This window comes from Clarias gariepinus, chromosome 16, assembly GCF_024256425.1.
Source record: "Clarias gariepinus isolate MV-2021 ecotype Netherlands chromosome 16, CGAR_prim_01v2, whole genome shotgun sequence".
NCBI classification, from domain to species: domain Eukaryota; kingdom Metazoa; phylum Chordata; class Actinopteri; order Siluriformes; family Clariidae; genus Clarias; species Clarias gariepinus.
Genome location: NC_071115.1, coordinates 30,876,779 through 31,020,957, shown reverse-complemented (window position 1 = coordinate 31,020,957; position 144,179 = coordinate 30,876,779). Strand labels below are relative to the sequence as shown.

At 41.8% G+C, this 144,179-nt stretch overlaps 3 protein-coding genes across 4 annotated transcripts; 1 reads left to right on the top strand and 2 right to left on the bottom strand.

The window, feature by feature from the left end:
• Positions 1-2,456: 2,456 nt before the first annotated feature.
• On the bottom strand, positions 2,457-7,573 carry c16h17orf75 (chromosome 16 C17orf75 homolog). Of its 2 annotated transcripts, XM_053514059.1 has the most exons (10): positions 7,384-7,573; positions 6,917-6,991; positions 6,036-6,161; positions 5,467-5,595; positions 5,313-5,370; positions 5,109-5,228; positions 4,589-4,653; positions 4,269-4,408; positions 3,992-4,095; positions 2,457-3,283 (listed from the first exon to the last, which is right to left on the bottom strand). In XM_053514059.1, the coding sequence occupies exons 1-10, from the start codon at positions 7,530-7,532 to the stop codon at positions 3,065-3,067; spliced, it is 1,185 nt and encodes a 394-aa protein (XP_053370034.1). In that variant the 5' UTR covers positions 7,533-7,573; the 3' UTR covers positions 2,457-3,064. The 2 variants fall into 2 exon arrangements, with proteins under 2 accessions (XP_053370034.1, XP_053370035.1); XM_053514060.1 differs by lacking the exon at positions 6,917-6,991.
• Positions 7,574-7,958: 385 nt separating this feature from the next.
• Positions 7,959-13,465, top strand: rps15a (ribosomal protein S15a). The gene is made up of 5 exons (XM_053515319.1): positions 7,959-8,048; positions 8,978-9,115; positions 9,390-9,469; positions 9,577-9,662; positions 13,330-13,465. The coding sequence occupies exons 2-5, from the start codon at positions 8,983-8,985 to the stop codon at positions 13,421-13,423; spliced, it is 393 nt and encodes a 130-aa protein (XP_053371294.1). The 5' UTR covers positions 7,959-8,048; positions 8,978-8,982; the 3' UTR covers positions 13,424-13,465.
• Positions 13,466-66,900: 53,435 nt separating this feature from the next.
• On the bottom strand, positions 66,901-127,136 carry xylt1 (xylosyltransferase I). The gene is made up of 11 exons (XM_053514241.1): positions 126,677-127,136; positions 93,784-94,258; positions 88,095-88,267; positions 86,089-86,291; positions 79,267-79,347; positions 78,686-78,902; positions 78,156-78,332; positions 74,626-74,891; positions 72,992-73,187; positions 70,404-70,737; positions 66,901-67,991 (listed from the first exon to the last, which is right to left on the bottom strand). The coding sequence occupies exons 1-11, from the start codon at positions 126,965-126,967 to the stop codon at positions 67,669-67,671; spliced, it is 2,736 nt and encodes a 911-aa protein (XP_053370216.1). The 5' UTR covers positions 126,968-127,136; the 3' UTR covers positions 66,901-67,668.
• Between the last annotated feature and the right edge of the window lie 17,043 nt (positions 127,137-144,179).

Below are 144,179 nucleotides of genomic sequence, written 5' to 3'. Positions count from 1 at the left end.
TTTGAATTTTGCAAACTTCTCCTGCTGATTAAGATTCTGCAAAACTTTCATAACACTTCGAAAAAATTAATCAAAAAAATAAAAATTACACAAAACACAGTACCTTCCCTTTTGAAGGACACGCTGACGCTCAAGGCTTCACCCACAGAGCCACCGCTCGTCCTGGTGCACCAAGAGCCCCGAAATCTATTAATAATTCAAACTTAATTTAATCAAAGTTCTGTCCAAATTGGTGTCTAATAAAAATAATAATAATAATTTACCAACAGCTCTTTTTTCAGTTGGTCGATGATGAACATGAGGATGGATGTGTTGGAGACACACACTGTCCTTTAGTGGTCAAATAGTGTAAGTGCTCTAGTTAGAGAGACACAGGATGATTATAAGAAAAAAAATTAAAAACCCTCTTCCCAGTTGTGTTGGACTAACGGCACTTAGTTATTAACCTAGTTAACCCAGTGTAAGTATGTATCCAGTGATGTAAACTTTAAAGCACTTTTTGTAAGTCGCTCTGGATAAGAACGTCTGCCAAATGCCTAAATGTAAATGTAAATAAGGTATAAAGTCTATGATTTTGTTGTTGTGATAAATGAACGAGTAATTAAGCTGGAAATGGTTCAGGTTCAGAACGTAAGAGGTTGAGGGTTCAGGATGATCTGTAGTGCTCCTGTATTCATTTCAAATAAGTTGAGTTTCCTACTCACATAAATTGTTTTAAATTTAAACATTTGTGTGTGTGTGTAAATATATATATATATATATATATATATATATATATATATATATATATATATATATATATATAAAGCATCATTTCACATAAAATAGTTTCACATATACAGTGGTGTGAAAAACTATTTCCTGATTTCTTATTCTTTTGCATGTTTGTCACACTTAAATGTTTCTGCTCATCAAAAACCGTTAACTATTAGTCAAAGATAACATAATTGAACACAAAATGCAGTTTTTAAATGAAGATTATGTTATTAAGGGAGAAAAAAACCTCCAAATCTACATGGCCCTGTGTGAAAAAGTAATTGCCCCCCCTTGTTAAAAAATAACTTAACTGTGGTTTATCACACCTGAGTTCAATTTCTGTAGTCACCCCCAGGCCTGATTACTGCCACACCTGTTTCAATCAAAAAATCACTTAAATAGGAGCTACCTGACACAGAGAAGTAGACCAAAAGCACCTCAAAAGCTAGACATCATGCCAAGATCCAAAGAAATTCAGAAAAAAATGAGAACAAAAGTAATTGAGATCTATCAGTCTGGTAAAGGTTATAAAGCCATTTCCAAAGCCTTGGGACTCCAGCGAACCACAGTGAGAGCCATTATCCACAAATGGCAAAAACATGGAACAGTGGTGAACCTTCCCAGGAGTGGCCAGCCGACCAAAATTACCCCAAGAGCGCAGAGACAACTCATCTGAGAGGCCACAAAAGACCCCAGGACAACATCTAAAGAACTGCAGGCCTCACTTGCCTCAATTAAGGTCAGTGTTCACGACTCCACCATAAGAAAGAGACTGGGCAAAAACGGCCTGCATGGCAGATTTCCAAGGCGCAAACCACTTAAGCAAAAAGAACATCAAGGCTCGTCTCAATTTTGCTAAAAAACATCTCAATGATTGCCAAGACTTTTGGGAAAATACCTTGTGGACCGACGAGACAAAAGTTGAACTTTTTGGAAGGTGCGTGTCCCGTTACATCTGGCGTAAAAGTAACACAGCATTTCAGAAAAAGAACACCATACCAACAGTAAACTATGGTGGTGGTAGTGTGATGGTCTGGGGTTGTTTTGCTGCTTCAGGACCTGGAAGGCTTGCTGTGATAGATGGAACCATGAATTCTACTGTCTACCAAAAAATCCTGAAGGAGAATGTCCGGCCATCTGTTCGTCAACTCAAGCTGAAGCGATCTTGGGTGCTGCAGCAGGACAATGACCCAAAACACACCAGCAAATCCACCTCTGAATGGCTGAAGAAAAACAAAATGAAGACTTTGGAGTGGCCCAGTCAAAGTCCTGACCTGAATCCTATTGAGATGTTGTGGCATGACCTTAAAAAGGCGGTTCATGCTAGAAAACCCTCAAATAAAGCTGAATTACAACAATTCTGCAAAGATGAGTGGGCCAAAATTCCTCCAGAGCGCTGTAAAAGACTCGTTGCAAGTTATCGCAAACACTTGATTGCAGTTATTGCTGCTAAGGGTGGCCCAATCAGTTATTAGGTTCAGGGGGCAATTACTTTTTCACACAGGGCCATGTAAGTTTGGATTTTTTTTCTCCCTAAATAATAAAAACCATCATTTAAAAACTGCATTTTGTGTTTACTTGTGTTATCTTTGACTAATAGTTAAATGTGTTTGATGATCAGAAACATTTAAGTGTGACAAACAGGCAAAAGAATAAGAAATCAGGAAGGGGGCAAATAGTTTTTCACACCACTGTATTTATTCACATTTAGTCACGTTTCAGTTCATTGAAACACAGATAAGATTGTCGCATTAAAACAAACAAACAAAAAACAACAATGCAATGAAATCAATTTAATGCAAAAAAAACAACATTTCATTTCACTTCTTGAGTAGTGTGGTTGCGATTAAATTCACTATACGGAGCAGAGTCAGTTGTGTGATGATGATGATGATGATGATGATTAGAGTTCATGATTAAAACAGTCGAAACACAGACATGATGAATCATTAGCTCATGGTCAGTGATTATGCTGAGAGGAAGATTGCACTTTACGATTTTCTGTTTTATTAGTGTTAAGAGGAAGCGATGATATGATCAGAGGCGTGTATAATCAGACACGGGCGCGTACACCAGACCAAACTGCACGACACTCGTCCTGGAGCAGCGGGATTCACAATTGAGGATTAGACCATGTGACAGTAAATTAATTAGATTTCATTTACACTCTGCCCCCTGCAGGCCACGTCCGCTCACTGCACCGTCAGCATTATCCCCGAGCGCGAGCCCGCCTCCTGATCACACGCGGAGAGGAATGTAAAGGAATCTGAATGTAAATGGAGCTTGTGTGTAGTAATGTGTTGATCCGTCACTGCGCCGTGATCGCAGCCTGCTCGCTGAGGAACTCCTCCAGCACACGGATGATGCTGCAGGCTTCGGGAAGGCCGCTGTGTTCCGCTCGAGCGTTCTGCAGCAGCACGTCTCCGTTCCCGCAGCTCTGCAGGAACAGGCAGCAGCGGAACAAGGCGTAGTGACTCATTTCCGCCTGACGGATGAAGCGTTTCAGGTTGTTCATGTCCTGGATGGCCTGTTTTTCAAACGCACACACACACACACACAAAAGCACATGACATCTGAACGGCGTTACCATAACAACCATGTTGACCTTTAGATCAGCAGGAGTCGCACGGCGTAACTCAAGCCAGTAACTCAACCCAGTACACACCACTTCATTTTAATGCACCTCTCCGCCGAGACATCGCGGTTAAACGGTCCAGTGCTCTCTAATAACATCGTCCAGTAACTCTAGAACAAATGGCTCATGATATCATCCACCTAGTGGTGGAAAAGTGTCATTACATGTTATCACACTGCAGGGGATTTGGGCAGATATTTTTATTTTTATTAATGTTTATTTATTTATGTAATAACTTTTCTGTTAGGTTATATATTCTATAGAACTTGTATTGACATATGTTACACTGCTGATATTGGATATGTATAAATAAGTGCAAGCTGTGAGGGTTAAGTGATTAAATGTGATGTGATGGAAAAACATTTTTATTAAATAAATGATGAATGTTTCGCTTTTCATGCTTTTTCTATCTACTGTCTATCCCTAATAAGTCAACCGGTTTATATAACACTAATAAACATATACAGAGGTCACATGACCTTCACTGGCGACATTACGAACAATTAATGATAAATGAACTAAATCAGTGCCAATCATCAGAACATAACAACGTCATATAACAAATACTACACACAGTGTATCACACACACACACACACACCTTTAGCTTGAAGTTCTCCAGGATCTGGCGCAGAAGAAACGGGTTAAAGCGCTCAGCTGCGTTCACAAACGCCTGGATCCACTCGTCACAGAACCGGTTCGTCACTGAACACATTTAATGACGGATGTTTATAAACCGTATGGGCTTTTTTTTACACATTAAACACTGTGTCACTTTTTCCATGTGCTTAAGTGTGCATGTGTGTGTGTGTGTGTGTGTGTGAGAAAGAGGGAGAGAGAGAGAGAGAGATGGGATCGTATCATTCCACTTCGGTAACCTGCGTTGTTGAACGTGGTCTCTGCGCTCGAGCAGTCGATCAGCAGGTCCGAGTGCGAGGCCTCAGAGATGGCTTTACACAGAGACACGGTGTTCGGGTCCTCCTGCACCAGACCCTGAAGACTCGCAGCTTTGACGAACCTGAAAAACCAGTAACACCTCCATTGGCAAACAAGAAGAACTATATATATATATATATATACACACACACACACTACTCTGCTATCTGCAGTTACAGAGAACTGAGTGAGTAGTAGAGAGAATCTGAAGAATGGAATGTTTAAATCAGGGTTTGTGTGTGTTTCGGGTAAACTGACACACCTCGCCACGTCTGTCTTGGTCCTCTCATCTGCTCCTGTCACCTCAACATGGGTGTGACTCAAAGCCTGCAGAGATGAGTGACATTAGAGAGACGTTATATCAAAGACAGAAATATGTACAGATTCTCAGCCGTATTCGGAGCGGGAGACTTTAGAGCCCTCTAGTGGACACACAACACACTGCAACTAGGTTCTACAAGGTTCTGGCTTGAGTGTTTGATTGTTTCAGTGATGTAGGCGTGGCCTGTGCACCTGTCACTGCCAGTGAAGGCGGGGTCTCTGTATTTGTCAGTCTCTAATAAGGAGGCGTGACCTCTGATCTTTTTAGTCACAGGTAATGAAGTGTGACCACTGAACTCGTCAGTCAAAGATAAGGAGGCGTGGCATTTGTACTTGTCAGTCACAGGTAAGGAGGCGTGGCCTCTGAACTTGTCAGTCACACATAAGGAGGCAGTGTGGCATTCTCCCCAAAATCTCAGCCTTCTTTTCTCTCTCTCCCTTCATGATGACTTGTTCCTTACAGCGTGCAGCAGGAAGCTGATGTTGGCCTGCACCAGCTGCACCACCCTGTGGATGTGCATCACCGACTCCTCGTACCAGCGGCTGAGATAGGGCCGGACCTCCGACTCCAGGTTCTGCATCTAAGACGAGGAGAAACAGGAACGCGTCTTAAAGCACGGACATCCCGCAGATTCCCTTTACGCAATTACAGACGTATAACTTACTTCAGGTGTCAGGCTGCTCTGGAGACCCTGGACGTACTTATCCAGCTCGATTCTGAACGTTAGCGAGTTAAAGAAGTTCCTCGTGCGTGTGATTTTAACGGGAAATGCATCAGTGGGTGCGGCCTGTCCGTGTGCACGTGTGTGTTAAGGATATAAGTTGAGTCCTTTTTCTGAGCCGCCGAGGAGACAGACCACCCAGCCGTTCCCGTTGGCCTCGGGCTGTTCTGGGGATTTCTCCTGTTCCAGAAAGCAGCAGTAACACCCCACTGCCTGCTCAGGAAGGCTGCCAAACACACACACACAAACACACACACACGCTTCAGAGAATCAACACAAAAAAACAGAGACTCTGTACACTTTATGAGCTTAGACATGGGACAGCTTTACAAATCTGCTGTCTCAGTATATTTGTACTGGTTGCTATGGTTACGGGAATATTATTTCCACATGTGATTCAATTCATTTGTATAAATCTTTCATTTATATTTGATTTTAAAATGAATTATTTATTTTTTTAAACAGACTACCTTGTTGCTATGGTTACTATAGGTAAACAGCATTTATTTAGTTTAAGGTACTTGAGACTCATGATCAGTGAAAGGGGCGTGGCCTTTATGCCAGTCTAGATACCTTTGTATCTGGAGGTTAGTTAATAAACACCTGTGTGTGTGTGTGTGTGTGTGTGTGTGTGTGTGTGTGTGTGTGTGTGTGTGTGTTTTCTACCTCAGCTCCACTGTAGCGATGTTGCCCATGCCACCCAGCAGGGCTCCTTTACTCAGTCTGCGCGAGATGTAGCTTCGCAGCTCAGGCTCCGCCTCCACTGGCAGGCTGCTGTCCAATAGGGTTAGACTACAACAGATAATAGGCGGGAGTTTAGTTATTAATGAGAAGAAAGACCGACAGAACTGAAGGACTCATGAAGAGACGAGAGAGAGAAGCTGTGATGTCGTCTGTGGGACGGAGGGACAGGAAGAGACCCTGCAGAGAGACCGGAATCTCTCAACTCATACACCATGTTCACAGCATGCGCGCACACACACACTCCCACCCACACAATCTCACACACACACACTCACACACACACCTAGCGAATCCCACTTGCTCAGAAGCCGAAGGTTAACATCCTATCCTTATCCATGGTAATGACCCTGATATGCCGTGCAGCCAGAAGACAGAGGAGTTAGATGAGGATACAGAATCGAGTGCAAATGTTTGTGCCCCTCTTAGTCTTTAAAATGGGGGGAAATGTTCCTCTTTTTCACTTTTCACAGTTTATCTCCAAAAATATAGACATAAATATGAACAATATTAGTTTCTACGCCCTGTCCGGGGATACAGTCGAGGCTGAGGAGAGACAAACTGTAAAGACAAACAGGAGATATGGTTTTACTTTTTTCCACTAATTATTCCCTTTCTCTCTACACACAATGTCTCTCCTTCTCGGTGGTTCTGCAAACATTTTCACTCAACTGAACAGAAAAAACGGATGAACAACCAGAAGCTGAGACACAGCGAGACATCACACAGTAAACAGATGTAGATCAGAGATGGAGGTCAGCGTGATAGAGAGCCAAGGCGATGATGAGGCGACACACAGCGTCTACCTAAAGTCCTCCTGGCTCGTAGTGGAGTCGGCTCTCTTCCGGCTCCAGGAGACGCTCTCATCCGAGGGTTCGGACCTGCGTAGGCGGGAATACATGCAACAGGTAAGGACAGGACTTTTTTATTAATATACAAATAGTAGTATAAATCCACAGGGTGGTATGAAGAGGATCTGGCAACCTAAAAGAAAACCAAACGTCAGTTATTTTATATTTCTGACATCATGAGGCAATCATATTACAGACAGACAGACAGACAGACAGACAGATAAATAAATAAATAAATAAATAAACAGAGAAACAGACAGACAGTTTGATGTACAGGTTCCTAACCCACAGAAAATAAACTAAATGCAGCAGTTCTCTTTAAAACAGAAGCAGATCCTCCAGAACTAACAGCTGGTGAGTCATAAAGCACCAACACACTCACTCACACACACACACACACACACACACACACACTGTCTCACCTCGCGCTCTGGTAATAATATATGGAATAGTAACAGTTAATCTGCTGTATTTTCTGTCCATAGGCGGCCAGCTCTTCACTGTCGAAATCTGCATCTTTATCCTCCACATCGATGGATTCTTGGAAAGACGAGGTCTGAGACGTAAACATCGCTGCTGTCGCGGCACACTGACGTCACACACACCGCTGGACACGCACTGCGCATGCGCGTTATTTTTCGCACATGCGTACTAGGAATCTTTCAGCTACGCCATTTTTTTTTTTCAAAATTTTTTTCCGAAACTACATGAATATTATGTTTGTTTATTTATTTACTTTAATTTATAGATTTGCATGCTGTTCAACTATTATTATAACGAATTTTTAATGTTAAATTAAAAGAAAAATCGTTGGTCGATTTTGATAACTTCGCAGAACAACAGAATTTTTTTGTAGAAATAAAATTATTTTTTTATATGTATGTGTTTAACATGAAGCAAATAAGTTATACTACAGTATATATTATTAATTCTGATTTGATTTCTTTCTCGTACAAATCACCCCCAGACCGCCAGGGGACGATATTTGGTCTTCCTCTGCGAATTTCACGAGATCTCGCGATAGTTTGTTCTTCCTAAGCGCCTCGCGCTCCTCCTCCCTCCCTCTTTCCGCCATATTGCAGGACCGGTAAGGCAGGAGCTTCATCCGTTCACCATAAAATCACTTTAATATCACAGTCATCTCTGGTTGTTCTGTGTCGGTAATCACGGGATTTCCTAAATAAATAACAGTAGAGTGTGAATCTGTGATTATTTGTGTTTGATGTTGGTGTTATAATTGAGTATTTTGCCTGATAACTCTGTGTTGGAGCTGAGCTCTCAGCGCGCTCAGGTGGTGATGAGGAGGCGTTTAATGTCCTGAGGTGATTAATGAAGGGTTTAAACAGAAAGGGCTGCGATTCAGAACATGCCAGGAGATACATTTATTTTATTTTTTTAGTAGTGGTGGTGTTTTATTTGGTTCAGGAGTCGCTAGCTAGCCAGAGAGCTAACGGTAATTCAATTAGCTTGTAGCTAAAGCGGCGTTTTTACTAACGGCTAATCCTAAGGTGGAAAAATGTTAAACAAATTGTCTGCTTTTATAATTTAATGTGACTAGAATGTTTTTCTGATGCATTAAAGTGCCGGTAAATGTTGTTGTGCTCCAGCAGGATGATTGAGTTTGGCCAATCATCGACCTTTTGATTATATTTGTCATAAGTGTTTAAGACTTAATAGTCACGTGACTATCTCTCTGTCTATCTATCTATATATATATATATATGTGTGTGTGTGTATGTGGAAGGTTGTGTGATTTAAGCAGTGAGGACAACAGGGCATTTAGGGAAAAGTGTGTTTAAGGGTGCACAGGATTGTTCTGACGTTCTGTAGAGAAGGTGTGTGTGGTGACCCAGGGTGTGTAAATGTGTGTAAGAGTTGGCATGGTTCTGTTCAGGTGATAATTTGTCAGAGATACTTCTGTACAGCCTGTATATACACGTTTTATTTGCAATCATGCATACACAGCTTCATTAAATGCTTATTAAATGTCTAATACTTGTGTGTGGTGTTTTGCAGGCATCATGGTGCGCATGAACGTCCTCGCCGATGCGCTTAAATGCATCAACAACGCGGAGAAACGTGGCAAGCGCCAGGTTCTCATCAGGCCCTGCTCCAAAGTCATAGTGCGCTTCCTCACCGTCATGATGAAGCACGGTGAGCGGACGAATGACTAAAATAAATCCATAGAATATCTGTTTAGTGTAATCAAAGTTTTGGCATCTGTCATGGACATGGGTACTGTTTAGTGTGACAGTTTTTGTTTTAGTTCAAAGAAACTTTTTTCTGTAGTGCAGCAGTTGGATGTCTGCATGGAGAAAGTGATTAAAGGATTGAAAGAACCACCACCACTGTTGCATTCGTAGTTTGAGAAGATAAGACCAATAGCTTTGTGCTAATAATTTTTTTCCCCTCCTTTCTCATCATCCAGGTTACATCGGCGAATTTGAGATCATCGATGATCACAGAGCCGGCAAAATTGTTGTGAACCTCACGGGCAGGCTGAACAAGGTGAGTGTGTTCTCTCCAATTTCATTTGTGTGTGTAAAGTTTGAGTTGTGTTTCAAGACGCATCTTATTTGTCATTTGTTGTATCTAATACATTTTTGTTTGTTCAGTGCGGCGTGATCAGCCCCAGGTTTGACGTGCAGCTGAAGGATTTGGAGAAGTGGCAGAACAATCTCCTTCCATCCAGACAGTTTGGGTAAGTGTGTTACCTGCATGTGTGTGTTAAGGACAAAACTTTGTCTTCTCTTTCAGACATGATTTATGTCATATTACTAGCTTCATCTACACTATATTGCCAAAGGTATTTGCTTGCCTGACCTCACATTCATATAAACTTGAGTAACATCCAATTTTTAATTCATAGGGTTTACTATGATGTTTGCCCTTTATAGCTTTAACTCTTCTAAGAAGGCTTTCCTCAGGGTTTAGGAGTGTGTATATGGGAATTCTTGACCCTTCTTCCAGAAGCACATTTGTGAGGTCACACTGTTGCGCAGTCATGTTGGGCATGATCTGAGGATGTTTTTCAGAAGTTGAGCTCGGGTCCTTATTTTCAGTGAAAGGAACTCGATGCTTAAGCATAAGTCGTTTTGGACAATTTTCTGCACCCAACTTTGTGGGAACAGTTTGGAGACAGCCCCTTCATGTTCCAACTTGACTGCGCACCAGTGCACAAAGCAAGGTCCATAAAGATATGGATGAGAGTTTGGTGTAAAGAACTTGGCTGGCCTGCACAGAGCTTTGGCCTCAACCCGATAGAACACCTTTGAGATGAATTGAAGCGGAGAGTGCGAGCCAGGCCTTCACGTCTAACATCAGTGTCTGACCCGACAGGTGGACTTCTGGTAAAATGTTCTAAAATTCCCATAAACGCACTCCTAAAACAAGTTCATGTGTATCTGAAGGCAGGCAAGCGAATACTTTTGGCAACATGGTGTACCTGTTGAAACGATGTCTCGGTCGTTCAAATTTAACTTCCTCAAAAATCTTGAGATCTTGTTGAAAAGTTACTAATAACCAAAAGTTTAATATCTGAACTTAAATTTGTGGAATTTTTCCTCCATGATGATGGTGTAAGATGCAGCATGGTGTTTAATTAGCCTCAAAGCTCTCCTGCAGCGCGCTATTGTGTGGATGCTTTTCTGCTCGCATTGCATGCAAGTTTATTATTTTTTTCCTTTTTTTATCTTTTTTTTACTGTACATGAGTTTTGAGACAGATTGTGAACTTGAACTGGGTTAAGATTTTGAGTTCTTTTTAAAAAGCACAGTGTGAATAACCACAATATTTCTGAGGATGTTAGTCAGGGTCTCGGAATCATTTTTGAACACTTGACCCCAAAGTCTGGTTCATGTTATTCAGTGAGAACACAATTGTCCCATGCTCAGGAACCGTGACCAAGTCCACTCAAAGGATGGTCTCCAGAACAATACAGCGTACTCGGGTACAGATCGAATCAGATATGGAAGGCAATTGTACCTGAGAATGGAAGTAGATCGCTGTTTAGATTCTGTGCCTTCTGTCTTCTCTAAAATCTGTATGCACGTAGCATGCTCCATTTTCATCCTCTGACCTGTACAGATAGCTGATACAGTAGGAAGGTGCGTGAGGGACATTTTTCAAGAATGTTAGGCAAAGCACAAAGGCCAACTTCATTCTCTTCTCTAGTGTTTAATGGTGTTCTTAATAATCTAGGTGCATGCTGCCCTCTGTTGTATCGGAGAGTAAAAAATGCACAATTTTAATCAAGTATGGAGGGAAGTGATGAAACAGACTATTTGCGGAGAGGGGGAGCAATTGTTTCTGGTCACGGTACAAATCAATTGTGCCCTAAAAATGACTTGGTATCAATCGCTATGGAGAACGTTAATCAGTACTTTATAAAATCAAACGTTTCACCTGCTGACATCGACATTGTTAATTGAGATGAGATGTGCTACAGATGCAGCTGTTCTTTTTATGATTTTTTTTTTCTCTAATATTAATCGTGTCTGTATCATGAAGTCTGTACAATGAACACACAGCAGGTTTTATTAAGTTTAGTCAAGAAATGCTCTTTAAGGTGCATTTCGGATTATCTATTGTGGATCAATCTGTCTAGATCTGATTTCCACGTTACAGTAGTTAAAATGGGACGAGTTATTTTATTACCTGGCCAAGACACATTTTTCCAGCCCAAGATGATGAGCAGCCAGTGACACTGACTCTCAGCCTTCAGGGTCCTTTACTGAAGTGTTGTGATAAGTAGGCCCACTATACGTACAGTCCATTTTTTTTCAGTACATTGTAATCCTGCATGTAGGTCAGATTTGTTTGTTTTGAAAGTGCGACTCATGTTACCTAAACATTCAGTACACTGTACATGATGTTTTATTGGTTGCAGTTTGACAAATTTAGCAACCACATTTAGCCACTTAAAAAACGTAAGAGCTCTAATCTTCATTTCTGCAAAGTTCTCAAGTGTTGTACATCCTGCTTATTAGACTGTAATTACCCTGTGGTATACAGGCACTTATCAATAATCCCTCAATCATTCGCCACGCTCTAAACCACTCCATAGGCGAACTATCAACCATGAGCTTGACCACTTTTTATTTCTCTTATCTGGTTTGTGCTGCCACGATGTTAGAACGAGGAAATGTTTCACAATTTGGACTGAGTTCCGATCTCCGTTGGCTCATCGGACATGTTTTCTAAATAATTGTGTTCTGTAACACCCTGAAATATCCCAGAATTGCCTGTAGAGTGTGTGCTGCTGATGTTGGCATAGCACAGCATGTTTATTGCTGTGTAAATACTACTAACTGCTTCTTTAATTCATATCTGGGTAATGGTGCATTATCTCTGGAAATTTTGTGTGTGGTGTGCCTGTCACTATGCGATTCTCCACCAAGCCACTAGTAGGCGTAGGGGTTCCATGCCATGTGTCCAGAGTCCCCCGACCCCCCCTTCGGCCTTGTGTAGTAAAAACAATGATAAATGAAACATGAGCAGATCTTGGAAGTTGATCTGGACCTACGGTATTGTACTCGACGCAGAAGCATAAATCAGTCTCAGAGGTGCAGTAATGTCCTGTCCAGGCTTGATGACCCACTAATAGTTTTTTTTTCTCATCCTGTTGAATTAATCCAGGTCTCATGTGGACATCTTGGATTAAAGATTAAATCTGTTTTATTGTTGGTTTGTTAAGCAGTTAAAGCAGCTTCCAGGGTCAGATTTCTTGGCCAATCCACTGTTCAAATGCCAAAGACACGGGTGTGGACGTGTCCAGCTGAGTGTTCACATTAAACCCGGAACGTGATGTGCATGTAATTTTTTTTCTTGGAGACAAGAACAACTGAACATCTTTCCCTATATTAAAATGTATTTTTGTTTTTGTATCCACGCGGTCGTCTGATCAGACACTTATTACTGTTTCGTGACTCGTCCCAAATCTAAATGTAAATGCATTTCTTCAGCCTGACCTTTTTAACAAACCGCCGCAGTAGAAACTAATCGAATATCAGCGAGGCTGATTTAATATTCCGAGCGCGTTTGCTATTACGTCTCGCTGCATTTTCATTCTCTCGTCTACTTTCAGGGTTATTGATTCAATTGGTGCTGATTTGCAGCAGTTTATTTCTTCATTTTCTCTTAAGTGCTTTTCATTGGCCAGTAAAATCACTTGCTTTGATTTTTAACGACTCAGTTCAGGGTTAAAAGCAGCGCCAGCTCGCTCGCCTTTCTGGAACTTCATTTTATTTCTCACCAGATTTCAGTAGTTGCTGTTGATTTTAATTTAATGTTTTACGGTTGGCTTTTGTTTTTTTTGTGAATTTAAAATGGTGCAGCATGAACCTAATTTATTTCTCTCTGTTCCGCAGGTTTATTGTCTTGACGACCTCGGCTGGCATCATGGACCACGAAGAAGCCAGACGAAAACACACAGGAGGCAAAATCCTAGGGTTCTTTTTCTAAACATGTAAAAGCATCGACCAATAAAAGGCCATTTTCAGTGGACCTGACGTTTGTGTTGTCTTTTTTAAATTTTTTATTTAACAACATTAAAGATCCCATATTTTACCGTTTCTTAAACACAGGTCCCAGAGTCTCAGTCTCCTTGTTGTATGAATCCATTTTTAATGCCTCACACTTGCTCTTTCACTCGTCTTCCAAATGCTCAATTTCAGTTAAAACATGAACTTGTCCTCTACACCATTAGAGTGATGGTTCTGTGTAGTTAAAAGGTTCTTGTTTATTTGTCTCCTCATTTCCTCTTCTCAAGTTATCCCTCCTGAGTGCGGTAAACAATCGAGCGCAGAATGAAACGTCCTCGATCTCTCGCTCGTGACAGTAGCGCGTTATTCAATACTAACACCACACAATTAAGTGCACACAGAACTCGCCTATGAAGACAGTTTACTTTCAAACTTTAAAATGCTTCTTTTGGAACACACTCCCTCTGTGTGTGTGTGTCTCTCACCGGTGTGGAGCTGTTAATGGTGCAGCTTTTAGTGCGTCTCTTACCTGAGGAGCTCCACCAGGTGTAGCTTTAATTAGCTTTTAGAATAAATGAGCAGCCTGTGCTTAAGTGATCTGAAGTAATGGCACCACTTTAAACCTTAGCGCAAGTTTATTTTAGAAAGCATTTCATTAGTCATGAACAGAATACAACAGGCCGAATATTTCTTTCCTGTTTAGAGTTCCTGATATTTCTGAAGCAAAATATAAAATGTTGCTTCTTTTGCTGTATGTAAATTTCTTAATTTCGCATTACAAAGTACTTAATAGAAACAAGTATGATAATGAAAAAAGGCTATTTTACTTAAAAGATTGGTTTGGATTTTATTTTTCCCCAGTAAACATGATGGATGCCAGCTGTAGTGTAAAATAAAATCTCTTGACATTTCTGTTTGAAAAGTGATCATAGATGTGATTTAAATGTTCATGCAGGTTATGGGTTTAATAATGTAAATATACTGGTTGTAATGGTCACATGTATTTAGTTGGCAAATGAGTGTTGAAAGGATTTAGAGGATCTGTAATGACAGATGAGGTTTACTTCATATTGCAGTAATTATAAAATGAGAAGGAGAAAAAGGGCACGATTTCAGGATATTTAATTAAATAGATGGAAAATTTATGTAATAAAACCAATGAGATTTCTTTTTACTTGACATTCTGAAAAGCACTGTGAACTGAGTGTGTTTCACTCTGAACCGAAGACTTTTCTTTAAGGTATCTGTTAAGAACACGACAAGCAGACTGCGGTTTTGCGTAAACCCATGATTCAGCCTTCTTGAGCTCAGGTGGTGATGTGTTTCCTTCTGTCTCTCTCTCTCTCTCTCTCTTTTTCTCTCCATCGCTCACAGATGTGCTAAAGCTGATCCAGTTCTGTGGTTCACCTGAGACTGTGTAATATTTCTCACACTCGTTTGGTGTGGTGCACCAGCTCAGAAGAAATGACATCACACCTGAATGACAGCCATGCCCTGTCCCAGTCATGTGACTGCAAATAATGCTTAACTGTGGGAAAAAGTCTCAGTCCTCAGCGACCTCATCACTAAATTCACTGTTTGCTCAGTTTTTTCTTTTCATATTCACAGTATTTTTGGACTTGGACATCTTTCTCACCGCCAAGGTCCTGAAGTGAGGAGTTCAAAGTGAATTTAAACACTGGATCTGTTTAAGCAGATAATTTAAACTCTGTAGTAAAGCACACTTTATGACTCATTAATAAAACTGTGTTTGAGGGAATGCAACGAGCGAGAGTGAAATGGATTAAACAATAAATATACTGATGAATGAATGAATACAGGTTGAATAATCTTGAACAAACGTGTTATTAATTTTTTAGTCCTGTAAATGTCCAAGGTTAGTTTGTTTTTTTTATTTATTTAACTTTGCATTGTAATTTTAGATTAAAGTGCACTCCAGATACAGAATCACCCTGATGCATCATGTCAGTTTTATATTCAGTCCTAAATGTGTTTATTAATATCATTATTTATTATTATTATTTATTTGTACGGTGGTGACTGTAATGTGATGTGTTATTTTTGGTTGGTTAGATTTAATATTCTAAATTAGTTAGTGCATTAGAGCTGGAAATCCAAACTAATGGCTGTGTGCTGTTCGTCAGTTTTAATTTTAATGAGCTCATTATTGGGATTATTAAAAATATCTAAAACATATTTTGTCACACATGAATAAAAACTAAATTGGAAACTACAAAGGTTCTGCCTCACACCATAAAGATGTTTTAGGTTGCCTTCAGACAGAGTGTATTAGAGCTGGAAATCCAAACTGTGGACACACACTGTATAAGACCACAGCTGGACTACACCATATGGCCGAACATAGCCACACCAGGTTCTTCTCTAAAAGTCTGATGCACACGCCTTAAAGTGTTAAGAGTTTGTTGGAGCGGAAGGACTTTGCGCGTCCTGCACAGAGCCCTGAACTCATCTCAACCCCAGTGAACCATCCATCAGCTTCGGGATGAATAGGATGAACCGGAGGCTCCTCGACAAACACACATCCAAGCTCCAACATCTAGTGGAAATCCTTCACAGAAGATTAGAGTGGAGTGCGTACAAGGACATGGTTAGTCTAATGGTCGGGGGCACAAACTTTTGCTCATATAGCTCATCATAACCATTTTTTTCCTTCTACTGTAACTTGAGTCTAAATATCATGATATTTCTACAGCATTTACCAGTGTCTATCAGCAGGGGGCGCTGGTGATCTAGTCTGACTGGAACAAAGCTCCATCTGTCTGAGGTTATGATGTAATGAGATATAAAATAATGACTTTCTAACAAAAAGAAAATCAAACATCATGTCAATCCCTTATAGTCCACGTTGCATCGGCTGCATGTAGGAAGCCGTAGACATTTATATACCGGGGTCCAAAAGTATTTACACCCCTTGAGTTAGTCTTAATTAAAATGGACAGTGTTTGTTTTCAGGTCAGTGTAATGAAACAGTCTCAGCTCAGGTGCATCCTGGTCACTCTAATTATCCCTGAAATGTCCCAGGAATTGGATTGAAATCCAGGTTTCCTGCCAAGTTGCTAAGTTAAATAGAATTAATTATATGAATTAAGAGGTATGGAAAAGATAAAGGGCCAATTAGAGCCATTTTAGAAAGTAAGGAAAGAAATCTCAAACTACCCAAAGAACCTTTCAGAAGCTCTCATTTCTCAGAGAGTGAATCTGGACAAGACTATTGAACTATTTTTAAAGCTTTTATTATGCTCACAGCAGGCTCCATCACTGAGAAATGAAAGAATGTTGAAACCACTAAGACGTTTTTTAAGCCTTAACATCGGGCCTGACTCATTAGCTCGGTGAAAAAGAGCCTGCAGGTCAGTCTAACGGAGCTTCTGAGCAAATCTGCAGAGATCTGAGCAAGCGGCGAACCATGACTCTGACATGAATCCAGCTTTTAGAGCTGAAGATGACGGTTTAGAGATGGACCAGGAAAATGGGGAGAAACGCTGCGAATCAGAGGCCAACAAAAAAAAAAACCTGTAGGGATTTGTAGAACAAAACAAGGGGGGAAAAAAAGAAAAAGGAGCTGGGACTGAGGCTGAAAGCTAATGAGATTGAAGTATTATGTAAATTTGAAAACTGTCAGGCATTTATTTATTTATTTACTGGAAAATAAACATTGTCAAGATTTTTTATAATTACTACATACAAACATTAAGCTTATATATGACTTTACATTCCTATATATTTACCCAAGTGGAATCCTGGGAAAATAGATAGATAGATAGATAGATAGATAGATAGATAGATAGATAGATAGATAGATAGATAGATAAAAGGAAAAAAGATAGATAGATAGATAGATAGATAGATAGATAGATGAAAAGATAGATAGATAGATAGATAGATAGATAGATAGATAGATAGATAGATCAAATAAATAAAGAAAGATAGATAGATAGATAGATAGATAGATAGATAGATAGATAGATAGATAGATAGATAGATAGATAAAATAAAGAAATAGATAGATAGATAGATAGATAGATAGATAGATAGATAGATAGAAAAAAAAGAAAAAGATAGATAGATGAAAAGAAAGATAGATAGATAAAATAAAAAAAGAAAAATATAGATAGATGAAAAGAAAGATAGATAGATATATAGATAGATAAAATAAATAAATAAAGAAAGAAAGATAGATAGATAGATAGATAGATAGATAAAATAAATAAATAAAGATAGATAGATAGATAGATAGATAGATAGATAGATAGATAGATAAAATAAAGGAAGATAGATAGATAGATAAATAGATAAAATAAAGAAATAGATAGATAGATAGATAGATAGATAGATAGATAGATAGATAGAAAAAAAGAAAAAGATAGATAGATGAAAAGAAAGATAGATAGATAAAATAAAAAAAGAAAAATATAGATAGATGAAAAGAAAGATAGATAGATATATAGATAGATAAAATAAATAAATAAAGAAAGAAAGATAGATAGATAGATAGATAGATAGATAAAATAAATAAATAAAGATAGATAGATAGATAGATAGATAGATAGATAGATAGATAAAATAAAGGAAGATAGATAGATAGATAAATAGATAAAATAAAGAAATAGATAGATAGATAGATAGATAGATAGATAGATAGATAGAAAAAAAGAAAAAGATAGATAGATGAAAAGAAAGATAGATAGATAAAATAAAAAAAGAAAAATATAGATAGATGAAAAGAAAGATAAATAGATAGATAGATAGATAGATAAAATAAAGAAAGAAAGAAAGAAAGAAAGAAAGAAAGATAGATAGATAGATAGATAGATAGATAGATAGATAAAATAAAGATAGATAGATAGATAGATAGATAGATAGATAGATAGATAAAATAAAGATAGATAGATAGATAGATAGAATAAAGAAAGAAAGAAAGATAGATTGATAGATAGATAGATAGATAGATAGATAGATAAAATAAAGATAGATAGATAGATAGAATAAAGAAAGAAAGAAAGATAGATAGATAGATAGATAGATAGATAGATAGATAGATAAAATAAAGATAGATAGATAGATAGATAGATAGATAGATAGATAGATAGATAGAAAAAAAGAAAAAGATAGATAGATAGATAGATAGATAGATAGATAGATAGATAGATAGATAGATAAAATAAATAAAGATAGATAGATAGATAGATAGATAGATAGATAGATAGATAGATAAAATAAATAAAGATAGATAGATAGATAGATAGATAGATAGATAGATAGATAGATAGATAGATAAAATAAATAGATAGATAGATATAAAGATAAAATAAATAGATAGATAGATAGATAGATAGATAGATAGATAGATAGATAGATAGATATAAAGATAAAATAGATAGATAGATAGATAGATAGATAGATATAAAGATAAAATAAATAGATAGATAGATAGATAGATAGATAGATATAAAGATAAAATAGATAGATAGATAGATAGATAGATAGATAGATAGATAGATAGATAGATAGATAGATTTTATTTAACATGCTGTATAGTATTTTCCTGATATTGATGTGTAGTTTTTGTGCAGGGAGATATACAGTATATATTCTACTATACTCCAGTGTGATGTGACTATAAATCACCTGACATTTTGTTTTAGAATTAAACCTTCTCTAATCCAAACTCTGCACTATATCTATATCTATCTATCTATCTATCTATCTATCTATCTATCTATCTATATCTATATATATACTGTATATATACTTTAAATACGAGGAAGATTGATCGTTAACGTTTCTCAGATGAGGATCTTGCAAGAACATAGACAGACTGCACTTGAGAGAAATGTGATGTCCTCATACGAGAGAGGTCTCAAGAGGTTAATACAGATTTCTGGCTTCATTTTTGGGTTATTGGCAGATCGATGGCAGAAAATTTCCTTTAAATAAAGCTTGACACAACAAATCCAAAATGTCACAGGAAGAGATCAGAGCACGTCCCAGTGTCTGGAGGTTTGGATCAATCTCGCTGGTCCAGAATTACTTATATATACGTTTGTACAAAAAGAGAATCAAGTCTGTCTTTAAACAATCCAGCATTTCCACTGTTTGCTGTTCGTTTCGATCATTTTAATCAGATTAGGTATCATTTTCACTTCAGGCACACGTTCCTCACAAAGATAAGGAGGAGAAGAAAGTTAAGGCGAAGCTTCTTCACAACGTTCAGATTGAAGAGGCATGAAACACATTATTGGCCAGGAAATAAAGGGAATCTGAGTCGGAATATTGATGCACGCTGCATTTCTGCAGGGCATGAACGTGGTGGTAAATGATGATGGGACTGTTTGGAGAAAGTCACTGACTTGTAATGCAGCACAATGGTGGTTTGTATTAAATCCAGCCAGCGTGTGTGCCTGGCGGCGTTACACTATGATAACTTCTCTATCGAATATGAGAGATGTAATGTCAGCTGAAGACAGTAATCAGGTCCGGGCCATTGCCCCTGCTGGCTAAGTGCTTATTTCGATGCTTTTCTGCGTTTGGGTTTTGGGTTCATTGGCACTGTGGTTCTGCGTGACTGGGTTTTCATAGAAAAGCTGATGGAGCATTACGTCATAACCTCACACTCAGAGGCCTCCTGAATCCATCAGGTCAGATCTGAACTTCTAGGACTTTGGACTGTAGAGCAAACCTCAAAGTCTGGTTTCATATGAATTTTTAGTGATACATTTTATATGTTTCTTTTTTATGTCAGATCCAAGATGGCTTTAAAACTAACCCAAGAAACAGTGGCTCCAGTCTGTGCTCCTGCCCTGAACATTTGTGTGTTTTCTCAGCTCCCAACACACCTGATTTAAGTAATCGGCTAATTAACAGCCGTATCTGAATTAATGCACTAAAATGTGCAGGACTGGAGCTCCTCCAGGACCAGGATTGGGAACGCCTGCAATAGAAGATGGAACAGAACCAGATCTAACACCACATGACTTTTTACTTTAGACTGATCTGATGTCAGTATTCTAACAGAATTGGTCCAGAATATTCGCTGCATTAAAGTGCATACAAAAGTGCCACAAAGTCCAAGACCATCAATTTGAGTGTTTGAGTGTTCCTCATCCTGTCATTTACTGTATACTTGAAACACATTTTTGCATACAAATCCAGACAGGGCCACCATGTGTAGAGTTTATCCATTATAACCGTTATTGGCATTGGGATTTATATTATATATTTAAAGGTTTGTTCAGTGATTTCTTTAAAAAAATATTATTTGACTCGTCGTCTAGGCGGCACGTTGGTGTAGTGGTTGGCACTGTTGCCTCGTACCTCCAGGGTCTGTTTTTTCTTTTCTATCAAAAGGAAAAGAAAAGTACTGCAGTTGAACTGGATGATGAATTAAAAGTTTATCGAACCAGAATCAGGCTGCAAGGGTCGAGTGTTGAAGGTTTAAGTCCCACCTCGTGTCTGTGTGTCAATTATTATTATTATTATTATTATTATTATTATTATTATTATTACATTTTGTTAATACTTCTCCTCTTGACTTTGGTTCTGTGTACATGGAGCATGTTTTTCCCGTGCTTGGTGGGTTTCCTCCCGGTACTCCGGTTTCCTCCCACAGTCCAAAAACATGCAGATTAGGGTTATTGGCGTTTCCAAATTGCCTGTAGTGTGTGAATAAGACTTAAGCCTCATGCCTTAAGTCTCTTGGGATAAACTCAACCATTAACCCCGTAAATAAAGCCGTAGAGATGATAAGTGAGTGAGTGAGTGAGTGAGTGAAAACCAAAAACCAAAAGTCCTTGTTGTTGTTGCTTTTGTTGTTTTGACCCTAAATCATTCAGAACAAACCAAACAGGTCAGGTGCTGATAAAAAGTTTCCCTTAATGCCCTTCGATCACAGGGTTATTAACAGCATGTGGTCTACAGAACACTGATTGAGTTCTCACCAAGAACGTCACGCAAACTGTTCCCAGTCGTTACGGTTCTGAATTTGCTTGATGGCAGCAAACACCTGGAAGTTAAAAATCATCCTCCTTTACATCTGTTAGATAATCTGACTTAAATGATCATTTTAAAGATAAAAACATTTATTAGTAGCCGTATACAGCAGGACTCTCTGTAGAGCTGTGTGTGTGTGTGTGTGTGTGTGTGTGTGTTTTCCTCCAGTGCTGTGTAGTGTGACTAGTTTACGCAGTGGGGATATTAGCTTAATAAAATAAAAAAGCGCGAGATTTGATTAATGGTGTAATTAGCGACACTAAATGATAACTGACATGTTTTGAGCTTGACTGTTCACTGCACCAGTGGTCTGGTGATGAAAAGGCAGCAGAGGCGCGGCTCCAGCGTCATTACCAGCGCTACGTTCACATGCACAGGGTTTGAGAGGGGGGGCTTCTGTGTAGTGAACTATACATCCAGTGTAGGCTTAAGTGTGTATTCTCTGAACAGCAGATGGCAAACTCTATATCTCTTAGCCTGACATTTGAGTTGTTGTTGTTGTTGTTGTTGTTGTTTTAAGTCCCACCCCATTTGCTCTCGTCAGGGCCACGGGTTGCACATCACTGTCCAATTCCATTCTGCTTGTTCAGAGTCAGAGCAGTGAGATTACTCAGACCAGACCTGAACATGATGGAAAAACCTCCCGGCCGCTGCTGTAGACATCACATCCTCCATCTATCATTAGGCTATTAGGAGTTTCTGCACTGCACTGTGAGTTCAGTTAATAAACGACTCGAGCTGAACCACCAGATTGCCCACATGAGTGCATTCTTAAGAATTGCATTTAAACAGTGTAACGTGATACCCAGATATATTAATTAGTACATTTATCACACTGAATTATTTAATTTTCTTGTTAACCATGCGGCATAAAGAGGCAGTGGAGCTCAGATTTAGTGTGTATCCTGTGTGTGCCATTGAAGTGGTGTTTCTCTGTTTTTTTTTTTTTGCTAAACAAATTAAGCATAAGAATAGTGATCTGGAAATATATTTTTTTTCTTTAGCGAAGGCATACTGTAGATGACGAGTCATCGTCTGTACCACTTTAATCTGTGTTCAGGGTCGCAGAGGGCGTGGAGCCCATCCCAGGAGACCCAGGGCACGAGGCAGGGTACACCCCAGACAGGGTGCCAATCCATTGTAGGGCACACACACACACACACACACGCCGGGCAATTTGGGAATGCTAATTATCCTAATCTGCATGTTTTTGGACTGTGGGAGGAAACCGAAATACCCGGAGGAAACCCATAAAGCACAGGGAGAACATGCAAAGTCACTGTTCAGAGGGGAATTATTAACAAAATTTTATAATAATAATAATAATAATTATAATTATAATAATAATTGACACACACAGACCCAAGCTGGGACTCAAACCCTCAACCCTTACAGTCTGACTTCTGGTTTTATAATCTTTTAATTCATCATCCAGTTCAACTGTAGTATTTTTCCTTTTGATAGAATGCACTAAAATAAATAAATAAATAAATATGTTACTTAATTGATTGACCATTGTAAGTGGATGCAAAATTACACATACCAGATACGGAATCACAGGAAATACCATGAGATAATTAAAATGCACACAGGGAGAGTTTTATTCCTCACACCACTGCTAGCAGGTTAGCTTTATGTTGTGACAGAACCGGGCGAGGCGCATCAGCTAGACGCGAACCTACTGTCCGCGCTGGTTAAAACCGCTTTCACATTGTGCGATTGCAGCGGCCTTGTCATGCAAAATGGGAAATATAAAGAAACATCAAAATGAAATTCTATAACCTACTATAACACGGTTTCTGCGTGTTTATTCAACACAGATTATACAATAAAAACCCTTTATTACTGGATCTGTGCAGAGGTTAACGGAAAGTAACTCAAGCTCAAGCAGGCTCATTACTTACTTATGTGGATGATGTAATTGCATAATTTGCATATTTATTACTTTTTCATGGATATTTGCATATTAATTTTTATTAAGTTTTTAGTTTGAATATATGATCCTTTTTTTTGGTAAATATTTTTCTTGTTAAACATCTTTACTTAAATAAAAATGAGAGGGAAATTTGCATATTAACAAAGAGTTATCTGTCACAAAGAGAGCAACAGATAACTGGATCAACAGAACTTTACAAAACAATACGCTACTCAGAACTGTACTTCTGTAACACACAGCATCGAAGGGAGAAAAACAAAACTTATAGAAGGTAATAATTATTGGAACACTAAATATATCTGTATACAGTATGCACAAACTCAGGAAGTAAATAAAAACAGATGTTCAGACACGAGTGAGCGCCCTCTGGTGGGCTGGAGCTTTGGCACTTGTTTATGAAGCATGTGACAGATGTCGGCCTTTACGTTTTAACATGTACAAAAAACATACTTTCTGTCAAAATACATTCACGGTAAAGAGGCATAAAGATAAGTGGACATGAAGGGAATGTCTGCTAATTGAAAACATCCCCAAGATGAAGACTGAAGGTGCCAAAGGTGGGATAAACCCTGGGGATCAGTGATTAATCACAAGCGCAAGACTGTCAGGCGTCACACGTGACGGTGAGTCGAGCAAACCTGACGTCTCATCTCAGCGGCTGTGATGTGAACGTTCTCAAGCAGGAGGCCGTACGTCTGCTCATACAGCTGATAGATTTGTTGCTTAAGGCGGCTAGAAAGTCAACAAAATGTAGTGACAGGTTCCCTAAGCGGCACGCCGTACACCTGCAGACAGGTTTGTGCTTTCTTCCTAAAAAACTAACGACCTACAACAGGTTTAAAATATTTAATCTAATTCATCACATGACACCATGGACATCAGGTTTAATTCTTTCTTGTAAAAAAAACAAAACAAAACTATTTGTCCCCTTCATAAAGAATGAATTTTCAGGTGTAGAAGTTATATATGGTTATATTATTATTTATTTATTGATTATTATTATTATTATTATTATTATTATTATTATTTATTTATTTATTTATTCATTTATTCATTTGTTTATTTTTATTATTATTATTTATTTATTTTTATTTATATTATTTTTATTATTGTTATTATTGTTATTTTTTATTTATATTATTTTTATTATTATTATTATTATTATTATTATTATTATTAAGTTTTAATTCTTACCTTACTATACTGCACATCCAGGACCGAGGGTTTGATTCCTGCTTCATGTTTGGTGGGTTTCCTCCGGGTACTCAGGTTTCCTCCCACAGCCCAAAAACATGCAAATTAGGCTAATTGGTGTTCCCAAATTGCCCGTAATGTGTGTGTGTGTGTGTGTGTGTGTGTGTGTGTGTGTGTGTGTGTGTGTACAGGATATGTGTACCCTGCATTGGACTGGCACCCGGTCCTGTGTATACGCTGCCTCGTGTCTGAAGTTTTCTGAAATAGTCTCCCAGGTTAAACTGTTTAAAAGATGAATGAATGAATGAAATTTCCCTACTTCATGACTCCGCCCCATCCAATCTGCACCATAGAATCAACACGGAGGAGAACTCTTACACTAGAAAAACACTGTCCAGTTTTAATAATAAACAAATAAACAAATAGTCGTTCGTTAATCATAATGGAGGTGCGATGTTTAATTAATCGTGATATTGATTCGAGGTCGTATCACCCAGCCCTGGGTTTATATTACTCGCATCCATCAATGTGTGTGTAACAGCTTTATACCTCTGTAGGTGTGTATTAATTCACCTGAGCAAGTCAGTGTTTTAAATGATCACTTCGTTAAACGTTACCCCGTGTAGCTGCGGTTTGAGTTTGGCGTCATCGTGTTCTCTTTAGCGTTAGCGTTAGCGCTGGATTGTAAACGAGTCTGAAACTTCCAGACGGTTCCTGATGGACTCATCATTATTACTGACGTTTAGAATGAAAGAGAGAAGTGTTAAACCTCGTCTGTTACACACACACAGGTTATCTTCATGCACTTCCTCCTCTCACACCTGTCCTTCCTCTTTATCGTGACTTTATCGTAACTTTCCTCTAGTCTTATATTGGAGAAACAACCCCACCTGTATTTTATGCGTCTCTCAGCCTGTTTTATCGTTTAATTCGCTTTTACATCATTAGCGCTGTTCGGATTTAATGTTAAAACGCTATGATTAAGGTGTTTTGTGCAGGTTTTAAGACTCTGAAAAGCTTTATGCAAATGATCCTGGCCTGGTTCGCCTCGCAGAGGGCACGGTGAGGACAGCGGGGTCGGCGCCAGCGCCAGTCACAGCGCCATATTGACAGCGTTAGCGTGACCGTGCCAGCTGATGAGTCAATTAGCACGACGGTAGCAGAAGATCAGAAACCCTGCGGTCAACTTCAGTACGTACACCATGACCACCGTCATCATCATCATCATCATCATCATCATTTATGAATGTGGCTTTTGATGGAAGCGAGGTGACATTTAACACCCACACACACACACACACACACACGCACTGACAGAGACATGGAGCAGGTAGGTGTGAATGACTAGCAGGTGCAGGTTTGTGCAGAGACACTGTCTGGTCTGAGGCTTGGCTCATCTTTTGGAATTAAAAGAGCAGCACGCAGTGAGTCAGTGTTCTGTGTCAGACGTGCGAATAAACAATTACACAGAGGTGCCGAGTGCTTTCAGCAAACTTTCACAGCCCATCAGGACACGCTGGACTGTGTGACACACACACACACATACATACACACGCACTCTCTGAGAAGGTCATGTGAGGACATGCCACAAGTACTGGAAGCATCAGCGAAAGGTTCAAGCTGTAAAGATATAGAAAAACAAACTGGTTTTAAAATCATGGATCAATAAGTAGCACTGAGTTTTACTAGGGGGCGCTAGAGTACGTCTGTTAAAGGAAGATCTGAAATCTATTCCTTGAGACACTTTTCTAGCTGCATGCTTCAGGATCTTAAATCTTGCGATCTGATTGGCTCTTGGCATTTCCGTGTTTAATATAAGGGATGCTTTTCAGAGCAACAATAAAAAAACTAAACAAAATTTTTAAGTCATAAAGGCCCAGACCTGGTTCTCCTTTAAGGGACATTGCGGAGGGTATAAGCGGCACGGTGGTGTAGTACCTCCAGGGTCCGGGTTCGATTCCCAGCTCGAGGTCTGTGTGTGGAGTTTGCATGTTCTCCCCGTGCTTGGTGGGTTTCCTCTGTGTTCTCCGGTTTCCTCCCACAGTCCAAAAACATGCAGATTAGTCTCTAATTGGCGTTTACAAGTCGCCTGTTGTGTGTGAATGAGTGTGTGAGTGTTGACTGGAGTACCTATCACGGTTGTACAAAATGGGAATAAATTCGCTCACCACTGGCCTCCACAGTCTCTGGTTGGACTACAGAGGTTCCTAGATGGATGGAGAATATAACACACACCAAGTAGACCATGTGGACCACATTTTGAAAGAAAGAAATGCATCCAGAACAGAACAGGTTAAATATAAAATACGTGATGCTAAGAAAATTAATGTTCAAGAATCATTAAATGGAATAAAACATACTTTCATAAATGAAAAAAAAAAAGGCTTTTTAAAAATAACTAATTCCGTCACATGTGCATGCCACCATTTTTGAAATGATGTCATGGGTTCACAGACTGTCACATGACTGCACCAGAATGTTCAATAGATGTCACTTCCTGAGTTGAAAGTCGAAGATGGAGCGGAATAAGGAACTTTCAAGGGTTTATGACGTGTGTTTTGGGTGATGGATTAACAAGACGTCTGATCTGAACCCTGGACCTGGTTTGCTCAGAGCACATAATCCTCTATAAGGGTGAAAAACACACATACAACACTGCTTTTTAAAGAATGAATTCATTGTTTAATAATGAATTAAAAACTCTGTGCCACTTCTAACGAGTTGCTGCTAAGAGCCAAGGTAAGTCCGGGCGTTTTGGGAATCTGCAGTTCTCCTGAGTCCAGCCTGGGGGCAGTAGTGGCTTTTGCATCATCACCGCCCTCACAGCGTTGGCATTATCCTTCTCTCACGCTCCATCTGAAAGGCTTAAAGCTCCAATTAAGATTGGTCCAGATGATAGCAGAATTAGTATTGTGATGCGTAGAGAGGCTTGAAGTACTCGCTTTTTTTAATTCAGTATTGCTGACCAAATGCTTCTGCTATCAAACAATCTGCCACCTGTTTTAGAGCCATCAATACATGTGCTGCAATCAAATGGTAATCAGGTGGAACGGAATGAGCACGATGTCCTCTGGAGGAACCGCCGGTTGTTTATATATATTTACACATAACCCGTAGGTGAGCTGGCGAACCCTGTGCCGTGTTTAAGGTCACGGTTACCGTCTGTGCCGAACAGAACGTCTTTATAGACATTAAATATTAAACAGGTTTAGTCCACATCACTTTCAATGGGCTACTATTGATACTTATGTTTTAAATTTACATTAAACATTAAGATACAGACTCTAGGATGTTCATAAGAAAAACAAAAATCCCATTCTGTCTTGGGTTTTTATTGCTATGTGACACGGTTTCACTGAGACGTCACAATTTATGCGAAACAACCCAGTAAGCTGTAAATTAGCTCTGACTTTTTGTCTTTTCATTCAAAGTATTTGCAACTGCTGCGACAAAAATCACAGCTCTCGTTCTATTTTGGCAAAATCAAACGCTTAAGCTTAGCAACTTGTCGAGTCGCACCTGCTTGTTCAGGTGCTGAGAGATGAAATTAAAAACAGCATGTTTCTGAGATACGGCAGAAATGAAAAATTGATATACAGTCTCTCACTTGTGTTGGTAGGTGTGACATTTGTTTTCTTCTCATTAGCATAAAGTTAAAGTTGTCCTAACACCCCGCCTACTGTGCATTATTCACAGAGGCTCCGCCTCCAGGTACAATACATTACATTAAGGAATGTACTGTACTGTTTTTACTTTTAAATTTAAAATAGTTTTGTATTTTTGTTTAACATGGACTAGAATGAAATTAAATCAATCATCTGTATTTTGAGTTTTCTATCTGAAACTTGGACTCTCATACTGAGCTTCTGTTTCTTTATATTATAATAAAAAATCTCACACTACTGATAATTATAATACAGTAAGTCCCCTACATACGAACATTCGAGTTACAAACTTTCAAAGATATGGACAAAGATATGTGAAAGATATGTGCTCACGGAGTTTTGATCACATGTTTGGCATACATTGTCACGTGTGTGCAGCCTGCAACCCAGACGCGAGCGTAAAAGCAGCGACAATGAAGCTAGTACTGCTAAGAAGCGCCGAGTAATAACGATAGAGACAAAAGTGAAAATAAAGAAGAGGACGGAGCGACATGAAAAGATGATAGACATTTTTAACATGAATCGTTCTACCATCGTCACAATTCTAAAGAACAAGGACAAGATGATGGAACATGTTAGTTTTATACTGTGTATAGCCGATTGTGTTCGTATCCTAGTACACAGATGATGTTTGTTGGACTTACGAATAAACTCTCGGAACGGAAGTTGTTCATATGTAGGGGACCGACTGTACTGATTCCCCCAGCTCTGTGTATTCACTCCAAAATCTACAGTGGGAGAAGATGAACCAGGGATCCACGTAGCCTCAGCTGTGTTTCTCAAGTGTGTGTATGTGTGTGTGCGTTTGTATCCATACACATCTGGTCTGACATCATTCCCGTAGCCACCCGTAACCTCAGAGCCCTGTCGTGGTGTCTTCCAGCTCGCCGTGTTCTCGCTAACAGCCACAGTGATTACATTTCACCGCTGAATTCTCAGGCAGAGTAATTAACTCAGGTTCTGCTAGTGCTAAGGCCTCGACAAATATTATCCCGGAGCCAGCGAGGGCCTCGGGATCGAGGCGGGGCTGTCTCGCGGCCATGGCCACCGTATTGACTTGATCAGCTGCTAATTAAGAAGTCGGCCGGCCGGATAGGGCGCAGAGGGAGATGACTTCATTAGCAGGGTCTTGGTGAGCGTAATTTTTCCCTCGCTCTTTCACACGGCTCCTTGGTAGCAGCCAAACGGGAGGGGAAGATGGAATCTTCTAGAAATATTTTCCATCTGATAGAGCTTAATGAGTCTGTTTGACCAAAAATGGATGATTTTCACCCTTGAATATAAACGACCTCATGATATAAACGTGACGAGTCTTTCTGACCCCATAGCGTGCTTAAATATAGGGTAAGATTTTTGGTACAGTAATGTTATCATTTCCATGTTAAATAAAAAAGAAAGTAATATTAAAAAAAGGGCAAGGTTAACAAAGTGTTTAACGTATGTTGTACTTTCTTACAACGAAAGTCAACATCTTTTCTCTTTCTCCTGTTTTTCTGCCAGTAAATCACTACACAAAACACAATTAAAGCATGAGTTTGCGATATTTTTTAACTTAAAACTCAATCAACATTTTTTATGCTAAATGTTGTCTTTCTCTTATCACACACACACATTCAGGCTGAATCATGTGTTGTGGGAGGTGGAGTTATAGCGTTTTGCAAAAAAATTCACACCAATGTCACTAAAACAGCTTTCTCCTGATGGTTGTGCTTTTAACTCCATTGTGACAGTTTGTTATACTTTTTGCTTATTTCAAAATACATTTTTATTCACACACTAGATGTACACTAGTTGTGCCCGCAACTTTGTTTGCATGGAATTTAATTGCACACTCATGAGCGCGTTTAAAAGAAAAAAATGTACAGTGCCATCTGTTAAAGTTTGAGATGAATTAATTATCAATTACTAATTTACAAAGTAATTTTTTTATTAATATAAGGGTGTTGTCTGTTTAAATTTCAAACTAGCATAATCTTCTCTTCCCTTGGGCCGATTGCGATGAAACAAAGCCTATATGTTACCTCAAGCTCGGCCAAATACCCCTGTGAAAACCCAATTAACATTTGTTCAGTAGTTTTTACGTGATGCGTGCACAAAGAGACAGAAAAATTCCAAATTACTTATTAAAGTACCCCCCCCCCCCTCAATTTTTTATACATTTATATGTTAACAAAAAAAAAATGCGCAATCCAGTGTCTTCTTGTGCCAGTCCCAAGTCTGGATAAATGCAGAGGGTTGTGTCAGGAAGGGCATCCGACGTAAAACATTTGCCAAATCAATGATGCGAATCAAGAATATAATTCCCATACCGGATCGGTCGTGGCGCGGGTTAACAACGACCGCCACTGGTGCTGTTGACCTACAGGGTGCTGGTGGAAATTGGGCTACTGTTGGTCGAAGAAGGAGAGGAGGAAGGCGTGTTCGTAAGCAGAGAGAGAAGAGGAAAGGCAAGAGTTTAGGAGTGATAGTGGGGACTTTGAATGTTGGGACCATGACAGGGAAGGGAAGAGAGTTAGTTGATATGATGCAGAGAAGAAAGGTGGATATACTGTGTGTACAGGAGACCAGGTGGAAAGGGAGCAAGGCTAGAAGCTTAGGATCAGGGTTCAAATTGTTTTACCATGGTGTGGATAGGAAAAAAAATGGAGTAGGAGTTATTCTAAAAGAGGAGTTTGTAAGGAATGTTCTAGAGGTGAAGAGAGTATCAGATAGGGTGATGAGTCTGAAGCTGGAAATTGAAGGGATAATGTTCAATGTTGTTAGTGGTTATGCCCCACAGGTAGGATGTGAGTTAAAAGAGAAGGAGAAATTCTGGAGTGAGTTAGATGAAGTGATGCAGAGCATCCCCAGAGGGGAGAGAGTGGTGATTGGTGCAGACTTCAATGGACATGTTGGGGAAGGGAACAGAGGTGATGAAAATGTGATGGGCAGGTTTGGTCTTCAGGACAGGAATGTAGAAGGACAGATGGTGGTGGACTTTGCAAAGAGGATGGAAATGGCAGTAGTAAATACTTTCTTCCAGAAAAGGCAGGAACATAGGGTGACATATAAGAGTGGAGGCAGAAGCACTCAGGTCGACTACATCTTGTGTCGACGTTGTAACCTGAAAGAGATCAGTGACTGCAAAGTGTTGGTAGGGGAGAGTGTAGCCAGACAACACAGAATGGTGGTGTGCAAAATAACCCTGTTGGTGAGGAAGGCGAAGAGGACAAAGGCAGAGCAGAGGACAAAGTGGTGGAAGCTGAAAAAGGAAGAATGTTGTGAAGTCTTTAGGGAGGAGTTGAGACAGGCTATGGGTGGTCAGGAGGTGCTTTCAGTTGACTGGACAACTACAGCCAATGTGATCAGGGAGACAGGTAGGAGGGTACTTGGTGTATCATCAGGTAAGGGGAAAGTGGACAAGGAGACTTGGTGGTGGAATGAGGAAGTCCAGGAGTGTATACAGGGAAAGAGGCTAGCTAAGAAGAAGTGGGACACTGAGAGGACTGAAGAGAGTAGACAGGAGTACAGGGAGATGCAGAGTAAGGTGAAGGTAGAGGTGGCAAAGGCCAAACAAAGAGCATATGAGGACTTGTATGCTAGGCTAGACAGTAAGGAGGGAGAGGGGGATCTGTACAGGTTGGCAAGGCAGAGAGATAGAGATGGGAAGGATGTGCAGCAGGTTAGAGTGATTAAAGATAGAGATGGAAATGTACTGACAGATGCCAGGAGGGTGATGGGAAGATGGAAGGAGTACTTTAAGGAGTTGATGAATGAGGAAAACGAAAGAGAACAAAGAGTAGAAGAGGTGACTGTTGTGGAACAGGAAGTAGCAAATATTGGTAGAAGTGAGGTGAGAAGAGCGTTGAAGAGGATGAAGAGTGGAAAGGCTGTTGGTCCTGATGACATACCTGTGGAGGTATGGAAGTGCTTAGGAGAGGTGGCAGTAGAGTTTTTGACAAGTTTGTTTAACAAGATCTTGGAGAGTGAGAGGATTCCAGAGGAATGGAGGAGAAGTGTATTGGTGCCAATTTTTAAGAACAAGGGAGATGTGCAAAGCTGTGGCAATTATAGAGGTATAAAGCTAATGAGCCAGAGAATGAAGCTGTGGGAAAGAGTAGTGGAAGCTAGGTTAAGGGCAGAGGTGAGCATTTGTGAGCAGCAATATGGTTTTATGCCTAGAAAGAGTACATCAGATGCAGTATTTGCTTTGAGGATGCTGGCGGAGAAGTACAGAGAAGGTAACAGGGAGTTGCATTGTGTCTTTTTAGATTTAGAGAAAGCGTATGACAGGGTGCCAAGAGAGGAGCTGTGGTACTGTATGAGGAAGTCTGGAGTGGCAGAGAAGTATGTTAGAGTGGTGCAGGACATGTATGAGAGCTGTAAGACAGTGGTAAGATGTGCTGTAGGTGTGACAGAAGAGTTCAAGGTGGAGGTGGGTCTGCATCAAGGATCAGCTCTAAGCCCCTTTTTGTTTGCTCTGGTGATGGACAGGATGACAGATGAGGTAAGACAGGAGTCCCCATGGACTATGATGTTTGCAGATGACATTGTGCTCTGTAGCGCGAGCAGGGAACAGGTGGAGGAAAATTTGGAGAGGTGGAGGTATGCTCTGGAAAGCAGAGGAATGAAGGTTAGCCGCAGCAAGACGGAATACATGTGTGTGAATGAGAGTGACCCAGGAGGATCGGTGAGGCTACAGGGAGCAGAGGTAAAGAAGGTGCAGGATTTTAAGTACTTGGGGTCAACGGTCCAGAGCAACGGGGAGTGTGGAAAGGAGGTGAAGAGGCGGGTACAGGCAGGTTGGAATGGGTGGAGAAAAGTGTCAGGTGTGTTGTGCGATAAAAGAGTATCAGCGAGAATGAAAGGAAAGGTGTACAGGACAGTGGTGAGACCAGCGATGCTCTACGGCTTAGAGACAGTGGCGCTGAAGAAAAGACAGGAGGCAGAGTAGGAGGTAGCAGAGCTGAAGATGTTGAGGTTCTCCTTGGGAGTAACAAGGATGGATAGGATTAAAAATGAGTTTATCAGAGGGACAACCCACGTTAGATGTTTTGGAGATAAAGTCAGAGAGGCCAGATTGAGGTGGTTTGGGCATGTTCAGAGGAGAGATTGTGAATATATCGGTAGAAGGATGCTGAGGTTGGAACTGCCAGGCAGGAGGTCTAGAGGAAGACCAAAGAGGAGATTTATGGATGCAGTGAGAGAGGACATGAAGTTAGTTGGTGTGAGAAAAGAGGATGCAGAGGATAGGGTTAGATGGAGGCAGATGATTCGCTGTGGCGACCCCTGAAAGGGAACAGCCGAAAGACAAAGAAGAAGATATGTTAACAAAAAAAACATAAAATAACTTAATGAAAAAATGTTATAAACTCAGGTGATGTGTTTAATTCCTTGCTGTAGCCACACCTTGATCCTACCTTTAATCATCATGTTCTAATTTAAGTCAGACTAAATTAACTGATTTTAAAACGTGGATACAGAAAGTGTGGAGGTGGTGAGTTTGCTTTTCATGTGTTTTCCTAGACGAGTCTATTTAAGGCCCCAGCACACACTTGATTGGCTCGGTAGAAAAACAGGTGGGAGTGATAAAATTCCTTTGCACATGCTAATAGAGCGAGCGGTCCCACTTTGGAGTTTGCACCTTTCAGCTGTAATTAAAGTTTAATCAAACACAAAGTTGACCTTCTTTACCTCTGTGTTTATAAACGCACAGAGCAAAAATCAGGTTCATTTTGCAGCACGTTTTGAGTCATGAAGGCATTTCCTGTGATGCTAGGCTAAAATGCTGAATACTAGCAGCGGCACGGGAACGCCAGGAGCGGCTAACGAGGGTGGTCCACATCGAAAGTTGGCCTGAAATCAGGTGGATGGAGAGCCACTTGCGTACATGTTTTATCTTTGTCCTGCATGGATGTTTCAATGGTGTGCAATACTGCCTTTATGTGAGTTCATTCTTATCTTATCACGCCTGTGCCGCATCCAGAGTGCAGTCTTGCCTTTCACTCAGCTCGGATGATCCCAGCATTAAAACTCCGGGCGAGTTTGAGCAGCTGGTTATTTTGTTATCAGTTTGCAGCAGGAGGTCGGTGTTTCTTCTCCGTTGCGCCGCCGCACATCTTCACATCTCCGGGGATCAGCTATCAAAGCTCGCAGACTCCTGAGTGTTTGTCATCGAGCCTGTGCGAAACAGGACGAGGATGTTGTTGCATAACAGCTTTCGGATTCAAAAAGGAGCTTAAACGTCAGCTGTGGCCGTGTGCCATATGCATGCGCTCAATCTTGGCTGAATTTTGCTGATTATTGCGGCTGTACTCTGCGGTTCGGGAGGGGGAGACGGGCTGTATAATCCCCTCCATTACCAAGCACATGGAAGTGTGCTTGTGCTTGGCTTCTGTTCATATTTGCCTGCAGTGTAAAAACCTTCAGTCAAAGGACAATGAGGAAAAGCAAATAACGAAGGATGGTAAAAATTATGGTTCTCAGTGTAGCTAACATACAGTATAATGCAAGTCCATCTCACCGCAAATCTTTAAACCACATTAAATTGTTCTTGATGTCATACAGATGTGTTGATTCGGTTAAGGACACAGTGGGACTCGCTGTCATTTACAAGCAGGAACTAAACCTCGCTAACATTAACAGGGAGACCCAACTTAAAGACCCATGCTCATCTTGTTTTGCTTTGTACAGTTTGGCATCACTTAACATATTTGCATAAATGACTTAACAAATGTAATAATACGGAAAATTAATAAATGTTCAACTAAGTCATTATAAGTAAATAAAGAAATGTTAATCATTTAAGGCTAAAATCATTATCACTATAATTGGCACTTTAGGCATCACATAATTTATAAACCTATGTTGTAATTATATTTATATTGCAGTACATGTGTATGTGGCCTCTACTGTATGTGTAGGTCTAACAGCAGGCCTGAGTGTGCCTGCCTTTAATAAAGCACTCATTTAGAGTCTCATTAGGATTTGAAAGTGAGCAATAAATTCCACAACCATTTAGCTTTCCTTATTTAAATGCTATTCTGTATAATTTCGCCTGGCCCATGGGAATAACAGCGATTAGACTGTAATAATAATAATACAGGAAAAACACCGGGAGTTCAGAGGCTTTTGTCAGACAGGGTGTATTGAGCTGAACCATTTGACCCAGCAGGAATTTTTAGTTGACAAACCGTTGTGATGCCGTTCATTTAGCAGAATCATGGGCAGGAAGTGCAGTGCGTGCAGAGCCCTGGACCAGTAGGGTACATGACGATGACGCTAGTAAATGCAGAGTGGTGGTGGGGCAAGGTCAAACGCCAGTGAGGGTCAGATGAGGGGAAAAACATGCGCACCTGATAATCAGTGTTTTGTTTGTTTACAGTAGGAAAGCTACAGTATAAAGGGCGAGCAGACTGAATGGGCAGTAGAGAGTATTTGCTCTCAGCACCCCGCAGATTTATGTGTGTATGTGTATATGTACTCGATCGTGTTGAAAAGCAGTATTTACAGAACGCCGAGCAAGAGAATTAAAATACTTGACTCACATCGACCGCCTGTGTCCAGCTTCCTTCCAAACTTCATCTTGCCATACTCATGCCAAAATCCGGGAAAAGGAAGACCTCCACCCCATGGAGTCCGCAACTGCTTGCAGAGGTCATCAGGGCCCTGACCACCTTCCAGCAGAACCAGCAACAAAAACTTCTCCAGAATTGCAACGAGTAGGAGGCCTCAGTCACCACCACCTCCTCACTGGTGAGGCACATCTTGTAGTCCAGCAGCTACCAGGTAACTGTGTGCTGGAGCATTTGGACATTAAGAAGGCAGTCCTGGAGCACTTCATTATGCTTTTCCCCATGTGGTTCCCGTCCTGTGCCTACACCAGCTATGCAGAGCGTGGGGCCTTTCACTTCAAGGCCAGCCCCCTGCACCTGTATCTGCTTCTTTTCCCCTCTCTTCTGTGTTTGTCTCTACTTCTCTGCAGGTGGGCATGGTTGTCTCTAAAATTGCAGGGGGATCTCTGGCATTGTGGGGAACTGGTGCAATGCCAGGATCAGTGTAGAATGCTGTCAGGTATTACTGACATGTCTCAGGCTGCCCCAGTCAAACTCATGTTCTAGTGGATGGGGTGCAGTGGGGACTAACTGCCATCTTTTCTCTGTTCTTTTTCCCAAAATTGAATAAAGACCAGAGTCAAGGGGTAATCAAGAACATTCCAGTGTACACATCACTCCTTCACCATCGTGGTACCCAATCCCCCTCCAACCAGGCCTTGGAGAACCAAAGTCTGATAACAACCCAAGTCGATCAAAATGTGACAAAGACCCCGTTGTGCCCCTATATAAGGATTCATGACATGCTAGTGACACAATTGTTGTTTCCAAAACGCTGCTGAGAATTGTTAATCCAGGTGGCTCATTATAATCTGATGATAAGTCATATAAAACACTGAATCATCCCATAGTTTGTTTTTATTGGTTAGGCGTACATGCATTGGTGATTGTCTTGTCACGAATGCCACTTGATCAAAAAGGCCCATGGGGTGGGGTAGTTTCTGGGGCTAGCTGGCCAAAGGGCTCCAAAGGGCTCTGACTTCTCCTCCTGCAGTGAGGGAGTCAGCTGCAGGCCAGATGGCTCCCCAACCTGAGATATAATCGATTTCAATTCAATTGTATCTATTTAGCGCTTTTAACAATGGCCATTGTCACAAAGCAGTCTTACAAAATCAAAGCAGCTTCTTCTACAGATTTAATATTTCCCTTTTTCCCGAGACCCTGGATGGATGTTGGGGGTATGTGGTGGAAGGGGCGTGGTCTAGTGTCGCACTGTGAAAGGAGCAAGGGGCATGTGAGTGGGAAAGGATGCATACCTGATGAGAATATGTCGAATAAATGTTCTGTCTGTTTGCAGTGAAATGGGGAAGTTATAAAGACGGAGCAGAGCGAGTGGGCGAGATGGAGCGTCTTTGCTCCCAGCACCCTGCAGATTAGTGTGTTTGTGTATGTGTAGATGTGCTCGAACATGCTGAAAAGCAGTAAAGTATTCATGCCACACAGGAGAATAAAAATCTTTAAGTCACATTGACTTCCTTCCAGCCACTTTCAACTGGTGCACATTACAGTGAGAGCCACCAAAAATCCCGGTCAACAAGCAATTTATAGAAATATTAAATTGGAAGGTGGCCAAAAGGGTAAAAAAATAAAGAAAAACACGTAACATCCGAGATCTGTTCAGTGAAAATGACCATGATGCAGTTTGGAGGCTGTGCAAACACCATATTAGGGTAGAGTCCATTTGGGAGCTAAGATGCACCTTGTGATAAGATTTCCCAAATAATATTAAACAGAGTGATAACATTACAACGCTAATGGAGGGGTGACATGAGATACATGTGCTGTGTTCAGAAAGCTGTTGTGTCCGTTCCAACCTAAAGGCCAACATTACATGCATTTAAAATGTTGGTTATAGTTCATTTGTTCATTTATTCATTATTATCTCGGCTTTTTGATATTATTTTACCGAAAAGTCATTCCATTTCTCAAAAACAATGTTGTCCTGATGTTGTCCGGATCTCATCGGGACATCATGTGTTGTACTGGAAAACTAAAAGATAAATAAATACCACTTTAGAAAAGCTGTACAAACCCCGGACAGACCAAACTCTCTGTGCTTGAGCTACAGTTTATCCGGCACAAAGGACTCTATGTACTTTCTGTAGCACTTATGAATTCCATATAGATATCTGTGAACAATGAGCGACAATTTCCATCCTTAATGCATCCATAAAAGTCTAGATTTGCCCGTTCGTCAAGGCAAATATATTCTGAATGTTTGATGAAGTCATTCAAACTACGTTTTTTTTTCGTTATGGAAACTCAGCGACCCAAGCGGATTGATCTCAATCAGCAGATGGTCTGTTTCTGTAGCATGGAGGACCGTTTGGTTCGTGTTTAATACCAGCGCATGACCGAGCAAAGCAGACTGTGCTTATCTCCGCCACCTGCTTTCTAATGACATCTGCACAAAGCACATATGAAGCAGCAGGCAATTACATCCAGCACAGGTGACTAGAAGCAGATTGCCCCGAGCTCTTATTGTTGGATTTAATCTGCAAAATATGTCACTTACCTCATTTATTACCTTGTGTCATCAGTGGGCCAAATGCTGTATCGCGCCCTTAAATTAGAAACATCATCACCCAAGCAACAGGATACCGAGGCCGTAGTGTCGTGTACATTAATTTTCAATTTGTGCTGCAGTGTGTGGCTCAGGCTCTGCCTCGCGTCCTGTCCAATCACGTGACATGATGTCTGGGAGGCTCGGAAATAATACCGGGTCAGCATCGGACTGGATTGGACATAATGACAACTACACTATGTTTACTAGCAAGAAACAAAAGCTCGGTGAGAATCAACTTGATTTAATCAGTAGCGTAAGATAATCAGATCTGTAGGAGTATGGATGAGTTCGGAACCATTATTGGATCACTGTTGAGTCAGTAACAGATCAGTGCTGGTTCACTATTCGATAAGTGGCTGATTTAGATCAGATCAGTAGCTCTGTTCACATGGACGATAATGTTACAGTAATAATCGGCCAAAACATGGTATTGGTGCTTAAAACTCTCTCACCTAGGTGAAAAAGTGAATTTTTAGATAAGCCTGTCTTAAATAACACCGGTTTTCATAATACTTAATGCTTCTCATCTCATGATCCATTTTTTTGTAAATATACATACGCACGTATATTTTTATCAGATAATAAGAAACACATTTGCTAAATACAATTTCATGACCTTTTATGTTTTAGTGTCTGTAACTTTTTTTTATTCAGATCGTTGTCGTTCAGATGTAACTCGGCCAATTTAGGTTTCACATGAAGAGACATAAACCTCTAAAATGCAAAATTGTTAAAATAATGCAACATAAATTTGACATGGTTACGGACACTACAGATTTACCAAAAAATGGAATGCTCTAATTTAAGAAATATTTTTTTCAGGTAATATGCTTTTAGAATTTTTTTTTGTATCAATACTTATAAAGAAATATTAATAATTTGCATTTAAAATATTTTTTTCAGCAGTATAACCCTGAAAATGGCAATTTTTGGGGCTCATATAAAATCATCTCTCCAAAACAGCTGAACTTAGTGACTTTTTAGAGAAGCGAGATCGGTCACGTCTATGTTGCACAAACTTCAAAAGTAGCTTCTTAGGCCACACACAACTCCAGGAGAACAGCTCTCTCCCATATGGAGAGGAACGCGCACTGATGAGCTCGAATATTTCACGTAGTAAAGCATCTCACCAATCATAGACGAGACGGAACTCCTGGAACCAATCATCATACAGAAACGCAGGACTTATCAGAAAACATGGGAAGCCCGACTTAACTTTACTGTAAATTAACTACACACTTCACAGCAAGCAGAAACACAGTTCTCTTGTCAGAAAAGTTATATATAATCTGATTAAGTGCTTTCAGGATGTAAACACGTCTTATTAGATCAGTGTCCATCTGAACAGATAACTTGGCGTCTCTAGTCAGCATGATTTCTATCAGATACAAAACTAGTGTTTGGGGTTTTGTATTAGATAGGTATGGGATCATTCGCAGATCAGTACTCGGTCAGGAAGAGCTACAGACTGATATTAGACTGGAATTAAATCACTGTTGGACCAGTCTCAGGTCAGGACTCAATAACTATTAATCAGTATCAGGTCAGTATTGGATCACTAACCATTAAACGTCCAGTCGGTACTGGATCACTGATGACGCACCAGCACTGGATGAGTAACATATCAGTGTTCAATCACAATCAGATCACAACTGGATCACCGTAGTGTCGGATCGGTATCAGATTACCGTCAGGGATCCGCCAGAGATTTTGAAAAAATATGGATGAAATGATTTTAACGTGAACATATCCTTATGTGAACAATTATCCTTATAATTAAGCAGCGCTTTAATGTATTCTATAAAGAGAGACATGATCTCACAAGATTATTAATTATATCTGTTATTTATGTACAAAGCGATGGAGAAAAATCAACAAAGCCCTAAAAGCGACTTCTTTTTAGCCTCTATTTCTCAACTAGCCGGTTATAAATGGAGTTATAATTGAAATGTGGCATCTCTGCAAGGAGTAGGGTTTGGATGAGGAAGGCCGGACCCAGCTGCTGTGGCCTGCGGTGTATGTGTGTGTGTGTGTGTGTGTGTGTGTGTGTGTGTGTGTGTGTGTGTGTATTGATCACAGCTGTAATCGTTCTCCATCTGTCACAAGCTGCTGCTAATACAGAAGCAAGCCATGGAAATGCAGCCATGCTTGCAGCACACACACACACACACACACACACACACACACACACACACACACACACACACACACTGGCACACACTCTCTCGCTCTCTCTCACTCTCTCGCTCTCTCATATTTTTTCTCTTGTTCATTTCTTCCAATCTCTCATTCCTCATACACACTTGTCTCAAACACACACACTCGTCATTTTTTTTCATTCGGTTCTCAGCAGAGTCTCCGTCCTACACCAGGGTGTGTCCTGAGCAAGAAAGGCCGCCTTTGTTCTTATTACGTGAGTCAGTGTGGGTTTCTGTTTGTGTGTGTGTGTGTGTGTGTGTGTGTAGTGTTAGATTTAGATCTAGGAGGTGAACCAGTTCCAGTTTAATGGGTACCAACAGAATTGTTCCATTTATATGGAAATGTGATTAAAGCCTTTTTTAAATATTTTTGTTTCTTTCCCCTGGGTTTCATTTAACTCACTTCTTAATTTACACTTCACGCTTTTCTTGTTTGTTGCTTTTGACATCAAAATCATTTTTAAAAAATCATCATGATGCAGTAAAACTTTGAATTTAAGAATAGCAAATGATTAGATTATGGACATGATTCGTATCATCATTAACGTTTCCCTTTTTTCAGACTTTCGTCTTTTTCCGTCACGGCTCGCCGCTCAGACCTCGCCAGTCAGATACTCGACGGCGTCAGGACTGTTGTACCCAGTGTCACTCTTTTCACAATGAAACCCCCCTGTGGTGTGACTCGTATAAATAAACAGGTGGGAGAGCTGGCAGATGTGGCACTAATGGTTTTGCCCGAATGTCCCAGGTCCTCACATTCAGCTATTTCTGGTATCTATTTATCCTGAAGATTAGACAGGGTTCAGTTAATACTTAATGAACTATCGTCTCTTGTTCAGTGGAATTCTTTTTTTATATGACACGTGCTCTTATACATGGCCTGACCCCCAAAATCCCCATTTGGATTTAAATGAGCAAATACTTAAGAATCTTTGATTAGATCATTACTACAGTGATTCTTTTAACCCTGACTTATGCAGTGAGAAGCTTTTCATTTTTTAAACATCCGTGTCAGAAGACTCGAAAGGAATTCGATTATTGTCTTGTATCAAGCAGAGAAAACTATGGAGACTGAGCTGAAATTATTCAAACCGGGTTAAGAGCTGTCCAACGCACTGATGGAACCCAGGAGGACAGTGTTGAACCTTTATCTCTGAAGAAATGTTGTGAACATGCCACGGCCATACTGTATTCCAGGACGCAGATTGTTACAGAGTGGTTCTGGCAGCTTCAGGAATCAAGTTCTTACACAAACTGGAGTTCCAACCTTAACCCCATTGAAAGTCTTTAGTTTGTGCTGGAGAAGACTTTACAGAAGAGTTCGACTTTCCCCATCAATCAATACAAGATCTCAGCCAAAAACTAATGGACTCTTGACATAAATAAATGCTGTGATGTTATATTAAATAATCAAAACAACACCATGGTGAAAGCATGCTGTAATCAAAGCTAAAGGCAATCCAGTGAAATATTAGAGTGTGTGACCGGCCATTAACTATAAGTGATCGTGTTGCACTTTAGTATGTATGTAGATGTAGATGTAGTAAACCATAAAAATACCATTGGACCCTCACTTACCGTATATACCGCTTAATCCTGTATGACTTTGGGCAAGAGGCGGGGTATAACCTAGACAGGGTGCCAATCCATCGCAGGGCACACACACTCACATACTACGGCCAATTTGGAGAACATCAATTAACCTAAACTACGTGTCTTTGAACTGTGGGAGAAAACCAGAGTACCTTAAGGAAACACACCAAGCATGGGGAGAGCATGCAAACTCCATGCACATAGAGACGGGAATCGAACCCAGACCCTGGAGGTCCAACGCACCAGTGCTAACCACTACACCCTGGGACACATACTTGGAAACTGAAAGTTGTGTAATATAGTAACCAACAATGGCCGTGGCAGTGACACTACGTAGAGTTGTGTCCTTTAATCGATTGTGCAATTTAACTGATTGTCAAATTCAATTAACTGAATCAGTTTTCAGTTCTTAATTTAAAATTGATTCACATTTCTTAACTAGTTACGTAAACTTATAAATGTTAAATTTTCCAAATTGACGGAGTCTCTGCGGAAAATACAACACACAATCATCTTTAGCTTTTGTAAGTTTATCACTTCTTCTATTTCTTTCACTTTTACGTTTATGGGCGATTACTGCCACAGTGCCCTCTGCTGGACTGGAGTGTGGCGCAGACGATTGTCAGGGAAAAAATACAAGCTTACCCAACATTTCAAACATTTAGCAGTTTTAAATACTTAAAAAAAATAACTGCTTAAAACAACTCAATAGACAATAAACAATAAACATTATTGCTATAAAATTTAACTAAATTAAAAACTTGGTGGTGTAGTGGTTAGCACTGTCGCCTTGAACCTCAAATTCAAAATTCAAATTCAAATTCAAATTTTATTTGTCACATACACAGTCATACACAGTACGAAATGTAGTGAAATGCTTACACGACCGCCAGTGACCTTAAAAAGAGAATTAAAGCTTATAATAAGTAATAAATATCAATAGAAAAAATATGATAGAAAATTTAAATAAAAAAATTAAAATAAAATTTAACTAGAAAAAATAGAACTAAAAAATAGAAACTGAAAATAGAAATATACTGTACAAATAGAACTATAATGGTGTGCAAATATGCATAGAAAAAGTGACTTTGTGCAATGGTTATTAAAGTGTTATTGTGTAATGGTCCTGAATGTAAACATAAACATGTAGTGTAGATGTGATGTGCGTGGAGTTGTCCATAGTGTCCATGGATGTATAAAGATTGATTGATTGATTGTGAAAAATTGTGAAAATATTGTGTTAGTTTTGCATAGTGGTGTGGTTGAGAGACCTCCAGGGTCTGGGTTCAATTCCCGGCCAGGCTCGATTTCCGTCTCTGTGTGCATGGAGTTTGCATGTTCTTCCCATGCTTGGTGGGTTTCCTCCAGTTCCTCCCACAGTCCAAAGACATGTAATGTAGGTTAAAAAAAGATGTACAGTCCTGGGATAGGCTTCAGGTCCCCACAACCCTGAATACAGGATAAAGCGGTATAGAAGATGAGTGAGTGAAAATGCTCCTGAATCAAATTGAAAGTCTACCTGTAAATCACACCTCTAATTGACAGGGGCGTGTCTATCCATAGTCTAGTTCAACCACTTAAGGAATACTGTAGATGTGTGGGTGCACAGACAACAATGGCCTTCTCTATTACAAAAATGAAGCCATGCACACAAAAAAAGCTTAATTTTAGTAAAGTTTTACTTTTAGTAACCTGCTAGCATTTAACCCCCAAACCTCAGCTATAGCTGTGTCAATGCTGATCTTGTTTTTTGCTTGAACATGTGTGTTCGCTCGCTTTTGATGAAGTGGATCCAGATGCTTTACTGTGCACTGAGTAATGGCTCTGAGCACGCAGGGGTGACTGGGAAAATTAGAACATTTGTGAGGACTCATTTTATAGGACCAGGGTTCGTCGCTGCCACCATGAGGGTTAATTGCAAGCGCGGAGATAAAGGCTAATAAATCCTGAGGTGTAATGCAGGGATAGCGACCTCTCATTCATCTACAGCTGCTTAGAGCAACGCGGCACAACGCTGCTTCGTCCATTTCAGAGAGGAGAAAATGCTCTGTAGCTGAGCCGCTCTGCTTCATTGGATCAGGCACATGTAACAGATCTAACCAGCAAAGACCTTTCACTCTCTATACACACCTCATATAATGTCTTCGGATATGTCTGGACAAGCCAAGTGTTGGACCAAGATGTTGAGGTTGGAGGCCCAACTTAGGCCCCATCACACTCCGATGGAGACCATGAGGTTCCTACGGCATCTTAGAATGCAGCGAGAACAGCGTCAAAAATGGAAACGTGTATTTATCAAGTTACCTAGTCAGGTTCTTCGGGTATGTTATCACTAACTTTCTATCACGCAAGTGATCAGATATGCATTGCTTTTTATCATGAAGTGGACCCAGTGTTTATACTAAAGTCTTGTACATTGTGGCATGGACCTACCATGGTAATAGCACAAGCCTAAAGAATCTTTCCTTTCGTAAGAGGTGTCCGAAGTACTTAGAGGATCACACTGTTTGCCTGTGTAGTATTTCCATCTCTGCAGAGGACAAAGCGCAGTTTACATGAATAAAAAACGAAGCATGAAGTGCCTTGCTTCCATTGCGGCTCTCATATGGACGCCCAGGGACTTGCAATTACCAAGAATGCTGTCTTGATTTATATAATCAATGTGTGCCATGCTCATCTCCAGGCTCCTATCTGAATACGTTTTCAACATTTTTAACCTGCTTGGCTTTTTCACAGCAGGACCTTCTTTCCTTCATTTTCCTGGTTAGGGTAGACATGGATCCTGGGAGTCTATCCCAGGAACATTGGGCATGAAGCCGGAATATAACCTTGATGGGACGGCCATTAGTCCAGAGAACTAGAAGGAAACCCATGGAGAGAACACTTTTAAAATATCTGAAAGCTTAACTACAGTAAGCTTAACTCCGGATTAATCTTGGAGCTTTGAGGCAGTTCCAGCCATTCCTCCAAGGAGTGTACCATGTGGTCCGTTTTGACTTCGGGTTCTCTTTGTATATATTTCCCTGCAAGTGATTTCAGAGAGCTTTGTCTTGCAAATATCTCTCTTGTAACGTTCATTAGGGATCCAAAACTACGTCCAGATGTTCTTAGGGGAAAAAATGTCAACAAGACTTTAATTTCAGGACTTCCTCCCCCATTACTGCATCACATACGGTATCTGGCTCATTATTGAAAGTTTTCCCGTGCTGGTTTCGTTTTTAGTAGGCTGTTAGGACCACGTGTTTGGGTTTTCATTTCATATCGCAACATGCAAGGTAAAGTTTATAGACCAGTTTAACCAGCTGGAGGCTGAATTCTTCTGGAGCTTTTACTAGAAACAGAAGCAACACCAGCAACCAGTTAACCCTGCAGTCTCTTGTATACGCGCTGCAAAATACGAAACGGGAAATGAACTGAGATTTTGTCATGGAAACGTTCATGCCTCGGGATCTTTATGTGTCCTCTCATAAAAGTGGATCATACTTGAGGTACAGGTCACCGTGGGACATTTTAGAAACGGTCAATCTTCTCGAGTAGCTTTTGGTGTAGCGGAAAAATACAGAAGAAGTGTCCTGATAAGATTAGTTAATTACTGTAAAAATATTCTAATGTCGAGAAACACAATGCAAAGCAGCTGTATTCCTTGAATCCTAATGCTGCTGCACTGAATGTTCCATCTGTGACTAATAACTTCTTTATAATTGCACAGTTAATTGAAAGTCATGAACTTGACCTTCTTTTCTCCGACAGAGACATGACTTGACTAAAATGGCACTGCTGTCGTTTTCACTAATTTATTTCTTTTTTATCCAGTCCAGAGGGAAGATTTATACTTTGCTGCATCTGAGCAGTCAGTCAGCTCCACTGCTGCGCATCTGTCACTTGCTTACACACAGAATACAGTTTAAATAATGACTTTTGATTTTCATTGTGAGATCTGACGCCTCGTAAACATCGCCACTTAATAATAATAATAATAATAACAATAATAACAATTATTATAATAATAAAAATTAGTCCTTAATTAATCTCAAATGAAAATCATAAATTTCCACAAATCCATTTAGGAAGCTGGGGTCAAAGTGCAGGGTCACTGGAGCAGATTTAAGGGGTTAAGGGGCTCGCTCAGGGGCTCGCTCACTGGCCCTTATTGCAAACTAGAGGATGGCTTTAATTAGTTCATTTCTTCCTCTACAATAAATGTAGTTCTACCACTGTGCTTTGACAGAATATTGCTGTTTGGTGCCAGGGGCCTTGGCCCAGTGTGTACCCTGGTAGAGTGGTATGAAGCTCCAGGAAGCATATACTATTCATGAGATTGATGGGACAATGCCGTGCGGATTTATAAGCTCTAAATCCTACATGGCTTTACTCATACATTTAACATTAAACAGACTTTGTAACCTTCCTCATCCAGTATTCACACTCAGTCTTCAGCATTAACTTGACGAAGGCTCTTTTATATACAGTAGAAGAGAAATTTCAGTCTCAATTTGGAGTATGGCAAAAAAAGAACATAATATGGTTTAAATTATGTTTTAAAACTGCAAAATCTTAAAAATAAAAAAAAAGACAGCATGTATACCTATATATAAAATATTTCGTTTTTTGATGAAGAGGAGCAGCACCACAGAGGAGGAGTGCGGTTACCTGTGATTATTAGAGCTGTGTGATTTATTCGATTTTGCAATTTAATCAATCTTTTGTTAGTCAGTTTACTTAATTAAATCAATAGGTTAGTCTTAGATTCAAAATCGAGTCACACTCAGCATTGACTCTTTTTCTTTTTTTGTCTTTGTGGCCAAGAGATGAAATACCGCCATCTACTGAACTGGAGTGTGGAGCAGAAGATTGGCAGCAGACAGACAGACAGACAGAGAGACAGACAGAAAGACAGATAGATAGATAGATAGATAGATAGATAGATAGATAGATAGATAGATAGATGTGATGAGGACAGTAACATAAAGACAAAGACAGTTTGATTACTTCTTCTAACTCCATGGTTGTTCCTGATTTGTATTTCTTTCTACTCTGTTGATATTGAGATGTATATCTGCTCCTTCTGCTCTGTAAAGCTTCATAACGTCTCTAATCTGAGGTGCTGGTTGTTAATTGGTGATTTCTGAGGCTGGTGACTCTAAATGAACTTCTCCTCTGCAGCAGAGCTCAGTTTTGGTTTTCATGAGAGACAGGTTCATCATGGAGCTTGATGGGTTTTACAAACACACTCGACACAATACTGTTCTTGTGAGAACTGTTCCAGAACAGCTGACCTTCTCACGTTTTAAAATAAAAAACAGCTGTTACTGTTGTTGTTGTTACTTAATCGCCTAATGTCATATGCGTTACTTCACATAGTTTTGTTCAATATTACTCTAAAATGTAGAATATAAATGATGTGTCCAAACACAATACTAAAAAACTAAGTATAAGACAAAGTAAATATATGAGTATAATATACAGTAATGTGACATGGAGTTGAAACCATTGATGTGCACTTGTAGAGGTGACAGAGTGGCAACAGTAATTGTGCAAAAGAGCAGCATGAAAAGTGACCTGATCTACACACTTTGGCATAACATGTAAACCTGACCATAAGTGAGCAGACACCTGAAGATAAAAGATGAGATGGTTATGCATGTAGAACCGTGACAGAAGGGCCTTAAGCCTGGATCCTGCCATCCACATTCCAAAGCCTCTGTAGAGGAGTGTTAAAAAATCTGAATGACTCTGGGGACAAAGGATTTCCTGAGTCTGTTAGTTGAGCAGCTGTGTATCTGTACAGAGGGTGATTGGGGTTGGCCATGATGGATAGCAACCAACCACTGAACCAGCTCTCCTGACCACCTTGTCCAAACATGTGGCATCCCTGCTTCTCCCTAGCACACTACCGCATAGAAAAGTGCACTGGCCATGATCAACTGGTAAAGCATCAGCAGGGTGTTTTATACAGATGTTAAACGTGCCTGGTCTCCTCAGGAAGGACAGCCGGCTCTGACGTTTCTTGTACAGATTGTCTGTGTTCACAGTTCAGTCTGTCCCCCCCCCATGGAGACAGGTAGCAGGGCAGACCTAGACAGACAAAAGACAATCACCTCTCCTTGGTCTTGATGATGTAGCTTGGTTAGACTGCATTATGCCAAAGTATCAGTACTTCCCCTCCTGTCCTTCCCACAATGGCAGAAAAATGCTGCATGTGGTGTGACTCCGAGTCAGAGGTGTATAGATAAACAGGCAGGGGGAGAGTACAGTTCCCTGAGGTACTCCTGTGCTGCTCACCACAGTTTCAGAGATGCAGTCCATCATCTTGACATACTATGGCCTCCTGATGTTTGTGATACAGCTCACCAGATTTGATTCCACCTGCATGTCAGTCAGCTTGTTTCTCAATAAGAGCAGCGGAATGCTGTAGAAAGTCAAAAAACACAATCCGTGTTATCTTTATTCCAGTTTCGAATAGAGCAGGTGGAGGATGGCGTCATCAATACCAACCATGTTTAAACAAACAATAAGTCAAGATACACAACATTTTAATGTTTATTAGATAAGTAAAGAAGCTTTTAATACTTCAAAAACTGTAAGAAATATAGCTGCTTGAGACATAAGACAATAAACAATCAAATCGAATCGAAAATCACAATTTAATCAAATCGAAACTTTGCCTTTGATTAACAGCTCTGGTGATTAAAACATGTTAGAGGTTTGTAAAGAAAGAAAAAGAAAGAAAGAAAGAAAAAAAGAAAAATAACAACCTTCAACATGGGATGATGTTTTTAACAGAACAATTTACTCAGTATAAAAAGTAAGATGACCTTATTTAGGTGTCAGAGATACAGACTGATGTAACCTCACACCACTATTGTGTCTTTCCTTAAAGGCCACACGGTACCAACACACGGAGTGATAAGAGGATGACTTCCTCACACTGTCTCTACACTGACCTTCAGGGATTATACACTGTCTTCTCTCTCTCTCTCTCTCTCTCTCTCTCTCTCTCTCTTCTTGTGATTTTTTTTTTGTGACAAACTTGACTCTACACTTTATGTAGAGGATGGCTTGACTGAAAACCAGGACTGGCTCGGGTCAAAAAATAAAGCCCTGCTAGGAGAAATATTTGGGCCCTTACTTCGGCCCTCCCTGACCGTTAGCTGTAGCCTTTATGGGGGCGTGTCCTTGTGACTGGTGGAAATTGCCTACAATTAGGGAGAAAATCAAGGGGGGGGGGGGGGGAGTACTTTATCTGAACTCATCTTTCACTCTAACTATAACTTAAACTTTAATTAAAGCTGTTTAGGCTTTTAGTGATAGCAGTTTTTAATGATCTCGGAATAACTATTAATACTGGCTACAATTAATTTTAAATGCCACTTCATCAGGTTCATCAGGTTACAAGGTTCTCAGTACTTAAGACATAAGACTGGTTGCAAGATATTCTGCAATGTTGTTGTGTGTGTTTGTAAATCAGGAGATATTTACAATATAGGAGATATTTCATCTATTTGCTAATCCTGAGACAGCAGGAGGAAAAAGGAGAACATTGCAGAAGGAAGCCAGCTCGAGCCTGTCACAAATCAAACGCAATTTAACACTGCAGCTAAAACAATGAGTGAATTTAAATGACTAATTAGTGTGAAATGGAGATCGGTGATGGGCTAATTACTGCTTGCTAGCTGACACTGGAAATATTAAGAACCACTGAAGCGTTTAGACTGAACGTTCTCCTTAAAACGCACAGAATCTCGCAGTACATTTCCTGATGAGGCTGCCGCGTCTTCTACCCCTATCTGTGCGGTACAGCTTCGGTCCTGTTTCTTTAGCCGTAGCATGTAGCTGAGAGATGGTGATGCCACAGATGTGGCCTTCAAGTGATTCGAGGTATTGTTTCGCAAAATTACTATAGATTTCACGTAAATCTTCAGGCCTTGTAATTGTAAACTATAATTGAAAAAGTTGACCGTAGGGTTTGAAAGCATGTCGGACGTAGCGGCAGTGAGCAAGGGGACGGGGTCACGTGAAGGGTCGGGCAAATGTTTCTTTTAATCAATGTGCAGATGACTTGCAATTGACTTGGGATTTGCTGAAAACAAAACACGGAGAGTGTTATCTTACTTCTCTTTCAAATCCAAAAACCTCGTCAGCAGCCTCTTCAATGGAGATTTCAGAACTTCAGAATTATACTAATAACTCCAGTCCGTCAGCTTCTCCACTCTCCTGAGTGGTTACTAATGTCTTTGAGATGTTTTACTGATTTTCAGATTTATAGTGTTGCAGTGTATTAGCTTGTAAAATTTCATGCATTACCCCAGAGTCGTAAAACATAATTTCATTTATTTATTTATTTATTTATTTATTTAATTTGTACTTTTTTGCAAGATTATTCGTTGTAGTTTGCTGCTATGCTTGAAAAAAAGCAACGTAATGCATTTTTAAGCTGACGTAGTGATTATGATAAACGCAACTAACAACAGAAGATCAATCATGAACACACACAGTCTGAATTACAGACTTACTAGCAGTTAAACGTGTACACTTTTAAACAATACATTCATTTTGTAAGTAACTAATATGTAGAATATTCACATTTTTAAATCTGAAATATAGATTTTATATTCCCTTGTTTCTTGAGGTTCTTGGTTCTGACATTATGCTGGGGTTCATGCTGCGGTTCCTAGTTTATGTTTTAGTTTATTTGAATGAAGGCGCTCTCTCTCACACATCGTTCCACATCCACACTGACACACACACCAGGATAAACCTCTTCATTACGGCTGATGAATAAATGAGTGAATAATTGTGAACCTGATCGCACCCATAGTCTATGTTTTAGCACTTTGCTGTGGATCAGCTCGTTTTGAAGGTCAGCCAGAGGTCAGTTGGATTTCCTGCCGGGAATCGTGGCCAAAGCACGTCATCATCTGAACATCTGGTGCAGTGCAGTCATCCACAAGGTAAAGCTCAGCCCTATACAACTATTTATCACCACAAATAAGCTAAGGAGCGTTTGTTTATTTATTTAATCATTTATTCATGTATTGGTGACACAGGACTGCTAGCCTGTTTGAGTATCACTTATCAACGTGTTTCTATCCTCCATTTATTCTCCACATTAATATCATATGGAATGCGTGAGATTTTAAAAGCATTATTTTCTCGTACCCAAAGTGCCTCATTATCAATTTTAGTGCCCTCGTTCTGCAAACCACAAATCATGCCGTAATAAATACTGGGTGAATCTTTACCCCTGTTTAGGGGCAAAACGGTTTAAAAACCTTTAGAAACGGTTTCGAAACTGTAAGTATTCTTCAGTTTCAGTTGATTCTTCAGAAGGAGACACTCCAGGGTTCTGTGTACAATCCTGTAACAGGGTAATAATCACGGTCAAAAGTGCGAGACTTACTTTTATTCACTTACTTTTAATCACATTTAATTACTTACTTTAAGTTACTTTTAGATCCCAGTGTTCTTCATTTTCCTCCTAAGGCGTTGTTTGTCAGTTAAGATTTCTGTCTTCTACGTACAGTACAGTAGAGGTGGTTCCCTCTGGATCACCTTCTGATGATCACTCTGTGATAGCTTTTCTCCAGAGGAGCAACCAAGAAATATTTACATGTTTTAATTTATTCGAGTGTGTTTAAAATTTTAAATGTATCAATTCCATGAACTGCTTTTGTATTATTATTAATATAATAATAATAATAATAATATTATTTTTATTATACTTTTATATTATACTGTATTTATGCTGGTTTTCGTTACACTAATAACTGGAAACACTAATTAAATTTTGCTTTTTTTTCTCAAGTATTGCAATTTATTTGTATTTATTTAAAGAATTTAAATCGAGAAGAATTAGAATGAATTTTCCTGAACGTTTTTCGCCCATCCCTTGAGAGGCCTGCTGGTGGTGACCCCGCGTAGCCTTGGTACCAACAGAACTTTGCTGTTCATACGAAAGTTTTGAAGAGCTTTAAGAAGAATCTGGAATGATGTCTGACGGGTGAAAAGCAGACAGACTATAAAGTATCAGGGCTTAAGAAATGCGCCGAGTGCGTTTACAGTGAGCGTTGTGAGTTATGAGTACGGCTCTCCGGCTCCTCGGGTATGATCTATCTGTATATATATATATCTATACTACTCTGTCACTGAGTGGTTTTGAGGAGTGATATTGTACCAGAAGGGTCTGAAGTGCTTAAGGTCTTAACGTCTTCGTCACTCACACACACCTCAGCCTCAGCGAGCTCCTGTAATTGCGCCGCATGCCAGACTCGCTCCTCACACATCATATTTTCCACTTACACCCGCAGCTTACGTTTCTGGTAAAATGGAGCACTCTGCATTTACACAACAGGGCTTTACACAACACACCCTGTACATGGAAAATGCATTTCAGTCTTGGTCCTGGGACCATTTTGCTTCTTGGTTCACTGTTCCTCTGGGAGTTGCTGTAACACAGTGCAGGGAGGAAGGAAATGATGTAGGTTTCCATTCAGGGAGGATCAGCCTCAAACCAACAGAGCCACTAAGTTTGCGCTTTACTACCAGGCAAATAGCTGCGTCTTGTCCTGCCAGCGTCTCCTTCAGCATCGCAGGCTTTCAGTCGTGCCCAGGACTCATCCTGGAAATCTGAAAGCCTACTAAATTCACAGAATCCATTCGTCTAGTATTCTGAGTTATACAATAGATTCGCTGAGCTGCATATTAAGAACAAACACCAATAACCAATACATGATCATGGATACAGGGCACCCTGTAGGTCAACAGCACCAGTGGCGGTCGTTGGTAACCCGTGCCGCAACCGGTCCGGTATGGAAATGATATTTGTGATTCGCATCTTTGATTTGGCAAATGTTTTTACGTCGGATGCCCTTCCTGACACAACCTTCTGCATTTATCCAGACTTGGGACTGACACTAGAAGACACTGGATTGCGCCGCCCCGTGGTTGCATTTAGAACTTACCTGACATTAGCAGACCTTATTTCAAATAATGCGTATGTACACAGTCATACAAAAAGTCAATAGACCCCCACAGTTTTACGATTTCACCAAAATGTGTGGTCGTTGTTATTATTACTGCTATTTCTCTCCTTCATTCCAGAGTGAAATAATCCCATCTTTAGGCGGACTAGAAGTTAATATTCTAAACAAATATCTGATTTTCCAAGAGGCTGGATTGTTGGCGAGTTTTGAGGATGGAATGAAATGAACATCAGCGCAGAGACTTGAGCTGGTCGACCTGGGCTTCTGAAAGATGCCTTCATGCTCTTTAAACATCTGTTAAGAAGAATCATCCTATTCCTAGGCCAGCTGGATGTGCGCTTAATATATATATTAATATATATAAACAGTATAAACAAAAACTATGGAAAAAAAGTATTTGCTTTTTTAATTTTTTTATATTCAATGTATATAAATTGCCTGCTTATATCCCTTTTCTATTTCATAGCTTTATCTATTCTGTAGTTATTGCACATATTCACTGGAAAGCAGTGGAAAGTTGCACAATGTCAATATTTCTATCTATCTATCTATCTATCTATCTATCTATCTATCTATCTATCTATCTATCTATCTATCTCAACTGTTAATTATGTACGTTAAGGTAAAATACAAATAAATTGTATAAACAGCAAGTAGAGTTCACCTGGCAAAACATTAAATCATTGAATGTAAACGAGTGCAGAACATGAAAGTCATATATTTGCTTCTTGTAGCAGCTTTATCTAGGATATGTTTAACCTGCGAATACTACCAGACTTTTGTCTCACTCTTACCATCACTTGGTGCTAATTGTCGTCTCTGCCTCCAACGTCTTCCAGATTGTTCGCTGTAAACTAGCCGTGAAGGACGTCCTCATCGTCATCCAGAGATTTGAAGTTCTAATCCTGACGAGCTCGTGGTGGCCATGCATGTCCAGCCTCTTCCATTTTTTAACTGAGTTGAACATCATACTGATCATCTTCTTTGAAATTTTGCCTCGTTTCTACATTGCAGTCATTTTTAGGAACTGTTGTTCAACATCTATTAGCTCTAACAAGATTTTGCTGCAGCATAAATCAGGGTTTAGCCCTCACCCTCTCTAGTTGGTAGAAAGTGGGATTACAGAATTCCATTAACATTTATGCAGACTCCTGTATTCAGCACGACATTTATCTTATTTTTGTACAAATGAGCAGTTAAATGTTATAGGTTTTACTCCCGGGCCCAGCAAGGTCAGCGTGGCACCGCTGGGATTTAAAACTTTCTGATCAGTAGTTCAAAGTCTTAACCATTGAGGTGCCACTGCCCTAATTAGTAAAAGAAGTGGTAGGAAAAAAAAAAATCTGTTCTCAACACTAAGCTTGACCCTGTCTTTCCCATATGGCCTTGCAACGTATACAAAGTGCTAGCGTGTTCATGTTAGCGATTATCCTTCCTGTGCAGTCACGGTGATCTGATCTGCGTGAGATCTGAGTGCCTTCCATTTCTTTATTCTGATCTTACATGTGCCTCTCGGGATACCAGCACTTTTGTAATCTTTTTATGCCTATCTCCTGACTTCTACAATTTTATCCTTTTATGCACTTTTGAAAGCACCTTTCAGTCCGTACTGAATTCTTTTCTAGGAAACACACTTGAAAAAAAACTAGTCATGACAAAAGCCGGCTTTTATTCTGATCTAATCAAGCACCAGACGACTGTCTGATCTCTGTGTGACTTCTGGAAGTTGAGTTAGTTTTAAATATGTTATTCTGTTACGTTTCATTTATGGTAAAATGCGTAACGTGGAACCTTTTAATCAGTGGACTTTGAGTATCATTGGACTGCGATATGGAAAGATAACGTCCTCTATTCATTCCATACATCATTAAACCACATTTTAAGTAGATTACTTCCCTCTCGGCATACAGCAACGTTTTATCCTTTTTAAAACACTCATGAGACCAAATCTCACATACTTGCACACACTTGTGCTATGGTGCCTTATTGATTGTTCTTGGTCATGGACGTTTATGTGGCAGCAAAACCAGCCGAGCACGTCCGATATATACTGTTATTTTGTGTTGCTTTATAAGTGTGGACGGTCACATTGTTGACTCATTTTCTATCATTTACAGCAGCAACTCACAGGTTTATATTAATGCACCCATTTGTTATTAATACGTTATCGTTTCTATAGTAACAGCTCGTACACTGGAATGCTCCATATACTGTATATATTTAGGGAAAAAAAACGTAATCTATAATCGTTTATATGCTGAAATTTTAGGGTATGAATATGTATGGAAGGAGTCTCCAGTGTCAGAGCTCTCAATGAGGTGTTATTTCAGTTTTTATATGTCATCTGGACATTGACGGGAGTTTACTCTGCTTTCTTGATAACAAACAGCATCAAGCTGTAAAAAATGAGATACTAACCAAGAGAAAAAGGAGATACCAGTGATACTGTTGATAACTGTTGTAAAATAGGAATATATACAACGTTAATCATTATTGGCTCTCACAGTTTCTAGATGGACGTCGGAGTTCCGTAGATGGACGTCGGAGGTCCCCAGATGGATGATGGATGGATGGTGATACCAGTAAACATGCTGCTATACCATAAATGAGAACAGGAACTTATTCATTCCGTGACCATCACAACATGGCGGTATCTAAAGGGTTTCGAGTTTCACGCACCACAGACCTGGCTTTCACCTTATGTCCTTCTTTAGACACTTTAAAACCTGGCAGTCGAATTCGCTATTGACGATCTGGCCCCTGGGGACAAAGTCTCGATGCACAATGTCAAAAAAGACAATGAGCATGCACTCAGTGGAGCTGCAGACCCGCCTCGCCTTTTCCAGTTTTGGAGATGACAGCTCTTCCACTGTGAAGACTGTTGCTTTGTTTCAGGGTCGTACCCTTACACCTTAAGTTTCGCCACCAGTAATGATCCTTGACATGAAGGACTTAATCCTCTTGAAGGACTTGGATCCCCAGCAGCCTGGGGACGAACTTGGCAGCGTCACTGCACATGTTTGAATCCCATGTGAGGATCGCCTGGGCTGTTTCGTATGACACACCGACTAGGGCAGCAATGTTGTGGATTGTTCCTCAACAATCATCATGCACATGTTGGCAAGCAGTTTTGACATTTTTGTGTGGTTAAGCTCGTCGTCTTCCAGTGATGTTCCTTCGCTTTAGAAGCATGCGCCACTCTAAACACCTTGAAGGACTCATCGCAGCGTTGCTGTAAACTTGATGAATCATGTCAGAATTTCACGTCCATGACTAACTTGCTGTCCATGATGAAACAGCACCAAGATAGCACCAGTCGCACGTCTCCCAATGTACAGAGGACCATGTCTTTTGGCACACTGACTTATGAAGGTCGGTGCTCCGTGTGACCCCACATCTGTGGCCGTGTCTCAAACCTTATGATACCACCTTGTAAAATTGTAGATGTTGGTAAACTCCTGAAGTTCAGGGTGGTAACTGTTACTCTGCATCATCACACCACAATGTTACTCTGTGTTTTACTTATCTTCACACAGTGTTAGGATGGCGAGAAGCATTTACTGCTGATACATTCTGAATAATGCTGATAAATGGGTTGTTCTGTTTGAACAATCATAGAACAGTGTATTTCTCCAAGGGCACGGTGTACATGAAGATAGTGAATCTTGGTACATTCATAAAAACTGATGACAGCCAGGACAAGGACAAACACTGTCTTTTATTTGCATACAGACTCCTGAATGGACAGGCTCCTCGTACCCAAATCAATCTGTGTTATATCTATTACAGTATGTCTAATCTCAGCTCTGATATCACTCTGACTCTGATTGTTGATGGAACGTTTTCTGTGTAAATAAATTGCTGAATGACTTGGCCCGTCTGCCCCTCGGCCCCTCGGCCGACCCGGAGTTTGTGCATGACTGGTTAGACTTATTTGTATTGTTCACCACGAAGACAGTGTTGTTCTAGTGTTGTTGGAGTCAACTTAGCTCCGGCCTGTCTCTCTCTCTCTCTCTCTCTCTCTCTCTTCTCTCATTGTTTTATCTCTCTATTCAAACACGGTGTCCACTGAGCATGCGGTTAGAGAGCACGTCCACACAGCTGCTTGTGGGAAGATACCGCTCGACTCTGTGGAATTACTTACAGCAGCCAAGACCGTTATCTGTATTGTAGTGTATCAGCAGAACATTCAGGACAATTTTATAAACATGGCACTCTTGTCTTTGGTGGCCCCGTTTTGTTTTTAGAAAGGCGTCATTGTATTTAAGTCGAATGTCTTGTCGGAGTAATGGTGTAAAAAAACAAAACGGCACTTGCTCAGGGATTGTCTTTGCAAAGAAAAATGTTTAAAATGATGTCTGGGAAATGAGAGGGATTCAGAAGAAATATAGCTGAGACGAAGTGAGTTATCTAGTCTACTGGTGTCAAAGCTTTAAACAGATGCACATAAAGTCATAAGATACATCAGCATGTTCACGTTCGCTTCCCTTTGAGCGTACGCACTGCACTAGCAAACTAACGAGCTTACGGCCGAAACATGGTATCGGTGATGAAACGTGTCTCGCCCAGGTGAAAAAGCGATTTTTTTTATAATACTTAATGTTTCTTATCTCCTAATAAATGCTACATTTTTTGTAAATATGCAAAAGACATTTATATTTTTATCAGATAAAAAGAAACACATTCACTTAATACAGTTTCATGGTCTTTTATGTTTTAGTGTCCGGAACTTTTTAAATTCAAATCTTTAAACGATTTTGACTGTCACTCAGATGAAATTTAGATTTCACATCAAAAGACATAAACCTGAAAAAGTGTATTATCCTAAAATGATAAAATTGTAAGATATTGCAACATGAGTTTGACATGGTTACGGACACTACAGATTAAGCTTTTACCAAAAAAACAATTTAAGGTCCAACATTTTTGCTTATAGAAGCGTGTTGCAATTTTAGTATCAATACTCATAAAGAAATATAAATATTTTTTATTTTCATTATTATTGATTATTAAACTTTTAGGACTGCGAGATCCGTCACTTCTATGTTGCATAAACTTCAGAAGTAGCTTCTTTGGCCACTCACATTTTCTGTATTATTAGAAGGGAAGGACATGAAGCGATGCTCCCATCATGCATAGTGTCCACTGTACAAGCCTCTGGAGACAGTGTTATGATCTGGGGTTGATCAGTTACTCAGGTCGAGACTCAGTAACGTTATGGGGCAATAAAATGAAGTCAGCTGACCACCTGAATGTACTGAACCACCAGAGGATCACATCTATGGAGGGTTTCTTGGAGCACGAGGAATCGTGTGTGTGTGTGTGTGTGATCAAAGCTAAAGGCATGCAGATGAAATATTAGAGTGTGTGAGATTATTTCGCTCAGGTGGTGTTTAATTATAAACCCACAGGAAGCAGATTGCACTTAATTTTTCAGTAGTAAAACATGAAAAACTGAAATCTACAGTTCGGTGTAAAATATCACAGATAAATGTAACGCCACACTTGGGCACCGCAAGCAGGTGTATCTGAGATATGAGAAGCGTGATGTGATATTTTTATCATATCACTCACTGGGGTGTAATAGCTCATTAATATACACACCCCTGCGCCTAGCCCTGAATGATTTCTGATCCCATCTCATTGATTTAGGAGCTCGTTTAGTCTCTGAGTTTCTCCTGAGACATAACAGCCCTGTTTAGATGGGAGTTTGTTTGTTGTCCCCCCCCCCCCCCCCAGTTTTCTATCCATCACTATCCGAATCCGATTGTCTTCCACGTCTTCCCTGTCTCAGACCTCTGCCTGTGCGGTGGCGTCCCAACACGATAGAACTCCACACGCGGCCTCCTCCCTAACCTCGTATTTAACCATCAGATCCTAGCCTGGAGATTTCGGTACGGAGGACAGAGACTCGAGACTTCAAAGCGTCGCACTCGCTGCAGTCACAGGGCATCAGAACTTCAAAGCAGGAGTAACATCCTGTCATCGTTATAACATCTGATCTGGCTTTTTGGCCCATTAATTTTACATGCCATGTTCCACGCTGGAGACGGGTGTGACGAGGAGCGGCGCGTGCTGCTTCCAAACGGCAGCGTAGCGAGACATTCTGTCCTGCAGATGCTCTGAAACATGTCCCCGGAGTAACAGGTTGAGTAAATATAGCAGCCGTGGCCTGAACGGAGGGATGAGGAATGGGATGAGCGAGAGAGAGAGAGAGAGAGAGAAGACGAGTGAAAGCTTGTTTCCTGGAATGCACTCCTAAGAGAGTCAGTGCATTAGAGCGGTGTGGCCGAGAGTCTGAACAACACAGTGGCGTAATGGAGGAGTGGGAGAGCAGCAACACACACACACACACACACACACACACACACACACACACACACACACACACACACACACACACACACATACTGTACACACACACACACAGTGAGAGAAAGAAAGAGAGAGAGAGAGAGAGAGATGGCAGATGAAAGAGTCACTAAATAAGATTTCTACTGAGAGGGAAAGAGTGAGTGAAGCAAAAGGAGAGAGAAAAGAGAGATGGAAAGAAACAAAATTGCAGAAAATGCAGAAAAGCCAAAGAAGAAAGATGGAAAGAAGCAAATGAGGGGAGAAGTAAAATAAGATGGAGAGAGGATGGAAGGGAACATAAGGAAAGATGGAGAGAAGTCAAAGGAGAGAGAAAGAGAGAAACAAAAAGAGAGAGGGAGAGAAAAATAAAGAAAATCATGATGGATGAAAGTAAAGGAACAGGTAGGGAGAGAGGGAGAAAAGCCAAAGGAGAGAGATGGAGAGGGAAAATAAACTAAAGCAGAGGTGGATGGAAGCAGAATGAGAGATGGCAAGAGAGAGAGAAATGAAGAAAAACAAAAGGAAAGATTAAGAGGTGCAGAAGGCCAGAGAGAGACTGAAGCAAAAGGAAAGAGAACAAAAAAAAAGACATGCAGGTACAATCCAAAAGGAGAGAGGAAGAGAAAGGAAGAGAGAAAGAATAATGGAGGGATGAGAAAGAAGAATGATGGAAATAAGCAAATGAGGGAGAAGTTGGGAGAAGATGGAAAGAGGATGGAAGGAAACACAAGGAGAGATGGAGAGAGGTCAAAGGAGAGAGATGGAGAGAAGAAAAAAGCAAAGAGGGAGAGAGATGGAGGGAAGCAGGAGGAGAAAGGTAAAGAGAAAGAATAATGCAGTCATGAGAAAGAAGAATGATGGAGAGATGCAGAAGGAGAGAAGAAGCAGAAAAAACAAATCTGAGAGTGTGAAAAAAAGAGTAAGAAGAGGGTGAGGATGAGGTGGAGATGTAAAGAAAGAGAGAAAGAGAGACACGGTAAGATAGAGACAAAAGCACCGGGACACTGAAGGACAGATGGAGAAAAGTGAGAGAAACAGAAGAATGAAACTGCAGGAAGAGGCGATGATGGGAGGAATCAGGAGAAATGAAAGAAGAGAGCTTGTGAAACGAAGGAGATGCGGAAAGATGGACAGAGACATAAGAAGGGAGGAAGGGGGAAAAAGGAAATGTTGAGAGAAAGTAAGACCAAGAGGAAGAGAGAGAGAGAGAGAGAGAGAGCAGAGTGATAGAAATAAAGGAAGACGTGTTAGTGGGAAGTAGAATTTAATTAAATGAAGAGAACATGCACAAGGGCAGATGAAGAAGGATGGAAGAAGAAGAAGAAGAACAGAAATAGAAGGAGACAGTGATGGAAAGAATCAAGAGAAATAAAAAAGAAGAGAGACTGTAACATGGAAAACCTGCAGAAAGAAAACAGAGTAGGTGAAAATAAGAGAGAGAAAGAGATGGCAGAAGAGGAGATGTGGAGGAAGGCACTAGAAGGATGGTGGATTGAGGGATGCAGAAGCACAGATGGAGAGAAAGAGAGACACACAGAAGGAAAGAAATAAAAGGAGACAGAGATGGAAAGAATCGAGAGAATGGATAGGAATAGATGAAGACTTATTGATGGAGAGAGGATAGAAAAAAGAAGAGAAAGAAGAGACCTGAAGGAGGATGGTGGAAGAAGGAGTGTGGATGGAGGGATGCAGTAACAGGTGAGGTGTAGATGGAGATACGGGACGGAGAGATGCTGAGGAACAGGACAGATGGTGAGGTGAGACCTGCGGAGAGACGGAGACGAGCGTGCAGTCTGTAATGCTAAGCGTTTCTCGACAGGAGGCTACAAGGGCAAGAATAGAGAAATCCTTAGTAAGCAGTAAAGGGGCTACACACACACACACACACACACACACACACACACACACACACACCTCCTGTTTAGGGGTGAAGGTTCTAAAACTTTACATTGCCTCTAAAAAAAATAACTGGCGTTAAGAGTCTAAACATTTCAAAATTCTAACCTAGACGCCATGAAACACGTCCTCGCTCTGGGTTTTTCCGCAGAACAGGTTTTAGATCACAGTGTGATGGAGTAGAAGAACTCGGGGGTCCTGCGGAGAACCCTGACTGACCTCAACCCCAAACCGCCCCCTCAAAAACAAAAAACCCATCAGCTTTGGGATGAAGTGGAACTGGAGGCTCCTCGGGAGCAGCAGGAATCACTTTCACATGACCCGGACCCCACCGAGACACGACCTCAACCATAATAAAAGTTTTTAGGACGCGCTGGAGGACAATTTATGGAGCGGATTGACTCTCCAGATGATCTCCACTGTTTCAACTGCACAGACCGGACTGGATTCATCTAGTAACGTCAGTGTATCAGTCAGTGTGGAGTGTGTGTGAGTCCCTCAATACACTTTTATCCTCATAATAAGAACCGGGTTAAAGGAATTCCAAAGGAAAAGAGAGCTGCCTTGAAAAGAGGTCAGAGATCCCGAATCACGGCAGGTCTCGAGGAGGATCCGGATGAAACAGGAAGAGCCGAGTTTGATTACAGGAAGAAAATCGAGTCTAGGTTCAGGAGCGACCCTAAGGCTGTCGGGAAGATATGAAACTTATGACATCATAAGAGAAATCTGGTCTTTGAGAGTGTGTAGAAAAAGGGTAAGAAAGCGAACCGGTTCATCATGTTGTGTATTTAGTGCTGAACAAAAGGATATGTTACTTTACATCGCACAATCCTGAGCTATATATATAAACAACAAACAAACAAACAAACAAACAAACAAACAAACAAACAAACAAACAAACAAAAACAGCGAAACCAATAAAACGCTCTGAGCTTTAGGGGTCAAGGCCAGTTGAAGGTCAGTTGATGAAGGTTAACTTGAACTTGAGTCAATATTTAATACTCAGGCAAAAATTAATGCACCCCGGCTGGAAATGAACGTTGACTGACGTTACATAAAAAATCAAAATCGAAGATAAATGTGATCCACTGAAATATTAAAGCGTATGATTTTTTTTTGTCCAGGCGGTGTATTTATTCCATATAAAAAAGTTCTACTCGATAAAACTTTACTTTAATTCATTTTCAATTTTTTTATGCAAAAGAAAGTTTCAATAGCACCGTAAGTTCAGATTTGTTACATAAGATCAGTGTCTATTGATTTCAGCTCAGTTTATGTAACACGACAAAATCAATGTCATTTCTTATACCGAGGCCTGTAATCATGCAGAAATTATTAATATAGAAATTTTTATTCAGACGCTGTAAAAAAAAAAAAAAAAAAAAAAACTTCTTGCTCTGGGAGTCTTTGTTTTTCAGGTTTTAGATCAGGACTCACTGGAGCTTTCTGAATCTGAGATACTCAGAGTGTTATATATATATCGGGAAGACAGTTCTCATCCAAATATCAGGTTTCTGGAGCTGGTCTTATGTAATGTCCAGAGGAGGACGGGTTTCCTCTGATTCTGAGATCTCTTGGTTCCTCTCGAGGTTTCTCTCTCCCTCCTTCCCGAGGTTGCCCTCAGGCTCTCGCGCTGTAGCTCACGGCACTGATCGAATGTGCAAAATGTTCTAAAAAAATTGAAATTCAGTTTTATGCTTTCGAGAGAGCTCGACTCTGAGAGTGAGAGAGAACACCTACTCCAACACACGTTCACTTGCTTTACTTCAGAAAGATCAGAGATGTTCAGCTGGAGCTCTTGTGGCTGCCTACACTTTCTAACCTTTTCACTGATTCTCCACAGACTCGAGTCTATTCCTAGACTTTAAAACACACACACACACACACACACACACACACATGGTGGTTGGAAGCATAAATTAGTGTGCAAACTGTGTCAAAGCTGAACCCCACCCTAGTAATGGTTTCTAACTTTATACCAACTATGGAAGATTACAGGACATCAGGAGTGAAGGGCATTTGTGGAGAGGTTAAAAAAAGCCCTGCTCTCTCTCTCTCTCTCTCTCTCTCTCTCTCCACTGGGTATCAGGGTCTATTCTACAAATCCCACCGGCGCTCAGCAGTCATAGGAGCTTAATTAAGCAGCCGTGTGTGTGTGTGTGTGTAGAACTGTTTGGCCTGAAGAATAATGTCAGCAGCACGCAGCGTGTGTGTGTATGTGTGTGTGTGTGTGTGTGTGAACGGTGTGGACAGATGTGCTCGCTAGCTGCAGGTGTGCAGGTGACGCAGGTGTGGACGTGTGTGTGTGTGTGTGTGTGTGTGTGTTGTGCTGCTTAGCGTCTAATTACACTGCCTTTTCTTCATCGGTCGAGAGGAAAAATGCGTCAGAAAAAGCTCAACAAGGTCACGTTCAATCCAATCAGTTTGGCTTTTCACAAAATGTAATTATTATTTTTTTTTATTAAGTTGTTAAACTATCAGCCAAAACCTAATGAAACTTCTGTGAAAAAGTGAATTTTCAGACAGGATCATATACGACCAGTTTCATGACCTTTTATGTTTTAGCGTCTGTAACGTTTTTAAATTCAGATCTTTTATTGATCTTAACTGTCACTCAGATGAAACTCGGCCGATTTATATTTCACATGAAAAGACATAAAGCTAAAAAAGTCTATTATTCTAAAATGCAGTATTCTAAAGTGTTAAGCATGAATTTGACACGGTTACGGACACTACAGATTTTTTGCTTTTTAAGCTTTTACCAAAAAACTATTTAAGCAGCAATTTTTACAGGTCACATGCTTTCTAACCATTTAGAATAATTTGTATTTTAAATAATTATTGTTTGAAGTGTGACGGTATAACGCTGGGCTCATATCAAATCATCTCTCCAACCGCTGAAGTTAGAAACTTGGAATGTTTAGGGAAGCGAGATCGGTCACTTCCATGTCACATAAACTTCAGAAGTAGCTTCTTAGACACACACACACACATTTTTTATATAATACTTATATAATATATAATACTATATCATACTATATATATAATACTTCACCCTATATGTCCATTTGCACTTTTAATGTTAAAAAGAATGATTTTGTGTTTAATGTATATTAGTAAGTAAATCATGTACTTTTATGCTAGAAAAAAAATAAAGCTATATAAATAGTTTATAAAATAAATAGTATACAAATAAAAGTTTATGTCTGTTGTTTAATTTATTTACAGCGGGTCGTAGTCCATAATTATTCTGAGCAGTTCACTGATTCATAGTTAATTTATTTGCATGAAATTTGATACAAAGACTTGTGATTATTTACAGATGATCAGCTCAGATCCCAGACCTGTGTTTAACACGTCACCTCATCAGTCTGTTATTGGCTCAGGACCCTCGAGTCACTCTGATGGACTCTGTAGACTTTACAAAATGGCCACCAGGTTCTCTCGAGTGTAACAGAGGGACTTTAGAGACTTTTGGTTCAGATTTAAGAGTCGATGTGAGAGAGAGAGAGAGAGAGAGCGTCTGTATATCTGTAGCGTTCCTCGTCGAGCTCTGAGCGGTCTGTAACGTCGCTTTTCCGCGGCCAACGCCGTGATGTCAGTGTGTTAAACGGCTGATGTGATGTGACACTCCAGCAGCTTGTGTGACGCACAGAAATGAAGACAAATGATTTCTTTCTTTTAATTCAAATAAAATTTAAGTCGTGGGGAAAAAAAAAAAGACAAAAACATAAAGAAAGCGACAACAGATCAGCAATACAGAAGGCATTTTACACCAGCAGAGTGAAATGAATTTCTTTTTCTTTTGGCTTGATGTTGACACACAGAAGGTCGGGAGATCCTTAGACGGGAGAGAAGCTAAGGCACGCAGGCCACCTCCTGCCGGAGAGAGAGCCGGGAATTCAGAATAAATTGTGCAACAGTTGCCCAACAAAACATTCCAGCACTGATGACAACAGTTTGCTGTGAAACTCTATGAAAGGCAAAATGATCATTAAGCGCTTTATAAATCACACAGTCAGACTTTTTTTCCCCCCTTTTTTTCTTTTTTAAGTCTCGCTAGCCTTCCACGTTCCATCTCTTCCCTCCAGAGCCGTTCACTTCACTGCATCCGAGACTCTCAACACTGTTATATACTTTAAAAACATCTGTCCATTACAAAAGAAATGACATTATCATTCATATCAAAATAGCTATAGTACATAAGACTATGTAGAAGTGAGTTTTAAATAAGGTTTAACGTGAGCGGAACAAATTTCCTTAAAAAGAGGTAAATGACGGTAGATTGACTTCTTCAAAAAAGATTTTCTCCAAAACAGATGTGCAGTTTTACAATCTTAAATACACACACATACTGTATCACCACACACACATTATACTCTTTATTAAAAAAAATAAATCCAAAGGATGACTTCTTGCTTGCTCGTGAGGTCTTAAATCAGAGACGCGGCGATGTCCACAATACTGTCGTAACACCAATGGGATTAAAGACGGCAGAAAAGCTTCGATTCGGATCAAACCTCACAAAACAAACCCCGTCACGACAACAAACCCCCAACCATCTGGGTTGCATACAGAGGAGATCAGCCAGACCTGCTCTTCAGGAGACGCCCAAGCCAGTGTGTGTGCGTGTGTGTGTGTGTGTGTGTATATATATATATATATATATATATATATATATACACACGGAGTCCTGCGTGCTTAACGTGAAGCCATAAAAGCGGTATAAATATGAAGGAAACTCTTGGTCCAGTGAAAAGTCCGGCAAGCTTGCAATCTTCTCTGCTAAAAATAAGCCCCAAGCAGCCAGAAAGCGGAGGTGGCCCTGTGATGATTACGGAGGATTCGTGACGACCGTGCGGCCGACGTGCCACATCCACGCGGGTTCGGAGGCCTCATCCCGGTAACTGACCGCAGGATCTGTGAGACGCGGCGACCTCGTCGTTAAAGAGGCTTGGCTCAGTATTTGACGTAAAGATCGCCGGTCCCCGGATCGCGGGGCCTCGGCAGGGACGGTGCAGCGCTAATGCTAATGCTAATCGCACCTTGCATTTGTTTAAATCTGGTCGAGTCGGGGCAATGGCCTTTGTAAATAAAGGCAGCTTGTTTTTTACAAAAAGGTATTGATTGAGCTGCAAAAAACAGCATATAGACATTAGTCATTGACTAAAAAAATATCTATTTCATTTATATATAAACACATGAATAAATAGCCAACTCAGTACCCTTATTCTACACAGTAAATCCTCTGCTTCAGGGAAAATAAAGTAAAAAAAGAATAAAATCATTTTTTATTATATATTTTTTTCTTCTCCCTTTGTGTGCCAGCACAGCTGACACTTTCCATTTTAAGTCAGGCAGCCTGCAGGCAACAGCAAGCTGTAGAGTCAAGAGTCCGAAAAAGCCAGAAGAGAGAGAGAGATAGAGACGGACAGACAGACAGAGACAGACGGACAGACAGACAGAGACAGACAGACAGACAGGCAGACAGACAGACAGACAGGCGGCCTGGCAGTTCCAAGAGCCTTCCCACACACATTCTGCTTTCAGCTCCTGCACTCGTGAAATGTGAAGTGTGGCCCAGCTCAACTTAACTTGGCAATTAACCCAATGTTCGATTCTTCAGACGGGCCCGTGAGGAGCCACTGTGGCCGGAGGCAGAGCGCCACGCCCCGCCGACTGCGGGCAGCTGGAGACTCCCATCGCGCAGCCTTTCATGCCGCAGTTTAGTATTTTATGGACACTTCTGCACAGACTGCGGGGTAATATGTGCATGGATGTGTGTGTGTGTGTGAATACCTGTGTAGATGAAAAGCCTTACACTAAACGCATCCCTTTTGGTCACAGTACCTACAGTATGTTGAGGTCCGTCCTGTGCTTGCAAATGTCCCGAGCAGAGTCCGTGCGAAAGGCATCTTAATATTCAAAAAAATTTTCGATCAAGTTTAACAAATATTTAAATCACAGTTATTATAATTCTCAAACCTAAATAAATAGAAAAAAAGCTCAATTGCACTCATATGACTGAGTCTGAAACAGCACTTCATAAAGATCTGCTTTAAAAAATAATAATAATAAAATTCCTCAGTGTACGCTGTCTCACCCCGCGCCCGAGGAGGGCCGTACGGCTCAGGCTCGTCTGAGCGATGTGAAAAACAATAAATAATTCAAAAACAAAATATATGACAGCAAAACGAAGGCGATGCAGCAGGAGATGCAGGGCAGGGGTAGCGTTCCTGCTACCTTATGGTGCCGTTGGATTTGGGAGGCCCGAGCTGTGATTTGGGATCGGGGCTGAGCGAGCTCCATGCCGTGTCTCTGCAGGACTGCAGGACAGGACAGCCGGAGGGCGTCGCTGAGCAAACGTCCGCAGCTGCCCACACCTCGCCGACCAGACCGTCCACCCAGCGCTCCAACCGCATGCCCGTCAACCCAGCATTACGCTCCGCCTCCTCCACCTCGCGCAAACGCACCGGGATGTTCAGGATGGGGTTGAGCCCGTGGAAGCTCTGATCCATGTAGCTGTTCTTGGGTGGGCCGTTGTGCACCTTCAGGGCATCGTCTGTGCGAGAAAGGAAAGGAAATAATCATTAGTTAAGATCCTCGTTGTCTGATAGTTACTTCACAACGTAACCGGCAAAGCGATTCTTGTATTGACAAAGTTCATGCACGATTTTAGAGTCTCTAAGTGATTTTTTCAGACTTAAAACATGATGAAGATTCATCATGATGGGTTATGAGGGGTTTTATGTGATTAAAACAAACAAACAAACATGGAAAGGATTGCCTTAAGCAATCAGTTGACTTATTTATTTGTGCTTTTAAACACATTATATTTAAAATTATACATTTAGTGTAGTATAAAATCTAGAAAATCTAGTATTTTTTAAACCATAAAAGCTCTTTTCTGATGTAGCTGGCTGTTAGATTCGGGCAGCTCTTTAAATCTTCTCGCTCTCGCCATCCATCTGCATTTCTTACCTGTCCATTAAATCCTGTTATGTCGCTGCGTCCACTGCATCATTTGTCCTCCTAAGCTTCACGGTATCTCTGAGCTTTAAGCTGCCCTTTCAAATTACTACCTTCCTTAAGCCTAAGCATCTTTCTGTCTTCTCTGGCTGCCGTGTCCCTGTCTCACAGTCTTTCAGACGTCTCAGGTAACTACCCACTTCCAGCCTGTAGTTCAATTACAGTAGAAATTTTACTTTTATACATTACTGAATCGATCATCTCTAGCGGCTAGGAAGCGGCTTTATATACATATATACATAAATAATTATATAAATTAGGGTTGAGAATCACCAGGGACCAACTGATATATAACAATATATATATAGTCATATACATGAATTGAAACAATTATATATATATATATATATATATATATATATATATATATAATAAGAGATGGGGGGAAAATTGTTTCAATTCATGTGACTCCAAAATCTACATTTTTATTTTTATTTCATACTGTTCCTCTATAATCCTATATATCCTATATATATATTCACACATCTATGTGTTGAAGTAAATGAAGAAAAATCCTAATCAATGGCCAGCTTTCTATAAGGCTTGTATCTATGCACATGGCCAACCTGATTTCCCTCCAAGCTCTCTATAACTTTTCATTAATGGATGTCCAGCTTTCACTGGCTAGGACCACATAAAGGCAATCTATAAACTTTTATTAGCTCTGGGTGCAGAGGCATGATCAGGAGGAGGACTTAGTCGCTGCCTTCCGCATTAATCATACGCCACGATAGTGATTCATCCTGAGTAACCAGCCATGATTCTCCCATCACAAACTGCTACTCACAAATCGGAGCTTAACTCTCATTACGGGTTCTCCAGACAAATTCATCAATTGAGATTAGAGAAAGTCAAAATATTACATAAAGCCTATATTTCAATGTGAGTTTATAGCAGTGTGAGTTTTTCCCCATGTAAGGTGACCCGAGGTTTGTGTACTACTCATATGCAAGTCTATATTTAGCTGATGGAGCAGAACGATCCCAATGCACAAGCCTCGGAGAGCCAAAGTGAGGGTGACCTCACAGCGTGAGTTCCTTCTATCCAGGCTGGTAATGCATGAAAGGTGGAGGGGGGGGGGGGGTCGATATATTAGCGAACATCATTGCATTAACAATAGCATTGGCCAAATGGAATGCTTAAACAAATTTAACTTGATCTATTTAGAGCATAAACAATAAGGCATAAAAGAAAGAAGACAACATTTATAGCTCCCGTTGCCTGGTATATTATAGATCTAAACGTAGTGGTGGAAAGATGCAGGTCTAAAAGTAACCATCCCTTATAATTAGTGGATTTCGCTATTTAAGGCATACCTCAAACCACCTCTGAATGCAAACTCAGCACAATCATTTCACCAGGAGCTAAACAGCGTGGGTTTCCATGGCCAAGAAGCTGCATATACTGTAAGCCTTTAGATCACCAGGTACTATGCCAAGTGCCATTGGCATTGCACTCTAGAGCAGTGTGAATGTGTTTTCCTAACTGCCTGGCAAAGTCACAGCTGAGTCTGCATTTGGAATACCTGGAGAATGCTACCTGAATTAATAGGGCAAGTAGGAAAAAACAAACAAACAGTGATGGTTTCCATGGTATGGGGCCAATAAGTCCACTGATGCATTTTCAACTATTCTTTGACTGTGGAAACAGTTTAGTGAAGCCACTCCCCTAAGACTGACAAAGCCCCTGTGGATAAAGCAAGTCCATTACAAAAACTGTTTGTTGAGAGCAGAGAGGAAAAACTTGCACAGACCCCTGACTGCTTTTCCAATAAGCACCTTTGGGAAGAACTAAAAAGTGGTTTGCAAGCCAGAACCAAGTCCCTCATTTTAGTGCCTGGCCTTAGCAAATGCTCTTGTGGATTGGTGGCTTGTAGCATCTAAGAGCTCTTAAAAGAAGGTCCAACTATCAAATCAGACCCTTGATATCACATTTGGCATCTCACCTTGTCGGATGGGCAGGTGTTTATGGTGGGTAAGCGGTGTGATGAGGAAGCGGGTCTCGGCCACTGGGTTCCAGTGGTGAAGCACTCGGACTGTCCACATGCCGGGCCGCAGGGGTGTATTTAGCGGAGGCCTGTAGTGTGTGTACTCAGCAGTGGAGTCAATCAAGACATCGTAGGTGGCAGCGATCACGTTTGTGGGGTCAATCCACACCACCGTCACTGTCACGTTGGACCCTTTGGCCCATTTCTGCATCCCCACCAGCTCGTCCAACGGACCCATCAGATTACCGAAATTGCGGAAGATTCTCTCCTTAGCGTCCCAGTCTGTCCCGATCTGAAAGAAGGAAGAAATGTAAATGCTTTTTATTACAAACCTATGTGACAGTGATTCATTTAGCCTTGTTTGTTGGACCAAACTCAAACAGAGAATACTGTGGTTCCTTTATATTCTTGGTCAGTTGCCGCTGGAAATATGTAATCCGTCCCCCTTCTCTTGGGAAATAGTATATCTTCCTTGTTTTAGCTATTTAACAAATCTGAACCACTCTAAACTGTGTATGTTGAGGATCCAGGATCACAAAACCAAAACTAGCACCAGTCAACCCAGAGTTGAGACCTTTTAAGGGATAATTCAAGCAAACCAGGCTAGAGTGAGTAAACACTAAAAAAGAGGAAGAATGCAACCACGGTGACTAACACTTTATGTTCTGTGGTGCTTGATATTCCAGAGTAACACGAGAAAAATGACATAAATTTGTATCAAATGAGTGTCAAACCTGACCATGCTGTTGTCTTCCCCGTGCCCACAGTGGACTCCCACTGAGTGTATTTATGGCAGTGGAGAAGGTGGGTAGGAGTCTGGGAGTTATCTAGTGCCAGTATCCTAAGGCTGTTTCTGCAATTCCGACGTTGCCTACACAATGCTTCCCTTTTCTGAGCATCTGGGATTTGTCAGTAAAACAGGCAGAAGAGTCACTTGTTTGACTCTTCAACACAAGGCTTCCTTTTTTTGCCTGAAACCAGGCCGTCGCCTCCACAGGCAGACCCAATTGGACACGTTTTCTGAGAAGGACCTGAGCACCAATTAAGGTTTAAGGATGTTTTCACACCAGGAACGATTGATTTGTTCCTTGGCCAGGAACGATTCCTCGACCCCTCCACGCGCCCCCCGCTGGCCAGCGGTCACATTAGTTTTGTTCTCCGAGCTCAGGTACACTTGCGTATTTTCACCCTCCGATACAGCAGGTGGCGGTATGTACCTACTTGGTTTGTAAGAGAACAAGGAAGTTAACCTTTGCACTATTTGTTTTAGTTGTTGTTAGTCTTTCGGCTGCTCCTGGCAAGGCGTCGCCACAGCGGAATACCCAGTCCGCACTACAACTTGGCACAGGTTTTTTCGCCAGATGCCCTTACTATGCCTAATATTATTTATCATTTTGAACAAATGTCATGACTGGCACACCTCCTGTGGCTATGTAGGGAAGAAAATAAGATTGGCGCGCACCGCTCACACAAAGATTTCAGATTTCACTTCTATATCTGATTCGCTCTATGCCTGAGTACACTGTTCCATCGTCCGAACCATCGTCTTCTCACTGACCCAGACTTTGAGATCCAATGTTCTCGGGGAATATCTCACGGCCCTAATGTGAAACTGGTGTTTTACAACACCAATCCATGGCCTCATGTTCTTTTAGGGCACCCCACTGCTTATGAATGGCGACACCCTGGAGTCCTGTAGAGACTGGCCAAAAAGGGAACACCCAGGAGACGACAGGGGCTAGATATTTCCTTGTCCTGTTGAAAATCCCTCACTTTCTGTGTCTCTGCATGTGACCCACCACCCCCTCATCTTACAGCAGATAAACCTGGTGCAGCAAAGCATGCAGTCATTATTTTACTCACCCCCAACACACACACACACTCTCTCCTGGCAGACAAATCACTGATTATGCCAAAGGGCAAGATGATAGGTATGGTGCAGGCTGACAGCTAAATCAATGAAGGACGTCTGAATTATTGCTTGCTTAACGGAGTATGTCAGGCGAAATGCACAGCAGAGTAAGATTACCAATAATATTCAGAGGTCAATTTCCTTTCAGAGCGCACAGTGGTGTGTGTGTGTGTGTGTGAGCGAGCCAGAATGATTTTACTGCGACGGGGAAGAACAAACCAAGCATTGTTCTGAAATCTCTCTTTTTTATTTGTTTTAATCAACCCAACCACTTTGTTTACTACAGCCAGTTTTTCACTGTCCAACAACACACCATAAAGAACCTAACACCAGCTCACTTACATGTGGTTTTGCTGAGGGTGCTATCTCCATTGTGGGAAGAAAAAAAAAATAGCATAAGCAAAACAGCAGCCAATGCATTGCCTGGACTATGAATCACTAAAAAGACAATCTGCCTGATTCTAATCTAAATTTTCTTCTCTCTTATTTCCTTGACAGAATATTTGTATGTTGTTCTGATAGAGGCAGTAAAATAAACCTTCCGTTGTCTATCTACACAAATGTGCCTGAACTTCCACAACAACAAAGATGACTCACACAACAGGCCCGAGACAAACTGGACATGATGTCTTACCTCGGCGTACTGCAGTCTGTTGGAGCTGCTCGGTGGACTCGTGAACTTGAAGAACTTCTTGGGCATCACCCAGGTCTCCAGAGTCTCCAGCTTGCTGGTAGCCAGGTTGGTGGCATGATGCTTCACCAGGTAACCCTGGAACTCATCAAACAGGAAGTAGATATGGACAGCCACAGGATGTCCCATTGCATAGTACCTGGGGAGGGAAGTCAAGGGACGGTAATTAAATTTGTATTATTGCATGAAAAAACTGAACTTTTTTTTTCCCAAATTATGTCCCTGGAAACAAGTACATTCATGAACATTCCCAGCGGTATAGTTCTGCTGTTAGAGGGTCAAAACCAAGGCGAAACGTAGTGGAATGCTCACGAAAAGGCTTGGCCTTCTTCATAACAACAAGCCAGCCCATTTAGCTCACACAAAGGTGAAACTTGCAGGCGACTTGGGGTAGGAAACACTGCCTCATCCCCCCCTACTCCTCTGACCTCGCACCCAGCAACTTCTTCCTCTTCCATCACTTCGTGGCAGGCGTTTGATGACAACGAGGTGATTATAGAGGTGGAACTTTTTTAGCCTTTTAAAAAGCAGGCTTCTCCAGAGACGGGATCCACCAGCTCATCCATCGTTTGGAGAAGTGTGCACCCTTAGGTGAAGGACATGTAGAGAAGGACTAAACTCATGACTAACATTTGTTTTGATTACATTTCATTTGTTTTTTCTTAGCAATAATAACAATTTTATGGCCGTCCCTCGCAGGTCTATTGTCATATGGTGCAACTTCACCAGGTCGGTTTTTCGTACTTCTGTCAAAAATACTATTTAGGGACGTGTTTGCCTCCTGGAATGATGGGACTGGAATCACATCTGGAGGAGATGTGGCAATTCTAACGAACGATAAACGACATAGTAGTTGAAACATAAGCAGGTATTTTTCCGAATACCGTGGAGGACCATCAGATGGGTGGAGGAGCAACAGAAGCAAAAAAGTCTCCTGGCGAGAACCCCACCCTGGACTCATCAGTATTCCAGCCGATGCTGGAGGACCTCCTGCTCCCTCGGCCAAGCTGAACAGCAAACATTTAAAGCGGCCGTAAACATTAACAGAGGCCCTATTCACACAACCGCCCTCCGATCCTCTTACGGCTGATGTCACAGCGGTATGGCAAAAACAGAGCACTCCTTCTGCCCCTCACACACCCCAAACTGTCAACAAGCAGCTCGTTGTGCCCTACAACCCCTCCTGAGTCTCCTTCACCCCCTCCTTGTGTTGGGAGGTGGGAACTACTCCTAAATACTAACACAGGCCTGTTTGAGTCTGAATGAACCAGGGCTACTTTCACAAACAGAACACGCGCTGCCTTTGTTCCAACGTCTCCAGTGTGGTTTCTGTGGTGTTTACCTCAGTGGTGATTGGGTTAACATGCCACGTAGGCCTTCACTTCACTCCAGTTACGTACGGCTTTCATTAGCGGATCTCGAGGCTTGCTTTTCACAAGGACGGAGTCGTTTGGATCCCCGACAGGGTTGAAAAAAAAAAAATCTGAAAAACGTGTCTGTTCTCCTGAATGATAAATTAAGAAAGAAAAAAAAAATCGCATAAATAACATATTAACAGATTCTTAAACAGTACTGACCTACAACGGTTGTCGTTGGCGTCTCCTTGCAGGGAGTTGGCAGCCCGTGCCAGGCCGAGGCGGGCGAAGGCATGGTAGTGGGTGAGCAGGGCATCGCTCAGGCTGTGGACACCATCAGGTTCATCATAAATGTTCTCCCAGTAGGCTTTGAGTCCTGGCGTGCCTTGAGGGTAACTTCCAAACAGGAAGGCGTCCAGCTGATTCACGATCTCCTGATTCACGCTGGCCTCAAACTTGCGCGCAAAGAACGTGGGCCGAGCCGTTTGCTAAAGGAGACAAAAATAGGTAGAGCAGGATGATGAAGAGAGACAGTGCGCTGATTTTTTGGAAAGAACAGAGAGAGATAGAGAGACAGGGAGAGAGAGAGAGACAGGAAAGATCAGATGGCGAGCAGAAATTGGAAGGAGCATGCAATGCAGCAGGATACACAGGAAAGAAGATGAAGAAGGAGAGGCGAAGATAGAGCTCCGCTCTCAGGAGATGTGATTGATGGTAAAAATAAAAATCAAAGTGAAGAATCTGTGCACGTCAGTCAGCAGACATCGGCTTCAGCTATTCAAGAAAAATAAGCCTGCTAACATGGAGGAGAACAAAAAAAATCTCTTCTTTGGAAAGAACAAAAGAAAAAACTTTCGTTTTGCATCTCTTAGTAGACGAGGAAAAGACCTAGAATAAACACAAGTATATATTATGAAATATATAAAATATCAGTGTTTACAGACAGCAGCAGCACTAGTTGAACAGAGTGTCGTTTTTAATCGTTCATCATTATTTATTTTTCCTCCTAAAAGGCCATTTTAGACATGGAGATGATCAACGGTGGGAAAAAAAAAACAATGGAGATTTTTCACGCAGCAGCTGCGATTAGAATTTCTCCTCCCCTGGAAAAGATGAGCGTGAAAAAAGGGCGAGTCTTGGAGCTGATTTAGAGCGTCCAATGTCCAGGAAGTTCTTTCACAGGGTTCCTGGTTCTTTGGAGAGCTCACGGCTGAGAAGCGCTTGTGAACAAACTGACCTGCCACAACGCGTTTCAGGCTTCTGTCAGCCGCCCCTTTGTCCCGCTTCTTTCAGACGCCGCGGCGGAGACGCAGCATTGTCGAAGGGTGATTACTCAATAGCCGCGGCCGCGCTCATGCTTATGCTTTTAATGGCCTGCGAAAGCTCTCGCGCCCTTCCCCCGCGCCTCTCCGAGGACAGACTTGAAATGGTTAACCGCAGCAGTTGATCACAGAGGCCCTTTCACATGCTGCTTTCAGCGCTGATAGTCAATTGAAGGCTGCTGGGGTGAATTTCAAACCTCGGTTAGAAGTGCTTAAAACGTGGTAGTTATTTTGAAGTGCCTGGGCCCCTCCTTTTTTCCTCTTATGAACAACTCATCCTCAGCTGCAGGGCCAACCGAAACACTCACACACACACACACACAGGAAAGGAAACACTAATTACCAGTGCAGCACGCAGATCCCAAATATCTCAGCATGTAATTTCCCTTTGGTCTTAATGCGCTTTGGACGTTTTTAATCATCGCATACCACAGCGTCTTGCAAATTTCATTTAAGATCAGTCGCCTCTGACATTTCTAGGGCTGAGACCGAAAGAAAGCTCATGGTGATGATGTCATGAGCACAACGCTGAAGAGCAGGGACACGGGGACAACAGCGAACGAGACGGGAATAAAAATTTGATGCCATAAATAAGGACGAGCTGGAAGAGAGAAAATAGAAAGAAATTATGAACGTAAACTTGAGAGGAGAAGAGAGAAACACACAGTAAAATAAAAAGAACGAGAAAGCGGATAGAGGAAAATACAGAATAAAATGGGATATAAAATTATATAAATATAAGAAAATGACAAATAAGGGACCAGACAGAGTGGGAACAAAACACATGGAAAATAAAAGTTAAAATTTTAAGTGAAAGAAGAAACGGCTCTAGATACAAAAGAAGAGAATAAAGGGTAAAAAGATAAAAGAAGACCAAAAAAATTTATGGAAAGATAAAGAAAAGAAAGAAAAGACAAAAAAAGGGCCAGAAAATAAGGCGGAAAAATAGAGGAAGAGTAAGACATACAGCGAGATAAAAATGCAAAAGACAGAAAGGGAAAAGAAAAGAGTGAATAGAAGTAAAGAAAGAATGAGACAGAGAGAGAGAGAGAGTGGGGGCGGGTAAGAGAAATAAAGAAAAAGTAAGCAATGGAGAGGTGAAATGGGAGGAAAAAAAGGAAAAGGAATGCAATAAGAAGAAAAGAGAAAGAAAAAACACAGACTGCTCGCTTGCAGACAACGAAGATGGAAACAAAAGCAGCAGCAGCTTCGGCCAAGTCTTTGGAGAAAATGGAGCTCACCTCCTCCTCTTCCTCCTATTGAATCCATACGCGATCTCACACTCCCACTCGCTCCCCAGAGTGATGGGAGATTTTATGACAGAAGGAAACACACTCTGACTCTGTTGTAGTCCGAGTCCATGATCGCATGCCCACCGCGCGCTGCTATCAGAGTCCGCGGGACGGCGAGCCGCCTTCGCCATTGATCTCGCGCCGGCTACGCTTAATTACAGATCCTTGCACAAGTTAGCGAGGCTTCCTTCCTCGTTAAGTCTCATTGGATTTCTAATCGGAGCGGAGATCGGGCCTGGCTGGCGAAGCCGTCCCGCGCTATTAGCTGTTTGTTCGGGGCAAATTAAACCGCTGTAAACGGGTCCGGTGTAGAACGCTACTGCGTGGATCTCAGGTGTGGATTCGTGCCATTTACACTACAAAGAGGTCAAATGAGTGGAGCTAATCAACGCTGATATCGGCCTGAGGTGTGTGTGTGTGTGTGTGTGTGTGTGTCTTCTCCACTGGACACTTTCTCAGACAAAGGCGAAGGGTGTGATTTCAAGTCCCAGGGCTACTAGAGAGCAATAAAGAGTCTTAATTCGCCAGCTTAACTCCTTTAAGTCTGTCCTGGATGAATGTGAGTGCAGTGGACCAGATGCATGAAATAGTTTCCAGAGGGGACTCGAAATAGATGAGCCTACACTCAAGGTGGGTTCTAGACTCAGTTAGATGAGCATTATGGGGGCAGTGTTGGCTCAAACGGTTAAGGCTGTGAGTTACTGATCCGGAGGTTAGGGGTTCGAGCCCTAGCACTGCCTTGAGCAAGGCCCTTAACCTTATCTCCTCCAGGGGGCGCTGTATTCTGCCTGACCCTGCACTCTGACTCCAGCTTCCTAACTGGGATATGATTTCACTGCGCTGTAAGGTCCATGTGACAAATAATTGAATCTTAATGATCACTGCCCAGAAGGATCTCTGTGGAACATCAACTGGTAACCCCAGGAATTTAATCGGACTGTACCAAGCTCTCAAAAAAAAAAAAAAAAAAAAACCATTGAAGAACCCTATGAGGATATTTCAACAACAACCGCTGTGGTCTTGAACAGAAACTGGTTTTCTGGTCCGCACCGATGTTTAAACCAGATTCAGAGCTGAGGCAGAGTTTACAGGTTTGGGTCCAAAAAAAAAGTGTATATAAAAAGGTATTAAGGTTTACCTGGAAGCGGGGCAGGTCAGAGGGTTTGAAGTCGTTGGGGGAGCAGCCACACCAGTCCACGATGTGCTTATACTGGCACTTGCAGCCCAGTTTGCGGTTCCAGTTGGTGATCCGCAGGTTGTTGTCCACCATGCTCTCGCAGTGAGGACTGTTCTCCAGCACCGTGTGGAAAAACGACTGCAGAGAAGAAGAAATAGAGAAAGAACTAACTGATGACATCTGATAAGATGAAGACAGATGGTGTACAGAGTGGCCATACCAGGAGGTCTGACTTTTTTCTTTCTTTCTTTTTTTTTTTATCTACATCAGTGAGGAGAGAAAAAAAAAAACGAGTCTGCTTTTCTCGGGCCAGAATCCAACACCTGAGAGGTGAAACACTATCAGCAGTCAGGATAAAGAATCACAGCTCTTTTCCTTTCTAACCCTGCTGTAATTAAAACCGTCCACAGTTAAGACGCTGCGGCGCTAGAGCTGCTGATCTAAAGGCTTCACAACGTCCAGGAAGGTCTTAAGTTAAGTGAAGATCTCACCTCGGCTGGCAGGAGTGTGTAAGCGTAGAAGCGCTTCATGCTGGTCACCAGGTCGTCCTCGGAGTTGATGACGTAGTCCACGAAGGCGCGGTTCAGCAGGAACCAATCGGATCCTCCGTCCACGGTGATGCCTTCGGGGATCTTCCTGTCCCCCAGACGCCACATGTGTGTGTCGCACTCGAAGAAGAGCCGGTCCAGGCCCTGTTTTCTGATGAATCTGCGGAGTACAACATGTCAAAGTTTTTCAGTTCCACTGGAATATATATCGCTGCAGTTCCTATAACGTTCTGACATCAGTTAAGTGTTTATATGACGCGCTCATATAAACGTCCAGGACTGAGACCAGACGCTGCTGCGTTTTAATAAAGTCTCACTCATATCTGGTTGGAAGGAGCGAACTCATGATGGAGAGCGTATTTGCAGGAAGCTCTGCTTCTTTCTCGAATAAATGCTCAGACATTAAAAAAAAAATATATATATTTTTTTTTTGTTCCAAATACACGGTTATAAGGACAGACTTGACAGGACACCAGCCCCTCTATTCCAGCTCATATGATACGCGTTAAGCCGTCGTTACTCACCGAGCGTTATCTCTCCCATGAGACTTGATGAAGTTCATGTTGCGGTACTTGGAGAGGAACGCCACCAGCTGATCATTAGTCCTGTGAGAACGGACAGAGAGACAGAGAAAGCGAGAGAGAGAGAGAGAGAGAGAGAGAGAGAGACAAAGCGAATGAGACAATCTCAGTTCCAGTGTGTTTGTTTAAACGCAGGAAAGTTTGTCCATTTAATCAAGTGATGGTTGTTTGCCTGAAACGTCATTTGTAAAATCCATGTCAATAAAAGCATTTATTGAATTGAAAGAGAGAGAGAGAGAGAAAGAGAGAGAGCGAGAGAGAGAAAGCAGAGATCAATCAGGCTAATGAGAGGCAGTGTAAATGAGTGCAGGGCACAGGGGATTCTGGGAAATCTCTAACGCGCACTTGGCGCCGCAGTGAACCAGATACGAGCGGCCTGCTCCAACCACAGCGTGACAGCCGCTGCACTCTCATTAAATCACACACACACACACACACACACACACACACACACACACACACACACACACACACACACACGCATACTCTGGGGAAGCGGAAGCAAGAAACACCTAACAATTAGATTTCATTACTGCCACTTTAATTCGTATTGGATAAGGCTAATTGTCATTATTGTGTTAGCCAAGAATAGCACGCGTTCGCGGAACATCTTCCTGACAGCAGTATGGGGAGGAGGAAAAAAAAACAGATAAGTGAGTACGCCTATGTGTTTTCCGAGTCCGTTAATTTAATTATGAACAGCACGATAAGCCAACATATGGTGCAGCGCCGAAGAGCCGGGACTATTGTCTGAGCTGGTGTGTGAGCGGTCTTCAATCTTATCTCTTTCCACTCAACATGTAGAGTATTTATGAGTACTATACAATAACTGACACAGCTGTTAAGCAGGGAATAATGCAGTGTGTGTGTGTGTGCGTGTGTGTGGTGCTTGCTTATGTGAAAATTGCGTTTAAAGTTTTGGAATGTCCTTAAAACTGGTGAGTTCCTGTTTCAGTTATAAACCGTCGTTATCTCACCAATCACGTGTTAATGAATAAAATAAAACATCCCGAACACTCAGAGACATCAATCCCGGGAACGCTCGACCTCAAAGTCTGGTTCATTCTGATCAGTGAGAACACGATGGTTCTGCAATCGGGAACCGTACCCGAGTCCGCTGGATTAGATACAGAGAACGCAGGCGCGGATCCAGACGGATATGGAAGCTAATCGTACGTGAACTCGGAAGTGGACCAACGTTTAGACATGATGTCATCAGTGCTGTCTGTCTCTCCTGAAATCTCTGTTTGCATTGAACACTGAAAAAACACAAATGTAATCAATAATAATAATAATAATAATAATAATAATAATAATAACCAGTGTTATTACGCAACATTGACGATTAAAGAGTTTGTAGAAAGAGTTAAAAGGTTTAAAGCTAATAATAATCTGATCTGATCTTTAATGTAATCAGTGATATTATTGTTATTATTATTATTATTATTATTATTATGATTATTATTATTAATATTATTATTATTATGATTATTATTATTATTATTATTATTATGATTATTATTTGAGGTTGAAGCCCACGTACATGTCTGTGTGTCTCTCTGTACAGCAGAACTCTCTGTCTAACTTATTAATAAAAAGAAATCTAACACATTTAAACGAGCGCATTAACATTAACGTGTGCTTTTGTTACACAAAACACCTTCTGACCAATCAGGATCCAGAACTGGTGTTAAGCGTCGTTAGCATTAGCACCTATTCATATGAACTACTCAAAGGAAGTACAAGTCCTGGGGTCGTCCCATTATTGGTCAATGGAGGTGTTTACACGTGACCTCTGATACAAAACAGAAAAAGATCAGCTTATTAGTCTGAAAATCAAATCAAATAAATAAAACTAAAATGTTTCTAATCGTTTAAACGAAGTCCTCGCCGCGTCCGCAGTGATGCGTCACGACCGTTACTGTGACCCAGATATACTTTCGATCAGCCGAAGCAGAATCTCGATGGAGATTATCCTTTAAGGCGCATATGATCGCTTCCGTCCACTTTCTGCCACACACACACACACACACACACACACACACAAACGCTTTCTGTCTGCTGCTACATCTCCCAGAGCCACCGCAGATTGGCATAACACCAAATTATAGCCTTAAACAAGCTGTCAGTGCCATCTCTCTCTCTCTCTCTCACACACACATACACACACACACACACACACACACACACACAAAAGTGCACAAAGTGTCCGAGTCTTTGTATATCTGCCTGCTTTTACACACCCACACAGATGCCAAAATACTTCTGAGTGGCAATGCGTTGCTGCATCAATCCAACACACACACACACACACACACACACACACACACACACACACAGACGTCTGGCCTTGTGCTGCATTGAATAAACCTGATCAGCATCAGTAATGAGAAGTTGTGTGTGTGTGGGTGTGTTGGTGTGTGGGTGTGTTGGTGTGTGTGTGTGTGTGTGTGTGTGTCTTTCACTCTTTCTGTGGAATCAGGCCTTATCAAGAACTAAAAAGTCTAAAAGAGTTCCCGTAAGGAGCCGAGGTGAAGGACAGCGGTGTGTATCCTGCCAGCATTAAAGTAAGAGGACGATAAAGAAGGAAAGACATAAAACTGTAGAAAAATAAATGAACAGAAGAAGTTGTGCAAATGAGACACTCCAGTAGAGGGCGCGGTGGATCCTGCCGAACCCCGGGGGACGAGCGGAACCACAGGCGCTGCACTTGTCCTCTTCCTCTCTCTGAAAAGGCCACCAAAACAGCTGCACGGACGTCCAGCAGGGACGAAGAAAAGGAGCGATCCTGCGAGGATAAAAGGGCCAAAACGAGCGGCGCTGCAGGACAAAGCCTACCCACAATGCCACGGGGCTTTTAGGAGCCTCTTTCAAACGCAGGCATGCGGAAGGACATCGCGAGGAAAAGCACATGGGGGAGAGTGAGCGGGCCGCCGCGAGGTCAGAGGTCGCCCGGGGACAGCAGCTCACCGCCGAGGACAAACATTTGGGTTTTACTAAGGACAAACTGAATCCACACCGTTCACGCACTCGAACCCGGTGACGTCATCATCGCTACACGTCCAAACAGAGCCTGGATTTACTGATCTGTTTACGGACCCGTCTGGGACTGTCCTGTTGGGTGTGGCCTGATATGGTAATGAGCACACATGATTGACAGATTCACTTATGTGACATCACATAAGTAGCTAAACACAACATCAGAAGCAAAACGAGGCAGAGTTTAACCTCCTTGGATCAGTTGCGCTGTTGTAGATTTACACACTCGCTGCGTTAGCGAGTTAGCATTCGCTTGATATGTTAGCATTAGCTTTTCACTTACAAAATTTCTCCAACTCAAAGATGCTTCTTTTAAAAGTTTGACAAAAAACAATACATTTGTTGAATGTCTTTTTTTTCAATTATGTAAAACATTCAGTATATCGACCTCATTGCCTGGTCGAAGGGGCGGGGCATCTAGCATTTTCCTTCCTTCAAAGATGAAATGTATCCTTATCAGATACAGTGTATAAAATTGTATCTAATTAGGAAGAGATTTAAATTCCCCAGAGATTATCCTGACACACACACACACACACACACACACACACACACCTCCCCCCACACCCCCTCAGTACTGAGAGAAATGAGTCAGTCCCATATGTGTGTGTGTGTGTGTGTGTTACACGTATCGATCCGGACGCTTTCAGTCAATAACAACATCATCTGTTTGACGCAGTTAGGAGCGATAGAGTCTACTTTGAGAAGTATAATTTGATAACGTACTAGTTTCCATAAAGAATGAAACGACACCTCACTTCTAACTTCCTCTGTTCTTCTCTCTCTCTCTCTCTCTTTTTCTGACACATCAGTAAAGAGAACGCTGGCGCTGGAGGGAAACGCAGTAAGTGTTATTGTACTCGTGCTCTTATCGGGAGTACGACGATTCCTACTTTATTTTGCCGACTGTCAGTCAGAGCGCGGATGGAGTCGTAGCTCCAGAGAGTTACAGAGAAGAAGAAGAAGAACAAAGAGACGCTCTGCTGTAATGACAAGACAGGCCTCGCTTAAAGAGGATAAAAGAGTTCAATCAGACCCTGAGATCCTTTTATCGTGCTATTCATTACGGCCTGTGTACCTGTACAAACATGACAACACCTCTCTCTCTCTCTCTCCTCTCTCTCTCTCTTCCCACCTCACCCCCCTCTGTCTCTCTCTCTCTCCCCCTTCTCTCTCTTTCCTCTCTCTCCCTGTCTTTCTCTCTCTCTCCCCCCTCTCTCTCTTTCCTCTCTCTCCCTGTCTTTCTCTCTCTCTCCCCCCTCTCTCCCTCCTCCCTCTCTTGTATTCTGTCACTTTAAGGCAGCCGGTTCAGGTCTATTGTTATTTCTACACTCATCTATCTGACACGTGGTTGACGAAACGCCGTCACAGAGCTAATCATAGCTGCAATCGTGTTCTCCTGACTCATGTAGTGGGCGTGGCTTAAATTCCAATGGTGGAGTTTCATGTGATATGAATAATAATTATAGTAAAAATAATATATATTTCCAGCTGGATTAGTTTTAATTGTTCGTCTATAGTTTTAACCCGCGGCTAGCACGTTAGCTCGTTACCGTCTGAGCTCCAGAGTGAACGTTCTGTCCTGGCAGGGTAGCGCTGGTGAGGCATCGTGTAAATTTCCCTCCTTTTTATAGCTGAACGACTCGTTTAATAAGAGCCCTTTTTAAAGCAGAGTGTCCTAATGCCATGTGGAGTCAGAGCGATCCACTGCCCCCCCGCCGGGCTCTTTCCAAACAGCGCCTGGATCCTGATCAGCAGGCCGGGTACAAAAGAAAGGCTCCAGTCTCTTTGATGTTCCCGTTAAAGAAGCTTTAGCTTGAAGCTATCCACCCCCATCCCTCCCTCTCTCTCTCTCTCTCTCTCTCTCTTTCTCCTTTGCTCTGACAGATAGAGCGCCTGGATTAACCTCGGAGAGCGGCGCTAACGGAACAGGATGGAAATTTATGGCTCGGCTCTATCGATTCCCTCCCTCTGATTTCTGAAGGCCGAGAAAAATGACAGGGCTGGAGGATCGAAAGACCAGACCAGAGAAGGACCGCGCAATCCTGCAGCTTACTCCGTGTAAATTATAAATCAAACATTTCTACACACTCTCGAATCCAGTCCGTTACCGGGGACTCCATGGATTTGTGGTGGCGGCGTCTTCTGGGGAAATTAAGCGTGGTCAGGAGTGGGGCGGAGTTTATTTATTTTTCGTGGTAAAAAAAGGCAAACATACGCGGCGTACAAATGTAATAATAATTAATGCCTTTCACTACATTTCGTACTGTGTATGCTTGTGTATGTGACAAATAAAATTTGAATTTGAAATTTGAATTTAATCCGTCCCGGAGGCGAGTTCTTAAGGTAAAATGTCGTGTTGTGAAACACATTGTTCAATAGGAAATAATGTAAATAAAGATAATCCGTTCCAGCCACCCAAAAGTATCCCCAATATTACCAATTTCCAACATTATAATCATACATCAATTTTTTGCATAGAAAAATAATCAAAACATTTAGAAAAGGCATGTAAATAAAGTAAAATATAAAATAAATAGACATTAAACTTCACTCATATTAACCTTACTTTACGATTCCTCTTGGCACCGGCCGCTTCACTCGGCTTTCCAGTGACACAGACTAATTTTGAACGGCTCCCACGCCTTCACAGCCGGTGTCCGTTTCAGATCGTTTGCCCGGCAAAACTTTATGCGGCAAGGCAAATTTCTTGCAAAATTTCAGTTCTTAAGGCGAAAATCGTTAATCGTATGCCGAGGCGACGCTGTAAATATTATACAAAAATAAATATCACCTCAAAACTCTGAAACAAGCCCGGTCCTCCCCGTTTTTCCCTCCAGTGTCATCGTGTTCCTTACTTCTGTATTCACTTTTTTCTTTTATTCATCACATATAATTCCCTGCCTTGGTTTTCATACCCAGATCCGTCCTCCTGCGCTGTGTTTGTCGCGCTGACGCTGCAGGCTACACCGTTCTCCCGTGTAATCCTTCAGCGGCTCTACGGAGCGGCGTACCTGCTGACACCAGATCAAACGTCGCCGCTCGTGGCCGCACTCAATTACCCTTTAATCCCCCTAAACTTGGTGTTAGACATGGCTCGAAACTAATATGGCATGATGCCCCGTGGCTAACGCTGCGTACACGGCGCTGATTGAGTTCCAACTCAACTGGCGTGGATTTTTGCTAATCGATAAGAGCGGGTAAAGAAATGTGACACGCGAAGGACATTTTGATCAAAGACAGAGCAGCGGAGACGTCTGCTACGCTACCGGGAGCGTCGGCTGCACTCTAGCTGAAGATAAGTGCATGGAGCATGACTTCTAGGACCTCGTGATTGAGTGTCTCAGCGGTGAGGAGCTACACAACCCCATGTTCATCATGAACAAACCGAAAAGACAGACGATAAACAGCTAAAACACACCAGAGACATCGTTGACCACAACAGCGACAAAAGAGCTCTTGTACCGCAGGTAGCGCTAAACTTCCGCGGTAATGATTTTCTTATACCGTTTAAACTTCCTTATCATGTGATCGAAAGCAGTTTCATGTCATGTCTGCTAACATTAATCCGTTAAACAAGAGGTTCACCCACTAGCATGCGGTGATGGTCAGGTTGGCTAAATCTATCAAGCTAGTTAATCTATAGTTAAGGTTGCTATGACAACCCATTCTAATTGATCCTGACGTAACAGCAGGCCGAGGTTGGAGAATAATCTGCGCGCTCACCTGATGGGGTAGTCGGCCGCGCTCAGGTTGATGAAGAAGTCCCAGGGCCAGTGGCTCATGGCCAGGAGGTCCTTCATGCTCTGCAGGTACATGCTGAGAAGACTGGCCCCGCCCCAGATCGTCGCCATGCGCCAGGGCGTCACGCGGACGTTCGGGTAGCGCTTAGCCAGAGCTAGCATCTGCCTGTAGAGGTAGTCTGAGCGCTGCGGAGTGAAAGAGAGAGAGAGAGACACCAGAGTTTTGTTAATTTATCAATGCGCTCCTTCTAATACGTTATCGTTTCCATGGCAACAGAATCACAGGGCAGGCAGGTGACAAGCGGATTTTAAAATGCGTTTTTGAACAGCGGCGTATCTCATACTGACGGAAGGAGTCTCCAGTCCCAGCACTTTGTAACAGTCAGAAGGAAAACTTTCCTAACTTCAAAAGAAAAAAAAAAGATAAAAGAGATGCTGGTGAGGGGAAACACATCCTGTCTGCTCTAAAAAGAAAGAGAAAACAATCGCGACGCTTCCACCTGAACTCATTAAGCGAGCTGCCTTTTACATGTCAGCTTTTTCTCGCTTCTTTCTCTGCACCGGTCTCTCAACACGCTCCTCTCCTCCTTTCGGCTGGGTTTAATCTCTCACACACTCTCTCTTTCTCTCTTCCTCCCTCTTTTTCTTCCTCTTACATTTCTGGAGCTCATGAAACTGAAGAAGACGAGAGAGAGAGAGAGAGGAACCGGAACGCAGACAGAATGCAGATGATTGATTGAAAGCCAGTCGTGTTAACACGGCTTGTAGAGACAAACACACACACACACACACACACACACACACACACGTGCGTGCCCCGCTGTAACTTGAAGGAGTTGATTAAGTGTATGCTTGGATGTGTGTGTAATTAGGGGGAGGGGGTGTGCTGGGTCTGTGTGTGTGTATAAAGAGGCTTTCATGCTGTGTGTGTGTGTGTGTGTGTGTGTGTGTCAAGCGTGACTGAGCCTCACGAGTCCCCTCCTGTAATAATCCCCCATCAGCCTTTGTGTTAAACAGCTTAGCGAGTGAAGAGCGAGACGCAGAACCCCGCTGTGTATCTGCCCCACCTTCTCACTCTCAGTCAGGGTTCCTCACGGGTTCCTCACGGGTTCCTCACATGACTGAGGGTCCCCGCTTCACTGTCCTGTTAACTCACGCCTCGTCTCTTCTTTGCGTTCCTCAACTCTTTCTTCTCTTTCATCTCCTCTCTTCTTTTCTTCTTCCTTATCTCAAATTCACGCGTCTTTTTTTTCCCCATGCATTATTTCCTTTTCTTTTCCCTTCTCTTCTCCTATCACTTCATCTCTTCTCTCTCCCCTTATCCTTCCCTTTTCCATTCTTTCTTTTCTTCTCTGCTTCAATATTCTTCACTCTTATTCCTTTTACACCTTTTCCTTTTTCCATTTCACTTCTTTTCTCTCGTTTCACTCTCCTCGCTCCTCCTTCTCCCTCATCCACACATCCTTTTTTTCTTCTCTTCGAGTCTTTCTCCTCCCTTTCTCAAGCACATTCCTTTTGATCTCCTCCACATAAACTTTACATTTCTGTTCTCCACTCGACTCTTCTCTCATTCTCATTTTCTCACGTCTACTTTTTCTTTCTTTCCTCCTTACACTTCTCTCATTCCTTCTCCTCCTCCTCCACATGTCCTTTCATCTTTTCTTACTTTCTGTGCCCCCACACCCCCTCTCCGCCCCCCCCCCCCTCTCTCAGGTAGCTCATATAATAGAGGATGTTCACTGCAGGAGATGAGCTGAACCCAAACAGGATGTCTCTAGCTCATTTCCTCTTGTCTCAACCTGTGCATACATAAACACACACACACACACACACACACACCAGAACTATCCCTGATCCAACAGAAACACTGTCACTACACAGAGTAAACACACTCGAGTGTAGAATTCAGAGCGACATGGTGATGAGAGTGGAGTTTGTACATATATGTGTGTGTGTGTGTGTGTGTGTGTGTGTGTGTGTGTGCAGTACCTGGTCCACGTGGATGTAGTAGAAGTGTGAGGTGTGGTAAATGGCCTTGAAGAGGCGCTGCACTTGGCGCGAGGCGCGGCCATGGACCACCAGCACGAAGGCGATACGCACAGGTACGGCCGGCGCCGTCTCCATGGAGTCCTCCTCCCAGTGCACGTTCACACTCGCCTTACCTACACACACACACACACACACACACACACACACACACACAGAAACAGTTATTTACTTACTTACTTGGGAAAATTCCCCTGAAAGTAAAGCCGCCTTTTCAGTGAAGTTGTTTATAAAACACACACACACACACACACACACACACACACACGTAAACACTAGAGGAACAGATCTGAACATTCCTTCTCGGAGCTCCGCTCGTTTATGTGTCCAGTGAAATGATGCGCTTAGAGAAAACCAACAGCGTGGGCTTATGGACTCAACAAACTCTCCATGACGGGCCTCCAAAATTATTAAATATAAAAAAACTAACTGTAACAAACATCTCCTGATCTCACATTAACTGCTTTCTTCAAAAATAATTTTTTATGTAAATTAATAATCCAATTAGATGAGCGCAAACGTCAACAATTCCTATTATTTATTATTGTCTGATTGTTTATGGTCAACTCTGTCGTTTATTTAAACTTAGATTTAAGTCTTATTTAGACTTTCATAACTTAATTTTAATTTTAGAAAGAAAACAGCTGTTACGCGAGAAATTTAAATGAGAAAGTTACACAAGAAGGCTATATGAGAAAGTTATTTAAAAATTTTAGAAAGAGAAAGTTACATGCAAAAGTTAATTTAAACTGTTTAAACAGTTACATGAGAAAGTTATTTAAAAATTTTAGAAAGAGAAAGTTACATGCAAAAGTTAATTTAAACTGTTTAAACAGTTACATGAGAAAGTTTTTATTTAAAAAATTTTTTAAATGAAAATTGTTGTTTATGAATTGTTTAAATGAAAATTATTAGTTAAATGTTAAAATTACAAATAAATATGAAAAAAATTACACGTTTAACTTGTTTTAAAAAGTTACACGTGAAAGTAATAAAAAAATTATATAAAAGTTACACGAGTATGCTATTTTACAAACTTACACAGGAGAATTTAAAAAGAAAGTTATTTTTTAAAGTTACGTGAAAAAGTTACTTAAAATTATTCCTGAATTTTTAAAAAAAAATTACATATTTTTGTGAAATTTATTCAAGAAATTAAAAGTTACATTTAAAATATGACAAAATTACATGAAAAAAACTTTAAAGTTTTTTAAAAAGTTTTTTTTCTTGTGTAAACTTTAAAACTAACATGAGAAAGTTACATGCGAAAGTATTTTTTTAAATTTACATGCAAAAGTTATATTTAAAAGTTACATGAGAAGGTTTTTATATAAGAAAGTTATATAAGAAACTTATTTTACAAACTTAGACGAAAGAGTTATATGAGAGTTATTTTCAACAGTTATATGAGGACATCGTATAACGAAGCTACGTGAGAATGTTGTATGAGAAAGTTCCTGCTTTTGCCCAAATTAAAGCAAACACTTTACAAAGGAAGCAGCTGTTGTGCTTCAACAGTGAGAACGCTGCACACTCAGGCAGCTGTGGTGCAGTTTAAACAAGAAAGTGATGCTACTTCGTCCATAAAAACAAAGTGCTCTCACATGCAGCAGCTAAAGTATTGGCACCCTACTCCTTTTTTTTTTTATTGCTACTGGAACATTAAACTGACCAGATAACTCTCTGTTCTTGAGCAAAAACGTTTTTAAATCAATCTTAAGTGCTTCCTCCATAGCTGCAGCACTTTGCCTCTAACAGCTCCTCTCCTCTCTTCTTACTTTTGGCTTTTCCTTCATGAAGAAGCCACCCGAGACGCCTTTTTTCATCAGTCTGAACGTTTTTACTGGCTGATTTTCCTTCACTCTCCGCTCCAGGACTCGTCCCGAACCATTTTCATTTATCTTACAAAAGCATTTTAATTATTATTCAGGGATTAAAGTGGAAAAAAAATCCTTATAACAGAAACTTTGCCTTGGCCCTGGGATAGATCATTAAAGTTGAAGTTTGTGATGATTGGCTAACGTGGTCATTTCAGGCTTCTGTTTTTTTTTTTTCTGGTCTTGAAATTTTAAATGAAACTTGTGACGTCTAAATAACCTCTAGCATGTAGCTGTCTTTAAAACAAACTACAAACTGTTCCATTAAAATACACACACACACACATATATATATAACAGTTTATAATTCAGTAAACATGTAAAATGTACAGATGTTTCTATTAAGGATGTGTGTTAGTGATATGTTTAGGCGATATACCTTTGATGAGAAAGGCATTAGCTACATTAGCGTAGGCAATACAGATGTGTAATTTCAGCAAAGTATCACCTTGAGTGTCTGTGTGTGTGTGTGTGTGTGTGTGTATATATATATACGTATATGTGTGTAAGAGAGAGAAAGAGAGAGAACAGTACACCAGTGAGTGTGGCCGGCAACATAATCGAGTTAAAATGGAAACATTAGATGTGCTATTAACGCACTGGCACTCGCGGCCATGCGGCCTAACCGCAGCATCACCTCTCGCACTGGAAGCGTTTCACTGCAGCCATGAGCGCGAGTTACAGGACACCACCGTCACGTCTCCTCCCATCTAACGCTCACAAATAGCACAGCAGACCGCAAAGACCCAGCCAAGAGCTGAGTACAGCTTTCTAAATATGCCCCATTATATAAACACACACACATACACACACACACACGCACAACGCTACGTCCGTCACGTGCTGCTACTAAAGTCGGCCACGTTGGGTTCCAGGGCGGATTCGTATTTAGGATCCGCGTATCGAGTTACACCCAGGCCGGGTTCTGGAGCGAGGCCACGCTCCGACTGCGTCCTGATGAAGCGTAATGACTGTAATCTGTGTCTCTTTGACTTGTCCTTACTGTCCCACACCTTTACCCATGGCCCGAGGGGAGGCAGACGCTGGTCACTGGCCACTCCTAGACGTCCGCGCTTCCTCTAATCAGTCCTGGAGTGCTTCAACACCCTCGTCTCCAAATGCTGTCTGGTTCTGGAGCAAGCAGATCAGATTTAAGTGCAGCACCAACTCCGCACCCTCTGCTGCGTCCTTTCATTAAAGCATGGACACATGGAGCCCGCACGAACACACACACACACACACGCATATACACACATATACACATAAACACATTGTACAACTGCTAAATCTACATGGTTCCGAATTTACAGAAAACAGAATATAAGGATAAGATTTACCTAGACAGACAGACAGGGTTAGGACCAGACAGACAGACAGACAAACAAACAGGGTTATGGCCAGACAGACAATTAGGCAGACAGACAGGGTTAGGACCAGAAAGACAGACAGACAAACAGGGTTAGGGCCAGACAGACAATTAGGCAGAGAGACAGAGTTAGGACCAGCCAGACAGACAGGGTTAGGGCCAGACAGACAGTCAAGCAGACAGACAGACAGGGTTAGGGCAGACAGACAGACAGACAGACAGATAGGGTTAGGGCCAGACAGACAGAATGGGTTATGATCAGACAGACAGATAGACTGACAGACAGTCCGGGCTAAGGAGAGACAGACAGACAGACAGACAGACAGACTGACAGGGTCAGACAGACCGACAGACAGACAGGGTAAGGGCCAGGCAGACAGACAGAATTGGTTAGGGTAAAAACACAGACATACAGGCAGGGTTGGGGTCAGACAGACAGAATGGGTGTTCAGACATGTTTACAGGGTTAAGGCCGGACAGACAGACAGACAGACAGACTGATATCTGACTCCATGCATATTTATATAAGGAACTATAAGTTGATTTGTTTCACTAAAATAATATATCACATCTATTATTAGATATACAGCCAGGACAGGACAGGACAGGACAGATAGACAGTCTGGGACAAAAAGACAGACTTATTAAAAAATTATCTCCAGACATCTGGATCCTGCTGTCAGTTTATGCAAAGGTAAGATTTATGTGTCTCCAACTTAAGTGTCTAAAGCACGCTATAAATAAATAAATCTTTTATTAGGACCAGACAGACAGACAGACGGACAGACAGGACAACCTTTAGGCATTTTGTGTAGAATATCTGCATCAGATCTCTCTCTCTCTCTCTGAGATGATTACTGTGTTACTGTCTGTTCAGTCTTTCTTCTCCCAGGATAAGAGGAAAGGAAGTGGACTTTTAAGTTTCATGTCTCAACTTAAAATACGTGTTTTATTGGTTCCAGTATAAAAGACAATCTCAGAGCCACAAATATGTTGGAGGAAACCATTACAGCACACGTTTAACAGTAAATTATTTCGGAGTAGTTGTAAGTAAATCTGCTGTAAGTGCTGATCCAGTTCCAGATCGGACTTCTCCTCCCGGCTGCTCCACCCAGACGGTGATGTTCTTAGAAAACCTGCTCGATTTAGAAACCTGTCATGACTCCTGACTCCCTCTGTGGTCTGACTTTCATGTAGTCCGAGACACTGCGGGAGGAAAAAGCCACTGCGCGGGTCTTCAAAGCCTTCATCGATTGCCTCATCCAATAATTACATGGAGCTTGACACACACACACACGCACGCACACACACACGCACGCACACACACTCATAATGTACATGTGGTTCGGTATGGTTAGCTAGGATTACTCTCGTCTCGACGCCCTCCAGATCCCGGCCTCTGGTCTCCATGGAGACGGCCTCATCATATCTGTCAGAAATCACCGGGGTTTTTCCGGAAGCGTCTGCGTTCAGAAGTCTCGCACGGACCCGTCGCTGCACTACTTAAACTCATCCGACACCCTGATTTGCGTCGAGGGAACAAAACGCTGCATAATTACATGAATATGTTTTCACTAGTCAGCTTCTGGAACGGGAGAGAAAGTTTGAGAGAGGAAATTTAAAAAAGAAAAAAAAAAAAAGAATATGCTACTCAGCGCAGCAATTACAAGCGTCTAAGCTGGCGCGGAAATCCACAATCTCATTTCCAGCCTGTCTCTGATTGTAATTACAAGTGCCGCGGCTGTCTGTTGCCAGTCCTGTGAGGCTTAATGAAGCCTCTCCATAAACCTCCACTGACAGCACTGCAATTAATTCAGGAAAACCTCCATTATCTGTACTTTTATTTATCTCCCGTTCCCACCGCGCTCTGATAATATTTGCCTTGTTTGTCGAAAAATAGTTATTTCTATAATCAATCATATACATATAAGAAAGTGTGTGTGTGTGTGTGTGTGTGTGTGTGTGAGAGAGAGAGAGAGAGAGAGAGTTTGATTTGAACACATTGTCTGGGGTCGGTCTGTTATTTTAGGAGATTGATAGATTTTTGGAATAAACCCCGACTCCTTTAAATAAACACTCGCTCCGTGTGAACATCTAAACCACAAAGAAAAAAAAAAACCTTAGTTCAGAACTGAAGTCAGGTTTGAAACAAAGCTGTACAACATCATCTATCATTAATTTATTTTCTTTTAATTAAAGCAAATGAGGAAATGGTGGAAGCAGGAACAATTACTGGCAGTGATAAACGGGGCCAAGCACTTTTATCCCTAACACTTGCGTTTGTTTCAGAGAGGATCTATTTTATTTCAGGGTAGAACGTCAGGCTGTTGTGATGTAAGACGTTTCCATATATCTGAAAATGTGAAAAAATGATACGGAGTGTACTCACCCTCTAGGGGGCAGTAGCGAGTGACCTTCTCAGGCATGAGCTGCTTGTCTTTGTGTCGACAGTACACCTCGGCGATCTGCTGTCTGCACTCCTTGGTTTTAGCGCGCGACAGAGCCGAGATAGCCTCCTTGCCCGTGATCTCGCATTTGGGCGGTTGGTCATACTTGATAGCCGGCGGGCCGACGCCCGGCTTCTTGACCTGTTGGCTTTTTTGCCGCGGTGAAGGGACTGGCGTGAGTGCGGAATCCCGCCCCGGCCCCGCCCCCGTACGGTTCAGCCCGTTGTGTACGAGCTCGTTGGAGTTCTTGTTTTTCTCGGACGTCTCCTGCTGCCGCTTGCTGGACGCGTGACGTTTCGGCCGAAGACGCTCCGCAAAGTTACTGTTGTCGATGCTCTCGAAGTCCTTGGGGACCGAGTTCTCGTTGTTGCTGTCCACACGGACCTTCTCCTTGGGACGGTGCGAGTAGCCGACTTCCTAGAGAGACACAGACAAAACAAAACCAAAGCTTAGCAGAATGTCAATGCCAGAGACGGAGCAGCGTCACCTTGAGAGCCGAGCGAGAGACTTAACGCCACATTCCGAACCAGGAGGAAGAAAAGAGACCTTGCAGGAACACAGAGGGTACTCTGATTACAGAAATCATTATTCCATTAGCGTTCTAATCAAACCTCGCTCAGGACAACCGCAAAGCTCTCGCCGTGCCGTTAAGGCATTTCCTGTATGCGTGTGTGTGTGTGTGTGAGTGTGTGTAAAGTGAGCTGAGAGGTTGTGAGCACACGCCTGAACGTGAGGATGAACGTGAGAACTTATTTCTTTTTTACACTGAGGGGAAATGATGCACGTGAAATCCACGGATATGTAACAACAGAAAAAAAAAACACGAGGGGAAAAAAGAGGCGTGGAAGGTGGAAAGGGGCGTGGCCTGATTTACGGCTGATGTACGATGTAATAGCTAACGCACGCTGATACTCTGATGTGTAACAGAGATCACGTTATAATATAATATAATATAACATTAAGTAATAAAGCAGCAGTTTATTAAATACGCATTAGTCTTATATTTCATTTCCAGTCTTTCAGTAAGTATTGATACGTACAGAAATCATTTAGAAACGTGATACTCAGCTGGAAATCAGGGTTGGGATTTAATATTATTGGAAAATACTTAAGCAATATAAAAAAATAAAAACAGGCCTACGTGTGCATGGTGAATTTTCGAGGTGTCAAAAAATGTCGACTTGATTTGAATTGCGACGGAAGATTACGAGGAACTAAAAGACGTTTGATGCGAGTCACGTGAGTTTACTGTTAAAAGGAATATTTTTCAAGCTCACCTCGGGAAAGAACGAGGGCCGGTGTGGGAGCGCTACGATGCTCATTGTAATTTACCGAGTGGTCAGACTTTCAGATAACACATGAAACGGAATTAATTACAAACGCGACTCATGTGTACGGGCGTGGCCTTATTACAGATCAAATCAAGATATTAAAGGAAGAAAAAAAACGTCGGAAACTGAGAATCTTATCGCATCATCTAATGAAAGATCCACAGGCGGAGCGCAGAACGTTGTGCTTTATGTTTTAATGATAAAGATTTCCATCTGTAGGATGAATCGAACAGGGAGAGATTTAGAAATTTGCTAAAATTTATTCTAAAAACCTGAATTTACGCAATCTGTATCCGAAACACAAACCGTAATGTGTGCGATCAATTGTTCATCATAAACAAGGATTAGGATGAGTTTCCCAGAAATGCTTGCTCTGTGTGTGTGTGTGTGTGTGTGTGTGTGTGTGTGGGAGGGGAGGAAATTACAGGCACTGGGATTAATAGCCTGAGGAACCACAGGAGGTGAGTTCGACTGCTGGAGAGAGAGAAGGCTATCGATCCATCACCAGCAAAAAAATCTGTCATTTCCCAGGATGCACTGCTCTGTACCGCTGAGACCCCCACCTGCCTCGGCCTTCTTGTCGTCTCTATTTTTATTAAACATGCTTCTTCTTCTGCTGCTGCTTCTTGTTGTTGTCCTCAACCTACATTCACACCAGCCATCACGATTCTCCTCCGTGCCACTTTAAACCGTCTAATCGTCATTCTTTACTGCATGGATTATTATTTTTATTATTTTATTTATTCACTTTTTTCAAAATAAAAAAAAAAAAAATTCTGATCTATCAATCAAAATGCATTTAAATATCGTACAATAGAGTCAATAACATGAACAATAGTTAATCTGTCATGCAGGTGGCTAGCACAAACGTGAACATAGCGGTACTCGCATAGATGCTGAGGTTTTGTTAGCCAAGCTAGCACTAGCGGCGGAGTCAAGGTAGCGCAAAGATGAAGTGGAGTACAAGAGGACATGATTATGTATTTATTTTATTTTTTTCATTTTTTTATGGAATAAAAGAAAACCCTTCTGCTTATTACGCCAGACTTCACTGCAGGTTAATTTGTTTTATTTTTACTTTGTATTTTTTATTTATAATTTTTATAAGATTATTTTTGGGTTGTGGAACAAATCGTCTAAGTTTCCATTATTTCTTACAGAGGAAATCGCTTACAGACGGTTCTTTAGATAGGTTTATAGTTCTAAGAGCAACACACACACACACACACACACACACACACACACACATATATTCCCCTGTCTCTCAGTACATAGAGATCAAGCGGAGGTCACAAAGGATGGGCGTGGCCCTCACACACACACACACACACACACCTGTTCAGATGTTTAGCTGAATGGAGAGCCGGGTGGATTCAATGACATCACATGCAAAAACAAACACACACACACACACACACACACACACACCTGTTCTGATGTTTAGCTGAATGGAGAGCTCGGTGGATTCAATGACATTACATGCGAAAACAAACGCGCACACACACACACACACACACACACATACACACACACACACACACACACACACACACACACACACACACACACACACACACACACTTTGGCCTTTTCAGTCACAGCTGTGTTAGCTCTGTGTTATGATTGTATCTGGCAGGTTTTTATATTCCCCCCATATAAACCCCACCCCTAAAACCCCACCCCTAAAACCACACCCCTAAAACCATACCCCTAAAACCCCACCCCTAAAACCACACCCCCAAAACCACACCCCCAAAACCTCACCCCACCCGATGTGTGATTGTTCTGATTGTTTACGCTGACGTCACCGCCTGGGCCTTTGGTTTGTTTTTAAAAGGATGTTGATGTCAGTGATGTAGAGTCGAGTAACTCTGAGCGCTCAGTACTGAGTGTAATGCCGCGTTATAGAGCAGAGAGCCCGAGCGCTCCGACGCGCTAATGCGACTTTAATGTGCAGCGCCGCGCGAGGAATTCATGCAGCTATTTAGCGAAAGCGCTAATGAAGTGTCCGTGGGCTGATTTTTAAACAGAAATCTTGTGTTAAAGACACACAGGGGAACTGAAATGATTAATCGCTGCTGCTTAAGGAGACTGATCTCTCCAGCTGACGGACGTCTCTGTCACGTCTGTACACACGTCACGTTAAAGTATACCTTTAATTTACACAGTGACGGATTTAATAACTTTTACTGCGTGTCTGAATTTGCTAGGACGTTATGCTGGACTTAAACAAAACAAACAAACAGATAAAAACAAACAGTTAAACATTAAAAAAATGTATCCTAAATACAAACACAGCGGCACGTGAGTTTAATCTGCTCCGGAGGCGAGTTCTTACGGCGAAATTTCATATCAAACGTCTCCGTTTTACAGATAATCTGTTCCAGCTGCCTGGATATATTACCAATATTATCAATTTCCAACACTTTAATCATGTAAAAACAAAAGAAACATTTAGAAAAGACATGTAAATAAAGTAAAATATGAAATAAATAGACATTAAACCTCACTTAATATTAATTTATGATTCCTCTCGGCACCGACTGCTTTAAAAACCAAACTGAAAGCGTCTCCCTTTTCTTCTTGCTACCGTCCTTGCTAACATGTTTGGGACCCGCGGTGCTGCGTCTTCACTAAATATTACACAAAATACAAAAAAGAAACACAAAAACACGCTTCACTTGCCGTTACACTGACGCAAAGAACTTATTTCTGGCAAAATTTCAGTTCTTAACGTAAAAATTTGTAAGAAAGAATTCATATGCAGTGGTACTGCTGAATGAATCTAGGATTTTTTTAAATTTCTTTAATGTTGTTATAATTGTAATGATAAAGCTTTAAGTTTTCAAAAGACAGAACAGTTTCACAAGCGGGGCTAAATCACCCACAGGTCCATTTAATCCACTCAGTGCGCCACGTGTGTGTGTGTACGATGATAACGCGTTTCCAAATGTATCGTGATACTGATATGGTCCTGTTGTATCGCCCCGCCCCCTCACACCTCACACCCTTATGAGCGGGGCGAGCGAGCTGACTAACCCAGCGCGGGTAGAGCGGATGTACGATGTTAGAGGCCGTAAATCTCGCAGCGCTGGGACTTAATGGAAACCCTGTTAGTGGACGATTAGGAGAGTCGTAAATAGTTCAACAGAGCTCGAGCAACCCGAGTCGATGTGTATTACTTTAGCTGCAGTGAGCTCGGAGAATTACAGCACCGAGCACGGAAATGTGTGTTTACACGTCTCTCTCTCTCTCGCACGCAACACACACACACACACACGGAAACACACACAGAAACACACACTGCTACTAAAGGCACATGGGTGAAGAGTAAAGCAGTGCTATGCTTTTAGCCTTTTTTCCGCCGACGCCTGCGCACAGACAGGATGTTTTGATGATGAAGGAGATAAATAACGCTCTTCCTATAGCTGGAAAACGGGAAGCCGGTCTGATGGACCCAGTTTGGAGGCAGGAATTTATTTCTGCTGTTAAAAGCTTCAGACTTCAAAGAGCATGAACCGTCTGAAACTCGTTCTCGTCTCAGACCCGCATCTCGGACCGTCTGAACCTCCGTCTGGTCTCAGACCTGCGTCTCGGACCGTCTGAACCTCCGTCTGGTCTTAGAGCCGCCTCCCGAACCGTCTGAAACTCGTTCTCATCCCAGACCCGCATCTCGGACCGTCTGAACCTCCGTCTGGTCTTAGAGCCGCCTCCCGAACCGTCTGAAACTCGTTCTCATCCCAGACCCGCATCTCGGACCGTCTAAACCTTTATCTGATCTCAGTCCCGCGTCTTGAACCGTCTGAACCTCCGTCTGGTCTCAGAGCTGCGTCTCGACCGTCTGAACCTCCGTCTGGTCTCAGAGCCGCGCCCCCCTCCCAGCGATGTTTGCCTGACCTCAACCTCAAGACCCCAGTGTGGTCAGGGTCATGCTATTCAGCTCACCATGTGTGTGTGTGTGAGACCTTTGACCTCTGAATCAGGGCGAGGAAAAGAATCAGAAGCTCACTCGTCCATGTGGAATTCCAGTCACATGCCCGCTTACGAGGACTTTGGGAACGACGACAAACGCTGATGGCCCTGTGTGACTTTTTCAGAGACGTGACATATGGGTCACTCTCTCTCCCTCACACACACACACACACACACAGACAGAGTGTAAGAGCGTGTAAGTGTAAGCAGAGTGTGTATGACTCCACACAGCGCATAAACAGTGTACAAGACTTAAGCTTGTCTTTGTATAAACGCTTACGTTGAGCACAAACATAAACGCGCGCACACACACACACACACACACACACACACACAGACGAACATGTAGCCGAGTAAACACACTGGAAACGAGCGGGAAATTTATACAGGCAGTAAACACCGGAGTAAACACCGCAGTAGCGCCGAGAGGAACACACTCGGGCCGCGCGACTCTCGGCTGAGATCGCTCACATTCACGTGCATCTGAAATCACACCCTGTAAACAAACGTCTGTGAGGAACTCCAAGTCGATATCGGCTGAAAAACACGGATCAAACCTGATCCAAAACAAATCTCTCAAATCCTGACATTAGTCGGAGTCGCGTGTAGAGCGATGTCACGTAACGAAGGCTCACATAACGATTACAGTCGTCCCCTTCGTTACCGTGGCAACAGTGTGTCGCGGATGTGTGTCTCTCCCTGTAGAGACGTCGAGTGTGTCAGTCGTCTCGGCACCGGCGGGTCAGATCAGCGGATGCCAACGTCTTCAGTTAAAAGTGAAAAAGTAAACGGCTGATAAATAAAACCAGATCAGTAACGACATCAGACTCAGAAATAAACACGGATTCAGCGATGAGGACGTCGGAGACGTGTTAAACCGGTCCGATCTCTGGTATCAGATCTGATACCTGGTACTGATCCAATACGGATCTAATCACTGATTCAGCACTGATCTAATCGGACTTAGTATTAAATCTAATTACGGCTCAGATCTATGTATTGAATCAATACTAATCTAAATACTGATTCGATATAATAAAAGGATCCAAAGATGAATCATCCTCCGTTCTCATGCTGATGCACTTTTAAAACACTCGTGTCACTCAGACAAAGGGGCGGGGCTAAACACAAAATGCCATTCTCTGCATTTTAACCTGAGTAAACAAAGCAGCTTTGTGGAACATTCCAGAAAAGACGAATGCAGAGGCTGAGACCGCGTGTAGGGCTTTAAGGTCCTCATTATTATTATCATTATTATTATTTACTGTATTCACCTGGAAACCTGGGGGTTGGGTGGGGGGGGGGTGGGGGAATGTGACCCGACGTGTTCCAGGGCAGAGACATTTCTGTACCTGTTACTGCACTAAACCACAGGATTCAGTTATATGACACACGGCTCAGACATTATGTAATATCACTGCATGTGTGTGTGTGTGTGTGTGTGTTGAGGTGGCTGTGTAAGAGCCGTAGCCTGAAACTGTCACACCAGGTGAACTCAAAACACCTCTCAGAGCGATGATACATCCGGTGTTGGTGAAACAAAAGGTGCTCTGTGGAGGTGCATTCCACACGCCACTGTTACTGAGCAAGAGGTGTGTGAGTGTGTGTGTGTGTGTGTGTGTGTGTGTGTGTGTGTGTGTGTGTGTGTGTGTGAGAGAGAGAGACTCTTCGTGGGAAGCACACATTACAGCGAGAGACAGAAGGGACCACATCAAACGCGTCGTGTAGCTCGTCTTCACGCTTCACCGACACAGACGTGCCCGCCAGCTTCAGGTGTCTCTGGCCCAGGGTGCCAATACTTTTAACCACCCCTCAACAGTGAGCGCGTGCTTCATCAGACAGCGTCCTGTAGGGGGCGCCCTTTGACCCGCTCCGAAAGATCTCACCGTGATCAAGTGTTACTACAGTGAAGGTTAAAGCGACAAACGCGAACGAGAAATGTTTAGACGTGCGTCTCTGTCTCAGTCTAGACGAAAAGAAGAAGAAAAAGACAGATGAAGAAAAAGGGAAGTGCAGAAGAGGAAGTGGAAATATCAAATGTCCTTCTGCGTCTATAAATGCTGTAAGAAAGTACATCGTAATATGAATATGATTCGGGGGATTTTTAAAAAACAAATTTCTTTACAAAATTCAACATTCAGAGTTTTTCTGAGCGGTAAAAAAGGGGCGGAGCTAAAACAAGACAGAGCTGAAATTTGTTACAATGTCACACTTGTGGCTCTAATGAGGAAGTGTGTGTTTGTGTGTGTGTGTGTGTGTGTGCGCACTCAGGGAAAAACAAGCACTTTAATATATAATCCGAGATCATTAAATACGTTCGGCAAGAACCAGTGACGATGTCAATGAATTAATCCAAAATAATAATAATAATAATAATAATAATAATAAAATAGTAGAATAGTGATGTAATTGTAGTTAATGAACTGCTGTGGTGTAATAGGAATAAAGCGCTCTGGTTTACCGCAGCTCTCCGTCGCTGATTATTTTACCGTAATAAACATTATGTCGTACACGTTTTTTTGTGAAACGTGAAAAATGTACACATATACTTCTATAACAACATTAAAAGGGTGTTTAATATTAAACACGTTTCTAATCCAGTGTGATTCCTAAACGCTTGGGGACGTCCTGGGAGACATTTAGTTTTTGCTAGCTGTGAATAATAAAAGTGTTTTTCTTCTTTTTCTTTCATTCAAAGTTCTTCTTCATGCCAGGATCCACAACAAACCGGTTCATATTTTTTTCACAATTGTTCCATCGGATTCGTCAGCTGACATGAAGACGGATTTGGGTCCCCGCAGCGCGAGAATAAGCCGCCGAGCGCGCGGTGTGGATTAGGATGTGCGAAGTCAGAGCTCAGGGACGGAGCTCAGGGCTTTTAGTCAGAAAATCTGTTGGAGAAGGCGGTGTGGCGGTCGGCCAGCTGAAGGTCTCCGAGCACCTGCAGGGCCTCTGCCTGATTAGCAGCATCCTCTCTCTCTCTCTCTCTCTCTCTCTTTAAAGCTCTCAGCCCGGGTGTTTAGGATCGACCGGTTCACCGTAATCCATCAGCATCATGTCTGAAACCCAGTCTGATTTAAAAGCGTGTTAGCGCGCTAGGAACATCAGAACGTTCTTCATAATCTCACCCCAGCCGCGCCGTTCCACGTCATGCTCTACTGTACAGGCTTAACAAGTTTGTTTATCGTCCTCGCTTGTGTTGCGTCTTGTATGAAAACGTTCTCCGTAAGTCTATAATCACGTTAACAGAAACAAAGTGCGCGTTCTCAAAGCGGTGATTCACCCAACAGACTGGAGCGTACTCCGACTCGCTCCTCTTTTTCACGCTCCCATCACGAACAGACAGTTTTGTCCCCGAGTCTCCGAGTCAGCACAGTGGACTTCCTGTTCAACATTCACACATCTACAGTATATATATATATATATATATAAATAAAACAAAAACATATTATATATATGAAAAATAACTACATAAAAATAAAATCATATACTGTATGACTATATGGACAAATAAAAATGAAATAAATTAAAAAAATTCAAAATTAATTAAGAAAAAGAAAATTGTAATAAAAAAACAAATTAAAAAAACAAGGAAATTCAAAAATGAAATAAAATACAAGGAAGTTGTATATGTACATATATATATATATATATACACACACACACACACCCCTTTCTGTTTTTGTCATCGGATTAATCAAATTATTTTCAACCACGTCGTGCTTGTGAGTGTTTCTGGACTCAGCACCGATCCCTGCAGATTTTTCTAACTTCTAAATCCCGTAATTAAAAAACAAGACTCAGGAGGGGATTAATGCTAAAGGCTACACGCGTCTGGGGTTTAAACCTGAGCGTGTAAATCATTTAAGTCGAGCGATCCCGTCGAGTCGGAGACGTTACATGTGTAATGATATCTCTGAACGATTTGAGATGCTAATCCAGTTGTCTTGTCGTTGCTAGAGATGCTAGGTGTGCTTTATCACATTATGATCCTCGACAGAGTGTCATGTTTCCTTCCTCTACTCTCACTGTTTGTGTGAATGTGTATGTGTATGTGTGTGTGTGTGAGTCTGGATCAGATAACTGATCAAGCCATATGTGTGTGTGTGTGTGTGTGTGTGAGAGAGAGAGAGAGAGAGGAAGAGCAGCAGTGGGTATTAAAATGGAAGGTGCTGCTGCTTTTCCCTGCTGTAGTATTAGAGCGGCTCCGGCGTCTTTCCTTATTTAAACTCCTGTTACATCAGAACAAACAAGCACCTCGGGCGAGAGAGAGAGAGAGAGAGAGAGAGAGAGAGAGAGAAAGAAAGAGAGATAGAGAGAGCAAAGGAGAGAAAGAGAAAGAGGGGGAGGGATGGAGAGGGAGGGATGGAGAGGGAGGGATGGAGAGAGAGAGAGGGAGGGATGGAGGTAAAGCTTCTTCACGGGCAGAGCGTTTAAACAGGCATACAGATGAGGCCATGCAGCAATTAGTGAGTATTCACTATTCACGGCTCGCAGCGTTTTAATGAAACACTCACACTGCTGCTGCTGGAGGAACAGGACGCTCTATACACACACACACACACACACACACATTCCCCCACAAGGACATCACGTTTACACTCCTAACATCACATCCTTCCCTCCGATACCACTCTATCACTCAGGTCACAGCGTAGGAGTCCACGATTAGCACGACCCTGATTTAAATCGGGTCACATGATCACCCAGTTCATTAAAATCCTCCGTGTGACTCCTGACTTTAAAAACTCCTGGTACAAGAGAACCCAGGAAAGCTGTCGTTAAAGTCTCTTCCTCTAGCCCTAAGACCACACGCTCACCTTTCGAGCCGATAAAGTCAGAACTCGGTTGCTAAGCAACCAGGAAGCACAGGCGCTGTATAGCGGCTAGCTGATGGCCGCGGTGTCTGAACTGACCTTAAGAAATTAAACCTAAAAATAAACCTTCAGACTAGTTCAGAGTTCTGAGTGGTTCTGAGATACTTCCGGTTCAAGGTTCCATGTGGTTTAGAGTTTCTTCTGGTTGTGAGATCTGTCCTCTTGTTCTAAATTCTGTCTGGTTCACAGATTCTTCTTGGTTTCAGTTCCAAGGTTCAAGGCTTCATCAGGTCAGAGTTCTGTCTGGTTCTGAGATACTTACGGTTCTCAGCTCCATATTCTCTGATTTTCTGTCTGATTCAAGGTTTTGTGTGGTTTAGAGTTTCTTCTGATTGTGAGATACCTCTTGATCTCTGAAGTTCTGTCTGGTGCAGAGATTCTTCTGGTTTTCAGATCCCTGTGGATTGAGGGTCTATCAGGTTTAAAGTGCTGTATATTTCAAGGTTCCACATGGTTTGAAGTTCCTTCTAGTTCTAAAATTCTTCTGCCTGAAAGATTCTTCTGGTTCCAAGATACTTTGGGGTTTTAAGTTTTTATCATGTACAGAGTTCTTTTGGGTCTGAGATGCGTCTGGTTCTCAGCTCCCTGTGCTTTAAGGTTCTGTCTGATTGATGGTTGCATGTGGTTTAGAGTTTCTTCTGGCTCCAAAATTTCTCTTTTGTCTGGTTCCGAGGTTCTCTGATTCTGTGTGGTTTGCCAGACAGTCTTAGGGTGCTTTCACATTAAACACGATGAATTTGACCCGGGCCCAAGAGCAACTGCCCCCCCACCACCCCTCTCCCGTACACTTTCATATTTTCCTCCAATACAGCAGGTGACATTGTGCACCTAGTTTGTTTGCGACCCACCATTAAACATCGAAGTTCTTATACACGTTCTGAATATATGGTTTTATTTCTCAGAATAAAAACAACCTAAAAAAAAAAAAAAAAGAAATAATTCAGTGACTGAATTAGATCAAAGTAAAACTTAAACTATAGAGCAAGATCAAAAACTACTTAAAAAAAATAAGTCTATATGTAGCACTGCAGTTTTCCCGGAACCAGAAGCCGCGATGTTCTCAGTAACGCGACCACACAAACATCGTGAACAACTGCAGGAGGTATTCCAGCTGGGAATGTCTGGAGCGTTTATCTCCAGCACTAGTCCCGGTCCAGAAACTATCTGGAGGGAAAAACCACAGCTGTGAGGACAAGGAGGATGCCAGGACATGGACATGGACACTCGCTAACAAAGCCTGTAATTTGTGTAGGGCTCGAGCTAGCTAGGTTCATCTGCTGTGGTCCTCGTAGAGCGACGGTGAGAGAACAATGATCAAACGAGAAACCAGCAGAAACAAAAAAAATGTACTTTGTCCACTCATGACAGGAAGCAGTTAGTGTATGTATATATTTATATTTATATTTACTTTTCCTTTAAGCTCCGGGGACTAACCTCACTCGCTCACATGGTGCTATCAGGTTATACACACCTGGCATTTGGGTAAAGATTGTGCTGCCAGTACACACACACACACACACACACAAACACACATTGTCTATCAATACCCCCTTTGTAATGCAAAACTTAAGAAGCATGGCACACTTAATTGGTTTCTCGGTGCATTCTCGATTTCAAAGGCACGGGCCAAGAGCAGAACTCAACAGGTCTCAATGTGAGTCTGTGTGAAGCGCTGAGTCGAGGAGACGCGCACACCGCCGCGTAAAAGAACCGCCAGACTCGTCTCCGCGCCGTAAACACTGCAGTTAGGCTGCATGGAAAACTGTAATAATGCTAAATCATGCATCTTTAACGCGCTGATTATCACACATGATTAATTATATTACACAGGCAGCTCTCGAGGCGTGTTCCCCCGCCTCTCTTCCTCTTTTTCTCTTCTCCTTCACTTCTGTGGCCGCAGCATCTTACACTGACTCACTCGCGCTGCGGGTTCTGATGAATCATCTGAAAATAACCGCGCGTCGCTGTACGATCATTTCACAGCACAAAGACACTAATATATAGAGTCTGAGCCGTGCTGTCACCACTCGATAAATTAGCCCGGATCCGGGGTGCGCAACAGCTGCAGAGCAACCTGTCGGGAAAGAGGAAGATTAAAACATCTGTCTCCGCAGGACAAAAAACACCTATCACCTGAGAAAAGCAACACAGGTCGCTTATTGAGTTCTGGAGTAGATCTCGAAAAGTGCGACTGATGAGTTGGACCTAGCGTCGGGGGCGGGGCTAGCGGTCACAGAGCTCATGTCAATCAAAGACCAATTACGAACCAATTTTATCGGGGTTGTTCCTCTTTAGGAGGCGGGGGGAGGAGCAGGAGTACAGTCCTAACTACAGAGTGTTTCCCCGTCAGATCGGGTTCCACCCAACAAACATTTTGCTCATTTTTTTTCGATTTCTTTACATTTTTAGGAAAAGTACACGCGATTATCTGCTTACTAAAAAACAGGGTCATAAACGTTTTACAAAACATCACAATTTTCTGTAGCAGTTTATTTACACCACATTTACTGACTTCAAAATCGTTTATTGAAAATGGATTTTTAATACCGCAGTTTAGGCGGTAAAATGCTGCAGTTCCTTTACCAGCCTACAGGTGGTGCTCTCTAATCTACTCACACACAGACAGACAGCACAGCGCCCTTTGTGGTAGGATTAAATTATATACTAACAAAATAAAAAAATCTTTTTTAAAAGTTCAAATTGAATTTATAAAACTGTGACATTTATAGAATCGCGATACAAATCGAATAATATCATAAGGTGTGATCCTCATCCCCAGTGTGTGTTAATAAATCTGAATATACGGTAAATTGGGACAGGTTTCAGGATGTGCTCGCATTTCTTGATTTTCTGTGAATATTTCATTTCATTGCATCAGTTACACTTCTTCAGTTCACATTCATCTTTCTTTTTTTTCCCGTCACAATATTACCGCTAATTTTCTCCTGATTGTAAGTCCGCGCTCGTCTCTGCAGAAAACTTGAGAGCATGAGACGTGTTCGGATCTTGTGTTCAGAGGTCACGTGACCAACACGTGTCATTCTGTGACCCTGAAATCCCACCATCCCGTGTTATCCCATAATCCCTCTGCGCTCACTCCTTATTTACTTTAGCATTTTTTTTATTTTGCCCAGAAATAACCTCTGTGTGTGTGTGTGTGTATATATGTGTGTTAAAAGATCCTATTGATGTTAGACTTTGATTACAGAATAATCAGTGAGTCACATGACCTCCGTCACATGACCATCCAACTGTACTGTTTATTCTCCTCCTAACTTTAGGTTTGTTAATGTGAAGAATATTTCAAAAAGCTCTGTAAGATGAACCGGTTCTGCCACGGATGGGACAGTTTTCTCTTAGAACTCGTAAGTTCTAAGTACCCTGATGTCGTAAGAGTCTTTGGGATCTAGAATGGACCCATTCTGAGGTTTGAGTTTTGTTCATGTCCATGAAAAACTGTTAATGGTTCTACTTGTCACTGGTTCTAACCGGAACTGACAATCTGAAAGTAAAACCAACTCCTTAGATGTTCTCTAAAGAATCTTCAAGCTTTCCCCGAGATATAAACCAGATTCCGAACCACGTTTTCGGGTCTCTACAGAACACAAGCACTTCATACAACACAAAAACGCTAACGCTAAAGCCGCCGCGCTTTCCCGGGTAACGCGCATAACCAGACGACTCGCTAACGGTCCTGCGGTTTCATCCAGCAACACCTGAGTGTTTTCAGCTCTCACACAGAAAACCTGACCAGATTACAAAACACAAAAGACAGTGTAGGTGTCGAGAAAAGCTCAAGCACTTCACACCCACGTCCGTCCTCCTCAAACCGAGAGAGAGAGAAAGACAGAGAGACACAGAGAGAGACAGAGAGAGAGAAAATCATGGAGAAGTGCTGATATAGGGTTAAAGTCATGCTATCTTTAAAGCCTAATTTGAAACACTGATGAGACAAACAATGGAGAGCCGCACTTCAAACGCTGGACATGGACGTGTCTCGTTAAAAAGCCTAAGATTAGAAAAGAGCCAGAGGAGGGAGAGAGACAGAGAGAAAGAGAGACAGAGAGAGAGACAGAGATCCAAAACTCTATTATTATTATGATTATTATTATTATTATTATTATTATTATTATGACTATCTCAGATGTCAGAACGTTTGTCTCCTGACTCGTACGAGAACGTCCCGAGCCCTCGGTCATATCAGCGGTGCGTGTAGTTAATAATAAACCCGTCCTCTATCTTCTTCCTCTTGCTGAAATGACAGAATATTTAAAGCGGTAGTCGGTGATTGCGGCGTTGCTGATTCAGCACTCTGCGCCCACGGGACTCCGGGAGAGAGCGAGCGCTGGAAGCCAAAGTGTCGCTATCAGACTCAGAAGCGAACACCCACTGCACGCTCATCCAGCACACAGAACACGTCCGTCTCAGCGCATCATCCAGCACCTCTTCCACTTCTGGATATTTTACTGCACTAAACGCAACTTTTTCCACAACAGCACGTCCTGAACTGCTTTCTTTTTTTCTTTTCCTCTCATCCTACAGCCTTCTGCAGACGTCAGGTCTGATCTCCACCTGCGCCGCCCGTCTGCCTCCACTGCGTCGGCTTCCTCTCTTGTCCCAGAACTCTAATTGACACGAATATTTTTCAGACTTTCCTTTAAGGAAAAATGCAACTGTATGTTTATAACAAAGCACGGGCTAGTGAATAGCGCTGACATTTTCTAAAAAAAAAACCTGGATGAGGTTAAAAGAAGTTTCACTTGGATAAGTCTTAAATTTAAAAAAAGTGCTCCAGATTTAATGGGAACCAAAAAAAACTTTGACTGAACTCGAGACGGCGTGGCTTTCTCTGGGACACCGACCGTGCCTTTTTAACCCGCTGCTCTTGCACCAATAGGGGGCAGTGTAACGCACTCGGATAAAAGCGCTATCCACCCAGTTCCGCTTTTTTTTTTTATGGTGTCAATTAGTTTTTTCTTAAATAATCAGCTAATTAGGTGTCCTAGTTAGCAAGTTAGTTTCTGTTTCATGTGTGGAGCACCTCGCTCCTGGAGGAATGCCGTTTCGTGCCACTGTGTACTGAACTGTATTTCAAGACGAGAAAATGACAAGGAATTCCTCATTAATGACGACTTGATTTGATAAACGTTTAACAAACGTCTCCTCATACGGATCATCGTCAACTTATTACTAATCAACAAGCGCTTTAATATAAACCTGACTACAAAATAAAACATATTTATAATAACCCAAGATAAAACAGATACAGTATCTAGATGTCCGATCACGAGCATGAATGAACCGATGGATCAGTTACAATAAACATGTTCTCTAAAAAGAAAAAAGGATGGAGAACTCGGGGTCTGGAGGGTAACACGGCTCGATTTAAAAAAATAAATACAATTTTATAAAAGGGACAAAAATGAATATTAATTTAAATGCTTGAGATCGGCTTTGATGTCAGACTCTGATCTTTGGTTCATCAAAGGAAAAATGCGTCTCTAAACAAATGGCCTGGCTTTATTCTCTCAAACAGACGATGAGCGCGGGCCAGGACACAGACAGCATGAATTTGAGTTGGACACAGAATCCGACTGTGTTTTTTTTTGTTTTTTGTGTGTGTGCATGTTTTCCGTTTGAACAATGAATTTAACCTCCGGAGAACTGAAAGGACGTTCTGGATTAGAATGAGAGCGTTAATGAGAATCGATATTTCATTGCGTTACTGACAGCGGAGACGGCACAGCCTGACGTATCTCCGAGCGAAACGTTTCATCATTGAGCATAAAAATCTGCAGACCAGAGGAGGGAAAAAAGCAAAGGAAAAAAAATCATTTCAGACGGCAGGGATTTAATTTCCTAAACGTCTCTCGTTGCAGCTGCTTGCTAATTGAGACGTTAAAAGCCTGGACGTGACCCAGACGTGATCAGTATTCATCCCGGAGCTGAACGTGATCTCGCGCCTGTTTTATTTGGATTTTAGAGACACGGACGCAGCGTCGTCACGTTACTGCGCGCAGTCCGAGTGTGTAATTATCTACCGGACGAAGCCGGAGCGTTCCATAAGAGACTGGACATGTCGTGGGCGAATAAGCATACGGGTCTCTGCATACCACCACGGTCCTCCTGTAATTATATCACGGTACATCATAGTATAAATACATACGCACGTCTGTACAGTGTAAAAGACACGAAGCTACAAAAGACCAAACCTGTACTTTAGTCTGCGGCCTGTTTTCGATGATTTTATTATAGAAGCGCTCGTCTGAACAGGAAGCCGGGTTGCCAGGTCCTCGTCCTAAGGGCTGTTTATTAAAATCGCAGATCAGGATGATTAAATTACAAGCTTCGTCCCGACCCGATGGCAAGCACGAGTTTAAATTTAAAACGAGGAGGTCGGTACATATGCTCGAGACGTAAATGTTCCACCACAAATAACATAGTGCTTTAAATGCACTGAAGATTAAAGCTGACAGCGTCGCCGTAACGAGGTCACGTGTGGTTTACACCACAGCGCCGATGGATCCTAAGAGGGGGTTGATTCATGTCCCACTGCAGCAGCTCTGACCTTCAGTAACATCTCAGTATTTAACACTTAAGGAAGGAGTCTCCAGTGTCAGCGTGTCGTTGTGTCATGTGCGATATTACTCAGACATCAGAATCTGGTTTCCGCTTCTTATCGCTCCGGTTCTACTTCCGTCCATCTTATGTCTAATTTCTGGAATTTTTTTATTTTACTTTATTTTACTGTATTCATTAATTTTGAAGTTTTTTGTGTATAATTATTTCCTCCAGGAGTCATAAAGTTTATCTTATTTTATCTTATTAACTTTAATTACTTTACGATGTGATGTGAATCACACGAACATGATGTTTGATTGTTTTCTTGAGACAGCAGGCAGTTTTATTTTATTAAAAAGCCATTTTAACACACACACACACACACATTCCATCTCAACGGACACCTCATAAGTCCGTATTATTACAGGCATGGTCATTAATGAGAAAGTGCAAAAGTTTGTACACCCCAATACAAACTTTCCTTTCCATGAAGTTGAGCTAACATGCTAAAAAATGGGAACATTGTGATACTGAATTATTTTTAAAGTTATTAAAGCGCGTCTTTAAATAAATGTGATACAACGTCTTCCACGTTCTCCTGCAGGACCACGTTTAACCTTCATGGCTGCCACGGGGTCACGTATAAACGATGGACGACGCCTGGTAGGACTGCAGGGAAGTGTACGAGTGGGACAGGTGTATCAGGTGTTTCCATAGCAACATGTTTGATGAGCTTAGTGACAGTTTGGCAAACCTCCAGCATGCATTTGTGGGAAAAATATGGACCTGGGAACTGTGTGTGTGTGTGTGAGATGGGGAGAGATATCAGTGTGTGCTCCTCAATAGCTCTCAGGGTCCACAGTCTCTCTCTCTCTCTCTCTCGTCTGCCATCAGCACCATCCGGACCCCTCGGGACCATTTAGCCAGTGCAGGACGATCCATCAGACGAGCAAATCCTCCACACACCCTCCAGAGAGAGACAGAGAGAGGGAGGAAGTAGGAAAGAGAGGCAGCGAGAAGGAAGAGAGGGAGACGCCGAGGCCACCGCAATAACGACTTTAATTACTCTAACGAGGCTGGGATTTTTTGTATTTATTATTTTTTGTGGAAAGCATTTCAGCGGTGCTATAAAACTGCATCAGAACACTTCGCGGACGAGCTCACCGCAGACGCTTCCTGACGCACGGTTTAGCGAGAGAGACTTAATGACAAGTGCGATCTTTTCATTTATTTATTTATTTTTTACATTTTAAATGAGAAGTGCCTCTCTAACGAGCGGTAAGCAATACTTCAACGCGAGGAATAAGCAGTTAGGGGACGATCCGTGAGAAAAATAACATCTCCTCGGCTAATTACGGCCATTTGTTCGCCTCGTTCTATTAACTGTGCGATGGATAAGGAGGAGGAGACGCGCGGCTGTCTTCCTGATTTGGCAGCGTTTCAATCGCCATTACTCCGCGCCGCGTCTCGATGGAGTCTTTTCAGCACGCTGGAGATCATCAGGGAGGCTCTTAGAGTCACTCAAACACCACTCTGTGTGCGTTCATGAGCAAGTGTGTGAGTGTGTGTGTGTGTGTACGTGTGTTTGGGATGAAAATCACTTTCATAATTGATTGCTTAACACCGATGCCGCGCGGTGAAGGTACAGCTCAGATCGGCGACTCTGTCGATACTTAGCTTTTAGCGCATATTTAAGTGAGAGAGCGAGCGTGCGGCGGAAACAGCGACTGCATTAATCGATCCGTTCTCTGTTCGTCATTACTGAAAAACAGAATGAATCAAAATCAGGGGGACGGTTTTTATGATTAAGGGATTTTTTACAGCAGGTGGTGAAGCGGCGACTCGTACGATTAATAAAATAATTCGCTTTAACACCAGGTTTAAAGTATTTGACGAGATGCTGCGTTCATCTGAAAACAAATAATAATAAAACATTTTATACGCACTGTTTAATTCCTCGTGTGTGATCCGACACGCTGGTAAACATCTGGACAAAATACAGAGGTTTCACTGCCCCTGCGCCGCCTCGGGGTTATATTCGGGCCTCATCACCGAGAGAAAAATAGACGGTTTTTATTTTATTTTCCCGCTGAAACTCACTCTCACTCACGTGCTCGCTTTGTGTCCATCAGGGTTGCCAGGTCACACTGACCAAATCCCCACTAGGCCGGACTGAAACACCATCGCTCCGGGTCAGAATATAACGTCTGTACTAGAACTCACATTATACTGTACATGTACGTCATCGGTTTCACTGAAATTAGCCCAATTTTGTTTAACACCCACCCAGAATGATAAACAAAACTGGATTAAGGTAACTTGAATAGAAGCAGCCAGGGAGATCTAATCCACCTCCAGAGTCTGATTGGGTGGTTTTGTGCCACAATTTGTGACTCTGAGTGACGTGTTTTATCGTTTTTTTTCTCAGCAATGTAGAAACTTTTTTTATTCACTATAATTAAAAAATATATTTTAAAATATTTATTTCTATTATTTAGATTTAAAGGGGATGCACGGTGGTGTAGTGGTTAGCACCGTGACCTCATACCTCAAGGGTCCGGGTTCTCCCACAATCCAAAGACTAATTAAACTATCTAAATTAGACTAATTGGTGTTCCCGAATTGCCTGTAGTGTGTCAGTGGGTGTGTCCACGTGTTCCCTGTGACTGATTGACACCCCGTCCATGCTGTATCTGGGACACGCTCCAGGCCCCCTGTAGTGCTTTAGAGAATGAGTGGGCGACAGGTTGTTTTCATCCTGATCCCCAAAAAAAAGATCCGATCCATGACTTGTAATTAACCTGCCGCTACGTCTCACTCGGCCCTGACAGCGACGTCCGGACGTGACGGACGGGTGACGGATTCGTCGTCTGGTCCACATGCGCTGATAAAATCTGCTCCGCACGGAGTAAACATCTCCATCAGGACCGCATTAGGGCGAAATGACCGCGAAGCCCGTGGGATTGTGGGGATTACTCCAGGGATTTAGAAAAGGGGAGATTGTGTTTTTTATTTCTCCGACACTAACAGCAGGCCTGGAAGTCTGGATGTTCCTCCGAACGCATTCTGTTCCTAATCTGCACCATTTTCTCGGTTTTAGTCGCGGTTCATTTTCATCTGGCTCTTATTTACTCATTCAAGACATCGGAGCAGGCGTTAGCGCTTCTTTAGCGTGTTGCTGTCATTGCTAATTATACCGAGTGACATGACTGAATGCCTTACGCTCTCACAAAGTCTCCCAGGGTTTGATCCGGGATCCTCTCGCCTCACAGGAGGTCTGACTCTACACTCGACTAAACTGCCCCTAGATTAAGGGAACAAGTGTGTCCCTGGTGCCTTCACAGTGAAATAATGTCCACGTTATACGCAAATCATGTTCCCTTCACCCCGCGTTCCTGGGATAGACGACGCTACCATGTTGCGTGTTTTATTTAACTAAAAAGATTTTAACGAGAAATATATATATATTTGTTTGAGAGACAGAATTTGTCCGCGGCTAACGGGCAAAGGGGACGTGTTAGCAAAACCTGATCCCAGTCTGAAGGACATGCAGGGCCCCAGTAGGAATTCTCACTGTATTGCCAAGTATTCATAGTATTCTCTCTGTCTCTCTCTCTCTGAAGTTTGAAGCAGTCAGGTGATTACCGCTGAGAAGGGGCTCCCATTTCAATCTTTTCCAGGTCACATGATTCCCAAATCCCGGCAGGCACCCTCTGGAACAAGGCCCTTTCCACTCACACACACTTAATATAATCACCACTATTTTTATCATCACACACACACACACACATATCAGCAGAATCGATATGTTGCGCGGGGCGTCTATGGGCGGGGGAGAAGCGCATTTCGAGGACCCCAAAAATAACAGAACGCACGTTTGTTCTACGGTATTATTACACACACTTCATGCTAATATCTATAAATATGAATGATTATTAGATTTAAAATGTTAGCCTGATGTCACCCCATGACCGAGGGGGTGTGCTAACTTGCTAGCTAACTAGCTCACCTGAAATTGAGTCTCGCTCGCTACCTACCTCCTCACTTGTTCACCAATTTAATTATCGTTATGAAATATTTAGTCACCATAGCAACCATCACAAACCCCTTTCAGCTAGTTAGCTTAAATGTTAAGTGAGTTTAAAGGTTGGTAGATACCATGTAACTGAGTACTGAAGGAGAGTAGAAAGCATTATTAAAAGGTTTTGATCAGGGAAGAAAGCTCAAACGGTTAAGGCTGTGGGTTACTAGGTTTCTGCTCAGAAGGTCTTGGGTTTAAGCCCCAGCACCTCCAAGTTGCCACCGTTGAGCCCCTGACCAAGGCCTGTTAACCACGTCTGCCCCAGGGGGCGCTGTATCCTGGCTGACCCTGCGCTCTGATACGCGCTCGTGTCCTAACTGAAAAATGTAAATAGCATTTCACTGTGCCGTAAGGTCTAAAGAAGACAGAGGGTGTAGAAGTGCTGGATTAATGCAGACCAAGAGTTTGAGACAAGACAAGACACGATCATTAAAGGAAGCATTTAATGGTTTTAAAGAAGGTTGGCCTGGAAAATCGGTTTTAAATTCAGCCCGGAGAGAAACAGTGTGATGAGGGTGAGACCTGCAGCCGGCGGTCATGTGACCTACTGAGTCCCAACCGCCATCAAAGAGGACCACGTGTCAGAATATCTGCTTAAATCTCCTGGTTTTACACGTTTGCTGAGCTCTGAGCTCTCTCTTTCTTCATCACACACACACACACACACACACACACACACACACACGGTTAGCAGGACAAACTGAGAGCGATCTGTGTGAGTGATTGATGCTCGGTGATAAACAGAGACAGAGAGAAAGAGACAGAGAACAAATGAAGAGCGACGTGAGAGAAGTGAGATCAATTAAAGAAGAGCTCCAGCATCCTGTGCCGACCGTCACGTCCACACGCCGGACACCAGGACGTAATTACAGCACAGAAACACACTGCGTTCACACACTCCGCGCGGACGCAGATAATCATTTTACTTGTAAGAGCTCATAAACCACACATGGCCACACCCACACCTCGCACACGGCCACACCCACACCTCGCACACAGCCACACCCACACCTCGCACACGGCCACACCCACACCTCGCACACGGCCACACCCACACCTCGCACACGGCCACACCCCACCTCGCACACGGCCACACCCACACCTCGCACACAGACACACCCACACCTCACACACGGCCACAAATTGCTTCCAACGGTAATTGTTAATCAGTAGAACCACGCCCCCTTTTCTACAGTGACATCACAGAGGAAAGAGTGACACATGTCTAACGCTACGATCATTTTTGGGAGATTTGCTAGGAAAGGAAAAGAGAAAGAGAGGGAAAGAGGGAGAGAAATCTTTATGTGTGTGTGTGTGTGTGTGTGTGTGTGTGTGTGTGTGTGTGTGTGTGCGCGTGTGTGTGTGTGTGTGTGTGTGTGGGTGTGTGTGTGTGCGCGTGTGTGTGTGTGCATGTACCCAGTGCCTGGGTCGTGATGCTTAAAAACGAGGAGTCCAGTTAGCGTCAAAGATTATTTTCTTATGCCATCTCTCAACACAAACCCCATTCATACCACATGGCAGACCGCTGCACTGTCTCACACACACACACTCACACACACTCACACACACACACACACACTATCCAACCGTCGGCTCCACACTTCACACTGGCTGCATTGAGCTTCATTACACAGCTCTTTATTCATACTTCATCCCAAACACACACACACACACATACACACACACACACACACACACACTCTGGCTCTCTGTAACCTTTTCCAGCTAGTTAAACGCTCCCATAAACGTGTTTTCGGTCTGAACAGACACACCCTGCTGACAATCAGCTACACACGACATGCAGCACGCGGAGGCGGAGCCATGCGGCATAAAAGCAGCACATCGTAAACAATAAACACGTAAATAACTAGCTTTTTAAAATCACACATGATTAAATACCTAAAATATTTAAAAAACATCATTTTTTGCGGAAAAAATTATAACATGAATAATAATAATACAAAAGTCTAACTTAAGCACGAGTGAGCTTTAAATGATTGCGCTAATTTGAATACGTTATCGTTTCCATAGTAACGGCTCATTCACAGAGCGGGAGCCTGAAATTAATAGTAGTTAAGATAAATAAATTAACAAAAAAGGTGTTGCTTGGCAAAAGACAAAGCAAAAACAAAGGTTTTGTAAGGAGTCTCCAGTGTTTAAATAATCCAGCGGTTAGTCAACACCTTCTGACCAATCAGAATCCAGAACTCAACTAGAAATATTACAATATCGTCGTGGCGACGATGATGAAAACAGGTGAATTAGATGAGGATCAGACGTCTGACTCCCACGGATCAGACTGTGATGAGAAGGTCAGTCGTCTCCAATAGAGTCACAGTAAACAAACGAGATCCAACAGGACGGCAATCAGAGGCGACGTCTGATCTCTGACTCGTCGCTAATTCAGGAATAATAGGGTTTTGTTCCAAAGTAATAAGCGACGTGTCCGTTATCTGTTCCAAAGCAAACAGAGCTGAGCGCGCTGATGAGGAAATTATTAGAAATCTAAATCAGACAGGGCAGGAAGGATGGCGCCGAGCAAACACACACACACCACGCGCTACACACACCCCACGCTACACACACACCACGCGCTACACACATCTAGCTACACCATCACATCACCACACCCAGGGGATTTTTTCTCAGATACCGCATACAGGTCGAGTGCCACGCCCGGCCGAAACTCAGCCTACAGTCTACAGTCTGATCCCAGACGAGACACGACGTCACTGTCTGAACCTGCTCTCAGGACGAGTTTATAAGTCTTACCTACTACAAGAATGAAACAAACACAACATTCATTTAAATATGCAAATTAATTTTGCAGCTGTTATTAAAAGTGTTTTTATTTCATGTTGTTTTTAAAAATAAAAATAAAAAGCGTTTGCAGTAGGGTGGCACCATTTGAGACACGGTCAAAATATCACATGCAATTATTTTGAAACAGATTACAAGGTTTAAACTGCGATTTGTAGCTATTAAATGCACCAATATTTACCAATATAAAAAAAATACTTACATTATTGATATAATAATTTCAGCCTTTTGTATGAATAAACAATAATACAGTTTGGTTTCGCAATTACGATTTTTGTGCAGTTAATTGTGTGACTTTAATTTGTAGGTATAATTTTTAAAAAGTTAACAAAAATAGTTAACTTATGAATAAATAAATAAATAAAAAAAATAAAAAAAATTATAAAAGAAAAAAGAAACAAATATGATTTTAATCTGTAGAAAACTTGGTTTTGGTTGGTTTGAAATAATTATTTTAAATAAGTTAATAAGTCAGCATAATTAATAAACTATAGTAAAGTTTTGCATTTGCATTTAAAATAGTTTTAATAAATTAAAAAGACTTATTTACAACTTAAAAAAATATTTAAAATAAATGAATTAAACAAACAAACAAAAGTTTGCAGTTATTTTTTGTTTCTTTATTTATAAAAAAATAGTTTGTACATTTCATATTTAAACCAATCGTATAAACAGATCGCGTGCAAAGTGACTGACGGTTGTGTATCTGACGGAGTGTGTTGTGAAGAGAGCGATCAGGATGCAGACGTTGTTACTCTACTGCACATCACTGACACGACCTACGCTTAACGCAGGTGTTTGTGAAAGGTGAAAAGGGAAAACAAAAACAAAACAACGGCGCTGATGGACCGGAGCGCTCGAGCGTGACTGACAGCTGGGCGGGCTCAAGGCTTTTCCACGATGCCGCGGGGAAAAAACACACAACAGCCTCGCACTCGGTGTCCTCGCGATACACAATAAACACAGCACGTGTCCATGCTCACTCAGACACACACACACACACACACACACTCTGAAAATGATTGTGGAAAAACAGAACGAGGGTTCCAGTCGAGGTCAGCTCATTAGCAGAGCGCATCATGGAAATGTCGGCGATAACCATCAGCACGACGCAGAGAAGCTAATCGATAGACGGCGACTGGAGCGCATACGCGACAGCTGGGGAGGGACATGAAAGAGCTCGCTTGTGTCTTCAGAGGTCTCGCAAGCAGGACATGTTTATTTTACAAAACAAAACCCCGCGCTCGCCTCCGAGGAGGCCCAGGGGTCCAGCAAATTAAAAACAAAACACACACACACACACATCAGTGTTCTCAAGGCCACGTGTACATCTAACGCCGCTCCAGATCTCACGTGGAACGGAGGAAGCGTTAATGAGGCGCTGCCCCGCTGAGAGCCGAGCGCTACGGCACCATGTGGAACCGATCGTCAGGTTTACACTCGGCTCGCATCACGCTCCGCCCTCGTCTGAGCCGCGACCACACGCTACAGACGGCAAGGTTCACCACTCGGCCCGCTTTACGTTCATCTGCAATCTGTACGACTCTGAAGAAACACTGTGGGCTTGAAACAACAACAAACAAACAAACAAACAAACACCCCACAGCCCAATCACAATCCAATCTTCATGCATACAGTCCGTGTGGATTTCAATCCAGTTTAAACCAGTTTGTAACAAAAAGTGAAGACAGTAACCACGCCCCTGGCCCCGCCCTTAATCCTAACATTGATTAATGTCAATGTTAGGATTCAGTTTAAAATTAGCAAGAAAATGCATAATTTTTGTGATTTATTTGTATCGCCAGCAGTCGCGTGAAGCAAAGCTAATAAAGAGGAGATTTCACTCTGAGGTTGGAGAGGACGCGGCAAAATATAGCACACAGTCGTGCTAGCAAAGACTCGCACAGCCAGGTGTGTGTGTGTGTGTGTGTTCCGTCTCCCTGGAGCGTTCCTGTCTCTGAGCCACCGGCTCCGTCACTGCACACGAGTCAGCGGCGAGATAACGAGCTAAATCTCATCTACAAACAAAGAGACTACAGGAGCAGCAATTATCAACAATATTTAACGCTCATTTGCATAAGACTTTACATCACTCTGGAGTAAAAGAAATATCCATAAATGAGCACATGATACGTCGGAGGCTCTCAGGTCGCGTCTCAACTTCAGGAAACGTCCAAGTTTATTACTCACATACAGTATGTGCAAAAAAAACAAACAAACAAAAAAGAATGAGTGTGTTAGCAGAGTTAGCATTAGCTTGTATTTGTAAGGTGGAACGATTTGATTAAATAAAAATCACAGTGATTATTTTGACGCGTATTGCGATTGTGGTTTAAATCGCGATCCGTGACTATTGAACAGTTTAGTATTCAGTTGTATTTAACGAGTCTAACAATAAATAACGTCTTAAATGATCTCATTAAAACGATGTTTGCTGATATTTATTTATCAACTCACATGATAAATTTCAATAATTATACACACACTTAAAGTCCCGACTGTGTGTGTGTATAACCTGTAATAAGCTCCAGCCTTTTGTGATTAAATAATGGCGCCCGTCCGTAATGCGATTTCCATTTTTGCGAGATTAATTGTGCAGCAATAATTTGTAGGTATAATTTTAAAAAATTAACAAAAAGATATATATATATATATATATATATATAAACTTTGTAATAGTTGTTTTGTAACTGTAATTTTAAAAGAAATTATAAAGAATGATTGATTGATTGTGCCATTGTAATTGTTACATTAATTCAATTCAATTCAATTTTATTTATATAGCGCTTTTAACAATGGTCATAGTCTCAAAGCAGCTTCACAAAAATTTTTTTTTTTTTTTTTTTTTTAAGTTTTGCAAGTGTGTATGTGTGAGTAAAATGTGTCTAGATAATAATGAGAACTTTGGTTCTGAAATGCTGATATTTAAGTAATAAACCGCTATGTGTCGTGCTCTTGTAGGAAATTCACTAATGACGTGGTGGTGTAATGAACTGGAGACGCTGTTCCCACCCTGAGGTTGATTATTTTATTGTCGTACGTTTTATCCATTAAACATCTATAAAACGAGTTACTTTACCCCTGACTGACACTGGAGACTCCTTCCATCCATAATAAATGTTGCCTAAATCACCTTCTCACAGACGTGCAAACGGCTATTAAAAAAAAGCTGGGTTTTTTTTCTTATGTGTCGCTTTTGAAGGTTAAAAAGGTGGACACAAAAGGATCTTTCTTTTCCTCCTCAGGACACACACACACACACACACACACACACCGTCCCTGTTGGCTCCACGCTGAGTAACGTGTTTAAACTGAGTAACATTCTCAGACTGAAGGGTTAAAGTGTCTCAGTGAATCGATACGCGGTCAGACGAGGGATCCGTTCGGTCTCTGTAGTGGATTCATTCGAAGAGAACGGTCTGTCATGAGCAGCGTGTGTGGAACAGCCGGCCTGGGCGTGTGCTCTTAGCCATTTTAAAACCCAGTTTAGGAAATACCAGGAAAACCATCGCTGCCAACGGAGTATAATCCGTGTCTTTACCAGCGGCAGCCTGGCACATACTCACACACACACTCAACACACACGCACACACACACACACACACACACACTGTGTGTTAGTAGGAACTCTGAGCCAATTTTAGCCAGATGTGCAGGATTTCTTCTCTCTGCACAGTCGAGCGTCTGTCAGGTCGCAGTCTAGCCGGTAATATCCTGAGAACATACGTGAGGAGAGAACCCACAGGGTTCCGTCTGAGATCTTCAGAACTCAAAAAGGTCACCGATGTGGAAACTGCGAAACACACTGGAAACTGCGTGTCTAACAAAACAGCAGCTTGGACAGGAGATGAGCACGACGGCAAATTTCAAAATGTTGCTCTGATGAATTCCCATTCACACTTTCATTTACTATAAAATTACAGAAATTAATAATAATAATAATAATAATAATAATAATGAATAAATAAATAAGCTGCTACTTTCATTTCCTTTGTTGCAAAATGCGATTTCTTTTTTGTTCATGTTTTAACGCGGACGTGCCACTTTCGTCACTGAAATTAGGAAATTCCCCCAATACAAGGACGGATCTTCACACGAGTCGACGTCCTCCTCTAACTCGGTCATCCTCAAAGCAGCGCCACAGAAAAACCCGTCAGTCACTCAGGCTGAGCGAACTTCCCCTCTGCGTATACTCAAACAAGGAACTTCCACATTTGGTTCAAGGAAAGCACACGACCTATAAAAAGCAAGCGGGACAAGCCCGAGACGTCGTGTCTTTATAAATAAGGTGACTCGGTGGAATTTCTCTGAGCTGAAAGTACAGCAGAGCGAAGTCGGGGCGCTGGTGACAAACAGGCGAGGACGATCAAAAGTAAGTCGGAGACACCGTCTGTCCTCTGCCGTTGTCCCCCGAACGACGGATGGATCGAGTCTGAGATTCCGACCACAACAAAGGGAGAACGCGGAGAACACTGGCGTCAGGGGGACCTGCCACGTTCCCACTACGGATCAGTGAAGATCTGCGTTAAAACCAGCGTCTTTTCAAACTTCCAATCTAGCTGTTAAACTTCTGACACTAAATACCGTAAATGAGCAAAAACATTTTGCTGAAGGATTTAACACTGATCCTAAAACAAAGAATCCTTTAGGGTGCTCAATTAAACTGGGTTGTTGTTTTATTTATTTTTTTTATGCAACATTGATGACGTGCTAAAACATTTGAAAATATCTAATCGTTTTTAAAAATGTTGCTAATGGTAAAACTTTTTAACAAAACTTTAAAAGACCTATAGAGAAACTGTCCTTTTTTAAAACAGCAAAAATGAAACACTTTAAAGCCAAACAGATTAAATTTCAACATTAAAGAGAAGAATGAAGACGGCGACTTGGCTGATATTGTCGTTGATAAAACAGTTCTGCTTCATGACATCATTAAGAGAGTTCAGCATTAAAAACAATCTTTGTGACATCACTCATGACAAAATTGAATGCCTATTTAAATAACCAAAATAAAAAAATCAGAACTGGTCTTAGCATCGATCTAAGAGGAATTCTTGAAATCTGTTAATCTGTTGACCTTTGTGGGATATTTTTTTGGCAAGTAGGTACTACTTTTTTTTTTTTATTTGAATGTTTAATTTGTTACCTCAAAAAATTGTTTAGTTCGTTTCTCCTGAAATACATTACAGTGCAAAAGTTTTGACCCCCCCACCCCCATTTATTCATATAATAATAAAAATAATACATAATAATATAGTTTATGTAACGCCCTCAGCAGCGACCTCATTTCCCCTCTCGTCTGTTCCAACCCCTCAGCATTCAGCATCAGCAGTATACTAATCACCGACATGATCAACTCCCATCATCTGAACCTGTTTCTCACTGAGTCAGGACTTAAGTTAGATGATTTTTTTTTTTTATGCTTGAATGATCCATAGGAACAATAATAAAAAAAAAAAACATTCCTCAAAAAAAAACTGCTCATGTCCAGGGACTGGACTGAATATGAGAGACAACAATGTTCTTTATTAAGCCTGGAGGACTACAGTGTTCCTCAAGACTTTACTAAACACGCAAGAAGGTCTGTTAGTTTCTTTTAGAGGCAACAAACACATTAATTTACCCTGAAATCAGATTTAATTTCAACAACTGCGCTTCTGAATCTTGTTGTTTGTAATTCCTGGACTCCGGCGTGATGAAGGGGATTGTGGGTGCTGTGATGGATCTGCGCTCTAATCCTCCTTCTTCTCCAAGCTCTTCCAAAGGAAAATGAAAACTAATTCCAGCTCCTGGTCTATAAGCTTCTGTTTTTACAAGAACAAGAAACTCAGCAGAGGTGACAGGAAGAAGAGAGAGAAAGAGAGAGAGAGAGACAGGGAGAGAGAGAGAGACAGGGAGAGAAAGAAAGAGAGACAGCGAGAGTCAGGGGAGCGTATTACAGCCTGTCATGGATGAGAAGAAGCAAAGGTCAGCGAGCTCTGAGGTCGTTCTGCGCCGAACGCTTTTAGATTTCAACTTTCAAACTACAAGAAATCAGGCACAGAGTAGCGCTAGCAACTTTCGCTAAATACTGTATTGAGTAATTAGCATGACGAGACATCAACAAGCAGCTACTGAGGCAGAAAAAAACGCGTTACACGCAGGGATCGCGTAACCAATGCGCAAAAATCCTACACCACAGTAACAACATATCTCACACACACACACACACACACACACAGATTCTCAGCAAATTATTCTACTGCAGTCCATCACTTTATTTAACAACAAAGCCGACTCAGGCGAGCGATAAAAACCCTGAGCGTTAGTTACCACTCCGACTCTTTCCTGATGTGTTTTATTCCCCTGACACCGCGGCAGTTTGTCCATTACAGATTAAATTAATTAAAGAGCAAGACATCACAAACAAGTTTTTCATCCGGTTTCGTTCTTTTACTGAGAAACCGCAGAGAAGCGTAAACTCGTCTGTCCTAAAGCAGTCGGAAAAATTTACAGCTTCTTCCACTGACACTGGAGACTCCTTCCGTGTATGTTAAGAGAAACTACAGAAAGCTCTCTTTAATATTAGTGGCGGGTCTGTCATACCTGTACCATGAACATTACTGAGAATTAGTTTGTTTGTTTGGTTTTTTTAACACATGTATGGTATGTTTGCATTTGAGATGGTAATATAATGCAGTTCCTCTATGATCCTAAAGGTGGTGCTCTCTGAACTATTCAGCATCTATAATTGTTGTCTGAGGAGATACACATGCGTGATTGTGTATTTATGATCTATTCAGACTGATCTAGTTTCCTTACAGATGAACACGCTATAAAGAGTCCTGAGACAGTAGAGACAGTACTCTTATTGGTTCTTGAGTTTTCGGACAAACAGAAGTCAGAATTTAATATCGCTCTGATTTCCTGAACAACTTGTTCAGTCCAAACGATTTTTTTTTCCAGCGCTGTAGCGTCTGAGTTTACACAGCGCTCCTGAATGAACTCCTTGAGCTCTAAAACAGTGAAGACATTGAGTGGAACATTTCGTAAAACACAAAACAACTGGGCGTCCTGTTGCGCCGAATATCAGTGTTTACACTCAGGAGGGTGAGCTCTCTCTGTCTCTGTCTCTCTCTCTGTCTCTCTCTCTCTGTCTCTGTCTCTCTCTCTGTCTCTCTCTCTCTGTCTCTGTCTCTCTGTCTTTCTATCTGACTCTGTCTCTCTATCTCTCTCTCTGTCTCTCTCTCTCTCTCTGTCTCTCTCTCTCTCTCTCTCTCTCTCAGTCTCTCTTTCCAAGCCTGAGTTTAGTCTAATTATCACAAATGGCACAAAAACATCACAAACGTGCAACAGTTCCGCAGGGAGACGCCAGGAGGTGAGACATTTATGTTGTTTTTATTTTCTCACCGGAAAAACACCCGAGTGATTCTGGCACGACAGGAAATCCTGCGGAGACACGACACTGCCGGCGCTCTCTCTCCATACTCATTCTTAATTTTTCCTCTCACCTCTGATGCACAGCCGGTCTCAACAAGGGTTAACAGCGAAGATATTGTTCTTATTGTCCAGTCCGTCATCACCTGCACGTCCTCCTGACATTTCCATTGTGTATATATTTTTTACGATCTCTGATAATGGACGTTACCATGTACGCATCATAGTACATGTTAATTAGCGCTGGTAATTACGCAATGTTTCGCTCTTAAGATGCCTGAATGTCACCTTAGTCACATCAGGAGATATTCAATCATCAAACACGGAAAAACGACACCACGCTGTCTTGTGACAACCGCACTGTATAAATAAAAAAAATAATCAATACTTAATTAGAAATCTAATAAAGTTATTAAACTCAAGATGTAAAGATTCCTGCGGTGTGGAGCGCGATGATACGATGATATAACAGCACTATCGTGATCAATTACTTCTACAATTTTCCTTTTAAGGCATTTTTCTCACAAAGTAATAACTACAAGCTCTGCTGTTTTAATCTTAGTTTTTTTTTTAAGAATTTTTTTTTTTATAAAATATTTTTCTCCTTTTTTATTATAATTTTTTTTAACATAATTTCATTTTCATTAATCGGTTTTCCATTCTTATGCTTAAAAACCACTTAAAGAACCATTATCTCAAGCAGTGTGTGTGGCGCACAAACCTGTCAGGATCTCTGCTTGGACTGGGACCCTTCTACATAGAACCTTTAAGGGTTCCTCTACAGTCTTATCCAGTTACTGCATACAGTTTTACAAACAAAAACAGCTTCACGGGATAATTGAGGGTTATAGCCGTGTTATAAGAGTTTTACAATCAGACAGGGTTCTGATCCAAGCAATACAGGTTAATTATACAATGAATGGGTTAAGAACCCTTTTGTTTAAGAACAAAATAAAATAAAATGAAGTATCAATTTTCTAAATGTGTCAGTATTAACAGGATCGTGGTTGGTGGTTATAACAGTTAGTTCACTAGAAGAAGAAAAGAAAGGAAGAACCCGAATTTTATTGAGATCCTGTAAGTGTTTCTAGTCGAACGGCATCATGAAAGATTTTGGAGAACCATTGAGGAACCTGGGATTTTTTTGTAGAGTGTGTGTGTGTGTGTGTGTGTGTTAAACAGGGTAACTCCAGTAGACCGATGTGACCTAAATGAACCTGAATATTAACAATGTCTGGAGTGGAACCATGAATTTGAAGAGGGACTTTAACCCTAATGGTCATGATGCTGATGATGATGATGGTGATTAAAATAGTGATGATGATGATGATGATGATTACAATAGTGATGATGATGATGATGGTGGTGGTCATGATAATAATGATGATGGTGTGTGATTAACATGATGATGATGATGATGATAGTAATGGTGTTTGATGGTGATGATGATGATGGTCATGACAATAATGATGCGGATGATGATGATGATGATGATGATGATGGTGTGTGATGTGGACAGTTGTGTGAATTCTCCAGCAGTGTCTGGAGATGACGCGATCTCATCATGCAGTGTAACGCTGATGCGCGCGCAGAGCCGACGCGCGAGCTACAGAACCCGTAAAGCCGAGAGCACAGGCCCGGTCTCACGGACAGACCGGAGAACCGAGGGAGTGAGACAGAGTGAGACAGAGAGACAGAGAGAGAGTGAGAGTGACGGCGCGGGTCTGATGTGCACGGCGCTCCCCACACCGACATTCCGCCGCTCGGGTCTCCTTACCGTTTGCCGCTCGTGGCGGAGACTCCCCCTCCCGAGCTGCTCCCCGCCGGCCCGCCGGTTCTCCCCGTACGCTTTGTTCTCCCCGAGCCGGTCTCTCTTCTCCCTCACTGCGCCTCCTCCTCCTCCTCCTCCTCCGGTCGCCCCCCCGCCGGTCCCCCCGGTGTCCCCCGAGTCCAGGCTGCTGAAGTTCCACACGATGAGCGTCTGCACGAGCAGCACGGTGAGCGCGGCGATCAGCGCGGAGCGCGAGCGGCGAGCCGACTTGCGCGCGCACGCACCGCCGACCGGCATGACTGCGCTCTGGTCCGTCTGTGTCCGTTGCTCCGTCCCGAGCGCGCGCTCTCTGTGTGTGCGTCCTGTCCGCGTGAAGCCGAGCGCGCAGAAGGCAGCGCGTGCGCCACCGACACCGGGCTACCGGGGATATGAGGAGCCGGCGCGCGCACTGAGAGAGAGAGAGAGAGAGAGAGAGACACACACACACACACACACACACACATCGGGGAGGGAGGGGGCAGAGACTGGGAGAGGGGGGCGGCAGCGGGCTTGCGGGGTTGCCAGAGTGTGTAGAAGCGTGTATCTACAGTAACAGAGATTACAGTACACTAAACCTGAGGGGCGAAGACTTATAGATTAACATTAGTTTCGCGAACACAGTTATAGAGAGCGACTCACATTTTACTCATATCTATCATATATTTACCATTATTTAAGGGGAACAGGGGAAACCTGGTGATAGTGGGATTTGAACCCAGGACCTTCCTAACACACCTTAACCACTGAACACTGAGTCAAGTTAAATTTTAAATCAAGGTACCCAGATTCCACAAAACAGTTATATAGTGTACAGACCTGTAGTGGGGGCTTTTCACCACAGATCTGTATACAAACAAATAATTAGAGAGGTGGCGGCACGGTGGCGTAGTGGTTAGCACTGTCGCCTCGCACCTCCAGGGTCAGGGTTCAGTCCTCGCCTGGGGGTCCGTGTGCATGGAGTTTGCATGGTCTCCCTGTGCTTGGTGGGTTTCCTTCGGTTTCCTCACACAGTCCAAAGACATGGAGATTTGTGTGTGTAAATTAAAATAAATAAAAAACAAATGAATATGTTGCATTATGATTTAGTGGTTCTCTGTCACCTCACACCCCAGGGTCGAGGGTTCAAACCTCACCCGTGTGTGTGTGTGTTTGTGGAGTGTGCATGTCCTCCCTGTACTCTGTGAGTACTCTAGTTTCCTCCCACAGTCCAAATTCAATTCAATTTTATTTCTATAGCGCTTTTAACAATTGTCATTGCCGCAAAGCAACTTTACACAATCAAAAGAATTATTTAAGTTTGTATGAAATGTGAATGTGTCTCAATCAAAATGGTCAGATTGTGCCTGGAGAACAAGCCGAGGGCGACAGTGGCAAGGAAAAACTCCCTGAGATGGTAATAGGAAGAAACCTTGAGAGGAACCAGACTGAACAGGGAACCCATCCTCATCTGGGTGATAACGGATAGCAGGGATTCTATCAGTCCAAAGACATGCAGAGTGGGTTGACTGGTTGTCCATCATGCCCATAGTGTACAGTTGTCTTTCTTTTCTTCTCTGTTGTTAACAAGTTAACAAGACAAGAACACAGCTTGTTTTTGTTTATAAAAAAATAAAATAAAATAAAATAACTCGACCCTGTCCAGGGTGTACCCCGCCTCGTGCCCTAAGCCTCCTGGGATAGACTCCAGGTCCCTGCGACCCTGAATACAGGATAAAATACAGGTATAGAAGATGAGTGAGTGAGTAAGAAAGTATTACATTTGAAATGAAAGGAGAATCTCTGATACTGGAGACTCATTCCATACATGTTACATTTGCAGGAAATTTAATCATGTCAGTTTTTTTACACATCCTTGTGCACAAGCGCTTCAATAAATCTGTGTTTCCTCATTACTGTCAGAGCCCACTTACCTAAATGCTCTAATCACACCACGCACTGCACCACGTTCCCTCCGATCCTCCAGCACTGCTCGCCTCATCCCACCGTCTCTCAGGGATCGAGGGCAGCATTCATCCAGGCTCTTTTCTGTTCTGGCACCTAGGTGGTAGAATGAACTTCCTCTAGTTGTCCGTACAGCAGAGACTTTGACTATCTTTAAACGACGACTCAAGACGCATCTGTTTCTCCAGTACTTGGACTAACAAAAAAATAAATTTAAAAAACTCTTCCCAGTTGTGTTGGACTAATGGCATTTAGGCATTTTGCAGATGCTCTTATCCAGAGACTTACATTTTTTATCTCATTACACACCTGAGCAGTTGAGGGTTAAGGGCCGCGCTCAAGGGTCCAACAGTGGCAACTTGGTGGTTGTGGTGTTTGAACTTGGGATCTTCTGAACCGTAGTCCAATGCCTTAACCACTGAGCTACCCCTGACCCCTCTAGTTATTAACCTAGTTAACCCAGTGTAAGTATGTATCCAATGATGTAAACTTTAAAGCACTTTTTGTAAGTCGCTCTGGATAAGCGTCTGCAAAATGCCTAAATGTAAATGTAAATGTTAAATATAATGCATTAACACCTTTTGACTTCTGATACATTTCAATACATTGAGGTTTTTGGTCTTGTGTCGCGTTTGCATGTTAATATCATGTCTAGTGTATGTTCCTGCAATAAATTAAGCATGCATTTTTACTATTATTTACTGTTATTTATTTTTTTCTTTTTTTCTTTTTTTATTTTGTTCGACTTATATATGTGACTCGATTGGAAATTCTGTCCTTAATTTAAATATGCTGATTATGACAATAAACGTTTTAAGTATCAAAATCATGCAATCTGGCAACCCGGGTTTGGAGGTGGAGCGAGAGAAAGAGAGAGCGAAAGAGAGCGAGCGAGCGCTCGTGCATGTAAATAAGAGCGCGGAGCCCTCACGTGGCCACGCTCGCGCACTGTGTGACGGAATGAAAGGCATTTAACAAATAAACCGTAAACAACAACAGTAATAAAAACAACAATAATAATAAATGTGTTGATGAATTATATAAATCAACGTCATTTCTTGAAGTATAGTGTGAATCGTCTATAAATGCGCATAAATTTCATTAGATTGAACGCGTCCCTTGTTGCTATGGATACTTGCATGGAGGGGCGGGGCTAATAAAGGGGCGGGGTTAACGCGACACCCCGACGTCGCTAATTGCGCCTATTAATTGCGATTTAGTAGCGCTGTAGAAGAGAGGCCAAATAAGTCAAAGTAAAATAAATTCTTTATATTTGAGGACATCAGCTGTAGATCAAAATGAAGGTTTATGACGAGGTTTTCTGAAGTTCCTGATTTTATCCAATAGGACTCGTCAAACGAGATCACGTGATTTAGCTAATTAGCATCGCCGTTCTGTTTGAAGATAAAGGTTTCACAAAATAATAATAATATCAGAAGCAGTTTTTATTCAAAATATAAAAGTAAAGAGAAAAAAAAACAGAAAGAGAGGATGAATAAGGTGTTGTGTGTATTGTTCTAACCTTTAGTCAAATTCCTCAGCTGGAAATTTGTAAATATTCAAAATTCGCTAACAAAAGCTAACGGTTAATTTCTTCAGACTGATTTTTTTACCCAGACACTTACACCTTTAAGAAACAAAACTGGAAAATAGTTTTCACTAAAAGTTATGTTATTCCATTTTACGTCCACTGTAATGATGATATTTGCAGTCAACCCCCAAAATTCGAGGGGGTTACGTTCCTCAAGCACCCACGGATTATGAAAACCCATGAAATGCTTATTTTTATAGTTTAAAAACTAAATATTCTCCTTTCATTTCAAACTTAATACTTTCTCACTCACTCATCTTCCATACCGCTTTATCCTGTATTCAGGGTCGCGGGGCTCTGGAGCCTATCCCAGGAGGCTTAGGGCACGAGGTGGGGTACCCCCTGGACAGGGTGCCAATCCATCGCAGGGCACAGACACACACATACACACTCATTTACACACTACAGGCAATTTGGGAACGCCAAGTAACCTAACCTGCATATCTTTGGACCGTGGGAGGAAACCGGAGTACCCCGAGGAAACCCACCAAACATGGGGAGAACATGCAAACTCCATGCACACAGAGACGGGAATGGGGCCTGGCTGGGAATTAAACCCAGACCCTGGAGGTGCAAGGCGACAGTGCTAACCACTACACCACCGTGTCGCCTCAAACTTAATACAGTACATTACATAAAAAATCATAAATTAAAGGCAAACCCGTGTACTGCACAGTACTGTACTGCTGTGTCTCCCACAGTTACAGAATGTAAATTCTCTATGTTACCCCTACATGTACTGGAACTGATGCGAGCGTGTTTTTTTTTTTGGTATCAGTACTGTAGGGTAAATACGGTAATAATTTATCACCACAAGCCATGTTTTCCTCTTAGGTCGCTTTGTGTTCTCTCTACAGTACACAAAAAATTATACAGTACTATATTTTATATGGAAATTTCCATTTATATTTACAAAATTATTCAATTATATTGTTCCTAACAGTTAAGGGGTTAAAACAAATGAAAAAATATACAGTATATTGCCACGTCATAAAAAAGTCATAAAAAAGTTGCAGAGGCTATTTTCGGTTTTCTGTGATATTGCGGGGGTTTCCCCAAACATTTATTAGTTAAGTTCTAAGAAAAAAAACCTGAACGACTGAGGCTGTGAAGTCGACCTCAAGGGGGGGGTCAACTGTACTTCTTATATAGCTTATGATTTATTAATCTGTTTGCTTTTAGGAATCTAAACGCGTCTTTAAACAGCTCAGGATCGTTCAGCAGCCTTATTGTTGGTGTTTGACAAAATTTTCCAATATATTTTTTTTATTAGCATGTTGCTTGTTTTGTGCTTTGCGAAAGAAAGAACAACAACAAAAGAAATATTTATTTAATAGTAATCATCAGTTTTTGTTTATGTTGGTCAGAGAGGTACTATTGGCTGTTGTGGATGTCAGCCACACCCACTTCATGAGTCCAGCAGGACTTAGTTCTGTTTGTATGATTCTTACAGAAGTGTGAACTTGCTAAATGTCTGGATCATCAGTGTAGAGGACGTAGCCTGGGTTAGAGAGGCTTTCTGTTAGTTTTATATGTCTTTTTGATATTTCTGTATTTTTGGCTCAGGTTTTGAAGAGTGAACATTTTGCAAATTGAAAGTTTGAGATCATAAGACAAAGACGAACTGAACTGATAAGTCTTTTGTTCTGATGCATTTTATTTACATTCAATTATATGGCGAAGGATTTCTTTTTATTTTTTTATTTTTTAAAAAGAAAATCTATCTGGTGAGATGTTCAGATCATTAGAAGATTATAATACACTACAATTATCTCCAGGACAGATTTATATTACCTGATGATGATGATGATGATGATTATTATCATTATTATTATTATTATTATTATCAGACAGGGATTTGTTTCTGTGCCATGTTTAACCGTGTCTGTATAAAACCATCTTCTGCTCGTCCCTGATTTCTCTCTCAGACTCCAACATTCAGTTTGAGGAAACTGAATATTTATTTATTTATTTTTTTTTGGAGCGAGCCTGCATTTATCTCTGTGTCATTAAGCACGGTTCACCTCAGGAAAAGACGGAATGACGGATTTCAGGTCCATTTTTGTGAGTCTCCTGCAGCCTAAAGAACCTGGATCGATAGCTGCTAATTGTTGGTATTAAACCATCAAACTCGGGAGAAGAATGACGACCGTGGCGAGGCAGCCGGCGCGTCTGAGCGAGACACAGCCTGCAGGGTTTTTTTTTTAATCAACACAGAGGACATCTCTCATCCCGCACACGAGGAGACTCGGTTTCCATGGGAATAAACTCGGTGTCCTTTCCTCCCCTCCGGCAGTTCGGAGACAAGAAGAAGCAGAAGCAGAAGAAGAAGAGAGATGGAGTGTGTCTGTGCTCGTGCTTAGGCATATCAGAATCGAGCATCGCGATGCATCAGCCCTCCACGTGTTTGTCCTTGGTGCTTGTCACACACACACACACACACACACATGCACTGAAACGCTGCATCGTTCCACGATTCAGGACACAAAGGTCACGATGAATTAAAGCAACTACAGGCCTGAGACTGAACATCACACTTTCCTATTCTCTTCCTCTGCATTATGCATCACCAGTGTTATGGAGGCGGTCCAGCGTTGTGTTCGTGCTCAGGTCAGGTTTTATTGCCATCCTGTCCACATCCACACGCAGCTGCAGGAAACCGAGAGCAAGAAACGTGACGAGGAACAAAAGATGAGGGTCTGCAGACACGCGGCGCTGAGGGTCGTAAAGCAGACGAGTCACGTATATCACAATCCACCGCGTGTCATGCTGTCGCAGTAAAACAATAAGTGTGATAAATCTGAGATGTTGTTAGTGTTTTATTCCTCTTATACTACAGCCATCTGTACGGTTACTATAGAAACCATCTCTGTAAAAACCACAGAACATTACAGCAAGCAGAGTCACATACAGCTGTGCCTTGCAGCTGTGCTTCTGTCAGAGCTGCTGTTGGAGAAAATCAATCAACACCTCCTGACCAATCAGAATTCAGGAGTGCTTTGTGTTCCTATGTGTGTGTGTGTGTGTGTGTGTGTGTGTGTGGCAGCTATTTTGTGAGATAAGAAGTAATCTCATAATCAGTTCTATAGGTTGTTTTAATAGTCTGATCTTCAGTATGCAGTTTGCAAGGTGTGTCAGCTTCCAAGCACACACACACACACACACACACACACTGCCCCCTAGTGGGTGTCACTTTTTGAAAAAAAAAAAAAAAAAAAACACCCTTAAGCGATTAAGAGGGAACATTGTTTTTGTGAGCAGACAGTGAAGACGCTTTGCATGATCTGTTCCAGAGAGCAGACTGTGATGAATCTGTGAAGAAGATCTCTATCTCTCTCTCTCTCTCTCTCTCCCTCTCTATCTCTCTCTCTCTTTCCCTCTGTCTCTTTCTCCACCTCTGCATCCTTCAGCTGCCTAATAGAACGCTCTCACCCGGTTGCTAAGAGCCCGTTCTTTGCTTTACAAGAGCTTTATGGCAGGCTCGTTCACTGCGGTCAGAGTCAGCTCGTCTGTATTTAACCCGTCTCCATCACCTTCGTCTTCAGCTTTACTTCCATCTCCGTCTCTATCTTCACCTCCACCTCCATCTCACCTTTACTTCTATCTCAATGTTCACCTGCATCTCCAACTTTATCTCCACCTCCATCTCCAGATTCATGTCCTCCTTCACCTTCATCTCGAAATTCACCTCCTCTTCATCTACATCTCTGCTTCCATCTTCACCTCCATCTTCACCTCCACCCTTTATCTCCACTTTTACTTCCATCTCCACCTCCACCTCTATCTCCAGCTTCATGTAGACCTTCACCTCCATCTCTACATCCACCTCCCCTTAATCTATATCTCCGTGATCTAATCTTTAAATTCCATCTACACCTCAACTTCCATCTCCACCTGTACCTCCCCTCCATTGCTATATCCACCTCCTCCTCCACTTACATCTCCACCTCCACTTCCAATTCTATCTCCACCTCGATCTCTATCTACATCTTCATCGTCACCTCCGCCTCATCCTCCATGTCCACCTCAACCTACATCTCCACCTCCACCGCCACCTCCATCTCCACCTCCATCTCCACTTCCACCCCAATACTATCTTCACCTCCATCTTAATAACCACCTCCATCTTGATAACCACCTCCACTTACATCTACATCTCCACCTCCATCTTCACTTCCACCCACATCTTCTTCCCCACCTCCACCTAACTATCCACCTCCATCTCCACCTCCATCTCCACCTCCATCTCCACCATCTCTACTTCCACTCCAATATTATCTCCAACTCCACCTTGATATCCATCTCCACCTCCATCTCCACACTGTTCCTCACTTTCCCACTCTAAACACAGTGAGTATGCAAATGTGTCACTGTGATTAGATCACCGTTACAGATCGGTGAAGCTCAGCATGTTTTTTATGCACGTTTATATTTTCTTGTCATTAAGCAATAAAAAAGAACTCGACACACAGAGACGTAAATACAAAGTCACTCGGAACAGAAGGAAAATAAAAGCAGATCAGAAAGTCTGTGAGGAACAGCTAGCATCATGCAGGTCAGCATATTTAGTTTGGCTGGTGTTTTACACCGGATGCCCTTTCTGACACAACCCTCGCTGACGGTGTGCATCCAGTGGCTGGGGTCGGGTCCCTGACCAGGAAGTGAACCCTGGGCCATGGTGACGACGCTCCGAATACGAGCTACTTTTCCACCAGGGAACAATAACCTTATGCTATCTACACTATCTACATTATCATCTTATATCTACCTTTAGAGCTATTTAAAGGTGAATAGATGTTTTTTTTAGTTCTTCTTAAGCACCAAACAGCTTCAGTTCATATTTATAGTGTTATAACACATGGTCTTTGCTAATGCTAACTCTAATTAAGACTCGTTATCGAGTGTAAATTATGTTGGCGGAGCTTTGTCTACACCAAAGGTAAAGAAAAAAATCAAATTTTCTGCAAATAAATCCACCTCTTTAGCTATTTAAGACCTGATCAGCATACGTTTCAACAAATCTAAACCTAATAGACCTTTAAAGGAGCAGTCTCATGTCTAGCGCCATCTACGCCCCCAAATTATCGCTGCAATACATAAATATGGAGCAGCCGCTCTCTTCCCCTGACTCCGCCTCCTCTGTCGAAACCACACTATACAGTATATCTTATTTTTTCACAGTTGCCATGTAAAGTTGTAAATTGTTATGGGGTGAGGCTAATATTTAGGATGGGAAAAGAGATTTCTAAATTTTAAAGGATATAATTTCTTTACAGTAAATGTTACAGACTGCACCTTCAATTGAGTGCATGCAGTATAATGGTATAACAGTATTCACATTATATTAAACGTATTTTAGCAAGTATAAAGACGTAGAATGTAAGCTAACAGTAAAGTCACAGATACAAAATCAGTACATTTAGAAATTTTACATGACGACGAGCAAAGATCTTAAAAGAAATTTGACTTAAAAAATGAAAAAATGAACAAGTGTTAAATTTACAAGTACCGAGTACCATGTATCACGTATGCGCTTCATGTTTTGACGGTGTTTAAAGGTAAAGTGCAGGTTAATTTGTTTTATTTGTACTTTATATTTTGTGTTAATTATTTTTATGTATTTATTTTTGGGGGGCTGTGGAACAAATAATTTGAGTTTCCATTATTTTCTATGGGAAAATTCAATTTGATTTGCGAGTCTTTTAGAATATGAGCCAGTTTCCGAAACAAATTATGCTCGTAATCCGAGGTTCCACTGTATAAGTTTTTTTTGTTTGTTTGTTTTCATTATTGGAGGCAACCTAACACATTGTGAGTAAAGTTGATGCTTTAAGAGTTAAGTAATTACTTTAGAGCTTTAAACACAATGAAACAGTGTTTGAGTTCTCAGTAGCTCTTAAAAGCTAAGAACATTTTATTATCCGCTGAACTCCTAAAGAATACGAGTAGAGTAGAAAGAAATCATTATTTATATTATATTATATTGCAGTTCCTTTGTTTGGCAGTTCATGTTTCGCACACTGACTCCAAAATCTATTAAATTAAGACAAAACTTCATCTTTATCCTTTTATCTACTTTTTCCATTTCTCATCTGTGATTCACTCTCCGATTACCGAACAGGGAGTGTATTTGTCTGACCACCAAAGAAGGACAACTTAGTGTAAACAAGGCGTAAGATACTCAACCTTACAGAATGGGATTTCTTTGTATTAATAAGTTAGACAGAGAGTTTTGCTGTACAGAGAGACATACAGACATGGACGTGGGCTTCGACCTCAAATAATAATAATAACAATAATAACAATAATAACAATAATAATAATAATAATATCACTGATTACATTAAAGATCAGCAGATTATTATTAGATTTAACATTTTAACTGTTTCTACAAACTCTTTAACTTTCAATGATGCGTACTTACGCTAGTAGATAAATAAATAAATAAGATAAATAAATAAATTAATTAATTAAATGGCCAGTTTATGGTTCTGCACACTTGCCCCTTCAGGGGTTCTCTTCTATGGTTCTTAGCTTTTTATAAAGTTTTACTTGGGATGTGTTTTTTTTTTTTCAAAAGAAGACAAATTGTTTCAGAGAGAATCTTTATTGGTTCCTCAAAGGGATATTTTAAATTGTACATTAATTAGTATAAATTTGCATGTACTTTGGATGTTGATTTTGGCTTTTCTTTTTTTTACGAAGTCTAATGTTTTTAATGTTAATTCTGGAAGTAAATAAAGCTATTTAGACGACTCTTAATTCCTGTAATTAATAACCCAGGTTAATGAGTGTGTGTTGTTGGTAAAGGATGAAACGGTGGTTAGTTAATGGCAGTGTTTGTTAACGTGATGATGTTTGATGTTTTAATGCTAATGTTCTCTAATTAATGCTTAGCAGAACCCTGGTAGGAACAGAATTAAGTTCCAGATATGTTTTCTCCCGGCTTGTTTTAATTCCAGCACATTCTCCAGGAGAAAGTTTCTATACATTCCCGCTCATTTACTGAGTCGGTTTATGCATTCATAAAGTGAAGTGCTTTAAATCTTTGTATTGTCTGTGTCATGACGAATCACGTTCCGGTAACGTTCCACCGACGACGCTGCATACAGGAAGTCTCTGTTTATCTTCCCTGTCGAAAGAACCGCGGTGTGGGAACGGCGTCCTCAGTCAGGACCGGGAGTCGGCATGACTCACAATTAGCACTGGGGTGACTGTGTGAGTCATTGTGACAACCTGTATATACATACATACCCCCCCCCCCCACACACACACACCACTCACCCCTAAACCCCCACCACCCCCCACACCACTACAGGCGTAAATCCTACAAATTTCTCCCCGAGGAACTCTTACTGCCCCACATAGAACATTAGCTCACATGTGATGGATTCTTACTGTGACAAACCAATCGACCCTTGCTCTGTGTGTGTGTGTGTGTGTGTGCTGCAAAAGCTGATTGAAGCTTAATCCTTGGTGCCATTTAAAGGGATGGATTTTGGATTAGAGAGTGAGATGAGATGAAGAATGTGGAACTTTACCAGAACTCAGAATTAATTAAGAGTCACGGCTGGTTAGGGCGAGGCGAGTCAGCGCCGCTCAGCGACCAATCAGCTGTCGAAGGCTTAAACCGTAGACTTTGTATTAAGAGTCGTCGAGGTCAGCAGTTACACAGGGCACGTTCCTGGATATGGGAAAAATCGATTTAGTTCCACATTTTATTTATTTTTTTATTGTGATTCCAAAATCTTCCAAAATTTTTAGATACATTTTACATTTTTATATTTTTGTATTTGAGGTGGCAAAATGGTGTTGTTCCAGTATAATCCTACAGGTGGCGCACTCTAAACTATTTACACATTACCAGTGTCATGCGTGGTAGAAAAAAAGTGATTTCTAAGTTTGTATAGATTAAAACCTCTCAAAAAAATCTCAAATACTTACGAATCAGGATATTTATAAAATCACAATCCAAATCAAATCGACACCCACGTATCGTGATAATATCGTATCGTGTCGTCCCTGGTGATTTCCTCCCTAACAGCTACTCATGTGGAATTTCCCAAGCTTTCTTCTTATATTATTACAATCACCTGCGTGTGGACTTTTATAAGGAAGGAGGAATCCTGAATCTGAAAATTTGTTTTGCAAATTTGTCTATAATTTTTAAATCCAAGGACAAAAAAAAAAACGTTTGAAATAGAAAATATGGTTCAAAGAAGAATTTTTTAAATATATATATAAATGTCATGCTAGGGCCGAGTGATCAGTTATGTATTTATATAATACTCTCATATATATATATATATATCATTTCATATGGATTTTTAGTATACCATTGAATAATGACTCTTCAACTCTATATGTTTAGCATTGAGGTGATACTTGAGGCTCGATGTGCTGCGGCGATATGCGAATTCCTTGTTGAATAGCTTGCACACAACCATGCTCTTATAAACGCTTCCATTCATTTGTTTTTTATAACAAAATTTCCCATCCACAGGGCCAACAAAATCAGCTTCTTTGTCCATGTTCACTGTGGTTTGTTTTTATCTAAACGCTAGTTGGTGCTTCAGTATAAATGGTTCGCCGAAGCTCATCCAGTGAGAAACGTTCTGCGGTGCAAAAATAAGTGCGATTAAAATGCGGTAAAAAAAATTAACGCATTATTTTTGTGTAATTAATTAATCTAAATTAACGCTTTAAAGTCCGTTAAGACTATTAATATATATAGTGTATATATATTATGGAGGGAATAAAAAAATTAAGCTGTTGAACAAAGTGAAATCATTTTAAATACAACATGAATAGGAAAACATTTTTGTCACATTTATAAATAACACATTAATCACGGCTGATGTTATTCTGTGAGTCTGGTTCCTCCCAGCGTTTCCTTCTCACGTCGTTTTCAACACGGAAGTGTTTCCTCTCCAAAATATCGGCAAATTCTACATCCGGATTGTCTGTAAAGCTGCTATTGTTTAAACATGCTATATAAATAGTGTGTGTGTGTGTGTGTGGGGTGGATGGGGTGTTGTGGACGATCAGAGGAAGTGAGGGCAGAAAAAAACAGATGATGTTCGATCCACACACTGCAGTGAGTCATTAGGACAGAAACTCAGAGTGTGTTGGACTTCAGTGTTCATGATTTCAGTGAAGAGAGAGAGAGACATGGAGAGAGAGAGACACGGAGAGAGAGAGACACGGAGAGAAAGAGACACGTAGCGAGAGAGACACGGAGAGAGAGAGACACGGAGAGAGAGAGACACGTAGCGAGAGAGACACGGAGAGAAAGAGACACGGAGAGAGAGAGACACGGAGCGAGAGACGGCCTCAGCACGTCAAACACCCTTTCACGTGCACATTGTACAATAACACACTGACGTTTAACACTCATTAAATATCCAGCAACAGTAGAGCAGCAAACTCACGACACAGCTAAGCTAAAACATGCTGAGGGACGAACTCAGACCTCAGTAATTCCGTCTGTGGACTCGTCTTCTTTCTTCTGCAGGTCTTTCATTAGAGGATCTCTGACTCTCTCATGCAGTCTGTTATAAAGTCCAGATGGGGTTCATCACTGGTGAAAACAGACCTGAAATCAGCTTCCCTCCCAGTCGAACACGGACGCCGACGCCGTGCCGAGCTCCGGTGAGCGAGATCCTGACACGCGTCATAACTCAGGGTGCCATAATTTATGAGGGGGATTGGGTGAACGGAGCAGGACGCCACCTTTCACGGCCCTGCACCTGACCTTGACCTCACACTCTCATCCGTCACACTGCACTCATCTGTCAGCTCACACACACGCTCACACACACACACACACACACACACACACACACACACACACACACACACACACACACACACAGCCTCCTGCACTCTCGAGTCATTTTTAGCCGCGTATTGACCGCATGAATAATTAATACTCTGTTAATTTACCTCTACAAATTGTTTCCTCTCTTGCTCATCTTACGCATGACTTTACAATGACTTTATCGTCCCGTCTCCTCGTCCTCCTCGTCCTCCTCTCGGGCTCCGTGCCAAACCACACTAATCCAAACTGAATAAACTCTGAACTGTTTTTAATTTTTAATAACAAATGAAGCTCTGGCAGTTATGGTTTAATATCGTTACGTGAAGGTCGGGTATTTCCCACATCCGTCATCGCTCTCCGTCCTGACACACGCCAGCTGGCGGAGCATCACCTCGCTCGGGCCGTCCTCAGGGACGAGGCCGCGACACGGCTCTCCATTTTTTTCTCTCTCAGAGTGCACCTGCGGAGCCGCCGCGCCCGGCCTGAGCTCGCCCGGACCTCGTTAGAGCGGTAAAAATAGGAGTGTGAAGGGGAAGGGGGATGGAGCGGCTCGGCGCCAACCGAACCCGGGTCCCAGGAGCACCGCGGTTCAACAAAGCAGGTTAGAGCGATTAAACATGCGTCAGCTGTCTGCACTTATTAACGTTCACACCTCTGAGAGAGAGAGAGAGAGACAGACAGAGAGAGAGAGAAAGAGACTTTTTGACTTTTTACGATCCTTTATTTTACAAATTTTGTTGTATAAAAATAGAATGAGGATAGATTGATTAAAAATGAGTGAGTAAATAGATAAATAAATAAATAAATAAATAAGACATTTTTTAGACATTGTAATTATTCTTTTAAACATTCATAGTTATTGTGTTTGTTTGTTTTTTTTGTGTTCTTTTTTCAGTTTAAGTTTGGTGTAAAGATTAGTTCATTATCTTCTACTGAACACAGGGTCTCTCCACAACACCATATTGTTTTAAACATGTCCATGTCTTTCATGTTTTTGTAGAAATTGAAATCGATTAAAATTCTTGATTTAATAAGTCTGGAGAAGATCTTTTGGGGGTCACAGTCTGTGCTTTGTGCCAACTTATTTTTTCTGCTTATATATATTGCCATTTTGGCTTGACCAATGGTAAAATTAATAAGCTGGCATTTAAAACTCTTTCTCCGGACATATTTAAAACCAAGAATAAAAAACTGGTGACTAAAATCTACATGCAGTGGTAAAAAAATGCGTTTTAAAAGGTTAAACAAGGGCGACAATCTGGAACAATGTATAAAAGCATGAAAAACAGTTTCTCTCTGTGAACAAAAGGGGCATTCTTGTGTTATTTCTGGATTTAAAATAGAAATAAAAGAGTTCACAGAAACAATTCCATGTAAAATCCTCCATTGGAGGTCAGCAAACTTTTTGGTTAATGGTGGTTTATACAGTGCTCTCCACTCTGGTTTAATATCATTATTAAAACCCAGTTCAGTGCGCCATGGGGTGTCCACCCTCCCATTCAGTTTTTTCTTGTTTAAAACCTTCACACAAGCTTTGTACAGAACCTTACCAGACACTGTCTCAAAGTTCATCTCGTCCTCACCCTTGTGCTCCAGGAGGGGGCCGCCGTATCCCTCTAGGTCTGGAGTTATGATCAGCTGTGGAAAGGGTTCCTCTTCTGTAGAGCTGGTCTCGTTTCTTGTATATTCCATCAGCTGAACTCGGTCCTCCGACGTTAGGGTGGTTCTCCATCGATGCAGGAGTTGGTTGGCGACCCGTTGAGACCGGAGTCCCATGTGTGCTGCCAAGTCCTCTGCTCGAGACAGGTCTGTTCCAGTGATGTTTACCAGCTGCCGGAGTGTCACGATCCCTGCGGAGACCAGGGTCTTGGATAGTGCTGGGGTGGTTTCACTAGAGATGTCTAGATGTCCTCCACAGACTAGGGGCTCCTCCAGCAGCCAGTGTAAGGTTCTGATTCCTTTTGCTTGTTTTTTAAAAAAGTTCCAAATTTTAAAAAGTCTTTGATAAAAAACTGGTAATCCAGTCGTGTCCAGTGTTGTGGGGTCCATTAAAAACAGAGATCTGTCCAGTCCGAGTCCTCCCACCGTGCGTAGGAGTGTGAAGGCTGCTGCTCTCCATCCTTCGGCACTGGCACCGGTGAGGAGTCTCTGGATGAACTGCAGACGGAAGGCTGCAGTTCTGCTGGCTAGCTGCACCAGGCCCTGACCTCCTTCCTCTTTAGGCAGGTGAAGCAGGCTTTGTGGTATCCAATGCAGTTTGTCCCAGAAGAAATCTACCAGTAGGGCCTGTATGCTCGCTAGCAGGTTTGGTGGTGGGTCCATACATGCCAGTTTATGCCACAGGGACGATGCTGCTGGGTTGTTGATGACCAGCACTCGTCCTCTGTAAGACATTTTTGGGACCAACCACTTCCATCTGTTCAGTCTGCCTTTTATGCCTTCAACAATACCCTCCCAGTTTTTGTTTAAAAACTCAGCACTACCCAAGTAGACACCCAAGTATTTAAAACCGCTCTTTTTCCACATTAAACCCCCTGGTAGTGTGGGCTGTTCGCCTCCCCATTCTCCTACTAAAATAGCTTCGCTTTTGTTCCAGTTGATTTTAGCCGATGATAAAATCTTAAAATCTTCTAAAACGTTAGTTAAAAAAGTCACATCCATCTGTGTGTTCACCATTACAGCTAGATCATCGGCATAAGCTGAAAGACAGGTTAAAATATTAAAATGAGGTATATTAAAACCAGAAAGCTGATCTCTCAGTTTGCATAAAAGAGGTTCTATTGCCAAGGAATATAGCATGCCTGATAGAGAGCAGCCCTGTCTAATGCCTCTGTGTACTTTGAAAGGAACACATAAACCACCATTAACCTTCAGTACACTCTCAATGTCACTATACAATGTTTTGATCATGGCTGTGAAACCTGGGTTGAACCCAAAGCTTTCCAGCACCTTCCACAAATATTCGTGTTCAACCCGGTCAAAAGCCTTTTCCTGGTCCAGCAAAATAAGACCAGTCTTTAAATCCAAAAGTCTAGAGACATCCAAAATATCGCGAATTAAATGTATGTTATCAAAGATAGACCTACCAGGCACGCAGTACGTCTGGTCGTGATGAATGATCTGCTCCAGTACCTTTGTCAGTCTTGAGGCTAATGCTTTCGAGAGTAGTTTGTAGTCAGTGCACAGCAGTGATACCGGGCGCCAGTTTCCCAGGTGCGTCAGGTCTCCCTTTTTTGGCAGTAAGGTCAGGACAGCCCTCCTGCAGCTCACCGGGAGCTTTCCTCCTTTCACGCTGTCCTGCAACACCTCTACTACATCCTGTCCTATTACTGACCAAAAAGTTTTGTAGAACTCTGCAGGGAGACCGTCTATACCTGGCGCCCGCCCGTTCTTCAGACCTTGGAGAGCCTCCTGAATCTCTGCCAGCGTCAGTTCTGTTGCCATGTCTGTGGCCGTTTGTTCTGACAATTTGGGCAGATTTTTTAAAAAGGTCTCCTCCATTGCATGTGCTTCTGACCACTCACTACTATACAGCTTTGAGTAGAAGCTGTTTGTCTGCTTGCGAATTTCAGTGGGCTCTGATACGAGATCCCCTGATTCTGATCGCACAGCATGCATGATTCTTTTCTGTCCATTTTTTTGTTCTAGACCAAAAAAGAACTTGGAAGGAGCATCCATTTCCGTAGCATGTTTAAAACGTGAGCGGACCAGCGCCCCCTGTGCTGCAGTGCCCAGCAGGTCGTTCATTACGGCTTTTTTGTTTTTGAGGCTTTCAATATTTCCTCGATCTCCTGTGGTCTCCAAACTCTGGAGTTCCACTATTTCGGTCTCTAGAGCTCTCATTGATCTAACAATGTCTTTTGTGACATTAAGAGTGTACTGTTGACAGAAAACTTTTGTTTGTGCTTTAGCTAAGTCCCACCATTGCTGTAGAGAGCTAAAATCAGCTTTTTGTGATTTAAGACTGGTCCATAAATAAGTAAAAGACTCAATAAAATTGGCATCTTCTAAAAGTACAGTATTAAAATGCCAGTAGGCACTCTTAGGTTTTAGATTTTTCCTACTGACTGTGCACTGCACCATGCTATGGTCGGAGATGCCTACTGGGGTAATAAAAC

What these genes read in the sequence shown, in the direction of transcription:
- xylt1 (XM_053514241.1), bottom strand. Translation starts at nt 126,967, where the DNA reads ATGCCGGTCGGCGGTGCGTGCGCGCGCAAGTCGGCTCGCCGCTCGCGC. An exon ending in GCCAACGACAACCGTTGTAG is followed by an intron (nt 73,188 to 74,625) that starts GTCAGTACTGTT and finishes TTCCCTCCCCAG; the next exon opens with GTACTATGCAATGGGACATC. An exon ending in ACACCTGCCCATCCGACAAG is followed by an intron (nt 67,992 to 70,403) that starts GTGAGATGCCAA and finishes TTTCTCGCACAG; the next exon opens with ACGATGCCCTGAAGGTGCAC.
- rps15a (XM_053515319.1), top strand. Translation starts at nt 8,983, where the DNA reads ATGGTGCGCATGAACGTCCTCGCCGATGCGCTTAAATGCATCAACAAC. An exon ending in TCACGGGCAGGCTGAACAAG is followed by an intron (nt 9,470 to 9,576) that starts GTGAGTGTGTTC and finishes TTGTTTGTTCAG; the next exon opens with TGCGGCGTGATCAGCCCCAG. An exon ending in CTTCCATCCAGACAGTTTGG is followed by an intron (nt 9,663 to 13,329) that starts GTAAGTGTGTTA and finishes TCTGTTCCGCAG; the next exon opens with GTTTATTGTCTTGACGACCT.
- c16h17orf75 (XM_053514059.1), bottom strand. Translation starts at nt 7,532, where the DNA reads ATGTTTACGTCTCAGACCTCGTCTTTCCAAGAATCCATCGATGTGGAG. An exon ending in AGAGCAGCCTGACACCTGAA is followed by an intron (nt 5,229 to 5,312) that starts GTAAGTTATACG and finishes TCCTCGTCTTAG; the next exon opens with ATGCAGAACCTGGAGTCGGA. An exon ending in TCAGCTTCCTGCTGCACGCT is followed by an intron (nt 4,654 to 5,108) that starts GTAAGGAACAAG and finishes TCATCTCTGCAG; the next exon opens with GCTTTGAGTCACACCCATGT.